Consider the following 142,600-nt stretch of genomic DNA (forward strand, 5'->3'; position numbering starts at 1 on the left):
GGCACATTAAAGAAGTTGTGTGTGTGAGCTGCTCTCTCTCCTTGAAAAAAAAAATACAGACAATGTTTCTTTAAAAGTCTCCATCTGCAAATCCCATTAGATGTGCATATAAGGTTTCTGATGATTAATAGTTGCCTGCTCCGGTTTTGGTTGGAGGGGATCGTGTGGGTGCGGGTTAACCCCTCCCTCTCCTCTCTCACATTTCACTTCAGAAATTTGTCACTCTCTCCCCACCGCAGCATTTAAAAGTTGTCTCAGCAGCCCTGGTCCAGCCCTCTGCAGGCATTTGCTGAGGGCTCCAGGGCGAGCACTCCATCAGCTGGTGCGTCTGGGCTGGGACAGTGAAAATGTTTAGTGTCATCGGCAACAAATACACGCACAGGGGACCCCAATAGGCAGGCTGGTGTGTCCGGGGGCAGGAAGCCAGGAGTGAAGTCGGATATAAGTGTGTGCGCGCACACAAGCACATGTGTGGACTTTAAAAAGAGACTTTAGTTTTGGTTTTTGTTTTGGTTCTTACGGTGAACTTTCTGTTGAACATTTTTTCCTTCTATTTAATTTTCTTCTTCTTTTTTTTTTTTTTTTTGCATTTTAAAAAATTTGAATATAAAAAGTGTAAGAATCAAACCTTTGAAAGACTGAGGCTTGCTGCGGACAGCAGATGGATCCCGTGGCCAGCAGCTGCATGAGGAGCCCCCACCCCCCGGCCCCTGTCTGGGGCTGCCTTCGAAATCCCCACTCGGAAGGCAGTGGGGCCTCAGGGCTACCCCACTACCCGCCAACCCCCTTCTCCTTCCACCAGAAACCAGACTTCCCGGCGACAGCGACAGCAGCGTACCCTGACTTCTCGGCCTCCTGCCTGGCCGCCACCCCGCACAGCCTGCCCCAGGAGGAGCGGGTCTTCACTGAGCAGCACCCCGCCTTCCCACAGCCCCCCGACTGGCACTTCCCTGTCTCGGAGGCCCGGCGCAGGCTTAACCCTGGCCCAACTGGGGGCTCCAGGGAGATGGGGGCCAGCAGCCCAGGCCTGGTGGATGCCACGGGAGGCCCAGGAGAGGACTATGAGGTCCTTGGGAGCACTACCAATGAGACGGACAAGAAGTCAACCAGGCGGAAAAAGGAGAGTTCAGGTAGGTGGCTGAACAGCAGCTGACCATTCTTTTACTGTGTGACCTTGGGAGGTTTCTTGCCTTTTCTGAGCCTAACTGCCCTGATTGTGAATTGCAAACAATACTATCTAACCTAGTCAAAGGCAGGAGTTCCCTTTGGGGTTTCTTCTGCTCAGACTTGTAGGATTCTTTGGTGATGGGAACTGTCTCTGTCCCTAGCACTCCTGGGCCCCAAGAAGGATATGCCATCAATAGAATGAAAGTGGAGCCACAAGATTTGGAGGACATTTGGGATGGAGCCTTGGTGTAGGCTGGCAAGGGCTAGAGAGGGGTTTTCCTGAACCCGGTGGCCTCTCTGGGTCATGGTTCTCCCTGCCATGCCCCTGCTGGCTCCAGATGGTCCCAGAGCCACATGGTTTGCTCACCATGGGAATCAGCTGAGATGGAAGTTGGAGGAACCAAGGCTGGAACCCTGGGTGGTCAAGCAGAGCCAGGACCCTATGTCTCCATGAGCCTGGAGGCAGAGAAGCAGGACTAGGGGCTGGGATAGGAGAGGCAAGGAATGAGGGGGAGATGGAGTGCTGAGGAGCAGACAGCCCACAGAGGATCACCCTGCCTAGCTGGGCCATGCCCTGGCCCAGGGGCAGCTCAGCATGCTAAGGTCTGGGTGACCCCCAGGGAAGGCCCTCCTGAAGGATCTCTGGCCTTGGGGAGAATCAGGGAGGCAGGCAGCCAAGGGCAAGCACTGGACCTCAGAATGCAGGTAAAGCACAGCTCTGTGCTGAAGTCCCAGAGGCCAGAGGATGGAACTGGCCCTCTTATTAAGATCCTAGCTCAGTTCCATCTCCTCCCTGGGGTAGGGACCCATTTTTTCCCCTCAGCTCCCCATGGGGCCCTCCTCGGCTTCTCTCACTTCCTATTCACCTTTTGTCTGGTTCCCTGGCCCCACCTTGCCCAGGACAAGGCAGAGCCCATGTCTCCTGCCCCCACTTCCCACTCTGTCCTTCTGACAGCCACCCTTGGGGCAATGTCTGTCTATCTGAACCTCTAGAGGACCTTCTCACGGGCTAACCAGGGACAGGTAGAAAATGAGAGTGCCAACCAACCAACGACAACATTCTGTCCTTTGCTCTACAAAGTGTTTTCAATATAGCACAGGTTTCCTGAGCATCTTCTTTCTGCCAAGCCCTGGCCAAGGCCCTGGGGATGCAGAGATGAGTGAAGTGGTCTCACCCCTCCGTCCCCCCCATACACAAAAAGCTCAAACTGAGAGGGAGGAGAGGCCTATAGATGCAGATCTGGCAGCAATGTGCTGAGATCAGGGGGGTTCAAGGTGCAGCGGATGACACACATTAGCTCTTTTGAGTCCCACCTGTTTAAGAGGTAAGTCCAACAGTCTTGTATGTGTGGAAAAGGAGAGATGTAAAGTTTAAGGGGATCACTGCTAGAATGGAGTCTAAACAGAATGATCCACTCATCTCAATTTGCCCAGGACTTTTCTGATTTTAGCATTGAAAGTCCAGTGTTCAAGAAACCCCTCAGCCCTGGGCAAACTGGGACAGGTGGTCACCCTAGAAGTAAGCTTAAACTGAATTTCAGACCCCAGATCCCACACCCTTCCGTGGGTTTCAAGCATAATCCTCATTGTGAAATCTGAGGATTTTGAAACATGCTTGAAGAAGCCCCTCAACGTGCTCACGATGGATAATGACCTTCTTGGCTGCTCAACAGAAGGGCCGTTTAAACTTCCAACCAGTTAAATCCTGAACTATTCCTAGCCCTGGTTGGAGATTTGCCGAGAACGGGGCACTTTGTGCTTCTCCTCTCCAAGGAGCTCTCAACGACTTGGCTCTGAGCCTGGTTGAAGAGCTCTCCCCTCCACGGCGCCGGCCACCATCTCTGCCCACACCTCCCTCGGCTGCATCCAGCCACTTTCCAGGGAACTGGGAGCCAAGACATTGGGGAGGCATGGGCAGAGCCATGGGCTGGGCTTAGGAAAAATCATTCCGTGTTTCAGCAGGACCCAAATGCGTGTCTTTCCTTTTGGCCAGGGGCCCATGGCACTGCATTAGGGAGTAAGCTCGAGTGCCAAGCAGCTGACCGCCCCAAGAGGACATGGACACCCTCTACTGAATTTCCTGCACTCTTCATAGGGTCAGCCCTGGGTCAGGGGAGGTTCCCATCCAGGAGGGGCCCTGGGCTCTCCCTCGAGGTCCCCTTAGGGGCAGCAGCAATGGCAGCAGTCACATGAGATCTACAGAGCACAGCAAGCTGCCTTTCATTCATTCTCTGGGGTTCCAGACCCACTCTCTCTCTATTCAGCATGGAAATCTTTATCACCCAGTTAGTTGCTTTGAGTTTTCCTTTGGAATTTAACTGGAAGGAAAGGAGGCAAGAAAGATCAGCTTTGTAAGAGCCTAAAGAAAGGGCAAAGCGGTGGGCAAGGCCCACAACCCACTCCAGGAATCTGCTCACAAGAGGCAAACCCACAAAGGACCCCCTCCACCCCACTAATCCTGAATCACTGGTTGGGTTCTTTCTTATTTAAAAGTTTGATATTTTATTCGGCATGGATTTTTTTTTTGCACTAATTTTTATTTTAAAAAACATTGCATTGAAATATTATTTCTCCTGATTTACTGAGGTTTTAGGCACCCCTTGCATTTTGCGCTCAATGTGAGTGCTTTTCACACCTCACCCTGGCCCCTGCTAAGCCATCTGTGGAAGGTTAACCACCCTTGATCATAAATGTGTTTTCAGTAGCGCTTCACAGTCCTGTCTGCAGCATCAGCACCGGAACTTTTGACTGCATGACTTAGGGGAAATTCTTAACTTCTTGGAGCCTCAGTTTCCCCAGCTGTAAAATGAAACTATAACAATAGCACCTGCCACATAGAGTGGTTGTGAAGATTAAATAAAATGATCCATTAGATTAACATTGTGCCTGGTCCATGAGTTCAATACATAGCAGCTATGAATGGTATTAGGCCCATATTTCCAGAATCAGCTTTCTGTCAAATCTCTCTATTACTCATGGGGCCAATGGAATATGAATATTTTAAATGTACTGTCTCAGAAATTCCTGAGTCTGAGGTATGAGATGTGGAAACCTCTTACAATCATTGTTGGTCCTAAGAATCCAGTTGTCATCAGTTAGGAGCTTGGAGCTCAGAGATGTGCAAGGGAGTTGAGGGACTGAACAGGGTGGGGGGTGAGTGGGCTGTGCCTGGTGAATGCATCCCGCACTTGTTGAAAAACCTCCCATAACAGAAAGTTACCGAAATTCTGTTTCAAAAGGAACGTTCTCTGCTCTCCCCCTCCTCCCTCTGCCAGCTGCAACTACTCCCACTGGAAGTGGGGCTGATTTACTCAAGTAAATGATCACAAAAGTGGGGGTCCCTGGACCCCACCCTGAGACCCTCAGTTGGTTCACAGCACAAAACTGATTTAAGAGACCAGTGTGATGTTATCTCACCCCAACTACTCCCAGCCCTGGGCCAGTGGGTGTTAAAGACCCCTGCTAGCAGGGACAGCTGTGAGGGCACTGTTGTTTGCCCCCAATCTGTCATTGCTACCGTGGTTGTCTTTAATTTATGGGGATGAGGGATTTCTCGGTGATTTCCTGACGGGGTTCAAGGGAAGGTCGCGCGTGATGGGCCTGGCTGCAGGTGAATCTGATGGGCCACCGGGGAGAGCCCTGTGCCTGGGCTCAGCTCTGCTGGCCGGGCTCTCACGTACGCACTCGGCCTCATCAGACTCGCTTTGTCCCATCCTCCCTCTGCCCCAACACGTGCGCCTCCCCGGGGCTCGACCTTCCCCATTTCTCCCCTGCAAGACCCGATGGCTGCCTGCCCCTACCCAACTGCATGAACTCTCACTTCGCCTGAGGTTTAAAGCCCTCCGCAAATTGGCCCCCTTTGCCCTTTCTCCCATCTGCTCGCCCTCCCCAGGTCACCTCCGCCTCCACTCGCCTTGCCACAAACCGCACCAGTTTGCTTGCCTTGCAAACATTCTGCTTTTTCTCCTCCCACCCAGTTTGCTGAACACCTTTCCCTTCCCCCACTCTCCTGCCCGTCACCAATTGCTGCCCTGCTTATTTTAACATCCAGCCTGAAAGCCATCCCCTTCAAGAATTCTTTCCTTTTTTAAATTGATGACCCCACTTGTGCATAGCATCATTTCAGTGAAAGCTATAGCTAAGAAGTTTCAGACTGTAGTATCCACTACAATTTTGACCACGGAGGAGCTCTCCTGAGATTATCATGAGATAACTTGTATTTGAAATCTCCTTTCCTTTTTTTTTATGGTCAAAAACACATAACACAAAACTTACCATCATAACCATTTTGAAGTGTATGCACATTTTAACTATATGCACAGTGTTGTGCAACAGATGTCTAGAACTTTTTCATCTTATAAAATTGAAACTCTATATCCATTGAATGACAACTTCCTTTTCCCTTGCCCCAGGCCTGGCAACCAGCATCCTACTTTCTAAGAGTTTGACTACTTTAGATACCTCATCTAAGTGGAATCATGCATTTGTCTTTGGTGACTGGCTTATTTTACTTAGCACACCGTCCTTGGGGTTCATTCATGTTGTAGCATTATAATAGAATATCTTTATTCTTTAAGGCTCAGTAATACTTCAGTGTATGTATGTGCCACCCTTTTTTTAACCCGTCTATTTATCTGTCGATGGGCAGACACTTGAGTCACTTCCACCTCTTGGGGATTACGAATAATTCTGAAATGAACATGGGGTACAGATATTTTTTTAAGATCCTACTTTTAGGATTTATTTTGGATATTTACCCAGAAGTGGGATTGCTGGATCATATGGTTTTATTTTTAATTTTTTGAGGAAACTCCGTACTCTTTTCCATAGCCACTGTACCATTTCCATTTATTTGTCTTCTTTAATTTCTTTCAGCAATGATTTATAGTTTTAAGTGTACACGTTTTTCGCCTGCTCAGTTAAGTATACTACTAAGTATTTTGTTGCATTTGATGCTATTGTAAATGTGAATTGTTTTCTTAATTTTCTTTTCAGATTGTTCTTTACTAGTGTATAGAAATTCAACTGATTTTTGTGTGCTGATTTGGTATCCTGCAACTTTGTTGAATTGATTTATTAGTTTTAAGATTTTTTTGTAGAATCTTTAGGGTTTTTTACATAGAAGATTGTGTCGTCTGCAAATAGGGATTATTTTACTTCTTCCTTTCCTATTTGGATGCCTTTTATTTCTTTTTCTTGTCTGATTGCTCTGGCTAGGACTTCCAATATTACGTTGAACAGACATGGTAACATTGGGCATACTTGTCTTGTTCCTGATCTTAGAGGAAAAGCTTTCAGTTTTTCACCATTGAGCATGTTAGCTATAGGGTTTTCATATAAGGCCTTTATTATGCTGAGATGATTTCCTCTATTTCTAGTTTGCTGAGTGTCCAAGAATTCTTTCTTGACCTCCCTCCCCACATATACAGAGCAAGCTTTGTTTATACCTCCATTTTAGCATCAAACCACAACTGGCCTCATCTAGAGTTATAGATGCTTTGGGCAACTTTCTCCCTAAAATTGAAGTGTCTGAGGGCCAGAATAATATCTGATTCAGCTGTGCAATCTCCCTAGAATCTATTGAAACATTTGCACACAGGAGTAGCTCATTCAACATTGGGTCAATAGTCTCTACTGCAGCCTGGCATTCATTCATTCATTTTCTCACCTCGCTGAGCTTGGTTCCACCACCTGGCCTGAGGGTTTCCACCACGTGTGATATACTTCTATAAAATGCTTCAGAAATTTTAGTTTCACTCATGAAAAAGTATGCAGAGAGCCAGATTTCAATCATAAAACTAGCCCAGGGTCAGGGCGAGTGCTGGGGTCAGAAAGATACATAAGCAGCCACATGCAGGCTGGGCTGACTCTGCAGGAATTCCCCACAGGGTACTGGGGTCAGCTCTGAAGTACCAGGGCCACCATGGGAAACAAGTGGGGCTGCGGTGGCTGAGCAATAAAGTGAACCCCCCATGGCAGAGCAGTTGGGGGGCTGCCACAGCCAGGCTGTTAGAGGGCCCAGATAGCCTAGAGGAAAGGGCACCTTTTTCTAATTTACAGAGAGGTCCCCTATGGGCTAACATCAGCCTTACCAAGCACCCCTCAAGGCTTTGCTCCCTCTCCTCAGTGGTAAGCACTGGCTATGGGGAATTAAAGGGTGTCTTAGTCTGCTCAGGCTGTCATAACAAAATACCATAGACTGGGTGGCTTAAACGACAAACATTTTCTCACAGTTCTGAAAGCTAGAAGTTAAAGATCAAGATGTCAGCAGTTTTGATTTCTCCTGAAGCTTCCAACCTTGGCTTGCAAATGGCCATCTTCTTGCCATATCCTCACATGGTCTTTCTTCTGTCCGTGGACATCCCGGGTGTCTGTCTATGTTTTCTAATCAACGATTCTTCTAAAAAGACACTGGTCAGATTGGATTAGGGCCCACCCTAATGGCCTCATTGTGACTTAATCACCTCTTTAAAGGCAGTATCTCTATATACAGTCACATTCTGAGGTACTGGGGGTTAGGACTTCAAAATATGAATTGGTTTGGCTCAGTGGTTAGAGTGTCAGCCCATGGACCGAACCCAGTTCGATTCCCAAGCAAGGGCACGTACCTGGGTTGCAGGTACCTGGGTTCCCAGCCCCAGTCTGGGAAGAAGGAAAGGAGGGGACAACAAAGAAATGGACTTCAGTGAGTGTCACCTGGGTCACTAGAGTGATGCTGAGCACGACACTGACCGCAGCGCTAACGGGGCAGATCTGGTTCAAGCCCGTGACCCACAGTGACCTGGCTGTGTGAACTCAGGCAAGTCCTGACCTTCACTGAGCCCCAGTCTCCTTCTCTGACAAATGAGTATAACGGCATCTCACAGCGTTGCTGTGGGACTAGGTGAGGTTAGAGATGTCAAGACCACAGCAGCACTTTGTAACCCCTCAACCCATTTTTCTCAAACCTACAAGTGAGCACCCTTCTCTTTTCAAAGTCATCCCTGATCCTGGCTGCATCCCAGGTTACCCATGTTCAAAATCCGGCTAGGCAGTGACCCAGGCTCAGATGGAGCCTTCGCAGCCAGCCACCAGCCGGCCTACCTGCCTCTGTGGGCTCACTGGTCCAGAGTCACTGCATGCTGGGCAGGGTGTGGTTTCAGGGGTGCACAGCGGCTACAGCCCCTCTCATCACAACGCCAACCCTAGAACCCCCAGCGAGGAAGGAGTCTTAGGCTCCAGAGTAGCCAGCTTGGAGGAGAGACAGGAACCCCACACTCCATCCTTCTGGGCGTCCCCCGACTCCTGGCTAGAGCCCTGGCTTCTCCTCTTCTGACAGGCTCAAAGCAGGACCCCAGGCCTTGGCCACTGTATGAACTCAAAGGCATCAGCACAAACCCCTGGCCTGTGCCCCACCCAGATACATTCGGGAAGCTCTGGAGAAAGTCAGTTTCCACCAAGGCAGCAGGATTCTGACCAGCTTCTAAGATGTAAGGGTCCAAAGAGCCCATGGGCCATGAGAAGGTCAGTGGAGGGGCCACCTCAGCCCTACCTACCACCCTGCCAGGCTGGGGGCGCAGGAGTCCCATCCCACTCACCTATTTCTGTGGTTTGAATAATTCAGGGCACCTGAACCCAGGGAGGTGGGGATAATCCCAGAGGCAGAACAGCCCTTTCTTTCTGGGGGCAGGACTCCTGCAGACCCCCAGAGCCAGCCCCTTTCCCCAGGCCCTGTCTACTCACTGAATCAGGCTTCCCTGGCCTCTGGCCAGCATTCCTCCCCCCGCCCCCACCTTAGCCTTTTATATTTCATGTTTTTCCCTGTTTTCCTTAAACACAGTGGTGGAAGAATAGTGTGAGCAGTGGGGCCTGGGTCCTGAAGCCCACACTTCCTTTGGTGACAGCTAAGGACGACATCTGGAACTTATAAACACCAACAAAGCCCAGGGCTGCCCATGCCTCCCCCAACCCATCTTGGAGGCTTGCTGCTGCTCCCACCTCTCATTCCCACTGCCTCCCTTCCTCCTCGCTTCTCCGCTGCCCTCTCCCCCACACCCCATCTCATCACCCCTCCCACTTCACTCTCCCTCACCACCGTCCACCCTCACCGCCCACCCCACCTGGGACTCTCAGCAAAGACTACTGTAGCTCCAGGCATTTTCATTCCAGAAGAATCTGCTTTTCTCCTAGAAAATGTACCCTGAATTCCCCAGCCCCACTGATGGGCTCCTCGAAGAGGCTGGAAGCACTACTCAGTCCCTTCAGGCACCTATGGGAGAGGGAAAGGGCCCCAACAGTAAGCTTGGGGGGGCCTAGTAGGAAAGGCAGGCCAGGCCCAGGAAGCCAGAGAGGTCCTAGAAGCCACCGCTCTCCTGGCCTTGGGGTGACTCCATCCAGGTCTTGTCTATATTGATGGGCTTTGACTCCTTCTGAAGCTGAACATTTCAGCACTAACAAGATGTCAAAGGCATGCTCTGTGAAGGAAGCCAGACACCATTTTCAGAGGGTTTGCCAAGGCCTCACCTGCTGACATCATGCCCCAAATATCCCCTCCCTGAGGAGCCCCGGGGAGACAGACCTGGACCCAAACCCAGACTCTGTCCCTGGAGTGAGTACAGCCTCCATTCTCACGTCCACCCCAGGGCAGTGTGACACAGTGGCTATAGCCCTGGACTGATCCCAGGCGACTTTTGACAAGCCATTTAGGATCTGGGTCTTAATTTCGGCATCTCTTCAGTGGATAATGTGTACCTTGCCTACCTCACAGAATAATTAAGAGGATACAACTGGAAGCAGCCTAATATGTGGAAATAGCTTCCTATCAAGAAAATCTGGGTTCTAGGTCCAATTCTGGCACTAACTTGCTGTGTGTCTTTAGGCAAACCTCTTACCTACTCTGGGCTTACCTGTAAAATGAAAAAGCAACATTAGGCCATCACTAAATCCCCTTCCAGCTCTACTATTCTATGATTCCATAGTATATATGAAAGCCCAAAAGAAGTTTATCTCTGGGGGAAAGAAATACCTTGTTGATCGCAAAGTGTTATTTGAATACATGGCACATGGTTTTCTATCTGGTCTTGGATAGAAATTTATGTAAAATGGCTGCAAGAACTGGGGAGTAGAGATACAGAACTCCAAAAAGGTATTTTCCCCGGAGTCTGTCTGAACTTCCTTGTAGCTCCGATAAAGCTGTCTGCTGTCCTTAGGAAGGTCTGCCAAAAGTGACAGCTATTTATGAAATAACTTAGTTTGGGTGGTGTTAAAGCTCATGGTGGAAACCACAGTCACACACACATCCTGTTTGTATTTCTCTGGGCACTGCCGACTGTTCCATCATGGCCCTGCTGGCTCAGAGGGCTGTGCAGGCGGTGGGGCAGCCAGCTGAGCGCAGCCTCCTCCCTCTGCATTCCTGGAAGAGGTCCTGCTGTCCCCAAGGGAGAAGCAGGGCCAAGAGGACCGATGTGTGATTCTGATCAATGCTAGTTACTGCCTGCACTCATGGCCCCCTGGAAGGCTGAGACATAGAAAAGTAGTAGGGAAGGGAAAATAGTTAAAAGGCCAGACATTGAAAGGGCATCTCTTTCACACATCTCTGGAGGTGTGGTACCTTGAGGAGCTTCATCTCTAACCTCCACCGTGAATCATCTCTCCAGCATCATCTCCAGAAGAGCCTCTGCTGATGGTTCTTTCAGAGTCTCAGCAATGTGCTAGGCACTGTGCCAGGCATTAGACATGCCTTGCCCATCTTGACCTTCTCAGCAGCCTTCTGATCACAGTGCATGTAGCTATTCTCATTTTGCAAATGAGGAAACTGAAGCTCAGAGAACTTAAGAAACTTGCCCAAGGTCAGAGAGCTTCTTCGTGGAGTCAGAGAAGGCCCGGGCTCTCCAAGGGGTCCTCAGGCACCTCTGCAAACACAACTCCCCTGCACTCAGCTTGGGGTGATGAGCTTTGCGTGTCAGAGGGAGAGAGAAGTAGCTCTGATCTTTGGGCTGAAGAATTTAGGAAGTCTCGAGTGGGGGTGGGGGTGGACCTGGGACAGAGCACACGGCAAGGACCCAGATCTGACTAAAGGGAGGTACTACGGGCCAAGAAAAGAATATTTGAAACTGGAAGGGGCCTCAGGTTCAAGGCCAGGGGTTCTCAACAGAAGAGAGAGTTAGGGAGAGGAGAAGTGGATGTCTGGGCTACATATTGGGAAAGGACACTGACACCAGCTCTCCAATTCCATACTTCTACACATGGGGAAACTGAGGCCCAGAGACGGAGGGAGGCTCCCCAACAACAGTGTACTCTTGCGATCAAGCCATCCTGAGGTTAGCGTGCACACAAACTGTGCATGTGAGCTGGCAGACCGAACACCTCCTGGCGGAAATGGCATGAAGGTGCTCATAGTTTGTCTTTGTCTTTTTTCGTACCTTGTTGAAAATGTTGGGGAACAAAAAGAAGCCTAACTTCCACCTCAGTTTTCTTAGCTAGCTACCCATACTTCTGGCCCTTCTGTCATTTCTACCAGTGATGAAAGTTCTTCCCCCTCTGGGAAGCTGATGAGGGACAAGTGTCCTCCCAGTGCCAGTATCCCACCCCCTCTAACAGAGGCTCGCTCGGTTCCCAGCTCCGGCTTCTTTTTCCTATTTTCTCTTCTTTCCTATCCTGAGGCCCCAGCACCTAAACCTCTGGACAGCAGAGACGGCAGAGGAGAGTGAACAGGGAGTGGCTTGGCTTGGTTCGAAGTGATCAGCGGCCCACGTAACCGGTCCAAGACCAACTCAAGGGACCCTCTTCCTACCTCCCCTTGTCTCTCTCAGGAGGATTGTGGATAGGACTGTGTGGGTAGGTTAGGGGCTTGTTTCCTGGGATCCCATTGGGCACCTGTGTACACATAAGCACTCCTGGGAGAAAGGGTAAGTGGGCATGGGCATCAACCCAGGATGAGACCCTGGGAGCCCTGGAGATGGGGACAAGCAGAGTTGTCACGGCACAGCTCCAGCCCAGCCAGGGAGAGGAAAGGAGAACCTGACCCCAGGATTGATGGCCTCAGCTCTAGTTGGGTGGGCCTGGGTTCAAATCTCAGTTCTGCCACCTAAAAGCTGCCCAGCACACTGGGGCAAGGTCCTGGGCCTCTCTGAGGCTGCTTCCTCCTGTGTGCTGAGAAGGATTCAGCAAATATTTAGCAAGTATCTCCTATGTGCCAGGTTCAGCAGCAAGTGAGAAACAATAGTACATCTGTGGGGAGCGAGAGAGAGCTATTAATCAAATTATCACACATCCATGTGACAGCGCTACAGGGGGTAATAACAGGACCTGCTCCTAAGGGTGACGCGTGGGTAGGATTAAAGCGGCAGCTGCATCTAGGCACAGCCAGGCCTTGGAAACGCCAGCTGTTGCTAGCCCAGCCCCTCAGATGGCATCTCGTGGAGTTGAAAAATTGGAGGAAATTTTATATTTTTCCAGTACTTTAAAGTTTTAAAAGTATTTCCCACACATTAGCTCGTCCAGTCTTCCCAATAACTCTGGCAGGCAGGTGCTTTATTTTCCCCAATTTCTTGGTGAGGTGACTGAAGCGCAGAGAGGTTAAGTGACTTCCTCAGAGGCTCCAGCGAGGAGGTCCAGGGTGTCACAGCCCCTGGGCTGTGAAAGGGGAGGGCTGGGAAGCTCTGAGCCCTGCGACAGGAGGGGCCGGGATGCGCTCCGAGGCCGTCCCGTCGCGGGTGACCGGCCTGCCGCGGCCAAGGCCCAGGCCTCCTGGGGGACCCGGCGGGGCCGGTCCTTCCCTCCAGCCGCCGCTCGCGCTTCCGGAGGGGCCTGGGCCGCCTTCCCGGCCGGAGCCAGGGGCCCCGCGCGGGCGGAGGGCGCGCCCCTGCCCGCTCCCCGCGCGCCCCGCAGGGGCCCACGCGGACCCGGCCCCCCCTCCCCGCAGCGCCTGGGCAGCGGGATATCCCGGGGCTCCCGGGGCGGCCCCTCCTCCGCCTTCCCGGGTTCCCGGGACGCCCGCAGCGCCCACTGGGCTTCCCGCCCCGGGGCGCCGGGTGAGGGGCGGCGGCGCCCTAATCGCTTTACCCGGCGCCTCCCCGCGCCCCGAGCCGCTACGCCGGCCCTTCTCCCGGGCTCCCGGCCCAGTGACGCGGGGGCGCAGGACAAGGGACCTGGAACACAAGGGACTGCATGGAGAGCAGAAGGAAGGACCTAGGGGGGAACCGGCGCGCGGGGTCGAAGGCGGGTCTGCACGCCCCCACCCCTGCCCGCAGTGTGGCTGCTTGGCCGGGAGTGGGGCGGCCCCGGTCTAACCCGCCACCGCTGGTCAGTTTAGACTCGGCCTCCAGGAACAGTCTCCCCCACGACACACACAACCAGGTGGGGATGGGGCCCTGGACGGGCAGGGGGCTGGGCGCAGCTGGGTTTCATGTCTGTAAAACCAGGACATGGAAGTGAAAGGCTTCCTAAGTTTTAGAGCCTGCGGGGAAAGTTCCTGCAGCCCGCACCAGACACGCGGCCCCGCTGCTCGTTCACTGTGCACGCGTGCGGGCCTCCCTGCGCCTCTGCACCCACCACCGCCGCTGAACATGCCGGCGGGGCCCCTCTTACCTGCCCGGAGACAACGCACAGCCCCGTGCGTTCCTAGAGCGCTGAGCAGTGCGCGAGGCAAGCTGCCCAGGTCTCATTCCTGCCCCAGCCATTCACCGGTTCATTGCGCGTTGATGAGCTTTGGACGACTGGTTTACCTTCTCTGCTTAGTTTTCTGGTCTATAAAATAGGGCTAATACTAACTCATCTAGTTGGGTTATTGTGAGGATTAAGTGACTGATGCATGTACTGTGCTTGGCCCCTGCACCCTGTTAGCTGTTAGGAGTGAGGCCCTGCTGTGGCTAACTGGCACCCTCCTTCACAGATGAACTTTCCAGACCCCTCCTGGTGTCAAAGGGGAAAAGAAGCTTAAAGCAGCACCTCTTGACTTACAGGTGCACACAACCCCCCTAGAGATCTTGATAAAATGCAGATTCCAATTCAGCAGGTGAGGGAGGCAGGGTCTGAGATCCTGCAAGTCTGACCAGCTCCCTCCTGATGGTGCCACCAGAACACTCTTTGAGCGAGGTCTTAGAGCAGTGGTTTGTAAACTTGCCCATGACTCAGAATCACCTGGAGGGCTTGTTAAAACAGATCTCTGGGCTCCACTCCCAGAGCCTCTCATTCAGTAGATCTGGGGTGAGTGAGGCCCCAGGACTTGCATTTCTAATAGTTGATGTCGCTGAGGACAGAGAACCTCTGTTTTAGAGCATCTTGCCCACTACTAATGTCAAGCTGGAGGGTGAGCGGGGTGGTAGAGATCATTAACCAGCCAAAGGCAGCTTCTTGCGCTGTGGGCATAAAATGGTGGGGGTGGGGAGGCTGGCACCTGAGGTCGGGAGCCAAAAAATGTCCCAGTTCTCAGGGGGTTAAGGCTCTAGAAGGAAAGAAAAGGGACAGTGTGGGTTCTTTCTCAGCATCCTTTAAAAAGAGAGACAGGGAAAGGCTGCCTGACTGCTGGAGGTCAAAAGAAAGGGAACAGGGGCCACTGAGGCTCATGTCTTCCTATTTGGGGCCCTCTCTCCCCAGACAACCAGGAGAACCGAGGAAAACTGGAGGGTGGCAGCAAGGCCCGAAAGGAGAGGACAGCATTCACCAAGGAGCAGCTGCGGGAGCTCGAGGCAGAGTTTGCTCACCATAACTACCTGACCCGGCTCCGGAGATACGAGATCGCTGTAAACCTGGATCTCTCCGAGAGGCAGGTAGGAGCCCCGCGGCTACTCTCCTCTTCTGGTCACCCCTCTTTCCATTCCCACCAGCCCTCCCTGAATCTTCTCCTTTTTCTTCTCCCTCTGCCCAGTCCAATGGATCTCAATGGCTGTACCTGAGAATCCCCTGGGGGGATTTTAATAACACTGATGGGACTGGGTTTATGAGACTGGGATGGAGTTCAGGCACCAGAGTTTTTTAAAGGTTCCCCAGCTGATTCTCACATGCAGCCAGCACTGGAACCTCTGATCTGGTTATCCTCAAACTTGAGTGTGATTGGAATCACCTAGGTGTTTAAAATGTAGATTTTGGAGCTCCAGAGAGCTACTTCGCAGTAATGAGTGGGGCTGGGATCTGCATTTCTAATAAGTTCTCCAGGTGATTCCGGTATGCAGCTGGTTCCTAGGCACACACTGAGAACTTCCTAGCCCTTTGTTTTGGGCTTTCCCTTAGAGCATTCCACCCACATCCATGCTCTGACGTAGAGTAAAATATAATAATACTAATAATGATAATAACAATAGTATTTGATAGCACTCTGCCAGAGTACTGGATTTAGAATCAGAAGACTTAGATTCAAATCCTGCCTCTACCACGTCCTAGCCCTGTGACCCTTGGGACATGTCTCCCACCCTTTCTGGGCCTCCATCTGTAAAACAGGTCATAACCCCACTCTTCAGATAATGCCGAAGCTCAGATGAGAAAATGTGCAGACCGGAGCTATCTAAGCTGGACAGTGCCTTATAAATGTGCCTAAAGATGAGGCTGGTAATCCTTTGTTCCCTGACCCTTGGGTAACAGAAGCTTGGGGGGGCGCATGTGAAAGGGGGTGGGGCCAGTGAAGAGTGACCTGTAGAACCTGTTCCATGTCTGGCTAGGGTGTTGTTGTTTTTTAATCTGGAGACACAAGACAGGCCTCTGGGCAGATTGGTGGGTCCTCCCTTCGGTCTGGTTCCTGGAACCTCTGGAGGGGTGAGGAGGGACAGGCAGTGTTCAGAGCCGGGGTCCCTGGAGCTTCACCCTGGCAAGCTTGAGCATTAGTTAGGGAGGTGGTTGTAGTGATCCGGCTCCTTTGCTTCCTTTGTCAGGTCAAAGTGTGGTTCCAGAACCGAAGGATGAAGTGGAAGCGCGTGAAGGGGGGTCAGCCCATCTCACCTCATGGGCAGGACCCTGAGGATGGGGACTCTGCAGCCTCTCCAAGTTCAGAGTGAGATTCTCCATGCACTGGAGAATCCGAAAGACTGATGACTGAGCCCCGACCCAGCTACCCCGCCCTAGTCCCACTTTCAGCTCTCCCACCCACCCCAGGGCAGCCTCTACACATCTGGCAGTGACTCTTGGATATGAAGCTGCCCAATGTTCCTGGGAACCTTGACGTTTTCCAGGAAGTTCCCTCCAGCATTGCTCTGTCTTAGCAGCTCCTTCCCCAGGGCCTTTGCTTCCCGCATTTCTTGTGGAATCACACAGCGGCCAGGTGGGACCCAAGTGAATCCGGGGAACAACTCCAGGGACACTGCTCCTCAGGGTCTCTTGGCTGCTGCCTACACTTTCCCCTACCACCCTCCTCCTACACAGGCCAGGCCTCCTCCAGGTCTGAACACCAGGGGGCCAGCTGGGAGAGGAGCCTTGGGAACAGCTGGTGACTCATGGAAGCTAATGCTGCACAGGAAAGGAAATGACTGAGACACCCGCCCCCCTCCCCCCAGACCACCATTCCTTTCTGGGCTCTATATCTGAGGCTTTGGGGGTTCTGAGTTGTCCCAAAACCCCAGGGAAAATCAGTATGAAGAGGGTTGAGGACAGAAACGCAGCTGCTGCAAATCAGAAACCATCCCTGTCTCCCAATTTGTTGGCTGTTAGGTGGGCAAGTGTATTAGCACTGGCTGGAAGAAGACAGTCAGAAAATCAGCCTGGCATAGGTCTCTGCGGTCCTGCACAGGCCCACTCACACTGGCTTAACTTGAGGGGGAGGGGTGGGATGAGAATGGACCCAGGACACCACTTGCTTTTTCAAAATTAATTCAGAAATACAGCTGGGACTGTTGAGCAGCGTCCAGAACAATGGAGCAGGTATTCCTTTTAAATCCACAATTTCTGGATTGAAAAACTGTCCAGATGCTCACATTAGTGAGTTGAGGGCTAGAAAGTGTCCCCTATGTTCTAGGGCTGCTGGGTGAGGGCCTAGAAATGTTGAGCCCTGGAGAGCAAGGTCCTCCAGCTGCAGTGTCCTGTGGTTTCAAAAGACTCCAACTGCAAATGGGGCCAAAAAAATAGTCCCTCTTTCTCCACAGGATGCATTTAAGCCCCTCTGATGTGTTCCATAAATGCTGTTATTACGGGAGGAGCTGCTAAGTTTATGTGTGTGGACTGCCCACGTCCTCTGGGGTGACACTCCATGACTGCTGGTCAAACAGCCTGGGGCAACAAGCCTTGGAGAGAGACCCCTGCCTGCCCCAGTGCTCCGTCTCCCATATCAGCTGCTGTCGCAGAGGGAGGTCAGCAAGAGTTTGGACCTCTTGTATGTATACTTAATCATTCACGTGTAAAAAGAACCCCACCTCCCTATCCCAAAAGGACGACTGTTGTGGAAAATGATTGCCAATGAGATGGCTGGTTAGAGCATGCGTACTTTTTTTCTAAGTCATACTTCATATATTTTCTTAAGATTACATCAAGTTAACTGTGCAAGTTCAATTCACTTTGTAAGAAAACTCTTGGAAAAATAAAATCAATAAAAAAGCAAAGCTCCCAAGCCTTTTTCCTTGCAGAGCTAAGAATCACAGCTCTGTGTGCAATCTTCCCATGCTTGGGTGATGGTGGGCCAATGTGTAGAAGCAACAGAAAGGGGAAGAAGTCATCTAGAGCAAGGTAGCCCCTTTAGGTTCTTCTGAACGTGGGGGTGCAAATGTAATTATTGCCAAAACAAAACAACAAAACAAAAATCCTTTTCTCCCATGCAACTGCATTGTCTTTATTTCCCATTGTAAAATTGTAGCTTTCGGCTTCCCTATCCTATGGCTTATCAAATAGTCAAAGTTCTGTATACAAAAGATTCACTCTTTTGTTAATAAAGGAATCTTGACCATAAACTAACCATCCTTAATTTTTAAAATCAAAATTTGGAGGTTTTGTTTTTCGGGGTAAAACAACATACATCAATAGTAATAAAAATGACACAAGAAAAAAATGTCCCCAATTCTATGTCTTTTTAATTTAAAAAGATTTGTCTCACTGAGATGTCAACAGCAGACATAGTAGGACTGGCTAGAGAGGGGAGGGAGGCAGAGACCCAGGAGAGGAGACCTGGCCAGGATTTGGCTTTGAGGCGGCCCTCTGGGCCTGGTGTGGGCAGTGACCAGAAATGACATCATCAGGGGCTGGCAGAGGAAAGCAGGCCCACCGAAATCAAGGTGCCAGAGGGAAGGTTCAGATTCAAAGCTAAGCAAAACAGATCCCTTTGGGGACTCTAACACTCCCTTTTAACTTGAATCCAGTGGCTTCAGAGGACATTGACCTCTCTTGGTTTTCCTTGTCTGTCCAGAATGTTCCTTCTCTGTCTCCCATGCAGACCCCTTTCTCAATGCTGTTGCCCCCACTGCTGGTTCCCAAGGTCTTCTCCTTCTGGCCACTGCCTTTCCCCCCTTCAAGCTCTCCCCACATGACTCCATCTAACTACATTTTTCTATTGTGGTAAAATATACATACATAAAATAACCATTGTGCCATTAAGTCCTTCCGCACTGTTGTGCAGACATTGACACTCTCCTCTCTAGAACGTTTTCATCCTCCCAAACTGAAACTCTGTACCCATTAAAAAAACAACTCCCCTTCCCTCCTCCGTTCCATCCACCTACACTTACATGGTGTTTACTCTGTGTGGATACTGTTCTAAGAGGTAATAGCAGTATTCCTGTCTTCAGATGAGATAACTAAGGCAGAGCAAAGGTGACTGAACCCCCAAGGTTTTAGAGCTGGTTAGTGGTGGTGGTAAAGCGCATGATGGGGCCCAATTATTTTCCTCCCTCTCCACTAGGGGAATGCAGCTGCCATATGCTGTACCTCCCCCCCCCAGAGGGATACTTCCCCCCCCACTGATTCCAGGCTTGTCCGTGTGACCGGCTTTGGCCAACAGAAAGTGAGCAGAAGTGCCCGGTGCTGGTCAGGGCAGAAGTTTTAGAGTCATCCCGTGTCTCTGCCATTGCTCTTTGCCCTCTGAACGTGGCTGAGACGGGTTCCACCGATAGCCTGGGTTCCAGGACCCACTACCTTCATATATGTGGGTGAAGATATAAAAGTCTGCTGTTGTAAACCACTGGGATTTGGGGGTCATTCGTCACTGCTGCACCACCTCATGAAAACTAACCGCTCCAGTGATGACACTGGGATTTGATTCCCGGCACTCTGGCATCTGGCCAGCACTTCCCTCTGCCTGATCTGGGAGCTTAAGGTTTCAGATTCTTCTGCCTGCTTCCCTTCGCTAGCTGGATGACTACAGGCACCGCAAACTTAAAATATCTGAAGGGGAAGTCTCCATTCCCCCGATGCGCCTGGCTCCTTGGCCCGCGTTCTGAATCCTGTATTGAACTCGGCAACACAACAACCTCCCCGTTCACGCGGCCTGGAAACCTGGGACGCAACCTGGATGCTCACCTCTGGTTGCAGAATCAGTCGATCACCTGGTCCTGCTCGCTTCACTTTCTGTGCAGATATTTCTCATACCCACTGCATTCTCGGTCTTTGCACCACCATAGCCTTTGTTCAGACTAACATCTTTCACTTGAATTAGAGCCTCCAGTAGCTCTTCCTCCTTCTGATCTGTGGCTGTTCAAAGTCCATCCCCTAGAGCAATCACACACACACACACACACACACACACACACACACAAATCCATGTCACCCCTGATTTAAAACCTATCAGCCCACCCGGTGTGGTTCAGTGGTTGAGCATCAGCCCATGCACCAAGAGGTTATAGGTTCAATTCCCAGTCAGGGCAAATGCCCCGGATGCAGGCTTGATCTCATTGCCGTTTCTAGTTCTTTCTCCCTCTCCCTTCCTCTCTCTCTAAACCAATTTTTTAAAAATGTTTTTAAAAAAAATTACATAAAATTAAAATCTATCAATGTCTTCCCATCACCGATGAAATAAAGTTCAAAACCCTGCACAGGCCTCTGGGGTCCCCATGCTCTGCCCACTACCTAACCTTGACCCCCCATCCCTACCACAAACTCCAGGCTCCAGCGATACCAAGCCACCTGCCTTCCCATATCCACACAGCAAGTGATTTCTCTCCTGCATTGTGCTCATTGTCTTCTGTTTGGAATGCTCTCCCAGACCAAGGACTTATGCATTTTAGGAGCACTTAAAGGGACAATTCAAAAGGAACACAGAGGAAGTTTTAATGTGTCAATAAGGCCCAACTAATTTTTAATAATAGGCCGATGCCTGACATCAGGCAGCAACATTAGCCAATTTCTAAAATCAATAGAAAAAAATCTCTCTTGATGTGAGAATTTTGATTTCCCCAGTAAACAGATTTAATAAGTCCATTGAGGGAAGTCTGATCGTGAAATTAAAGGTGCTCGCGCACATCACTCAAGTGTTTTCCGGTTTCTTTCGAACCCTCCCTGCGCTCCTCCCACTCATCCGTGTTGCCATCTGATAGACCAGCACCGGGTGAACTGGAGCAGCTGGTCCCAGCTGCTCCTCAAGTCAGTAAAAATCCTCTGCTTTTCCTGGGGTGCAAATCTGTACCAGGGAAGTAAGGCCGCCCCACTGGTGACTCCCTGACGTGAACCAGTGACTGTGATCAGAGATGGTGGAGCGGCAGGAATCCAAACAACCAAGAATTCCCAGGCAGTAATTTGTCAGTAATGGGTTTCTCCATCCTTGAGAAAACATCAGGGACGAGCAAGTGTGCAGCTGCCCTTTGGAGGGAGGTGGAAAAAAGAAAGAGACAAGCAAACAAAGAATCCATTTCTTTTTTTTTTCTTTTTTTTAAATATATCTTTATTGATTTTCAGAGAGAGAAAGTGAGAGGAAGAGACAGAGATAGAAACACCAGTGATGAGAGAGTCATTGATCGGCTGCATCCCACAACCCGGGCGTGTGCCCTGACCGGGAATTGAACCCCGATCTCCTGGATCCTAGGTCGACGCTCAACCGCTGAGCCACGCCCGGCCCGGTGAGAATCCATTTCTAAGTGAAAGGCCCTGGCAGGGGCCTGGGGCGAGCTTCAGAAATCTACCCACCTGCCTGGGTCAGGCCCTGCAATGGTAGCGTATTTTTCTACAGTTCTTGTATTCAAAGAAGAGAACCAGTGTCAGGGAGAGATCCACTCATTCCTGTCTGGACCCCCAAAGCGCCACAGTTCCAGTAACCAGGAGAGCCCATGGTGGGTGGCTTTCTTTCTTCCACTGAGTGGAAATGTTTTACATTAAGGGTTATATAATCCACCCTGGCCGGCATAGCTCAGCGGTTGAGCATCAACCTATGATCCAGGAGATTACGATTTGATTCCCAGTCAGGGCACATGACCAGGTTGCCGGCTCAATCCCCAGTAGGGGCCCTGCAGGAGGCAGCCGATCAATGATTCTCTCATCATTGATGTTTCTATCTTCTTCTCTCCTTCCCTCTCCCTTCCTCTCTCTGAAATCAATATAAGACAGTTAAAAAAAAAAAAAAAAAAGTTATATAATCTCCAGCCAGGCAGAGGGGCCTGTGCCAACTAATCCCTTACAACTACCAATGCAGCAATTGTCATTCGCCTCCTCTCTTGGCCACAGCACTGGGCACTCACCATGTCCCTTCTCTCACTGGTTACTTTCTCGGTCCCATCTGCTGCAAACCATGAATAGACACCTTCAGAAATATCTCAAATCCATGCCCTTCTCAAATGCAAGGTCATCCTTGGCCACTACTATCCTTTTATTTCTGCCTTCCCACCTTGGGCATGTTCCTTTATGGCCCTTCCCACAGTTCCCAATTCTTCTGTTTGTTGCATATTTATTCATCTGTAGTCTGCTTTGCAAGCTGGAGGGAAGAAAAGGAGATGTGTTTCTCTAACTATTTTATTCCCAGCTACTAGCATGATGCCTGGCACATACATAGTAAATGCTCAATAGGTAGTTATGGCATGGATGGATGGATGGATGGATGGATGGATGGATGGATGGATGGATGGATGGATGGATGACAGGGTGCAGGGGTGCGTGGAGGGATGGGTGGGTGGATGGGTGGATGGGTGGATGGATGGATGGATGGATGGATGGATGGATGGATGGATGGATGGATGGATAGATAGATGGATGGATGGATGAATGGATAGGGGACTTGTTAAGTTAATTCTATTGCCTGTCTTCTCAGATCACAAGTGCCCACTGCTGGCCACATGGACCACACAGGGGAAGCTCTGGCCCAGAAGCTGCTTAGATTGGCTGGCTTGAAGCAAGCTTTAGAGCCCATCAGGTCTGGCAGGCCATGCTCTTGCCCAATAGACACTTAACCCAATTCTATAACCCAAGGGAACTGTCTCTAATTCTGGCCACAGGAATAAGATTTTCTGCCATTCACTTCTCCACGCTGAGCCCTGAGCTCTATCTGAAGTCTGAATGAGCCTCTTCCCTTTGACCTACAGTTGCAAAAAAAAACAGTGTGCAGGACCTGCCTGACCTGATAAGAGGCTTGTGAACAGCTTACGCACGTCTCTAAGGGTGATGCTTAATAGCTTGAAAGTGACATCAGGGTCGGGACTAATATCCGATTGAACAGAAAGAGACATGACCTAACTCGTCTCTCACCATGGGCCTGGCTGCGAGGGCTTCTCATTCCTTATTAATTTTCTAACCGGGGCTGCTGGCTCAGGACTCCAGCCTGTCCCCAGGGCTGGGGCCCACGGCTGGGCTTCACTCCAGTGTTTTTGGGAAGGGAGCAGGCTCAGCTGGGTCTGAGAGCCCCCATGAAGGGCGGCTACCATCGAGACTGTGCTCATTCTGACCAGAGCCCATTGGTAGGCTTTCTCTACCACCCAGCTGATTCACCGTGCTTTGAGAAAATCCAGTAGGGTAAATTCAAAGCCTAAAGAATTCCTCATGGTACAGAAGGAAACTTGCTGCAGCCTTTCATCAGCCAGCAGGCTTCCCCAGTGCCTGCAAAGAATGGTTTTATTTGTGTTTTTAAAAATGATTTAAAACCAGTTTTCCAGGAAGATAAATCCTGTCTAAAGCACCCAGCACACCTGGCTAGAGAGCTCTAGGCCTGTATCTGAGCTGAACGCCTGGCTGGTGGGACCGTGCGCTCCCCAGGTTTTCTTTTAATATACTCTTCATTGCAGGAGGATAAATCCCTTATTTCTTATCACCTTCCCTCCCCCAGCTCCCAACACACACACACACACACACACACACACACTTCAGAGGCTGACAGACTGAGGTTCTAACACAGGCTCTGCCACAAACTGGCTGTGTGGCTTTTGTCAAGTCAATTAACTTCTGTGAGCCTAGTTACCTCATCCCAGTGTCCTGCAGAAGTTGTGGTGCTCGAAAACATTTGTTGAAAAATGCTTCTAAAAGTAGAGATTGTATTTTATTCATAGGCTGATGGGGGGATTAGATTTAGTCATTCATTCATTTCACAGAAATATTTCTTGAGTGCCAACTATGTGTTAAGTTCTGGGCATGATGAGTGGAGACAGAGCCAGCCTGTCCCCAGGACAATGAGGTCAGGTGTGCAGAGTGCCTAGCACAGCACCTAGCTCAGAGTGGGCCCTCAATAGAGTGAGATTCACACACACACACACACACACACACACACACACACACAAACACACCATGTTCTAGGCAGAGTTTTCTTCTCCTTCTACAGGGAAGCTGCAACTCAATGACAACAAAAGCACAGAACAAGGAGGAGGAGAAGCCTGGGTTCCAGTATCTGCTCTGTTACTCTTTTGCTGTGTGACTTTAAACAAGCCACTTACCCTCTCTGGGCCAATTTCCTGGTTTGCCAAAACAAAGCATTCTAACACCTTACTCTACCTTGAGTACAAAAGACACTATGGGATAATATTTTCAAAGCACCAAACTGCCCAGATAAAAAGCACTGCTGAGAAGTAGTAGGGGTCCTGATGAAGATCAAGGGCTTGGGGGATGCTAGATCCGGATTTTCTTCTAATGTGTAGACCCAGAGCAGAACCCCCGTCTACTCCCACACTGCGGCCACACACAACAGCCTTAAGCACAGCCCATAACAGCAATTCAGCTGTTAAAAGTATCCTCCCCCCACCCCAACACGCACACACCCTCCACGGGATCTTGACCCAGTGCCCTGGCACCTGGGGAGGAGCAGCCTCTTCTGAGGTGTCCCTGGGACATAGTCAGAAAGTGGCTGCCCAGGGCACGGCTAGACGGCATCCTCCCAGGAAGCCCTGCAGTGGTTCTCAGCCCATAGTCCTCTCTGGCGAGCCCACTCTCCCTCCATTCTCTCTTCCTCCCACACTACCCCCAGGGCCCCACTTTCCCTTCCCAGAATGTCCAACCTGTAAAAACTTAGAACAGGGAAAACCAGGCACGACTGCCTCTTCCCAGCAGCTGCCCTGAAGGCCGCCTCCAGAAGGTAAGCCCAAGGGCCGAGGCTGTGTTTCTTCTGGGAGAGGGCGGGGAGGCCCAGTCCCCTTAAAATGCCTCTGCGCCCTCAGCCACTGCCCTTTAAGTGTCTTCCTCGCCCACCTCTTCCCCAAAAGACCTGAGGAGAAGCTATTCCAGAGTTTTGGGGGGCCTGAAGGGACTGGGAGCATGAGGGTCGCTGGGGCAGCTGAGGTCTTTGACACTGGGGGACCCCTTAGCCAGGCCCAGGCTCTTTAAGCTCAAGAATTTGTGGCCCTTCTGGGGGTTGCGGTGCAGGATGCACCTTCAGCCCCCAAATCCCCTCAGAGCGTCTGGACGGATCTCCGCGGGAGCAGATGCCGGGGTGGGGAGGACACAATGCCCCTCTTTGTGGGGGGATCCGGGCCGGCAGTCAGGGGAGGAAATTAGACAGCGCTCCTGACAGCAGGCTCTGTCTGGGGTGTCTGTGAAATATGGGCCGGAGGGGCTCCTTCCCGAGACCAGTTCACGGCTGCCGACCCCCCACCCCCTCTTTGGGCAGAGAGGACACTGCCTGTTTAGAGAGAAGTGATATATGACACCCAGCTTCCTTCCTTCCTCCCCGAGGGGCTTAAGGGGGCTCTGAGGGCTTGAGGGAGCTCACGGTTGCTCCTGGGAGGTGCGGATGTACCTGCATGTTTGTACTCATATGTGCATGCATGTACATGCGTGTCCACATGTGTATGGTTGCATGAGTGTGAGCTTTGTGTGTATTCTGTGTGTGCGTGTGTGTTCCCTCCATGGCTAGAGGAGAACATTCAAAATGCTGCCTCCCAAAAACAAAACAAAATGCTCGCCCCCTCTTCTAGCGCTGGTGCCTGCCTGGGCTCAGACCAGGGTGAGGGCCCAAGGCCCCAGGGCCTAAACAAACTTATTTAGAGTTTCGATGTGAGAGGAAGGGGAGGCAGCTGACTGAGCCCCTGCCTCTGATTTCATCTTCCAAGAAGCCACCTCACATGGAGGAACTGTTTTCAAGATGAGCACAGCTCCCGCCTCACAGAGGCTCCGGGGAGGTTCCTACTCCAGCCACAGCCTCAGGGCCTCCAGTGGCCCCGGAGCCATTTGTCTTCCAGGGAGGAAATGGGAGAATGTTCCCACCCACCCACCTCCTTTGTGGCCATCTAGGCCTGCACATCTGGGCCACAGCTGGCCGCTGAGCTGCCCTGACAGGCCCGTTCTCTCTAAATGACAAGAAGACAGAGAGTTGTCAGCAAAAAGCACCCCAACTCCTCAGCCAGCTGGGGGCCATAAAAGATGAGACTTGGTTTCCCCATCTGTAAGCCGGGGCCAAGATCAAGGGCAGTCCTACCTTCTGAAAGGTCTGTTGGGAGAATTAAAGAATAATATAAAGTGTGGGAACATTCGGTGAACGCTAAAGGGCTGCCCAAAGGTTGGTGACTAGCAAACATCCAACGAATATCTGTCAGGGGTGTGTTACAGGTGACACTGGGATGGGCTCGATGACAGAGTATGAGAAAATGTATTTTGTACATCAAAGCCAGTGAAGTGTTTCGCTGTGGCTGCCTGTTGAGCTAGATGGGGATCTTATGCCCATTATGCAGATGAGGAAACCGAAGTTCTGAAAATAAAAGAAACTTGCCCAAGGTCACACATCTAACTCTGCGTTGGAAACCATGGCACCTTGCACTGTGTCATTTGGGCTGTTGTGTAAGACTTCTTATAGGGCTCTGTCTGACAAGCCAGGCTGTCAGCCAAGCTGGGCATGACCTGAGATGGGGCATGAAATCAGTGTGAAGTCACACGCAGACAGCCTTGGGCTCAAGTTAATTATTGTCACGTCCTGACCAGTTTCTGAGCCTTGACCACTTCCCTTCCTCTTCCTCTGTCTGCCAAAGGGTTAGGTCTTTGGAGCAAGAATCCATGCACTGTCTGCCCTGCCAGTCTCCCTCCCCTGTCCTCAAGGAACCTGGAGCCTCACCCAGGAAGAACCCACGTGGCCCAGTGACACAGGAAGGTGTTAGTAGATGCAGTGGAAAGAGTCTGGCCTTTAGAGTCAAACCACCCTGGTCTGAAGCTCGGCTCTACCTCTTCTTAGTGTGGGAACTTGGCCAAGCCATAGCTTCTGAGCCTCAGTTACTCATCTGCAATGGGACTCGTCCATGATTCTGAGCTGCTACAAAGATTAAATAAGCTAACATGTATGAAAGAGCCCAGCCCAAGGCTTGGGCTTAGTCAGTGCTCAGGGAGAGTGCATTGCTTTGCTCTTTCCCCAGGGAAGAAGTGGCATATGAGATACAAGACTAGTGAGTCCAGGGGAGGAGGCAGGGGAGACCTCATTGGCTCTGGAACCAAGGAGAGAGGATTGGAGCAAAGGACTGAAGCTTTGGTGAGACAAGTCTGGTCAAGATGGTGGAGAAGGCTTCTGATGCAAGGCAGTGAGTCACTGGGAGAAGCAGAGAATGCGTGTTTCCTCCCCACTGGGGGAATCCTAGGAACAAACACCACCATAGGCAGAGTTGACAGGATCTTCGAGACCGTCTCATCCTGCTCTTTGACCCATGAAGAAACTGAGGCCCAGAGAGAAGGGACTAGTTCAGGACCATACAAAACATTCATTCATGACAGACAGCTGAGTCCCTCCAGTGCTCAGTTCACTTCCCGGGAGGCCTGGGTGGGGCCAGGGAAAGACTGGAGACTGGGGAGATAACCTGCTCCCATCTGTGCGAGGTCAGGAGGAGGGCAGGAGGGAGGGCTGGACCAGAGACAGCAGCCAAATACTGGGTTCCCACCCTTCTGCCCAGGGCCTGATGTCCTCTCAACAGGTCAGATCTGCCAGCGGAAGCTGGCTGGCCCACTGTACAGGTCCCTATCTGTCTAGACTGCTGGCTGGCCCATCTCGCCAAGAAACGACTCAAGGGGGTATGGGGCAGTCAGGATGGCCTTGGAGGTCCCGACAGCTCCGGAAGTCTGCACGCAGAGTCTCTGGAAGACTGAGAGGTGTTGTCTCTGCAGAAAAGCCGTCGGACATTTCCGTGTGACGGTGACACAAACCATTCCTTCCCCCCGTAATCACCCTTGCTGCAGCCCTGGCTCAGGGCAGACAGCCTGCCGTGCATGGGCTTTATTTTCAAATCCCTCTTGCTTTTTTTATATCCCTGTGAATGCTGAACTCCCAGGCAGAGGAAAGCACTCAAATCTGTCCTTGAGTGTGCTGCTGGTGATGTGATGGCCCAGACGGGACCCTCCGAGCTCTGCGGCAGAAACAAACCCCCTGCTGATGTAATTTAAAAGAATAACCTCCCATTTTCTCATCTCCCTTTGCTGGATACACCTTATCAAATGACAAGAGAAGCCAATGTTTGGCTAAATGGTTCAGAGGTTAATACTCAACAGATGGGAGATATTTTTGCCTTTCCCCCCTCCTTCCAAGAGATCTGGTTTGCTCCTCTTGCTGGATATATGAGGGGGACCCAGGGGTATTCTTCCATCGTGCCCTTTGAGAGAGCTCATCCCCCCCCCCCAATAGCACAAGGGACCCTGGGGCACTGTATGGACTGCTCCGTCCAATGTGGTACCACTGGCCACATGAGACCACTAGTGTTTGAAATGTGACTAGTCCAATCAACATGCGCTTGTGAAATACACACCAATCCAAAGACCAAGTACAAAAAAGAATGCCTAATATTGCATCAATAATTTGTTTTATTGATTACACATTGAAATAATATTTTAGATATATTGTGTTTAATAAAATATATTATTAAAATTAATTTCACCAGTTTAGTTTTCTTTTTTTAATGTAGCTTCTGAAAAATTTAGAATTACATGTGACTGCTTTTATTGGTCAGAGATAGTATAGAACATGACTGGGGGTTATCCCCCACAAACTCCAATTCAGAGCTCTGTTTCTGAAAATAGTGTTAAATCTAATAATACGAACATTTAAATGTACAATATGATAACTATGGCTAACACTGCTGCATGGTATATTTGAAAGTGGGTGCTGGAAGAGAGCTCTGAGGATACCCTGGACCACCAGAAAGACAAACAAGTGGGTCCTAGAGCAAATTAAACCTGAAATGTGGCTGGAGGGAAAAATGATAAAACTGAAGCTGTCCTACTTCGGGCACATCAAGAGAAGGCAGGGCTCTTTGGGAAAACAACAATAATGCTGGGAAAGAGAGAAGGCATCAGGAAAAGAGGAAGACCAGATATGAGATGGACGGACTCCGTAACAGAAGCCACAAGCGTGAGTCCACAGGAGCTGAGCTGAGGAAGGGATGCTGTGGACATCACTCTTCACAGGGTCGCCCGGAATTGGAGCCAACTTAACAGCAGGTCGCTCACACACACACACACACACACACACACACACACACACACACGCACACACGAGAGTAGATCCTAAAAGTTCTCATCACAAGGAAAAACATATTTCTTTCATTCCCTTTTTGCATCTATATGAAATGATGGACATTAACTAAACTCACTGTGGAAGTCATTTCACAGTATATGGAAGTCCAGTCGCTGTGCTGTACACCTTAAACTTATACGGTGCTGAGTGAAGAGCTCTGCTCAAACCTCTTTTTGTTGTTGTTGTTGTTAATTCTCACCAGAGGATTTTTTTCCCATTGATTTTTTAGAGAAGGAAGGAGGGGGAGAGAGGGAAACATCAATTGGTTGCCTTTCACATGTACCCCAACTGGGGCCAGGGAAAGAACCCTTGACCCAGGTACGTGCCCTTGACCAGAATCGAACCTGCAACCCTTCAGTCCGCACTGAGCCACTCTGGCCAGGGCTAGAATAACCTCTTATGTGTGCTCCCACTCCCTTTCCCAGCCACTGGCAAGTTTTAAAAGCATTTGCCCAAGCTACACCCTCAAGATGTTAAAATATGGGGAGAAAATGTTTTGAGGACAAATATGTTTATAAAATGCTGCCTAGCTAATCCCTTTCCTGGATTCAATACACACTGCACATCAGCTTATTAAAGGCCCTCAGAAGTCCTATGCCACTAGCTGTTCAGAGTGTGGGAGGGAACTGGGGTTGTTTCTCCGATTTCCAACCAATCTGCTTTAGCTGAGCACTCACCCGTTTCCCCAGAGGTCCCCGAGGTCCCAAATGCCACCATTCGCAAAATTTAAGCAGTGAAAATCTGATTGGTTCTCAGCTTTCCCCTCGGCTGATGTAAGACTGAGGGGTTTTTCTGTTGTGTATTGTTTCCTCTCCTGGTCTCCTTGTCCTTGTGGGTTTATGGTGTGTGTTTTTAAATCTGTTGTTTCAGTGGGATTTTTGGGTTGGGAGGAAACAAAAGCTGGTGTGCCTGCATTCATCTGCTACCTACATATGGAAGAAGGGCTCTGTGGTGGGGTCGTGTCAGGCAGCGGGGAGGACTGGGAGACAGTAAATGAGAGACCAAGGGGTTGGGAGTAGACGGCTTGCCTGGCTTCCCTAAAGCACACGGGATGGGGGGGGGGGGCTGATTGGCCAAGGACTTTAGGCTAGAGCAGAGGAAGGCAAAGGTAAAAACATGGAAAAGCTCCCTCCCTCAAGGGCCTTAGTGTGTGAGAAATAAATGGATTATTTTTTTTTTAAGTGGTAAGTACGTGATAGAGATAAGCACAGAGGACTATAGGAGCCCCTATGAGAAGTGGTTGGTGCAGCCACAGAGGCAGAGCGAGAATGTGAGGGCTTCTGGGAGGGGCGAGAGGACAGCAGCCTGAGGGGTGGGGGTGGCTGACCCGGGCGGTGTCAGCAGGCACTGAGACTACTGAGGTCGAGAGAAGGCAAGGAGAGGACAGAGGGCCTTGAGCACCACACGGGGGCTTTGCTTTATCCTGTGGGTGATGCAAAGCCACCGAGGGACGACCTGGGAGCTCACTTGGGCAGCTGAGTGAAGGATGGGCCCAAGGCGGACGGCGCTGGAGTCTGGGAGACCACTCAAGCAGCTGTTGCAAACCCCATGACAAATGATGAGGCCTGCACTCAGGCAGCAAGGGCGTCACCGCAGATCTTTGGGGACACAGGTGAAATCAGTGGGGCGAAGAGATGAGAAGGACGGCCTCCTGGAAGTTTCCCAGGTTTCCAGCTCTTGTTGGCCGCCAGGGGAAGGGACTGGTTATCCCTACCAGCTCCCTTCCCTCCTGCCCAAAGACACCCCCAGACCATGAAAAGAGTTCTGGCTCCCCTCCTGCCCCACCTTCCAACTGTTTTCCTGGAGTCCCTGGGGGAGAGAGAAGGAGATGAAATCATGGAACAAAGGGGATTAGAGCTGAATTTCTTCCCTTTGCTACAATGGAAAACTCCAAGTTTGTTGGGAGAGGGGAGCCTTTAGGGGGGTTGGGGAGCTTGATGAGGTTATGGTTTTGAAATAGGAGCTGTCTGGAACCACCAATCTGACAGGGTTCTCATATTTCTTTCTTCTAAGTAGAAGCTCTTCTTGGTTGACCCCTTTAGAGCCTCCTCTGCTGGGGTGAGTCTGTCCTATTGTATTCTCTGCCTAAATGTGCCCCCTTCCGCTTGGCTGACCATTGGGCCTGGCACCCACAGAAAAGCAAGTCACCATCGCTTAAGAGAGGGCCTCCCCACAGCAGGACGGGGTCCAGGGAGTAGGACAAGCCAAACAAGGAGTTGGAGGGTTTGATTTCATGTCCAAGTACTACCGCTTCCCAGCTATGCTGACTCAGGCAAGCGTCTTAATCTCTCTGAGGCTCGGAGCCTTCTTTTGTAAGTGACAGTGATCAGACCCAGCTCATAGGATCACGGTGATGACTAGACAAGATCATGTCAGTGGGGAGATAAGAGGAGCTTTGGAAACCAGGTCCACTCCTAACAGTTGCAGGGCCTGTGGCAAGAATGGAGGTCCACCTGCATGTGTCTGAACACTTAAAGAGCTAAAAACCAAGTTTAACTCTTAAATGTGTTTCATCTGGGTAGGATGGATTCAGAAAAGAGACCATGCAGGTCCTGGAAGAAGACTTGGAAATTTCTGGATCCCACGTGGCATAGTTAGAAGGTAAGGCTTTGGCTCCACGTGAGCTCATCCCCACGCGTTGCTTGCCCCATGGAAAGGGATATGGTTGGAGGAAGATGAGCACTCAGTTCAGGGGCCCCTTTTGCTCTAAACTCTAAAGTGATGGTGAGTAGAGGGATTACTTTGGTTATTTCTCCCCCACACACACCTTGTCTCTCTGATTCTACTCTCTTTTCAATTTTCCTTGGGAAGAACTTAGGGCTCATTTACACACCAGCCAGTCAGAGAAGTGGGATGCCTTTGGGAACAGATGAACCAGGATGCCAGGAGCTCTTGGGAATGGCCCAAAGCCTCTTCTGGCCTCAGTGCTGCTAAGCATCTCCCTTCCCACGTCTCTGGAAGATTCAGAAGCTTGTAATTTATTGTCTGAAAACAGAGAATCCTTAGAACCTTAGACAAGAGCATGGACAAGAACCTGGGTGTGGGGGGAGAGTGCACGAAACACAATGAAAAATGGGCGAGGACATTTGGAGAGACATGGTGATGCCCACCTGGGCAGGAGATGCAGGTCCAAGGCTGGGCTCAAAGTCGTCTGTCCCACTTCCCACACCCGACGAGGTAGCACACCCCGGCCCTGGTGAGCCTGGAGTAGAGAGAAAGAGGCCGCAGAGAGCAAGGCAGAGAGGACTGGAGTCTGGACTGAGGGTCAAGAATCAGGATCCTGGGCCTGGCTGAAGGGATGGTGAGATTTAGGGGCAAAGAACATGGATTCCAAGATCCCAGACCTATGACCAGCTCTACTAATCCCAGCTACCACCTGTCTGAGCTCAGGCAAAGCCCCCTTCCTCTCTGAGCCTCAATTTACTCATCCTTAAAATGGGGATAATGATGTTTTCCTCACAGAGCGGTGGTGATGCTTTAATTAGATAAAGTTCGAGATATGCTTCGCACTGCGCCCACCATGGAGAAAATGATGAATAAATGTTAACCATGCAATTGTTACTATGATCATGGTGCCTGGAAAACGTCAGTCAAATGCTAGTTGAACTTGCATGACCTTCAGGGCATAATGTCCCATTTAAGGGTCTCCGTTTTTTCATCTGAAGAGTTTCTTTTATTCTCTAGAAACATTTCACTGTCAATGCCCAGAGTTCCCCTGACACAAATAATAGTTAACATTGCAGAGCATGCAGGGGGGGGCTGTCCTTACACTTCACACATATGACATCACGTCATCCTCCCAGGCACCTTCGAGGCGCCTTCTCTTAGTCTCCATTTGGCAGGTGAGGAGCCCTGGATATAGAAGGCGTGGGGGATTTGCCCATGTCACACAGCAAGGCCCATCCTTCAACTTCGCACCCGTTATCCCTCTGTCCAGGGGGCCTTGCCTCTCCTGGAGCCACCAGGCGGTGCGTTCTCACTGAACCCACTGGTCAGTCCACCGACTTTCCCCACACCGAACTAGTTATAAGGCCAAATTGGTCCTTTTGGCACTTGAGTCAATGATCCTGCCTCAACATGTTTAGATTTTCTGACAGTGACATGTCCCTCAGCCTCTGGGCCTGAATCAGTGGTAGGAAATACTGATTTTGAATTAAAATGAGAAAACGACCATTCCTGAGGTCACTGACATCATCTTAACCAAAGACGTTGGCCCACCTTGTCTCATGGGGTCGTTGCCATCACACAGAGAGATACGCAGGTCTGAGACTGTCACCCCATTTCATAGATGAAGGAACCTAGCTAGGGGCAGAGAGTTGCCACCAGTTGCCTGGGATTACACAGCCTGCTGGCGGTGAGGGCAGAGGCAAGATTTGAACCCAGGGTTCTTGATGCCCAGGCCATTCTGCTGGTAACATCCTCAGCGGCCCGGAGCCCCTAAGGGTGGGAATCACTGCAAAGGGTGGGAACGGCTGCAGACCATTTGGCCGGGCCTCTGCCATTTGCTCTGCCTTTTGGCAGTGGTCTGCGGGGTACATTAAGCGTTCCTTTCTGAGTTGTTTGTGGGCAGGAGAAGCCTGGAAACTGCAAGGAACGAAGGCACCTGGCTCCCCGAGGACACTTTCAGAGTCCGTCTCCTCACCTTGTTTATTTGTAAAATGGGAACACAGACACAACGGCTGTATGTTTTACATTAAACCAAATAGGAACTTGTGGCATTTCTGTCTGCACTTGAGACATGTTTATACTGCTGGGTCCATTATGAATCTGTTTAATATCCTCTGAATTCTCCGAGTCCTTCCATCTCTGCAGCCAGGAAGTGGGTAATGTGCGCACAGGGAAGAAATTTCCAGGCGTTCAGACCTTTAGGTAAATTAGGACTTTTTTTTTTAAGGGGGAAAAGCCTGTTGCAGAAAAATTAAATTCTTCCTGTTCAAAATGGTTTTTCCAATGATCATTTCCTTGTAGGAAATTGCTTAGGTCCTAGAGAGATGCCAAGGAAGCCAGAAGCTACAGGAGCCTGTGGCCCACACTGATCAAAGCAGTGTCCCTTTGCTTTGGAGAGCTGGGGATAGGGACATGGAGGTGAGTGACCCTCCAGGGCTGAGAAAGACTTCGGGGACCACAAGAAGATCAAGGTCGCCTGAGGGCTGCCTTGCCTGCTGGGAGCTCCTAGGAAGCCGGGATCAGACGAATCCTGCCGGATTGGGAGCAGGCTTCCCACAGGACTGCTGGCAGGAATAGCTCTCTGCTTGCTGGCAGAACAGAGAGGTATTATTTTAGGGAGAAAAATGAGATTCTTGTTATTGCTTATTCCTCCTGCAGAAATGTTGGTGTGTCCCAGCCAGGGCCAAGATGAGAGGCGAGTCAGTGCCAACAAAAGAGTGAGCTCATCACATGTGGGGATGCGAGGTGTTTCCAGCAAGGCTGTGTGGAAAAAAAGCTCAGGCTCGGAATCCCAAACCCCTGGTCAAAGCAAAACCCTTTGACCTTCCCATTGCCTCCCCCTTCTATCAGCTAGTCCACCCGTCATCTTCGTTCTCCATCATTCCACTCCAACGTTATCTGAGCCCACTCCCATTTGTTCTTTCTACCTTCTTGCATCTCTGACCAAATACTCCTCCTCAGCACCCTTGAGTGTCTGTGTGTGTTCTTGCTTAGAGACTTCGTGAAGGGAAGAGCCCAGGCTTTGGAGTCTGAGAGGCCTCAGTTCAAATCCCAGCCCCACCACTTACTGGCTGTGTGGTGTTGGACAAGGGCCTTCACCTCTCTGGGCTCTGCGGTCTCGTCTTTATCATATTATCTTGCTGCTAGATGAGAAAGCAGATGGGGAAATACCTAGGGCACAGTAGATGCTCATTTAGTATTTCCTTCCTCCCTTCCTTCCTGTGGAAGCAAAAGATGTTGTATAATGAAGCAGTTGTAAGTCTTTGGGATTTACAAATGTCAAATTCCACAGGACTCTGGGAAATATGGGGTCACGGGTAATTTTTTGTGCTTATCACCAGAGTCCTGGCATGGCCTAGGGTTGACACAAGCCACTCTGAACTGCACCCAGAATTAAGAAGAGGGGTTCCAAGGAACTAGAGGAAATTTCCCTGATCTTGTCCAAAAAAGAAATGGTGTGGCCAGGAGCCCAGGCCAGAGAGGGCAGGAAACAAGTTGATGCTAGTTGGACAGAAGCAGTCAGAGAGCTGGGGAGCAAGAAACTCCATAAAGTGGCCACAAAGTTGTACCAGTTGGAAATTCTGAAAGGTGAGGTGAGTAATGAGTCACCTATGGTAGGACCCAGAGCTCTAAATGGCATTTTGGCTGCCTCAGGCAAGGGCCTGGAACACACCCTCAAGCCGACTCTGATTTTCCATCTGTGAATCACGAAGAGAGTGTTATTAACAATGGGCCTCTGGAAGCTTCCTATGGAAGAGCCAGATCCCTTTGTTTCTCTGTGGCTAAAGGAGTACTTGTGCAATCAGTATGTAAGTTCTGCAACATTTATAATTTTATCACTTTCTGGAATTATCTTTTTAAATTTCTCATCCTCTAAATTTCTAGTCCCATGGGCAAAAACCCCAGTGGGCCTGCCCTGGTCATGGCTGTGGTGGGGTGAGGTATCCCTGTGATAGAAACTGAACAGGTTTATGCTTAGCTTCCTGGATTTTACTTCTCCTTTGACTTCTCTTTGTAGTTCATGAAATCTTTTTTGTTTTCTTTCTTTTTTTTAAATCCATGCTGTCTCAGTTTTGTTAAGGAAAATTAAGAAAAGAGATTTGGACCCAAACTTTGGTGAATGAGGGACAAAGGGTGGACCAGAAGTCTTTAGGGGCTGGAGTGGGGGGTGACAAAGGGACCGTAAGCAAATGACCTTGTATGGGTTAAGGTACAAGCTAAGATGCTGCAACAAACAAAAGTACAGCAGAGGAGAGAGTTTCACTTTTCTCTAATGCTATGGACAAGGGCCAGACAAGAAGCCAGGGGAAACTCCAACAGCTTGTCTGGGTACCGAGATTCCTTCCACTGTGTGCTCCTGTCATTCCTCAGGGTCTTGTCATCCAGGTGACCCCACACTCCAGCCCAAGACACGGAGGACAGAGAAGGGAGGACAGGCAGCTTCCTCATACAGTCGTCATCAGAAAGTACTGTAGCTCAGCCCTGGCAGGTTCGATTCCCCGTCAAGGCACATACCTAGGTTGCGGGTTCGATCTCCAGTTGGGGCGCGTATGGGAGGCAACTAATCGATGTTTCTCTCTCACATCAGTGCTTCTCTCTCTCTCCGTTTCTCTCTCTCTAAAACCAATAAAAAGAACATGTCCTCAAGCGAATATTAAAAAAAAAAAAAAAAAGAATCAACCAATGAATGCATAAATAAGTGGAACAACAAATTGATCTCTCTTCTTTCCCCTCTCTCTCTAAAATCAATCAATAAAAATAATTTTTAAAAGTACTGTAGCTTTTCTGCTTCACCAGTTTGGCCTCGGCTTAGGCACAGGGCCACATCCCTGTGGAAGGTGCAGGAGAGGGGGAAGCTGAGCACAGGGCTGTGCAGAATGGGACGGCCAGGTCAGCTCTCCTCTGCTCCCCTTTGCTCCCAGCCCCCACCCCCAGCCCACCTAGCCATCCAGAAACCGGAGGCCTGGTCCAGGGCGAGTGTTAGACCCCAGGACATGCTACAGAAGCAGCTGTGAATCACAGTTACTGCACTTTCATAACAACCACCAATACTTACTGAGCACTTAGTAGGTGCTCCAGCACCAGAGGAAAGGCACAGTCTCCTGGAGACGACACTCAGCAGACAAGGGGTAATAACAATAAGACCCAACCTAAAAGTACATCTGTGACTCTGGACAAATCGGGTACCCACACTGAGCCTCAATGTCCTCATCTTTCAAATAACATCCATCTCACAGGGCTTGGGGAAGATTTGACAGGAGCAGATATGTAGCAAGTCTGGTACAGTGCCTGGCACAAAGTAAGCAGCAATCAATAGGAGGCGTCCTTAGCTCACCTAACTTGCGTGAGGCAAGTGGTAAAACCAGATGGAGGGTGCAGGGTTGTAGTGGGTAGTTGAAAGAGCTCAGGCTTAAAGCCCAGCTCTGCCCCCTGCCCATTGTGTAAACCTGGGCCAAGTGCCCACCAGGAGGAGCAATGGGACAGGGACAGGGCAGATGCTGATGATTTGCATTACTGGACTTTTAGGTTTTGCTAATTAGTGTCCCTACCATACCAATGGACACCTTTTATTTTTTAATATGTTTTTATTGATTTCAGAGAGGAAGGGAGAGAGGGAGAGATAGAAACATCAATGATGAGAATCATTAATTGGCTGCCTCCTGCACGCCCCCTACTGGGGCTCAAGCCCGAAACCCGGACACATGCCCTGACTGGGAATCAAACCTCCATCTGGATCGTAGGTTGATGCTCAACCACTGAGCCACGCTGGCCGGGCGGACACCTTGCCTGTTGACTTTTTTTTCTTTTGAATTATTTCCTTTTGGACAAATTCAAAACCCTTTCTCCAACCCTTTCTGCAGTTGTCAGATTCCAAAAAATAGGTAGCTGTAAATCCCATAGCGGCTGAGGCCCAGGAGCTGCCTGCAGTGGGTGACCCACAGCTGCACATTCTAGCTGAGGCCTGTGTGCCAGAGGTGACATCATCAGGAAGGATGGGTTCTCAGCAGCAGGGACAGGAGTGGTGGGAGTAGCAGGACTTCTTGTCTCTTGGGATTGCTACCTCATCCTGAGGGGGAGGAAAATAGATACAAATGCAGAAGGCAAGCTTGCCAAGTGGTCCTTTGAGAACAGTCCAGAAAAGTTCCATGGGGGCACACATATTACATCTCAGAGGAGTTAGAGGGAGCCGAGCATTAGGGTTAGGGCCTCAGCCTTGGACTCTGCTGTACGAAAAGTGCACGAATGAGTGTGGAGAAAGACTGGAGAAAGAGGCAGGCAGGGTCCAAGATGGGGCCTCTCCACTGCATGGGTTTCAGGGGACCCTGAATTCCCCAGAATTATATGCAATAGCTTGCATGTATAATCCAGAGGGAAGCCGGAGTCAGACCCTACAAGGCAGATCACACACTGTTCCAACAAGAAGTGTCCTCAGAGGTTTTCAAACCCTTTCAGCCTCAGCACCCTATGTTCAAACAAAATCTTACAGGAAAACAGACAAAAGGAGGCAAGGAAGGCGGCAGGGAGGAGGAGGGGGAGCTTTGACCTCGAAGACCCCAGAGAGGCCCTGAGGACGGTGAAGCCCTTAAGACTCCAAAGTGTACACTTTGCAAAATCCCTGATCTAGCCTAAACAACTAACTTCACAGATGGGGGAAATGAGGCCCACAAAGAAGTGAGTTGCTCAAGTCGTCCAACTAGTTGTGACATCATCAGGACTAGAATGTAAGACTCTCAGGCTCCTGTGGCCAGGTCCGTACGCTTCTCTCTGCCTGGGAAAATGTGAAAACCATACACTCTGCCCCCAAACCTCAGAGTACTCAGTCCCTTCCACAGCCCACACACAGGGGCCTGGCTCTAGTCCTGTAAAACGCCCCCCATGCTAGCCCGGTGGCTCTTCTGGCCTTTCCGGGCAGGACACTGGGGATCTCCTCTGTCCAGGAGAGTGTTGTGGAGGAGGAGCTGGAAAACACTGCCTCACTCAGCTGGCAACACGTGTCCCGGCTGCATGTCATCTATCAGGGTCCAAGGAGAAGCCAGTGTCAACCTGGGGCTCGGGGCAGAGTCCCAAGACATCTCACTTTACAAGGATGGAATTTCACAACTTGTGTATTTTAATTAAATTTTTATTTTTATGGAATTTTAGCTAAAGTCCCCCAGTCCTGCAGCTTACTCATTGTTATTAAAAACCATGACCAAATGAGAAAGAAAAAAAAAGCTGTCCAAGCGGGGAAAATGAAGCCACTTTTTAGAAACTATCTGACCGCATTGTACACGTGAAACCCACTCCCAGCCTTCAGATGCTGATTCCGCCCCCATGACTTCACAGATCAGATTTTAAGTCTGTGGCTTATTGCTTTCTGAGCCTCCTGGGGCTTATAGGATTATTCTGGATTTAATCCTTTAATAATTTTTCCTCCCTCCTGTCTGAAGCCTGGTTTTCCAGCTGAAATCAGCCTGGGCGGAACAGCTTGCTTCCAGACTTGATGGACGCCCCTCTCTAACTGCTGTCCGCTGTTATTGTAAGAAAATTAAGGCAGGGGTTCTGCAGAAAGCTGACTGCTTCTGGGACTTACAAAGAGAAAGTTTCAGGGCCCTGTTCTGAAGCTCTAATGGAGAGGGGGAGGCAGCCATGCCAGGGCCTGTGCCAGAAGCCCAGCATACAATATCCTCTTTACTCCTTACGATGGCCTTGGAAGGAGGGTTATTTTCCCCATTTTACAGAATAAGAAACTGAGACTCGAAGACAACAAATAACTTAAGTTGACCCAGGTGTTAAGAGGCAGACCAGGCTTCCAGCTCTCCCAGTAGACTCAGGAGTCCCTGCTCTCTGAGCCACACCAGCCCCTGAGCACTGTTCCCCTCCACCCCAACCTGTTATCTCTTCCAGCTGTGGCTAGTCAGGGACACCCCTGGAATGGGGGCTGGGGGAGGAAACCCCTCATTCACCCAAGCAGCCCTGGTAATTAAAGTGTGAGTGGTGCCCCAAGCCGACCCCCCTCACCAACATACACTCCAAGATGAGCGGGTGCAACCCAGCTGAAAGCACCCTGACTGAGTGCCCACTGCAAACCAAGCCAGAGAACAGAGGCAGAGGAACCAATGAGGCTTCCCACCTGGGGCAGGAACCAAGCCCATAGCAAGCCATAACAAGCCATAGCAAGCCATAACATAACATAACATAACATAACATAACATAACATAACATAACATAACATAACATAACATAACATAACATAACATAACATAACATAACATGATGTTGCTACCATATGGGAGCCCAGGGGAGCCAGTGAGACTCTGACCTACACAGAGGTGGCCACATTTGGACTTAGCCTTGAATGGATTAGTTGCATGTTGATGAGCAGAGAAGGAACAGGCAAGCGCTGAGCAGAAGCAACAGCATGAGCAAAGGTGAGGCATGACAGAGGCGGTGCGTTTAAGAAACTATAGAAAATACAGTTCCAAGCGAGGAAGGGAGGGGGCAGCTACAGAGGTGATTCAGACATAGGAGGTGTCCTCACGGTTTAGGGCAGGGGGCGAGGTCTGGCCTGACTGTGTGGCTGGAGCATAAGGTAACGGGAAAGGGGGCTGGGATTTTGACCTAGCTCAAGGGAAGGCACAGGGTCCCCAGTATCCTTTCATCATCTGACATTCACAGGTCTCAGAAGGAGAAAATCAAGCTAAAATCCCGGCTCCTCATTTCTACTCCTGGCGTCTCTGGCTGGCCGCTGAATCATGGACCTCCTGTTTCAGGCTTTCTGGGAGACCTCCAGGGAGAAGGGTTTATGCACATTCACCTTGATCGGAATGATCCCCGCACATGACCCTGAGAGCCCCAATAACCAGCCCTCCTGCCCAGCAGCCCCGCCCTATGAAGATAGCAGCCAGGCCAAGGGCAGGCTCTGTCTGCTGCTTCCTCCCCTCAGTTGAGCTCTGCAACCAGCAAGTTGGTTCTACATCCACAGTTCATTCAATCAACAAACCTCCGGTGCACCACTTCACAGTACCATGTGCTATGCACTGTGCTAAGCACTGGGATATAGAGATGAAAACTTCTACTGAGAGGGCTGGGACTGTCTGAAAGGACAAATAAACAGGTGATTGCAACCCAGCAGGGTAAGTTTTATCGATGGAGATGGTCACAAGGGGGTATAGTAGCATCAGTATCTCCGGGGACCCCTTAGAAATTCAAATTTGCAGGTCCTGCTCCAGACCCACTGATTGGGAAACTGAGGGAGGGCCTAGCAATCTGTGTTATAACAAATCTTCCAGGTAATTCTGATGCAGGCTCATGTTTGAGAATCAATGAGCTGCAGGAATAAAAAAGAGAGGGTATTACTTAACCCTGAATGGAGTGATGGAGAAGGTTTCCTGGAGGAAGAAACTCCTGCAGCGAATCTCAAGAACAAGGAGCCAGATGAAGGGGTAAAGAGTCCTCTAGGTGGATGAAGCTGTGTTTGCAAGAGCACAGGGGAGGGGGCCTCTGGGTATTTTCAAAGAACTACAGGGGTGGAGAGTTGGCAGACCAGTCAGCTAGAGAAGCTGGAAAAGAGATAGGAAAAAATAAAAGATCTCAGAATTTCTGATAGAAGGAAAGCAAGGAAGAGAGTTGAGGTGCGCGGTGGCCCCCATGCAGTAAACAACCCATCCAGAGCGGCCATGTGGGACAGATAACTCCAAGGGCTTCCAGCCCCCCTGGCCTCGGAAACCCTTTGGTTAACCAAAACGGCATGACCTCATGTGTTATGGCTGCAAAGGCACGGGGGAGGCCAAATCCGGTGTTTGTATTGAAATTAATTGGGGGCTTCGTGGATGATGAAGGCTCTGAGGAATGCACAGGCTCCCGATGCGATCCCGCGCACAATGGTGTCGCTTACGACCACCGCGGGCCCCCAGCGACTCACATCTGCACGTCCACAGCCCTTCCTGATGAAATAATAATCACAGACAGATATGAATATTTTAAATTCAAAGCAGATATCTACCAGACACTTGGGATGGGGAGGGCTCCGGTAAGCACCCCCAGAGCTATTTTTAGCCCAGGAAAGGGAGCCCCCATTTTACCAGGGCAGCCACTTGTCAATCAGGAAAATCCCAGGGCTCACCCCCAGCCCTGATTTATGGTGATTCAGAGGGGAGATGCTGCCAGGAACAGGGCTGGGGCCAGGAAAATTTCATCTGTCTGGAATCCGACAGGAAAAAAGAGGCCTGGAAATTTCAGAGGAAGCCGGGATCTGTGCCGGTTACAGCGCCTCTGTTTGTGTTCACTCAGCTGGCTCCTGTTAGCGAGTTAAGGGTCCGCTGAGGAAAAGCATCAGGCCAGGTTTTTCCATCACTGCAGAACCTTGAGCTTGATCCCCAGGCAGCGGCTGCTCTTGCGACCCCTGACCCCAAACAACAGGAGCCTTCACCAGGTTTCCCTTGGCCCCCAGTCCTGGGCTCTATCTTAAATCAACATCTTTGTCTTTTTCTTCTTTCTCTTACTTAAAAAAAAAAAAAAAAAGCAAAGTGATTCTATCTTTTTTGTTGTTTGCTTAATCAGATTTTAGCACACTCAAAAAGCAGGGTTCAATATGAACACTAATTAATTCAATTTAGTTTTAATTTCCTCCCCTGGAGTGGCCGAGCTCTCCCAAAGTGGCCTTCTCATTTGTTCTCCCTGGTGCTGGAGCGCCACGAACCCTAACTTCCAAGCCTGATGCTATGAGCTCTGCAATGAAGCCAGGGGTTAGGGCTCTGTTCAAAATCTTGCTGTGTGACAAAGTCTAAAGGGGCAAACAAGATTATGTATTTTCTATTCATGCATTTATTTTTATTCGCTCAGAGCCTATTCTGTGCCAGTCCCCATACTGGGGGTGTGGGGATGGGGCGGAGAGGGGTGGACATAAAACAGGCATGACCCTCCCTGGAGCTCACAGTTTGGTTGGGACACTGCCCTGTAAATAACTACAGTGCAGAGGAACACACAGTATAACCAAGGTTAGCAGAGGAGAGTCATGAAGCAGAGAGAAGTCCCTTGGATTGGTCCAGAAGGTAGACAAGAGGGGACAAGGCATCCAAAGACGTGTGCAAAGGGTAGAGGGAAAGGGAAAGAAAGGGTACATACACACTCATATCCCGAAGAGGCTGGTATGCCTGGAGCATAGATAGGATCCAAGGGCTGGGCTGGCTCAGGAAAAGGGTTTGTTTAGAGTGTTGGGACTCACGTCCAGAGCCCTGGAGAGTTTATTTAGGGAACACTGGGGTCAGATGTGCATTTCGTGCAGGTGACTGCGTTGGCACTGTGGAATCTGGGATGCAAAGGGGTGAGGCTGGAGGCAGGAGGACCAGTCAAAAGAGAAGACAGGGGCTGATACGGCAGGGCAGTGGGGATGGAAGGGAGGGCAGGGTTTAGAAGACATTTAGAATCCCAATTCCGTTACCCTCAGTGGTGGGTCGATGGTAGCTGTTCAACAATGAAATACCAATGGGTGAGGGGAGACTTAGCTTCTGAAAGAACCCAGATTGAGGGAACCCACAATCTCTGAAGGGAAGGAAGTGTCCAGGCCTGCAGCTACTTCATGCAGGCTGCTTGAGACTCTGCTCAGCCAGGGACCCAGCAGAAATGAGCCCCAGGGGCCAGGCACTGACCTGCAGCTTGCCCATCTCGGAAGCCAAGTTTTCCAGGACACTGGAGAAAGCCCTGAGAGGCCAGTGAGGCACTTTCCTGGGGAACAAAATTTAAGGGGAGTCCCTAAAACTCAGAAATCAAGATAGATAATATTTTTATTGTTGACAGTATTAGATGCCCCCATTTCCTCCCCTTACCCCCCTCCACCCAGAAGATAATATTTTAATGCAGTATTTTAAGTCAAAATTAATGCAAAAACTCACAATGAACAAAATACACAAATTTCAAAAGAAACAAGATTGAACCTTCATTACTCAATGCCCTGCCTCATCCACCTCACCTTAATCCCAGCCCTGGTTCCAATAAAACTTTATTTTAAAAAGCAGACAGCCAGTGCATGAGCTATAGCTTACTGATTTTTTTAACACTGTGTTAAATTTTATTTCTCTTGATTACTGAGTTTTGTTGATGCCCCATTACATTTTGGGCCTGTGGCAAGTACCTCACTCCTCTCACCCTAGACTTGGGCCTGCCCCAGAGGGCCCCTTCCTGGAATACAAGCCTCATTGAAAAGACCTCTTGCCTGCAGAGAACATGTCTGTGTGAATTTGGCTTGAGAGAGCTCTGAACCTACGTGTATTGAGGGCTCCATGTGGTCAGCAACTCCTAACCAAGGGGCCCTGCAGACCCTGGACCCTGTCGCTTGGAAAACCTGATGATGCCATGCACCTGAGAACAGTTGTGCAAGCTCTTAAACTCAGTTGCCTCATCTGCAAAATGGGAAGAAGGATATTCATGTGTTGTTTTTCATTTCAAAGACATCTCAGTCGGCCTAACCCTGAACCTTTTCTACACCTAACCCTCCAACCCTCCGAGCCCACAGCATGTGCTGGGCACTGTCTCGGGAAGATGGAGATAAATAACACGTAAGAAATGTATTCCCAGCCCCTAGTCATCACTGCAGTTTATACCCACAGATTAGAAAGAGCTAGGTCGGTCCAAACAGACCAAAATCATTCATCCATTGTTTGTTCACTCATTCATTTCTTCAATAATAGACACCCACTGGATACCTATATATGCCAGGCGCTGCCAGGCATTGGGTGAATCAGATGTGCTCCTTGGCCTCAAGACCCTTATAACCTAGCAGAGTCAGATAGACATAGAAAAGTAACTGCCATCTGGAGTGATGTGTGCTCTTTAGAGACAAATAAATATGGGAATTTAGAGAGGACAACTATTTAAGTGACGGTAGGGGAAGGTTTTGCAGAGCATGGTCTTGAATTCCTTACAAATAAAATTGTGCCATGCAGACGGACTAGAACTTTTCCGGCAAGTTCTCATCTTAGTTTGTTCAGACTGCTATAACAAAAATACCATAGGCTAGGCAGGTGGCTTATGCACAACAGAAATTTATATCTCACAGTTCTGGAGGCTGAGAAGTACAAGATCAAGGTGTCACCAGACTTGGTGTCTGGAGAGGACCCACTCCCTGGTTCATAAATGGCTATCTTTTACTATGTCCGGTTGTGGCCAAAGAGCAAGGGAGCTCTCTGGGGGCTCATTTAAAAGGACACTAATCTCATCATGAGGGCATTGCCCTCATGACCTTATCACCTCCCAAAGGCTCCACTTCTAAACACTATGAAACTGGGGACTGGGATTTCAACATGAATTTTCGGGGACACAAATATTTAGCCCATAGCAGACTTGTATGTGCCAAGGCAGAGCATGAAAGAAGAGAGTGTGATTAGAAACCAGGAGAGGCATGGATGGCTGGGCAAAGCGTGCAAGAGAGGGAGCGTCGGGAGAAGGAAGTAGTAAGATAAACTTGGCACAGGCCAAGAAAAGCCCTGTATGCTAAGATAAAAATTTAGATTTTATTTTGTTGGCAATGGGAAGCCATTGGAAGCTTTCAGGCAGAAAACGGCATTTTCAGTCTGTTTTTAGAAAGAGAATGCTGGCAGCCATGGAGAGCAGGGATTAAAGCTGGAAGTATCTGGAAACCGAAAAGTCAGTTGGGGTATTTTGCAATAATCCAAGGGAGAAATGACAAAGGCCTAAACCAAGACTGTGTGGTAGGGATGCAAAGCAAGGACTGGAGTTAAAGAGATTTCTCGTAAGAAGGTATATAAGTTGGTGGCTAGGTAGATGTACAAGGTGAGAGAGAGGGAGGAATCTAAGTTGATTTCCAGGATTCTGATTTGGGCAATTGTGCATCAGCAACAGCAAACAAAACAGGAAAGTACAGGAGCAGGGGCAAGTTGGGGAGCAGAGCATGTGCTCAGCTTTGGACTTGACTCTGAGTGAATGGGAAATGTTCAGATGAAATGACCAGATGAGATACGATGGGATCAGGGATGAGAAAAAGTTTAGGCTAGAGATATTGCTGTGTAAGCAATATGGGCTCAGAGCTGAGCCAAAGAGAGGCTTTAGAGAGAGAAGAGAGCTGAAGATGAGAGCCCGGCAGAGGAAGGGTAGAAGGGACTGAGGAAGACCAGGGGCCATGAAGAAGATCTGGGAGGAGGAAGGGCAGGAGTGACATCCAGGGGACCAGGAATAAACTAAAGGAGGAGTAAGGGTCCCACACAGCAGAGCAGTAAGGTCATTAAGAGGGAACCAAACCGTAGTCTAAAGGCAAGGTCAGTGGTGACTTCAGTAAGAGCACCTTCAAAATCAACCCAAATCTCTGTCTCCTTTAAACCCGTGGGCTACCACATCTGCTTCCACGGAATGGTGGGAAGGACGTTGAGGAGTTCATGGGAGGGGAGGAAGTGGTCAGATCCTTCAAGAAAGTCTGGGGATGGAGAGAGAAGGTGGTGTGTGTGGGACAGGTGGAGTCCGAGTCAGTGAGAAAGTGAGTAGATCTAATAGAGAGAGATTTGAGTAAGGATTTAGGATTAAGAGGAAAGGCAACAGAGAGAGAAGTGAGCCCGGCCGGGCGTGGCTCAGCGGTTGAGCATCGACCTAGGATCCAGGAGATCGAGGTTCAATTCCTGGTCAAGGCACATGCCCGGGTTGGGGGCTCGATCCCCAGTCGGGGGTATGCAGGACGCAGCTGATCAGAGATGACTCTCTCAACATTGATGTTTCTATCTCTCTCTCTCTCTCCCTCTCCCTTCCTCTCTCTGAAATCAATAAAGATATTTTTTTTAAAAAAGAGAGAGAGAGAAGTGATATCCCAACTGGGCTGCACAGGAGTCCCATGCTCAGGCCCCAACCTTAGAGGCCTTTGTTCAACTGGTTGTTTCAAATTCAATACTCATTTTCCCATGTGGTGCTTAGGTTTCCCAACCAGACCCCCAAAACTTATTTCACCCACAATCCACCAATACAAGTTATGCATGAGAAACGCATTGCTTGTCCCAGCTCAGAGCTCTACAGAATATCTCACCATCTTAAGGATGCTAGAAGGAGGCAACTGGGCTCCCGGGAGTGGATAAGATGGACCTATCTTCTGGTGTGGCTCATTTATCTGCAACGAACAGAGACTCACTTAAGTCACTGTAAGAAAAGTGGAGTTTGTGGCAAAGCTACATGTAGTCAGAATGCAAATGGAAAAACCAGAGAGAAGGTGGCAGCATTTAGCCCCTGTCTTGTGGTGGCTCTGTTTCTCTCTGGGCATCTGTTCCATTGTCTTCTCTCTCTCAGCCAGCTTCCTCCACTCTGGTTTTTAAGCTCCCTTCCAACTTTGGTTTGAATGAGGCTTTGGCTTTTTACCCCCAACCTCATGGAATCCCTAGCAGCTGTTATCCCAGCCGCTACCATATCTAGCTTCTGTTTCCCAGCTGAGCTTCAAAACAGGGATCTGATTGGCACAGATCCTGGTTCGGGCAAGGCCTTGGATCCCTAGTTAGTCTATAATTGCCTGTCTTTGGGAGCAGTTATATTGCCAGTCATTGGGAGCAGTGGTCTGGGACCTAGGGACCCAGAACAGCTCCACTATTTAAACTGGCACTTCCTACAGAGACTGGCATGAGGGATGGGCAGACAAGCACCCCAAAACCCATCTAGCACAATAAATCTGTGCTCCTCTCTAAACCTGCTGATATGGCCTGAATTGGAGGAATGACTGGCGGGTGGGGGGGGGGGGGTTTCAAACCACCATTCAAAGGTTTTTAAGGCAGCGACCACCTACTAATACCTCTGAGGTTATCACATACAGACCAGGGAGTGGATCTGCAGCAGATAATTATGAATGGGGATGGTGGCGAATGCCCGTGCTCCCTACACACCCAGAGATGAGAGGAGTTGCTCCCTTAATGCACTGGTGTCTGTGGGGTCAGGGGACCCCTGTGCCCAGTGCTCTCCTGCCTGCTGACTTGGTGCTGACCTTCTGCAGGCCTTTCCCTTCCAACAGTGAGAGGCCTTGGGAGACCTGGGGTGGAAGTCTGAGGGTGTGTCATGAACCTCTGACCGCAGGCCCACTCAGCAGGGTGTACTGTCCCCAACCGGGTGTGAAGGTCACTTAGGCTTTTCTGTCCATCCTAGCCTTCTCTTCCTCCCTCTCCTCCTACCTCCACCCAGCCCCTGACCAAAACAGACAGCATGCAGAGAGCTCTCCCCGAAGTCACTGGCTATCCTTTCAAAAATGGGAAGAACTCCAAAGCCAAATTCCAAATACCTTACCTCCCACATTCTCCCACAGCCCCACCAGCTTGTCCACCTCTTGGAGCAAAAGGAGTTAGAAACCCAAAGTGCAGAAAATGACATCAGCAGACATTGGTCAGAAACCTGCACACCAGAAGCGGAGCTGTTCGGTGGAGGGGCCAAAGAGCAGGGACCTTAACTGACCCGTGGTCCCGCCTGCATTCCAGCTTCTTTCTCCCCTGGCCCTTGGAGCCTCCAAAGCCTTAGCTGCACAGGAAGATCGTGTCTTCCTAAAGCAGGCAGAATGTTCACCTCTGCTATTAACAGAACATCCGGTAACATTTTAATTGAAAATTAACTCTAATTATTCCACCAGCTGACCAGGAATATAAGCAAAACCAAGACCAACTGTGACGCTGCAAATAGATACACACGTGGACAGATGGGGTGAGGGAGAGAGACAAAAGACTGAGGACCAATAACCAGGGAACCCAGGACAATCCTCCTACTCTCAGCTCAAATATTGTGTTTCTGCCTCTCAAGAGACCCCAGGCTACCACCTGAGACCCCCAAACACACTCACATACATCCTTTCCCACCTGCCCCTCTACTGTCCCCAGCCCTATACGGGCCCAACGATCACTGTTTCTTGTTCAGATCAGACCTGCTGTCATAAGGGTGGTGGTTGTTGTTTCAATAGAAGATTGAAGTTTATTTATCATATACACAAGTCATGTCTGACATTTGAGAAAATGCTATCTGCACAAAACACCATAGATTAAAAATACATAGTATTTGCGTTTTAATGCAATAATAGGGCCCCAGGATTCAAATAAGGAAGTCGGATTTCAGGTCTGCAGTACATAGTTCCTCGCTCCGCTACAAAGAACTACAGTGGAGGGAAACTTTGCTGGTGTACTTCTCGAGTCAAATACTCATGAATCTCGTATGCGTCTGTGGAGGAAGATACAATTTCTTCAGCATGTGCTCCAGTTTCTGAGCCTCGCACTTCAGGATCCTCACCAGTTCCCTCTTCAGAATCAAACTCCTGGGATCGGGTGACTTGGAGTTACCCAGAGGCTCTCCTCCGCCTCTCTGGCCTCCGCCACCTACTGTGCGCGCTGCTGCTCCTGCCAAACCTCGTTCTGCTTTTCCAGGCGGGCACTGTCACAGTCACATTCTTCTTGCGGTCTCCCGTTTTTCTGAAGTGCTTCACAGGGAGCCTTCCTCCGTTTTTCCGCCTCTTCTTTCCAACTGAGAGAATGGATTTTCCGTAACCATAAGATCGAATGCTTCTTGGGTAACTCCGCCAAGATCTTTATTTTCGCTGTGTGCTGGCGCGATAACTCCGGAGCTGGAAGTCTCAGATGTGAACTGGTCGTTCCAGCGTTTCCTCTTGGACAAGCCTTTAATCGACGCATTTGCTCTTCCCACAAGAGATCAGCTGCGGGAGGCTGATCGGTCGCAGAGTCCTTCTCGGGACAGGACTATTCTTCACGTGCCTTTGGGTCTCTTCTTGTTTCTGCTTCATACTGGGATTCATTGTGCGTGGGGACCCCACGGAGTCACCGGGGGACCGATTCCAACGAGAGGGAGCTAGCGGCTGCCGGGCAGCCCCCGCTTCACCTCCTGCCACCGCTCTCGCTCGCTGGAGGGGACCGCTCGGCCCCGCAGCCGCACCTGGCAAATCCCCCCCACCGGCGCCTGTCCCCACCTCCCCAGCCAGTAGATTTTAATGTTGCGAATCCAGGAGATGACCCGAGACTGTCCTTCACTCCCCACAGGTATGCAGTAGGGCGCAGAAGAGCCTGAGAAGCCACAAGAAACAAATTTGATGACATTCATTTACTGGAATATTTGGCAGGAAGAACCTTTGTTCTCACATAAAATCAACCCAGATAAATTATGAGGAAGAAAGCGACACTTGCACACACTTTAAAATAAAACACCATTCTCAAAATCATGTGGGCCGACTACGATGTGGTATCCAGGATTAGATCCTGGGACAGGAAAAGGACATTAATAGAAAAACTGGCAGCGTACAAATAGACTAGAGGTTAATTACTAGTAAGGCACAATGTTAATTTTTCCATTTTGACAAAAATATGTTGGTTATACAAGATGTTAACACGAGGGGAAAGTGGGTAAATGGTGTACAGGAACTTTTACTATCGTTGCAACTTTTCTAAAAATATAAAATTATTCCAAAATAAAATGTTTACTTTTAAAAAAAAATCATGTGGCTGCTTCTGGCTTCCTGCCCCCCACCCCCCACCCTCCCACCGCCACCACCACCAGGCAGCATGAGTTCACATTGCTCCAGCAGATTTACTTGAGTGGTGACCGCTGAGAACCGGGCAAGGATGGGCTGGGACCAGTGGCAGGATGTGTGGTCATGGGCAGGTCTGAGCCAGCTCCAACACTAGGGAATCAGTCTGCAGAACCACAGACAGACCAGAGCCCTGGAACTCCAGACCATTCCAGATCTCCAGGTCATTCGTTCATTTCATAAGTGTTTATCACAGCATGTGCCAAGCACCGAACTGGGCTGCTGTGAGAACAGGAACGAGGGGGAAGAGGGTCCCCGGTGCAAAGATGAGTAAGACCCAGAGAAACACGCAGCCTCCTCCCTTAAGGAAGCAGTGAGGGAAACAGATGTGCTCCCCACACAGTGACAATACCCGGCAGTGACTGGAGGGCAGGGATATGCGCAGAGCCTTCTGGGGTGATCAGGGAAGGCTTCACAGAGGAGGTGATATAAGCTCCAGCAACTGTAGCCTAGTTGTTCCCTGTGACCCAAAGATAACCACACCTGATCCTCTGGCTTGGGCAACTGGAAAGAGGAGCCAAGAAGTAGGGTGTTGCTCTCTGCAAATATCAAGTGCTGCAGGCATCATAAAATCATCATCATCATCACCACCACCATCAGACTCTGACGGCCCAGCGGGAGGTCCAGGCCCTGAAAAGAGCCCCGGGTGAGGAGAGCACAGGCATGGAGGAGGCCATTCCTACAGCTAGCAGGGCCACTTTGGGACAGCAGGGGCATGTTGACACAGCTGGGAAGAAAGTCTTCCTCTGCCTCATTAATCACTTCTGCACAGGAGCTCTGAGGGAGGGGCGCCCCAGGGGCACTGGGCTAGTTCTCACAGGGGCTCCTGGGGGTGGTGGGAGGGGGCCTGGCCTCAAGCCCAGAGCCAGAGGAAGGTTTGATGAGGCCAGGATGGCATGGAGAGAGGCTGCCAGGCCCCAGGGACCCCCAAGCCAGGGGATTTCCCAGCCAGGATGTTTGTCCAAAGAGCAGCAACCTTCCTGCCGGGAGGTTAAAACCACTTCCAGCCTGTGGCTGGTAACCCCCTAACAGGCAGGTCCCAGGAGAGGCATTTTTTCCCCTCTTATTTGGCCAAACCAATGTCAGCTGCTTGCCATGCAGTTCCTGACCCTTCCTAAACCCTGCCCAGGGTGTGTGTGTGTGTGTGTGTGTGTGTGTGTGTGAAAGAGACAGAGAGAGGGAGAGAGAGGAAGAGTCGAAGGCATCAAGGATCACCAGCCTTTGCTGAGAATAGAGAGAAGATCTATTTGAACCAGAGGGCTGCTCTGAACGCGACAAGGGAGAAGATGGGGAACCGGCAGAACTGTTTCTTCATCCATTGTTCATTAGTCATTCCACAAACACTTGTGGAGTACCTACTATGTGCCTGGCCCCATTTTGGGTGTCCAGGAGACAGCAAAGAGCAGAGAGATGAGGTCGTGCTTTTCTGCAGCTTATCTTCTAAAGAGAAGGGCAGAGAACAGAAAGCAGTGTGCTCACCGGAGTGGTCAGGGAGGCCAACACCCTGAGCTCAGACCCGGTGTCCAGAATGGCTCTCCCTGGGCACCCCCTTCCCCTCTCTGGGCCCTCACAGAGGCCCCTCCCCAGCCTGAGCCTGGAGGCCTGAGGCTGGAGGACATGAGACCTGAGTTATTGGGCTCCCCTTAACCTGCGCCACCTGCCCGGCAGGGGAAATCGGGAAGGCAGTTTCGGGCACCTCCCCTCCAGTTTAATCTGAAACCCTCTAGACTAGCAGGTGGCCAAGTGGGCCAGGGCCTCAGCCCTCTCTTCCCGCCACCTTGGGGAGCCAAAGCGTGTGTGCCCTCTGCCTCGGCCTCTCGCTCACTTCTTTCTCTTTCCCTCACGCAATTTTTCATTCTTTCCCCTCTTTTCTTCCCTCTCCTCTCTCCCCTCTCCCCACCCCCTGTTTTCTCTCCCCCCGCCCCCTCCCCTTCTTCCTGTCTCACATTTTCCTGCCCAGGAATCTAGACCCCAGACAGTACCTAGGAAGTCTGCGGCCTTGCCTAATAGAACCGTAATAGTCCTCGGGGAGGCGTGATAATGACATCCTCCTTAAATACAAGGACTTAATGGAGATTTCCCAAATTTGAAAACCACATTTCCACTAGCAACCTATTCAGCAAGTGACTGCTCTGGAAAGGAGCTTGTGGGAAGCTGCAGTGGGAGGGGGAGAGAGGGAGGAGAGAAAGAGTATGCAAAGAACATTCTGCTTAGGTACTTCCAGTGGCAGGACGAAGGCCCTGGTCTGAGGACACAGGTCCTAAAGGTGGGCTGTCTCAATCCTCCCCCATCCTACTGGGCCAGCCCAGAAAAGAGCAGAAGCTCAGAATCTGGACGTCCCGCCTGACCATGAGTGCGTTACTTCGCTCTCTGAGCCTCAGCTTCCTAAGCTGTGAGTTGGGTGTAACTATCCTCTCCCAGTGTCACCCAGTAAGGGCTGGGCCATTACCTAGCTCCTGACATGAAGCAGAGGCCAAAACAACGACAGGTGGAGCCTTAAACAAATACAGCGGGACCTGGTCCTCCTAAGCCAGAGTTGGGGCACCCATTCCCCCTGGATTTAAGAAAATGCCAGACTGCTGCAGGGGGAGGAGGGGAGAAATGGCTTTCTCACTGCCTCTGTCACTAGGGTACTAATTAACGCTAAGGGAGGTGCGGAATATGTAATTAAGATCTTGGAAAAATCTGGGCTCCCTAAATGTATTTCAGGTCATCATGTAAACCTTTTGGGGGGCTCCTGAAAACAACCAAAGGCTCTCAAGCCCACCTAATTTCCCCGCCCCCCACCTGAGTAGAAGAATAATGGGAAACAGCAGGATGACAGAGGTGTATTGAATGAATGAATCTGGTCAGGAGTCCTCAATGGACCATGAACCCAGCTCTGCCACTGACTTGCTGTGTGATGTTGGGGGAAGCTCTTCCCCTCTCTGGGCCTCCACTTCCCAAGGTGTAGAATCATGGCATTAGGTGATCTCTGAAAGCGTCCCCATTCTAAAAATAATTTAAATGGGAAGTCAAGTTCTTCTGACTTTGGGCCTCTCTGCTGCGCATGGGAGGTGGTGTGTTTGCCAACACTGCCACCTTGTGGCAGAAATACATACCTCCTGTCTGAGGCCTCCACTTGGCGCCCTTGTGGTCAAAGCCACCAAGGTGGGAAGGGTCCTTGCAACCCACCCATCCTACCCTTATCCCACAGCGGAGACCATTCTTAGCATTCTTACCAACAATGACTCTGTTTCAAAAAAGTATTTCTCCTCACTTTGTATCTATCATTGGACATGTTGCAAATATGATCCTGTTTAGGAAAAGGAAAGTAACTACAATTTCCAAGCTCCTACTATGTGCCAGTTACCATGGTAAATATGTTGCACACACATTGTCCTGTGTGATCCTGAAAACAGTGCTGTGGGGAGGATATAATTGTCCTTCATTTCACAGGAGAAGAATCTGGGGCTCAGAAAGGTGAAGTGACTTGCCCAAAGTCGCACAGCTAGAAAGAGATGACCCCAAAACTCAGAGAAAGTTCAGTGGGCTCCAAAGCTCAGGCTACCTCTTCAGGAATAAGTAGTTGATTTTTCTCAGCTATTTCAGGCCCCATTTTCACAGGCCCCTTAAGCTGAAGGAGAAGGGAACGAGGTCTGTAAGGAATAGTTCTGCCCTTCTCCTGGGGTGGGAGTGGATGAACCCTTACCCAAGGCATGGGGCTCACTAGGCAGACTTGGGGCACATCAGAAGTTTTCAGAATGTTCCCTGAAATGCCAAAGAGAAACTTCCAGATCCTAAAGAGGGCATGAACCCATAATTCAGAGAAACCAGAAACTCCACTCATGTATCTGTGCATGTTTGTCTATTTATTCTGTCACCACTAATGGAAACCCCCTACCTCCCAGAGGCCATGGCCAACCTGAGGTGGCAAATGAAGACAAAGACCCATCCGGTCCTCATATGCTCAGGAAAAGTGATTCTCTTCTTGATGCATTCCTGTGCCTTGGGAACAGGACAAGCCCAGCTCCAAAAATTATAATTTCATAGAGTTGCTGATCAGTTACCTCCTCAAACACAGTAGAACATTTTTAACAATCCCCAGCAAATGTAATCACCTCCACTCCATAATGACTGACGCCCCACAGCAATGTGTGCATCATCAGGAGAGGCTGCAAGGATGACCTTACCCCTAGTCTAAAGATATTGTCTATAATTGTCTCATCCAGTAATCTCATTTTATTTTTGTAGGCTTTTGACTCAAATAAACACCCACCCATGGACCCTGGAAATGTCCCAAATAGACCAAGACATGCCAATATCTCCTCTGATTCTGGGTGGCATGAATAATATGACTCTCTGACTCTACTCCTTCCAAAACAAGACTGCAAAACTCAAAGATTAAACAATAATAATAACATATAAGAGATGCGTATAATCACTGGACAAGGAGTTAACCAGCAAAAGGCTCTGTCTAAAGGCAAATGAGAGGAGGCAGAACACAGCCAAGGTCTTTTTTTTCCCCCTCCCACACCCTCCTCACAGCCAAGGTCTTGCTCCCTGCAATCCGCTGCCACAGGCTAGTCCATGTCTAGCTCACCCCAATTCTACATAAACATGCCCCCTTTAAACTTTAGCACTTTCACATTTCTTCATGATATTTCAGCACATCCAAATATCCTTTATCTATTGAGCATGATACGATGGTGGTGTTCCTTAACAGCAGCCCTCACTCCGTGAAACGTGCCCAGCAGCTCCATGCACACAGAGAGGATGCCAGCAGATCGGCACTGGTGGCAACATGGGTGTGGGACAAGGGCCTGGGGTGAGCTGTGCGACGTTCCGGGACCCAGCACACACCATCCTGAGAGCTTCCCTCCTGCCCATGCACTCCCGCATTTTTCTGGATTCAACACAGCTTTACCCTGAAAGCCCAGCAGCCCACCACAATGGCCCCCATCCCCCACACTGCTTGATCACAGGGAGCTGAAGAGTCCCTGGAGGCCTGTGCAGGCCAGGCCAGTTCCTTGGGGATAGCTTTTGTTTCTTTGTAAGCCCCAGAGGAGTGAAGCCCTGCTAATTGGCAAGGTGGTGTCAGCAGGCCTGGCCCAGTTTGAGGCATTGCCCTCTGGCTCCCACGCCCAGCCCAGAGCAGCTGTTGTAAATGAGGGAGCAGGGACCCCCCAGCTCCTTTCTCTATGGTCCAGGAAGGTGTCATCTCTAAGGGCAGCACCCCAGACAGAACCTCGGACCTGCTGACCATCTAACAGGGAACACACACACACACACACACACACCCCAAAGGATCAGGCTTGAACGGGCAAGCAGCACAGAGCTCAGCATAGCTCGGGCTCCTGGATACGACCGCCTGGGGAGACCTGGGCCAAGCGAAGCCACAGTAGCTGCAGCCCCTGCTGCTGTCTGAGTTGGGGCTGAGGCAACTCTGGCCTTGAGAGGGTTAAAAGCCCTCTCTCACTCCATGGCTCTGTTCCAAAGGGTCTCCGTTAACACCAGAGGTCTCCCGATATCTCACTCACTTTAATAGATTTTTCCCATTGACGTCTCAGTTTATTGACTATCATTTCCTTTTCTACAGGGGAGCTATTTTCTGGGTCACTGATCCAACCAACTTAAAAGGGGTTGCATTGATTAGGTTTTATTGGTGGTGACTTGCACAGAGATGAGCCGACTTGCTCCTACCTGCTAACAGCTCCTTTGTTCCCCCCTCCCAGCCCCCACCCATTCTGTTGACTTATGGGAGGGACAAAGTTGGAGCACTTAGGTGGTGAGCTTTATGGAGTGATGGGGAACTTCTGGCTGCACTGCCTCCAGCCTTAGGGTAAAGGCCGCTAGAACACACGCCCGCAGAGGATTCATGCCAGCAGAACTTGGGTAAAGGTGGAAACTAATCCAGAAAGTCACCCACTCATTTAGTGAGCATTTAGTGAGTACCTACTGTGGGGGACAATCAAAAATAACGTCTTAGTAACATTTACAGCTTGCAAAACTCTTTTGAATTTATTATCTCACCTGATGTTCACAACTCTGAGCCATAAACAGGATGGTTATCCTGTCCTTTACCCTGCTTCGAGGATAAAGGACTGGAGCCAACAGGACCTGCCCTAAATCATACGGTTAGCTGGTGGCAAACTCAAAATTTTAACCTTCCATTGTCTGACTCCAGAGTCTCCATCCTCTCATATGGAGAGCCCAAGGGGATTCCAAGAGGTATCAGGCAAAGTTAATATTTAATGTAAGTATATGGTTATTTATGTGTGTGCAGTGCATGTGCCACTAATAGACAAAGAGGGGAGCGGAGTAAGAGCAGAACCGGAAAGGCTTCAGGAACCATTTAATTCAATACCCTGCCCCTCAACTTACAGGTGAGAAAATGTGAGTCCCGGGGACATCAAATAGCATGCCCTATTCATGCAATAAATTCATTCATTCATTCATTCATTCATTCATTCATTCATTCATTCCTTTTTTGTGTGCCAGGTGCTTGGATGTGTTCTCACTAAAGCAGTACATCTGAGTGTGGAGGAAAGCAAGCCGGTTGCCTGTGGGAACACTCATCCACGCAGAGATAGCATCTGTCCAGGCCGCCTGTGATCCTTCTATATTCTGGTTCACTGACCTAACTCTTTTCCCCACAGGCCTTCCCACCCCAGCCCATGATCACAGGCAGAGCAGCCCATCTCCGCCAGAGCCCCAAAGCACCAAGTCCCCCGAGTTGGTCTTGGTCTCTTATCAGAATGTCCTTCCAGTTCCATCTTTCACTCTCATCTTGTGCTGTTTTAGACTCAGGTAGGCCTTGTCTGAAAGGACGGCACTGCTACCAGGTGCCCTTCTGAAAGCAAAGTGCCAATTGTGCAAAACAAGAATTGAATTTAACACAGCAGCCGAGAGTTAGGGATGTGGAGCGTGTGTTTTCATGGGCAAATATTTTCGTGGTGACTTCTGCACATGAGGGCTGGCGTGGTGAGGGGCTGTGTACATGTCTGTGTGCCTGTGACTGAGGCCTGTGGAGTTTGTCCTGTCTGTTTCCCTGCTTGTGGGCTCATCCGTTCATTCAGGAAGCTTTTATACGCCCAGCATCTCCTCTGTGGCGAGCACTGCACTGGGATCTGGTGATTCAGAGATGAACAAGGCACAGTCTCTACCCAGGAGGAACTTGTGGCCGAATGTGGGAGAAAAATCCATGTGCAAAGAATTACGGCTGCGTGTGGTGAGCATCCAGTCAAGATAGTAGCAAGGGAGAGGGGTCGGAAAAGCATCTCGTAAAACACAATGTCTGAGCGGAGTCAAGGGCAAACAAGGGTTCCCCAGGTAGGCCAAGGGTGAGGGAGGATTTGCAGGTAATAGAGAGGAACAAACTGGGGCATGGTGTGCTCTTGGAACTAGAAAAGTCAAGTTCAAGGGAGGGAGAGAGAGGTAGGCAGGGATGGATCAGGGCACTAGGGGAGCTCAGTGGGCAAGTGGGTCCAAGAGGGTGACAGTGGGTGGAAAAACAGGAATGTCCTTTCTCAGATCTGGCCAATGAGATCAGCTCTTTTTCACAGAAAGGCTGGGAAGCCAGGCCCTTACCCTTTTGGTCCAAGTGTGAAACTCCTTCCCGTGGAGAGAAGTTCCCTTCGAGCTCCAGCTGAACTTTCCCTCGTTCAGCCTTCTTCCTCGCTCCCTCTCTCTCCTTCAGGCTCCTATAATGCAAAATCTGTGTTTTGCTGCCTGTGAACGAGAAAATTAAATCATCTGATTTAAATAAATTAAATAAATTTCTTCTCTCAGGCAGGAAGCTTGGCACATTTCAGAGATTTCCTGCAAACCCTCCAGAAACAAATAGATGGCCTGAGATCCACCCAAATGAGCTACGGCTAAAAGGGTCGGTCAGTTACCAGAACCCATTTTCTCTGCATAAATCTGCAGCAATCCAGGGCCGTGCATTACGAAAACACATAACGGCCGCTTGCCGGAGGAGCAGCAGCGTGCGCCAGACACTCCACCAGAGAGATGAGTCCAGCACCTTCATGTGTGACACACACTACACGCATGTGTACACACGGGCCCCTGTTATGTCCCAAATCTCAACTCCAAAGGGAGAGAAGAGCTTCTTGGCCATGTGTAAACTGGTGCTTGCACACTCACACACACACCAACATCTCACACTGACACAACACAGTCAGACTCACTTGTTCATACACCCACGTCTCACACATCACACCTATGTCATATACACATACACACTCACAATCACACCCATGCATAGGTACATACACACCACATCTCTCTCACACACACACACTTACAAACACAATCATACCCACCCACAGGTATACACATTCACACAATCATACACACACATCTCACAACACATATACTCACACATACACTCACAAATATTCCCACTCACACATACACCAACATCTCACACACTCACTCACACCCCCCCACTCATGCACTCACAAACACAATCACAACCACTTACACACCACAAACATCTCATGCCACACAGATACACACACACTCACGAGCACAGTCACGTCCACTCACACATGTTCACATGGCCACACACGCATACACTCACACATTTCCTGTGCCCGAGAAGCAAGACTAGTGCCTCCTGTGTTGAGGGAAAGATGTATAGGGGTCAGTGAACGTCTGGGCTCGTCCGCAGGCTTTTGCAGCCTGGTTCTTCGCTGCCAGCAGAGCGACAGGGCTCGGGTGACACCAGCACTGCCCGCCTGTGCCCAAAACGAGACTCACCAAAAGTTCATTGTTTTGCTGAAGTGCCTTTGCAGCTATTTTATGTACAGTGTATTGGAGGAGAACATCTACACAGAAACGTGCCCGGATTGTAAGTGTAGATCCAATGCCTTTTCACAAAGATCATTCTCAGATCAAGAGGTAGAACATTTCCTGAACCCGGAGGCCCCCACGTGCCTCCTTCCTGGGGTAACCACTCCCCTGGCTTCTAACTGCACAGATTAGCTCTGCCTGGTTTTGAACTTTATAGAAATGCAATCAGAATTTCACTCTGACGCCCCGTAACACCCACATCAAGAACTTCATACCACTGACATTGAGACAAAAGAAGACTAGGAAACAGTGTAGAGTAGCAGGAGGGAGGGCCTTGAAGAACAAAAATGCACTCTGCAGATGCAAGGGGTTCTCTGATCCCTCAGGCGAAACTAGCCGCCCGGAGCCAAGCCAGACTTCTTGCTGCAAGATGGGAGTCCTGGAGCCCTGGAAAAGGGGACGTGAGATACAACCTGACTCTTCTCATTTGGGGCATTTTTCAAAGTGGGTTGAAATCACCACACTGAACACAGACTCAGGAGATCTGGGTTAGAGTCCCAGCTCTGCCACCTACTCCCTGGTGGCCCTGGGTAAGCCATTTTGCCTCTCTGAACCTCTGCTTTCTCACCTGTACAGTGGGGTCAGAGTGATAATATTGTTAAGCTTTCTTGAGCAGTTACTATGTGACGAGCACTGCTCCAACTCATTTAATCCTCTAGCCAGGGGTCAGCAATCTATGGCCCTCGGGCTAATCCAGCCCCTACTCCCCCAGTTTGTGTATATCCTGCAAGCTAAGAGTCATTCTCATGTTTTTAAATGGTTTTGGGAGGAAATAATATTGTGTGACATGAAAATTAGGATATTCAAATTTCAATGTTCATAAATAAAGTTTTATTGGAACACAGCCATGCACATTCATTTACATCATGACTGCTTCCAGAGTAGCTGTGACAAAGACTTTATGGGCCCACAAGCTGAAAATCTTTGTTATCTGGCTCTTTACGTTAAAAGTTTGCTGACTCCCACTCCAAACCACCCTCACCCTGGCAACTCCTTTTATCATCCCCCTGTGACAGACAAGGAAGCTGAGATCCAGAGAGGTTAAGAAAGCTGCCAGGGGGACCCTGTGGGGAGTGGGAGGTCTGGGCTAAGTGCAGGTGGCAGGTCCAGTCTACCCACCCCAGGGAGCTGCCCACAGTACAAGAGGCCCCCTAAGGAAGTGGGCATGGTGGCATTGCTTGGCAAGCGGCAGAAAAAGAGAAAGGCGAGACAGGTGCCTCCTCTGCCTCCTGGCAGGCTTCAGTGATTGAGTCTACACTCACCCCTCACATCAAAATATCCCATCACCTCACACAAAGCACATGCAGCCCAAAGACCTCCTGATTAATTAACTAGTGAATTTCTGCAAACTTCTAACTCAGAGGCAGAGGGTTCAGTTAACCAATACTCTCCGTTTATGGCCTGTTATCATAATCAGTCTTTGCAGGGCCCTGCTCTCGGTTTTCATTCGTTCATTCATTCATTCATTCATTCATTCATTCATTCATTCATTCTCTTTTATCCCCATAGCCTGTGTCCATATGACAGCGTCCTTTTGTTGGCTGAGCTCTTGCAGAATGGGTGGTGTTGTTTCATACGCATGTGGTCTTTTATTTACATAAACGGTAAATGGTGTCATATCTCCTTGTTCTCTACTCCCCCCCCCCCCCCCGCAACATTTTTCACCCTGTACTCTCCTATTGAGGCATAATACGCATAAAGTGTGGAATTGCAGTGGTCTTAAGTATAAACTCTGTGCTTTTTCTCTGTATGACACCTGTGTAATCACCACCGAGATCAAAATAGAACACATTTCCAGCACCCCAGAAAAGTCCCCTTGGGCCTCTTCCCAGTCAATAAACTATCCCTTCCCCCTTCCGCTGTCAGAGGCACTATTCCAGCTTCTGTCACCATCCATTATTAGTCCAGCTTGTTCTTGAACTTCATCTAAATGAAATCTTACAGTGGATTCTCTTTCAAGTCTTGCTTCTCTCATTCAACTTGTCTGAGAGATTCCCCCATGTGGTGTGGGCAGCAGCAGTTTGCTTTTTTTACTGCTGTGGAGCACTCAGTTTTTAAGATCTAGCCACATTACACCTGAAATAATACAAAATCATAATGAATGTAAACTGTAATTGAAAACATTTTTAACTTAAAAATAATAATAATAATATGGAAAAGCTACCTAGCCACGTGGCTCTGCGTACATTCAGTCCTCTGCTCCTCGCTGCTGCTCAGTGGCATATCCACCCCATTTTACCTTTCCACTCTCCCTGCGAGGGACACTTAAGATGCCTTGGCAATCGCCCTCATCCATGTCCCCTTACACAGTTGTGAGGACACTTCTTTGGGATGAATACCTAGGAGTGGAAATGCTGGGGCACAGGGGCTGGGCAAACTGACACTGACAATTCTACCAAAGCAGAAGGAACCTGGAGAAGAGCTGCTCTGTTGATCCTTGACTGATCCCACTCTCCCCTCCCCCCTTCCCCTCCAAGAAAACCTTTCAGCTCCTCCTCCCTGTCCTCTTCCAGGACCCAGCTAAGCACCTCATTCGCTTCCTGAGTGTCACTACCTCCGTAGCAGCCAGCTCCATCCTGCTACATTATAACAAGACTATAATCAATGAACTGCTAACTCTATTGCAATAAAGGAGCGAGCCCAACCTTATATAATTCTTTTTAATTGTTTTCTCACATTACAAGGGTTTCTTTTCTCTTTCTTTCTTTCTTTTTTTTTTTTTTTTTTTGCTAAACTTATTCCACCATAAGTTATGTCATTTAATTTCTCAAAGTGCTAATAATTTAATTGCTTCCTTCCTGCGCACAAAGTGCCTGTGCCGTCCTCCCTCCCTGGCGCAGAGATTATAAAACGGAGTTGGCAGGAATACCTAAGAGGGGAGTCTTTTGGCGGCAGGATTTGATGGGAAGCAGCTTTCTCAGAAGTCAGTGTGTGGGGCTGGGAACCTGGCTGGGGACTTCAAAGGGCCGTGGGGCCCAGCCAAGCCTGCCCACTGCAGGGGGGGGTGATAATCACAGGGGAGGGAGCAGAGAAGGGCCTGAGATTAGAGGGGCAGGATGAGGTTAGGGAGCCTCAGCGCAGAGCGGGCCCTGGCCCTGAAAGGCTGGCGGGAGCTGCGATCCCCCCGCAGCAGGAGGCGCTCAGATCAGCTCGGCCAGTGCTCTGAGCCGCTGCCTGGGCCCGGGGCGGGGCAGCGACATCTAATAACAAGAACTAGCATTTGTTGAGCCTTTACTGACAGCCTGGCACTATGCCCCCTATAGCATCTCATTTGATCTTCCCCCCCAACTCTCTGAGGTAGGTACTATTATCGCTGCTTTTTTACAGATGAGGAAACTGAGGCAAGGAGAGGTTAACTTGCTCAAGTCTCCTTGGCTTGTTGGTGGCAGGGCAAGAAGAGTCAGCCCGAGACCCCGCTCTTTATCGGCCACTCGGCAGTGCCTCTGCCGTCTGTCTGTGTTAAATGATGGCTTCATGTCTTGTATGGCAAGAGGTGGGGAAGTAAAGGCCTTGAGACACGGTCAGGGATGAGCTACTCTGGAAGATTCCAAGCCAGTGCCCTCCCTCCTTGCCTCCCTCTGCCCAAGTCTGCTTTAACACCCCCAACACCCACCCCACCCCGTGACTCCTGCTGTCTGTAGGACACAATCCAAGCTCCTAAATATGGTCTCCAAATGTCCACACTCCCCAGCCCCACCCTCAACACCCAAACTCATCACCACCCTGGGACACGTATTTCCTTTGGGGCTTCTAAGCCTTTGCAAATGCTGTTTCTTCAACCTGGAAACTTTTTTCCTCCCCCACAAATGAAATCTCACTCATCCTAACAAGGCCCCCTATCAAATGCTTCCTCCCCACTTCCCCAAGTGGAGCCCCCTCTCTCAGATCCCCCAGGACACTCAGAGTGCCCCTTTCAGAGAGAGAGATCTGCTCTGCTGAGCTGACTCATCTGCCTCCCCTCACCACTTACTAGCTCTGTGACTATGGGAAAGTTACTCAACTTCTCTGAGTCCCACATGTTTATGATATGAAAAAAGTAACACATGTAAAACACTTAGCCTGGCACATGGGGAATGCTGAAAGAAAGATTTGCTGTTATTTTTGGATGTCACTGACTATGTATTCCCATCTCCTGACACAGTGCTTAGTATATAGCTCAATAAATGAGTAAAATGGATAAAATAACTAATTAATGAATTACCTTCCACCTCCTACCCCCACCCCAGCCCCCTACAGAAATGCTGCTGTTTGTCCAAGTTTGAGACCCCAGATGGAGCACCTACTTTCTGTTTCCATTAAGCCCGGTATTTTCTCTGGAAAACAGGGCTCCAAGGGTTCCAGGTAAATTAGCCCCTTGTCCCATCTGTACTCCACCCCAGGTAGCAGGCAGCAGAGGGCATCCTGAGCCAGCAGCCCCCAGGCACGGAGCCTCGGCCAGGATGTCCTGCCTCCAGATGGGGAGAACACAGAACTTTGTCACCAGAACTTCCTTTTCACTTTCCTTGCTCTGGCTCTCATTTCCATCTCCCTCATCTGAAGCCAGGAGTCCTCAGTTGGGACTCTCTACCTCTTTGCCCTGCTCCTCGGGATGGGGGTGCCCCAGACAGACAGGCCTCATATCTCCTATTCTCAGTCCACTGACACAACGGAAAAAACACTGAACAGACAATCAGAGCAGTTCATGCTCCAACTGCCATTCCTGACTATGTGACCTTGGGCAAGTCACTTAACCTCTCTGAGCCCGCAGGCTGTAATATGATAATGTAGAGAGACGGGTAAGACTCGGCAATGTAAAGCCTCAAAGAGATTATTCTTTTTTAAAAATGTGTCTTTATTGTTGCAAGTATTACAGATGTTCCCTTTTATTCCCCACTGACCACCTCAAAGAGAACATACTGACTGGCCTGCTGCCCTGCGACAGCTGCCTGCCCTGGGACAGGGGAAAGGAAATGGGGTGAGCTCAGGGCTGAATGCCTTGCAGACCTCCAGGGTTTGAGATCCTGAGGAGACTGGGGAAGAGGGGTGGGAAACAGAGCCACCACCATTACCCTGGCCACAGAAAGGTGAATGATTTGGAGGGCATGAGCACACAACCTGCCACCAGGGAGACCCCTGGGACAAGGCACCATGATTGCGGCTCAAGGCTGCCATGTCTCCCCCTTCTAACGCAGTTGCTGGAATTGGATTTGAGCAAAAAGCACGACTCATTCCCCAGCACTGTCTGAGCAGAGAAAACAAGGTTTACTATCTCCTGGAGGGGGCCCAGGGGTGGACCCAAATTCACCAAGTCCCCCCTCCCTCCACCTGCCCTATCAGTGTGTTTCTGGAGTCTCCATCCTGAGCAGAGAACAGTAGAGACCAAATAGGGCCCCACACCCTGAACTGTGGGTATCAGGGACACACACAGAAGGACCTCCAGGAATAGCCACTGTTGAGCAGGGCAGGGAGCTCAGAGTCTCTTTAAGCTAGAACTGGGGACACCCCCTCCAAGAGTGGCTCCCCCACCCTTATGTTGACATGTACCTCGCCCAGGTTGCCTTTCGTGCCTTTAACTTGAGTTATGAAATCTGTTGTTATTAGTATACTATTACATGCCACTCCCCACCCACCTCTCTGACTAGACAGGAAGCCTCTGGCAGGCAGAGGCCTGTTTCCCACCTGCGTGGACAAACCCCTTCCCCCAGCACCCACTCAACTTCTTCCTTCATCCACAAGTATTTATTGAGCACTGATGTAGGTGCCAAGGACCTGGTTGGATGCCTGAGGCTCATTTTGGGGGGTGTCTGCTGCTAAGTCTCCCATTGGGTCCCCCAACTTTGGTCTTCCAGGTTCCCCCACTCTACCCTAGAGGGAGGCAGTGAGTCCAGAGTGATTAGAAGCCACAAGCTGCATGCTTACAAAGTTCCCTCTTTCTTCTTTCCTATGGTATGACAGCCCCATGGGAAATTCACAGGCAGGATCTGGAATCTCAGCAGGGGAGCAAGCCCCGGCTCCAGGGGGGAAATCCCAGCACTCAGACCAGGCCTGAGCCCTGGGGAATGCGTTCAAGGCTCCGGGTTTGTGCAAGCCTGGGCAAGGTCGGGGCCCACCGGAGCCTCTCTTTCTCTCACACCGGCCTGGAATTTCTCACTCAGCTTTGTGGACAGTTAGCATAGACATCAGGCCTGAGGCCACAGAGCCAAGATTCCAAAAAGAAAATTCCAAGGCAAATAGCTCAGGTTTTTTAGTCTCCCCACAACCCCCTTTCATGACACCTGGAGTCTTCCTTCACCTATCTAACCTGTGCTTCCCTGACTCCTGCCTTTGGTCCTGATATCCCCTGAGCCTAGAATACCCTCCCCACAGCCCCATACCCAAATCCCACCACCTCTGTGCCAGCTCCATTGCCGCCTCCTCTGAGAAGTCTTCTCTGATCATCCCAGGGAGGAAGATCTCTCTCCCCTCTGAACACCCAAGTTTAGGCTGTGGTTAGGAATTTTGCTTTAGATGCTCCAGTGCTTGTCCATCCAGAGAGCATCCCCTGGTCATAAACTCAGTTCCAGGGGCCACACAAAGCCTCAGCAGGCAGACTGCAAAGCCTTGACTGTTGGGGGGGAGGCTAGGCACCAATATGGGGTACAGAAAAGGAGTGAGCCACCCAGCTTGCCCCCAAGGAACTTCTAATCCAGTGAGGGGATCCAAGACAAATCTGAAGAGGATTCTAATACAAGGTCAAGGATGATCGACATCATGAGAGAGAACTTACCTTCTCCCTAGGGCAATAAATGTACCAAGGAAGATTTCAGGGCAGGAATGGTATTAGAGACAGACTTGAAGGAATAGGAACTCCAGGACTGAAGCTGCCACCCCAGCCTCTCTTCCTCCAGTGAGAGGGAGCCGCTGGCTTTTGCACAAATCATTGAGGATGTATAGGTTCTCCCCACCCCTACCCCCACAATCCCATGACCAGATGGTGGGCTCCTCCAGGCAGGGGTAAGGGCCTGACTCATTTCTGAGCCTCTGGACCCCAAGAACAAGTTTTTGCGCAAAGTATATTTTGGAAAAGGCTTGCTGAGGCTGAGTTGAAGTTGGGGTTACGGCAGAAGTTGACAAAGATTTCTGATGGAAACAATAAAATAGATTGGGTTTTCCTCTATTTTATCGGGCTCCCCAAGTCTCCGAAAGACATTTCCCACGGAATGTGCCAACTGTCTTGAGCACAACCTTAGAGTCTGTTAAAGGGGACTCCTCATTGGAAAAAATTACTGCAGCCTTCTGACTTCTTGGAAATAAGAAGTAAAGCAGTGACCATTATAACCTGTGTAGACACACACACAAGGACCCACAATCCTCCCTCCCTTGACAGACACCTCCTGCCTTTTATTTTTATTTTTTTATTTTTTTAAATATATTTTTATTGATTTCAGAGAGAGGAAAGGAGAGGAGAGAAAGACAGGCAGAAACATCAATGATGAGAGAGTCATCGGGGATCGAGCCTGCAGCCCGGGCATGTGCCCTGATTGGGAATCAAACCTCGATCTCCTGGATCCTAGGTCAATGCTCAACCTCTGAGCCACGTCTGGCCGGGCCTGCCTTTTAATTAGAGTCCCACTTCTCTGCAGAATAAGGTGGGGCCCCTTGTCACTAGAAGCTTAGACACACCACCAGCCATTGCAGACTAGGCCCTGGGGGCCTTGAAGCCACCTCCCACAGAATTCACCAACACCCAGTATTGAGAGAGGCCACTGCCTCTAAGCTGGCACACCAGAACCATGACTAAGCAGGTGCCGAGGCTTCCCCAAGGGAGCAACAGGCAGAAGAAGGGAGTGAGAAAGTCAGGGCTGAGCTCCCCCACCCACGGGGGCCCTGCTCTCTCCTCACCCTGGCAACCTTGCCTGACTGATCTCCTGAGAGGAGCTCTCAGGTTACTGGGCCTCAGCCTCTGCCCCCATGGGTGCCTTTGATCCTGTAGCTAGCCCAGCACTGCCAACAAGACCTGACACCCCATCCGAACATCAGCCCCACACTCAGAGAGCAGAGACACCTAAAGTGGAGGAGGCAGTGAAGTGAGGATGTGCGAGGGGGAGGGGATGGGCGCAGAGACCTGCACGTGTGCACACACAAGTGCACACAGAGAGATTCAGAAGAGGCTCGCTCCTGTTAACTCGGCATTGACAACACATTATCCCTAGTCCCCTCACTCCTACGAGGCGACTGAAATCGAGAACCAAGGTAGATCTTGGCCCTGGCCGGGTAGTTGGTTAGAGCTTCGACCTGATAAACCAAGGTTGCGGGTTTGATGTCCGGTCAGGGTACATACGAGAATCAACCAATTAATGCATAAATAAGTGGAACAACAGCCAATGTTTCTCTCTCTCTCTCCCTCTCTCTAAAATTAAAATTTTTTAAAAGAACCAAGGTAGATCTTATTGTCCCCATTGCACAGATGAGTAAGCTGGGGCTTAGAGTGATTAACTGACTCATCCAGATCACAGTTATTCAGAGGCACAAGCAGGATTTGGACCTGGGCCTATCTCCAAACCCATGCCAGGTAACCCCAATCAGACCAAGATTGTGCTCAGGCCTCCATGAAAGTAGAGGCACCAATTTTTTTATTAAAACTTCAGTACTGGCATCAGGATGAAAATCCTGTCTGAACTTCCTCTAATTTAGTCGATGGCTTATATTGTCTTTGTTTTTAATTGTTTGGGAGATGAGGGAGTGGGCACAACTATCCTAACAGTACATAGAACAACTTCCAGAAGTTCTAGTCCAGCTGCATACATGGCTTCTTGACCTATATGTTCTCTGGTTACACCAGGCTCCGTCAGGATGAGGTTCCTTTGGCTCTTGATACGTTCATGCCACAGTGCTCACAGTTCCACACCATTCGTGTAAACAAAGGAGAAAAAAGGACTGATGTGTGTGTGAGGTCTGTAATTGTTGTGTATGTATATATGGTCTACGTCACCAAGAATGCACAAGACTTTGCATATCTTGGCTGCCTCTAGGAAGTTCAAATAAAATTATACCGGAGATCATTATATGACATTTTATACCATGTGGCTGTCACTGCTGCTCAAGATGTTCACCTTTCTCAAATAAAGAAATTTTCACAACATTTACAGCCTTGCTTTTAACAAAAGCAGCACAAAATGTGAATTCAATAGCTCCTGTTTTCAACTGCAGACATAGCTGGGAAGAGAAAAACAAATGTCTGGTTACTACCTTGTAGTAAGGCAGAAAGAAAAGGAGAGAACCAAATACAATTTAAAATCTCACCAAATGAGAGCCACGCAGAATAAGAACCAGCCTGGGAAGCCACACAGGGTCAGAGGGAGGGAACTGGGTAGGGAATATCTGGGTACCGACTGGGGAGGTGGCGGAAGGGGCTCCAGAGACCAAGCCCCTCCCAATATGAGTTTGCACTGGGGGTTGGGGGAAGGGGGAGATATTTAAAGAGAGAGGAGAAGAGCCAAGTTATTCCTCCCTTGAGAGACAGCAGTAAGTTGAAGTGGGGAAGAACCAGTCCCTCGCACATCACTGGAACTTCCGGGGTCCCTCCCCCAATCTGAGACTCAGTTTCTTTGTCTATAAAATGAAGGGTTTGGCCCAGAAAGATCTCCAGGTGCCTCACGGCTCTAATATTCTCTGATTTGATGGCTGCAGCCTTCTGCAAACGTGCATAAAATAGATTAGTTTTAGCAGTAGTAAAAACAAAACTGAAAATCAGATTTATCATTTTAATTAAATATACTTTACATTCTCAATTTCTAGGGAGCAAAATGCTCCACTACCGCCACCCTCCCATCAGTTCTCCCTTTGTGGGAGACATTCACTTCTGATGTGCAATTTAAGAAAATGCCGAACCACCCCCTAAGAAGACACACAATTAACAAGACCCTAACAGGTATTTCTTAACAGGAAAGTGGGACTTGTAGATGGGGAAAAAAGAACATAAAAAGGGAGGGTCAGGTGGGGTGAGGTTATCAGAGGACTGGGGGTCAGGCTGGTAAGAACATGCGCTTTCATCTCTACTTGGCTCTCAGAAGTGGCTGCCCCTGGAGCTGATGAGCCCTGGAAAGGGGATCTGGAGGTAGTTTGGTCCCATCTCCTACTCCCCCACCCCTGGGTGACATCAGGCAAATTGCTCTCTGAACTTTAGAGCGCTCGCCTATAAAATGGAACTAAAAATACCTACTTGGAGGGATGCTGGGGAAATATAATAAGATAACATTATCTGCAGAGGCTTAGGGAAACAATCAAGTGTAAAGCATGCGTGCAAACACCTTATTTTGGAAACTACAATCGGGATGCAGGATGCCTGACCCTCCTCTGCTCAGGTATTGTGTCCTCTCAGCATGCATCCCCCCAAAGTCCTTCCTTTCTGCCCCGTTCTTTCCCACCTAGGTGCTTGGTCCCCACGGAGTGGAAAGAAAGCCTCGCCCTCACCCAGGAGGAGCACCATTTCCTGGGGCCAGGGCTCCATGGCCCCGGCTCGTAAATTAACACCTGTGGCTGTAAATTACCAGATAAATCTGGGCTGGGGTCGCCAGCAAGACAGGTGAGAATCAACAGGAGAAGTAAATCTACACAGCAGCTCCCCAGGGGAAGCCCTGGGGCCTCAGGAGCAGTCAGGGGCTGGATGGGGGAGGGAGCAGACGGACAAAGGAGGGAAAAGAGTCTCTGTTTGGGGGGAAACAAAATACTCAGAAATAAAACCAGGGATCCCCATCCCCCCCCCCCCCCCCCCGTCATTCTCTGATAAAAGAGTCCAGGATGAGTGAAGTTCCCAGGCTTCTGCCAGCTATGGGGTTCCCTGCAGGTGCCTCAGCGAGCTGGGGCACCCACTCTATTGCCATTATTCGTGATGACAAGAGCAAATATAGACACTCTCAGGGAACTGAGGAGGGAAGAAATGGAGTCAACGGCATTTAATCTTCGAAGGGGAAAATCGCCTTCCTTTGGCAGAGCCCCGCCCAGGGGGAGCTGTGGTCCTCATAATTCAAGTCCGCACTTAATTAGAAAGGGGAGCATCCTGGACTCTGCCCAACTGGCTCCGACTCCATTCCAGTCCTTCAGTCGGCTGACATTTGTCTGTTTGTCTCTCTTTGACAGAAAGGGGAAAACCCCAAAAAGAAAAAGAAAATCCTATATCCTGCAGCTTTCAGAGAGGGCCTGTCCTTGAGCTGGGGTGCTCCGTCTAAAAAGAGGTTTGAAAGCCAAACCAATAAGGGAAGGGACAACAGGACAAGGGAGGCTTTGCACTTGGGGGTGTCCTGAGCTGCTGCAGGCAGCAAATATGAAAAGCTGAGGTCACCGGCATCCTCAAAAAATAACAATTGCTTTCTGAGGGGCGCCCTTGATCTCTCTCTGGCCTCATAGACTCTTTTCCCAGCATCAGGCTCAACCTTTCCTCCTGGGACAATATTCAAGATGGAAGGGGGACAAATCTATCTATTCAGCCTTGTTTTAAAATATTTTATTGCTCCTCATTGGATTTCTGGCAAGTTCCCACACAGCCCTCCAAAAGGTGACTCCCCAAAGAGAAATCCTACAGCCAGCCCAGGGGTTGGCTTGGCCCCACGTTGGTGTCATTGTGTCCATCACTCTCCTCCTGGGAATATCGTAGCTGTCAATCCAGATGAGGGACCAGAAGCTCCTGCCTCAGATTCCTGACTGCCCGCTCCATCTGCAGTAGATCCCTTGGGAGTCAGGCTGGGAGATCGTCTCCTCCTGGTTCTGCCAAGGTCCTTGAGGACGTCCCACCCCTACAACACAAGGGAAAGAGAAGCCCAGTCTCCATCCACAGCCTCATCTTTTGGTCTTTTCTCCTGAGACAGGTCTCCTCCACCAGGGTGCCCTCTGGTTGAGCAGGGCCCCGGCTTCCCCTGTACCTTCCCTCTCTAGCCCGACATGCTCCTGGCCAGCTGCCTGGAGGGAGGGCCCCCTTTTCCGTGGGATCCCAAGAGAGAGCTCAGGTTAAGTAGAAGGTGGAGAGGAACAAGGAAAACCATTGTTCTACCCTCCTCACAGGCACATTCTCCAAGGGTTGCCTTGCCAACCTTTTTTTTTTTAATTAATCCTCACCTGAGGATGTTTTCCATTAATTCTACAGAGAGAAAGGGAGAGGAAGAGAGAGAAACATCGGTGTGAGAGAGAAACATCAATCGGTTGCCTCCCATACACTCCCAGACTGGGGATCAAACCGGAGACCTGGGTATGTGCCCTGACCGGGAATCAAAATGAGACCCTTCAGTGCATGAGATGTTGCTCAACCAACTGAGGCACACTGGCCAGGGCCAACCATTTCTAATAATATTGATAAGATCTATGATCTTGCAAAGCCATCTGTGATAAAAGACATAGAGCAGTGGTTCTTCACAGTCCTGCTCTGTGATGACCCATGACGGACCCTCTCCTCAGCAAATGCACACACACACACACACACACACACACACACACACACACACACTGATGCAGGCAGTTGGTTTCAGGGGGCTACACATCCATTGTCCCTGGGTCCAAAACCGTGGCACTTCTCTTTTCTTGGTGGTCCTGATTCACCTGCCCATGTGAAGACCCCCTGTTCCTCCATCCCCACCGCCTGATCCTGTCCTCTGGTTCATTCCACCTGGTGATATTTTCAGTCTGGGAGATACTAAAGGATTTATAGGACATCACTTAACCCTGTTTATCTCATCCATCTGGCCTTACCAGCTGTCCCAGGGTTGCCCTCTGAGCTCCACCCTTTAAGCCTTGCGACTCAGCTCTTCCAGACATCAAGGAAGCCAGGCCTTGGAAGACATTTCTGTCCTTCCTACACATTCAGGTTGTGCAGATCACCCAGCCCCTTGCCACTACCCTATCTGAAGGCCCCGGGGGAGAGCCTGCTACTCTAATGACTCCTGGGCCTCTGAGTCTGATCTGAGAGCCTCAAATAGCTTCCCCTTCCTTCACATCCCAGAGCTAAGCCTCAGGCTGCTTTGGCATGAACATCTGCATATCTGAAACCCACATTTACATTTTATAACTTAGACTCCTGGGAAACTGGTCAGAGTACAGCTCCAACATACTAGAGGGAAGGAAACATTTACCTATGCAACTCCCAACAAAGGTGTGATGGGAGGTGTCAGGTAGGCTGTTGTGTGTGCCCAGGAGGGTACCGTGAGCATCCTTAATCCAGGTGTGTCCTTGTTTACTCCCTGGCTCAAGCTTGTCTTCCATCTGACTTGTTGTGGGTTCCCTCAAAGTGTAGTCTTTGTGCCTGTGAACCGATTTGGGGTGTCCTCAGTCTGTTGAGTGGACCCTTGAGGTGAATGTGTGTTTTTGAGGCCTTCGTTTCCTCATTTATAAAATGGGGGTGACACCTCACAGGACTGCTGTGAAGGCTGCATAAGTTAATGCAGGGCCAGCCCTTGTAGCAGAGCATGGCAGGTAGGTGTTGGTCATTGTAATGTGACTTTCAACAGGAATCTCCAGCCTCTCTATTCCTTCTTCTCCCCAACTACCTCGAGTCCTGGAAGAAGCTCAGATGTTCTCCCTGGAGATGTCACTGTTCTGAGCCTGGGTGTTGCTGAATTGGAGGCCAGGTGACAACAGTGGCCAGCATGCTGAGCCAGAGCCAGAGGAGGAGTTCCCTGGATGGGAAGTGGGGAGGAGCAGTTACTCTCTAGGGAGCCAGGGGCCCTCTCTAAAAAGTAAGAACTCAGAACCAGCTGGGGAACCCTAAAGAGCCCCCAACTGGACAGCCTGCTCTGGGACCCACCAGAATTTTCTTCATTGTCATGGAAAAGATATCAGAGCTGCCTTCAGGAAGAATCCTGTCCTCCTCCCCCATTTCTCTTGGCCCAGAGACACAAACTAAACTAGTTCCATCCAGCCCAAAGCTGGGATTTGCTTGAACTTGTCTCTCTTCCCTTGGGCAGGGCTCCTGCTAAGTTACATTAGTTTCATCTTTCCTGTACCTATTCATCAAACAAGTATTCCATGGGACCCTCATAAACATGAAGCAGGCCGGGGGAAGAATTACAGAGACAAATGAGAACTCTTCCAGGTCCTGGAGAATTCTTCATATCTAGGGATGAGGCAGAATAAAAGACATCCACACCACAGATATAGGCAAGAATTTTGTGGGTCCTTAAGGAACTGATTCAGACTATCTGGAAGGCTTCCTGGAGGAGAGGGGCAGTAGACATGGGCCTTAAAGAACATTTCAGCAGAGAAGAGAGGGAAATTTATTTTCATTTGCCCAAGATGATCTCATGGAATGAGCCCTAAACAGGAATGGAGGTTTGGTGTTTTAGTCCCAGCTCTGACCCTGACCAGTGGAAAGAGCTCATATGTATCATTTCCTTCTCTGAACCTCCACTGCCTCATCTGTAAACTGGGGTGTTAGATCAGATGGATCTGAAAGCACCCACTGCTGACGTGGGGTTTGGCCAGTCTCTTGTGTTTATCACAAGCAGGCAGCAAGCAAAATCAGGCTATCCTCAGGGAAGGGCATAAACTTTAGACCCAGAGAATTGTCTCAGAAAAAAAGCCGGGGGAATTTCATGTCCGGTGTGTCCCCATGGCTGCCACTTAAGCAACCCAACTCCCAAGTGCTTGTCTTGGTCACAGCTGCTTGCCTGGCACCCAGCACTGTGTCTGGCACAATAAATGTTTATTGAATAAAGTGAATAAATGAGGTGACAGAGATGATGACCAGCTTTTTGGCTAGAACTGAAACAAGTCCTGCCCTCAGATCTTCAGAATTACAGAGACAAGGAGCTTTTGCTCCTTAATACCCCATATTTGCTCTCAGGATACGAGGAAAGATGGCTGAGAGGAACTGTCCTTTCAGAGGTCCAAGCTGGGGCCTCTGCAGCAGTCAATAGAAAGTGGGTCACACAGCTGCTCTGCAGAGCACAGACCCTTGAGAAAAAGCCTGGATTCTGTGCCAGCTTACATTTGTTGAGTGTCTACTGTGTATTAGTTGTTGTCACATAGCTTTAATTCATTTAATTGTGGCCTCAAAGAGCAGTGCAGGAGAACGTGGGTGATCAGGAACTGTAAACCCCAGCAGCTGACTGAGTGACTTCAACCAAGTCACCGCCCCTCTCTGAGTGTTCATTTTCAATCTCTGAGAAAATGGAGACAATAGAGCCACTTCGCCAGGTTGTGGGAATTAAATGAGCACGCGGAAGAGGAGCGCTAGTTATTATTGTTCCTCTGGGCGCACAAGTCCGCTCACCTCCCCCCAGGGCGCGCACACAGACATGTTCACACTCCCACCTACATGCAGAGGCACAAAGAAGCGTGCAGACGCCGGCCGGAGGAGCTCGTCGAGCCTCAGACCCGGGGCCACGGCCGAGCCCACAGAGAAGCCATCGAGTCCTCGGCGTCCCTCCTTTTCTCTCAGCGCTTTCTGAATGAACTCCGGCCGCGAGTTTATTTTTTTATGAATGAGAGCCCAAGCAGTGAATGAAGCCAGGAAGCAGACCCTGCGTTCTGATTGGCCCCCGCCGCTGGGAAACTCCGCCCCCCGGCTTGGCCAAGCGAGTCTCCGGATTGGCGGGCGTGCCCGGCCCTGGGGTTTCATTCACAAAAGTCAATGAAACAAAGGGAATGGGGTTGGGGGGGTGGGGGGGTAAGAGAGCCTGGGCTGAGGCAAGGGAAATGCACCAATCAGCGGCTCCCCCGGGCTCACAACTGTCCACGGCGCCCGGAAAACTAGCTCGTGCGCTGGGGACCCGAGGCCACGGCCGCCCGGCTCCGGCCTAGCCCCGCGGCCCTCGCTGCGGCCCCAGGGCATGCTCAGGACCCCCTGCGTCTCCAGCCCAGAAGCCCCGGCCTCAGGTGAGGCTGCGGGAGGAAGAGGGAGGGAGAGTGCCCGCGATTCCCCGCCTCGCCTTCAGCACGCCCCACACTCTCACTGCCACCTCCGCAGATTCCAGGGCGGGGGTGGGAGGCGCTGAAATTCAGGGTTGGAGGGGGCGCGGGAGTTGTGGGCGTGCGAATGGTGCGCGCCTCTCCCGCTCCTCCGCGCGCGAGCGCACACACACACACACACACACACACACACACACACACGTACGTCTTATGTAACCGAGCCTGGGTAGAGCAGGGCTGCAGAAAGCAGCCGAAACGGCGAGCCCGGCTCCCAGGAGCAGGTGGGACCTCCTTTGGCGGGAGGGGAGTGGTGACGGCGCTCAGCTCAGAAAGCGAAACCCCACCATCGCCTGAGTGAGTCGGAGAAGTTTTGCCGTCGGACCCAAAGCCTGGGGACCGTCCCCTCCCCGTCGCCCTTACCCATCCCCACCCCGCCGCTTTCCCTGGACGGTGTGCGAACGCAGCCCCACCCCCCACCCCCCAGGTCTCTGCCCCCGCGCGGGGCCCGGGCCTTGCGGCCGGAGGGAGCGGCCGGATGGAGCGCAGGATGAAAGGCGGATACTTGGACCAGCAAGTGCCCTACACCTTCTGCAGCGTGAGCGCCGCGCTTGCCTCCACGCCCGCCCCCGCCCTGCACCCCGCCCCACAGCCCCTTCCCCGCGGCCCCCGTGGAGTCCAGGGTTGCCCGGCCCCTAAGTCACCCCGAGAACCCAGTCCCACCCCCTAGACCAGCTGGCCTCAGGGTGACTTCGGGCATTCTTCTCCTTCCCGGTAGAAATCGCCCGGAAATGGGAGCTTGCGCGAAGCGCTGATGGTCCCGCAGGGGAAGCTCATGGACCCGGGCTCCCTGCCGCCCCCCGACTCCGAAGGTAAAGAGCCGCAGAGAGAAACCGTGATCCTCCCCACCACACTCACCCGAAGGACGGATACTAGAGCCCCCACCCTTTTGCCAAAAAGACTCGCCCTCCAAGGGACTCTGATCATTCTCGGCCCCTGTCACCCCAAGGGGGGTCACCGGGCTCGCTGGGGCTCCCTCTCTCTCCACCATCACTTCCACCTCACCTTCTGCAATTCCATTATTTACCCCTCAGATCTCTTCCAGGATCTAAGTCACTTCCAGGAGACGTGGCTCGCTGAAGGTGAGTAGTTTTGTGACCTTTCCTATTACTGGAGTGGGGGGTGCTCTCTACCTCTGCCTTCCAGCCTAGCCCACTTCCTCTCTCCCTGGCCTCAAGAAGCTCTCCAAGGCCCCCTCCCCAAGTCCCCTGCCTCACTGCTCTCCCCAGCGCCTGGTATGGACACTTATATTGATATTTATTTTCTCTACCCTGAGCCGGGCTTGTGTAACTAGCCCTGGGGATGAATCAGACCATTGTGTGCGGTATTTGCTTATTTGAATGGAACTTGGCCCCAGGCCCGTTTTCCTGGTTGAAATTTTCATTTGCAAAGTTTGTTTGGCAGCAGCCACCAGGCTGAGGTGTGTGTTGGGGTGTTTGGGGGGAGGGGTGTGAGGAACAGGAAGATGAGTTGAAAGAGCAATTACTTTGTTACCTATCTTCAGGAGCTGCCAAAACATTGATTTTTACCTAAACCTTTGGTTTCTCTACTTCCCAACTCCCAGTGCCAAACAATTTTCTGTCTGTGCCAAAAGAACAACAAAAGTTTAAATAATTCTTTTTTGCAGCACTTTGTCAAAGAGAGCTTAGAGCTTCCCCCTCCCCCGAATAGCCTTGATTGTAATTCTGATGGCAACTGACCCTCCTCCTTTCCTCCTGAATTCCTCCACCCCAGGCAAATTCCCCCACTTGTTTGCCAGGCAGTTAGCTGTTAGCTGCAAGCTGACTGAGGTGGGGTCAGTCGCTGGGCCTTGGCTCACTGGGGAAGCGTGTTCTGGGAGGTCTCTTGGTTGGATTCATCGGTGGGGCCTGAGGGTGTCGCTGGTGGGGCTGCAGGTAGGAGGCGAATGGTGTTTAGATAGTCTATGAGAGGGAAGGGTTAACACCCCCATCTTAGGGTCCCTTTATTTTAACACTCTGAAAGCCAAGAAACCACAAGAAATACCTTTTCGAAGGCATTTCTGTACCTTAGAATCTCCCCAACCCTCCACCTGGGTATCCTTGGTGATTTTTAAATTTTAAGCTCAAACCCAGCTCCTCTGGAACCCTCTATAACAGCATGGGGTAGAAGGGGAAGACCCCTGATTAGATCCTTGGAGTGAGACTAGATCTGTCTTGACCACTGTGGTATCCCCCCAAATATATATGTTAACAGAATGACTATTTAGCATAGAGCAAGTGCTCGAAACATTTTGTGGAATTCATGGCTCACCGGCTTCTTGGGTGCTGGAGGGATCTGGGGGTTCTGGGGGTATTGTGCACATCTTCCCGACTCTGTAAGCCCTGGGTGCCCAGCTCCGAGTCACAGGCAGAACTGTGCCCAGTCTGCCCATCCTCCCGAGGTTCCGGAGCTGGGCTGGAGCTGAGGAACGCAGAGGTGTCAGTTTCCACATCTCTCAAAGACTTCCTTTCCCAAGGCCTGATTTCTGTCTGGCTCGCCAGGCTCCTTGTCTGTCAGCTGAGGGTCCCTGCACTCCCCACAGTGGGCAGCTCCCAGGGCTGAGATCTAGGAGTAGGCACAGAGGTTGGCATTTTGGCAGCAGCTAGTCCATTTGTGCCTGGGTTTGGAATGGGAAGGAGAGGAAAATGTTCTCATCTCCTCTCAACCTTGGAAGCCCCACCCCTTGGCGGTGGGGGTCTAGAGACTGTACGTGTGTCTATCTGCATGTGTCAGTGTGACAGTGAGTGTGTGTGTTTCATGCTGCTGCTAAGTCTCTGTAGATTTAAATCCAGTGGGTGGGGAGGTGGGGGTGGGGATCGCAAGACGGAGGGGGGGCAGCTAGGATCTTCTTGGTTCCCTCTCCTTCCTTCTGAGGGAGCAGCTCAGGTTCCCAGCTGGCGATGGATGGCCAGGCCTGAGGGGGGGATGCTGAGGCCGCTCGCTCCTTCTCACTCTCTCTGCGGAGACAGATGCAGCTGCCGGGGCCCTGTCCCCCTGCACCATCCCAGCACCACCCCATCCTCCTCTCCTGCCTCTTCCCACCAGGTCAGTGACCCCTGCAGCCCAGGGGGAGCTTTGGGGTGGCAGGGAGGGGCTGGCTCCTTTGGAAATTTGCCAGTAATGGGACACGCCAGTAGGAATGGGGGCTGGAGTCCAACTGCCCTTCTTCAGCTTGATTTTTTCCTAAAGCCCCAATTTGGAAAGAAGCAGCAGGTCCTTGTAGTGTGAGTATGTGGAGGTGGGGTGGGAGATTGTGAAAAATGCAATGGATGCCCAGGTTGGATCCAGACTGTTGTGATTGTGGGTTCAAGTCCGATGTCTGAGCGTCATTGCGGGTGTGAGCGGAGCTCTGTAAGGGCAGGTAGTTCAGATATCCTTGGGGTTGGGGCTTTTCTAGACAGTGGAAGGGGACAAGGTGAGTCTAAGAGGACATGTCTGGTTTTGGGGTGCCTGGGATCTGTTGAGTTGCCGGAGAAAGGATATGAGTGCTGTAGAGAAAAGCAGGCTCAGGAAGGCTGAACCCAAGCTGTGCCTAGCTACGGTAAAAGGTGTGCTGCTTCTGGTCCAGGGTTCCTTTCCTGGCTTGTGGGGAACCCTCAGGGACAATGACTTTGGTCTATTTGGTAGTAAGGAACATTGACTCTGGGCCATGTTTGTCCTTTATCTGAGGCTGGGGTCTGTGGACACCCAGAAGCTCTGCCGATAGGTTGCAGGGGTCCTTGAGCCCTCTAACATTGCAAAATGTTGGGGTGCACTACACACAAAGGAATGTGGATTTTCTAGAAAGAGAATGATCCATACCTTTTATGAGATTCTCAAAGAGACAGGACTCTGCTCCCCTTTTCATAAGAATCGCTGCTTCCCAGTCCTCCTCCCAGGTCTCCAGTCCCCTTGCCCTTTGGTTTTCCCCGTTGTCTTTGTAAATCCAAAGGAGACCCTTTGTGTGAAGGGTGTGCATGGGGGCTGTGTTTCACTCGTGTGCTGCTGTGAGGTAAACGGAATTAGGGGGGTGTGAATCCGTGTGTATGCCCGCCAGTGCCTCGGCATGTCTGCGGGGAGAGATGAGATTAATTCCGTCCCCCAGTCTTTTAGCTACAATACCTCCCCATATTTTTGTTTCCTCCCCTTCTAGAAAGCTCTTGGGGACACTGTCTCCTCCATAGATAGAGAACTGGTTCCTTCCAGTGCAGAGGCTGCCAGGGTGGGGGTGGGGTAAGGGTAAGAGCTGAGGCCATTGGTGACACAATGGAGCAGAGGCTCTGGAGAATGGGTCCCTGCCTCACCACTAGGACTCCTTAAGAGACCCATCACCCTTTGGTTGGACCCTAGGAAGGGGAGACGGAGATGGTGTCGGTGGGTGGCTGATCTGGGGTGGGCTTAGCTACTTGGCTGGCTTAACCTCCCAATCCTGTAGCCCTGCTTGGAAGTCCCCAAGCCCCTCCTCTTCTATTAACCCCCACTCTCCTCTCCTTAGAGGAACATTCCCTAAAATTCTCTCTCTTTGGGCATTTTGCTGGCTTGCCACTTTTCCCATCCTTCATCACCTGCCATGTCCTCAGGCAGGGAAGCTCCACCTTAGTGCCAGGATGGAGTTGGGGGAAGACTGGCACCCTGGCTCGGCAGCCAAAACTCAGCCAAGTTAACAAATAAAGAGAGTGGCGTACACTCAAGACCAAACATGGTCATTAGAAATTCTGCTCTCCAGGAACATGAGGCACAATGTTACTGTTCCTATTTCTATCTTTGTTAACAGTTTCTGAGCGACTAAGGCCCTGTTCTGCCCTTTTGGGAGAAGCCAGTGTTCTGGGGAAGGGTTAATCAGGGACTGGGTTTCACAACACAGCCCATTTTTGCCTCCACTGATTTCCCCTGGCCCTGGGAGGATGGCACCACCTTTTCTGGGGCTTGGTCTGTGTGCTGGGGGTGGCCTCCACTGGGACTGCGGTGGAGAGGAGGTCCTGGTCAAACCTTCAGACCTGAGGTAGAAAGGAAGGCAAGGTGACCCCTAGAGTTCTCTAGTGTCACTTGAACTGGCCTGTGACGCCAGCAGGAGATGCCCCCAGCCCATTACCTCAGTGGAAAGCAGCAGTTAATGAAGCCCCAGAAGGGGCTCAAGTGCGTCAGCCTCCCCACGGTCCACACCCCCAGCCCTCGGGACCTTCCTTGCCTAAGTAGCAGGGAGGGAAATGTTGCGCACCCTGCTCCCATCACCCCCTTCCAGCCACAGCCAGAGGACACAGCACGGATGAACGCAGGCCTTGCACCCCTGGGAGTGTTTTTCCCAAACCTGCCTATTCTTAAGGGCACTTGCTAAAAATAAAGACTCCTGCACCCCACCCCGGGCCTATGGAATGAGACTTGGGGGTGGCTGGGAATCCATGTTTTAACAGTGTCCACAGATTCTTGATCTGAGCCAGTTTGGGAATGGTTGTCTTTGTGCCTTAGAGGCGCTTCTGAGGAGATGAGTGCTGCCTGTGTGTTTTTGTTTGTTTTTGCAAAGGGATTTCATGCCCACTGCTTTATTTGATCACTTTGTTTTATGCTGATGTTTCATAAGTTCTTTAGCTGCTGGTGACTCCTGATTCTTAAACCCCCTCAGCCCAATCCCTCTGTCAAGAAGTCAGCTATCTATAAATGTATATTTTGAAACACTTGGTACCTCTGATATTTAAAGCAAGTTGGTGAAGAATTTTCCTACCACAGCCTAAAAAGTATCTCATGTAAGATGGGCTTTCCCCAGAAGATCTGCCTCTTTTGTTATCTGGTGGTGGAGACGGGAGCCCTCAATGGGCAGGAACGGCTGGTTGGTTGGGATCTCTTCAGTTCTGGCTCCCAGGCCCACCAGGCTGGCTCCTACCAGCCTGAGGACAGAGGCCATTGTATGTTATTCAGAGTCAGCAAATAATGCACTGAGTGTCTCTTCTGAGCCAGACCCTGTTCCTGAGGTGCTGGGGAATCAGATGAACAAGACAGATAAGCCCCTCCCTTAGCAAGCTTAACTTTCTGGTAGAGGAGATGGACAATAAACATGTAAACACAGTAAATTCAGGTAGCCGATCCATACATGCTGGGGAAGAAATAAAACAGATGTGAGAAAGGGCTGGGAGGGACCACTTTGGTCTGGGTGGTCAGAGAAGGCCTCTGAGGTGACAAAGTGAGTTAAGACTTCGATGACCTGAAAAAACAGGCAGGCAGAGAGCTGGGGAAGGGAGATCAAGCTGATCAGCTTTGAGGACCTGAAAGGAGAGCAGAGCTCCAGAGAGTGAAGGGCCAGGAGAGGCAGGTCAAAGAGGTAAGCAGCATGAGCCTTGGAGGATCTCGGAGGATCACGCGGGATCTTGGAGGCCTAGGGGAAGAGTTTGGGATTCATGCTTTAAACAAGGGAGAGAAGTGATGTGACATGTTGCTCTGACAGCCATGTGGAGAAAAACTGACTATAGGAGGTGAGAGTGAAAGTAGGGAGTTCTGATCAGAAGCTGTGGCTGAAATCCAAGGAAGAAACTCTGGAGCCTTTGCCCAGGAGCAAAGCAGTAAAGCTCGGGGTGTGTATTTGTACAGGCTAGGATGAGTGGGGATGTTCTCCAGCCGTCTCCTGGAACCCTCACCGGTACCAGCCATTCCTAGTTCTGGTCATCTTATCCATCACCTTCCCCATTGTCTAATCTGAGAGTAGTCTCTTTGGGTTTTATCACCTCACCTTTGAGCCACTCTCTTTCTGAACTATCGGGAAGTTCTTCTTGGTGTCTACCCTTCCCCTTCCTGCTGCAATCTATTCTTGAGAGAGGGGCAAAAGTGGGCAAAGACTCTGGGATCGGGGGAGGTACTCAGCTGTAGACCCTGAAGGAGTTGGCGAGGCCAAGATAAGAACTCGAAATGAACGCAGATGTCCAGGTGGAGGCCATGGGTGAGCTACTGTTCTATTTCAGTTTTGCTACCTAATCCCTAAACCCAGCTCCACCCACACTGGCACCCTGGAAATGCTGCTCAGACTTCCAAGCTTGGGGAGTCCTCCTCTCTTCTAACTGCACATCAAAGAGATGAGGCACCTGACCCCCTAGTGTCCCCAGCCTCTTCCTGTCCCATTGCCATCCGTTTTTTTGTTTGTTTGTTTGTTTTTTACTTCTCTAGAACCACCCTCTTTTCTCCATTCTGTCTTCTTCCCCAGGATGTAAATCTCTAGATTTCACCTTGGAGGTTGTATGAAGTGCAGATTCCTGGGTCCAGCCCAGATTCAGAATCTCCCACGTGATTCAAAGTCCCCAGGATCTCACTCCTTGTAATGCTTGCCCATCCCAGATGTGACTGCTGTCGGCTTTGAGAGAGCTTTGTAAACTCTGAGGGGCAGGGCTGTCTTCACTTCAGAAAAATGGAGGGAATAAAAGACTAGAATCTGCTCAGACAGGTTCTGGGAATTTGCAGCCTCTCCTCTCCAGGGTCTTAATGGAGCCCGGAGATGGAGGGCACTAGGACCTGGTATGGAGTTGTCTTTATTCCTAGGAAGGCTGTTTTATTTTGGGGGCAGGTGCTAATCTGCTGGGCTGCCTTAATGGTATCTCCCTGCAACTGCCATCCAGGGCCCCACCCCCACCCCAGACTCACCTTTGACCTCTCTCCGCAGCTCAGGTACCAGATAGTGATGAACAGTTTGTTCCTGATTTCCATTCAGAAAACTGTGAGTAGAGGGCCCTGGGTAGAGGGAATGGGGACTGAGGGAGGGCAGGAAATGAGTCATAGGGACAGAGAATCACAAAACATCAACTTGTTCTCTCCTAAAGAACGGGGTGAAGGGCAGGGCTCCCCATTCTTGGGTTTGGACTCAAAGACCAAGGCGGTAACTGGGAGATGAAGGCCTTGGTTCAAATCCGGGTTTTCTCCATCCTAGCTGTGTGACCTTGGAGCAGACACTTCAGCTCTCTCTGACCCTCCCATTTCCTTGTTTCTGAAATGGGGAGCTTGGACCAGTTAAGCAGGATCCAGTTGTACCATTCTAAGTTATTTTCATGCATCTTGGGGGCTATTCCCCCCACATGTGGCAGTGTTTGTAGACATTTTTGGTTGCCACACAAGGTGATGCTACTGGCATCTAGTGGGTAGAGGCCAGGGATGCTACCTAACGCCCTACAATACTCAGGATAGCCACCCCCCCCCAACATAAAATTATCTGGCCCAAATGTCACTATGCTGCTGTTGAGAAACCTTGCTTTAATGTCAGATACTTTTCTCTCAACTGTCTTCCCCAATGAAATGAAACAGGGCACCCAAAATCGAAAACAGCAGATAACAGAATAGTTGATCACAGGCATTTGACCCAACTGCAGTAAGACAGAACCTCATTCTCTGCTGACTTGGACCCAACTCCTTGCTGCTCTGCCTGGTGGCTGGAGTTTGTGGACCCACTAGGGGCCACAGGAAAGGCCAGTGTTCTTCATAATTAGGAGCATGTGTATAATGTTCGTCAGCTGACATGCAAGTGGCTAATATCCAACCTTAACCAGAGAAAGAAAGATTCTTTATACCCCCAAATAAGAAAATATTTCTCTCCCTCGGAATTTTCCAGGGCACTCAGGAAAACCACAGGCCCTAGGTTGAAGGTGCTCACCCCCACAAAGGCGTTTTGCGGGGGGGGGGGGGGGGGGGGGTAACGTTAAACGTTGAACTTTAGACAGTTTCTTTGGTTAATATTAGACATTCGCCTGATGTATAAAACTAGACATAATGTAAACAGTCAAACTTCTTAAAATTGTCTGACTATGAATCTCTGAAAACTGTCACCCAGAGAGGGGATGAGTCTGTACCAGTCACCCAGCTGGTCCTCAGAGGAGAGCAGAAGGTGTTGGAAGCTTTTACTGCCTCTTCTGTGACACTCTCTGGTCCTGCTCTGCCTCCCCCAACCCCCGCAGTAGCTTTCCACAGCCCCACCACCAGGATCAAGAAGGAGCCCCAGAGTCCCCGCACAGACCCGGCCCTGTCCTGCAGCAGGAAGCCGCCACTCCCCTACCACCATGGCGAGCAGTGCCTTTATTCCAGGTAGGATGGAGGAGGGAGGGAGGCAGGCACTCACGAGCAGAGGCCGCAGTTGGGATGCAAGTGAAACAACAGAAAGGATTTCCGAGCTCCTGTAAGGGAGCAGTACAGCTCAGGATTTCCTGAGTAGTCAAGATGAAAAATGCAGCAGGGGATTCAAGGGATGTGTGTTAAGGCCCGGGATGGGTAGCAGCGAGTTTGTTCCTACTGAAGAAGCCACTGTCCCACCCTACCCAGTGGCTCTGGGCTGGGGAGAGGCGTTCGCAAGACTACACCCAGTTCCAGCATTTATGAAAGAAAAAGAGTTTATCTGGGGCCGAGTCTGGCTTCGGCCATTCCTTTCCCAGCATCCTCTCCTCTTCCTTGTCATAATCCCTGTGCTCTCGCTTCTCTGGGGATGGATAAAGGGTTCAAAGATGTTCGCCCGGCTTCTTTGCCCCCCTCACCCCTGTCTCCCCCTCAACTCCAGTGCCTATGACCCCCCTAGACAAATCGCCATCAAGTCCCCAGCCCCTGGTGCCCCTGGACAGTCGCCCCTGCAGCCCTTTCCCCGGGCAGAACAACGGAGTTTCGTGAGATCCTCTGGCATCTCCCAGCCCCACCCTGGCCATGGGTACCTCGGCGAGCAGAGGTAAGGAGATCCCCAGAAGTGGTCCCAGATCTCAGCACCTTTTCCTCAATCCCTGAGTTTCCTCCACCTGCCCTTAGGAGACCTGGTGTAGGGGGAGGCAGGGAGGAAGGGATATTGACACCCACACCCACACTGGAGCCCACTCTGCAGCTCTGGGACGGGCAGGCAGGAGAACTTAATCTAATACTCTCTTCTTTCCCCACCCACCCTTACGCAGCTCCGTCTTCCAGCAGCCCTTGGATATTTGCCACTCCTTCACATCCTCTCAGGGAGGGGGCCGGGAACCCCTCCCAGCCCCCTACCAACACCAGCTGTCGGAGCCCTGCCCACCCTACCCCCAGCAGAGCTTCAAGCAGGAATACCTTGACCCCCTGTACGAACAGCTGGCCATGGGCCAGGGTGGGGTCAATGGGCACAGGTACCCAGGGGCGGGGGTGGTGATCAAACAAGAGCAGACGGACTTCGCCTATGACTCGGGTAAGAGACTTTTCAGGTGGGAGGGGTTGGGGTGAGATTGCTGGGTGGGGTGGCATGTGATAACCCCCAGAATGTCTTTCCACAAGTTTTCTACCTTTCTATCCTTTTACTAGTTCATAAATCCAACCCATTCATTTTTTTAATAGATTCAAAAGAACTGTCATTTTTTCCATCAGCAAACTTACATTCAGATCAAAGATAAATGGGATGTAGGTCCTTGCGCTCAGGCAGCATGCGACAAAATAGGGAAGTTAAGGCATTTCTTTCTACGTCTATTTAGCAGGTGTTTGGGGTTTTAATTACCTGTGGAGACCAAAGTACTGTTCAAGGAGCATGAGCGTGTGGGGTTGGAGGATACAAAGATGAATCGGTTGCTCTCTGTCCCCACAGACACTTAAAAGTACGAAGGGATTTGAATGGAGAGAAACATGAATTTGAAACTAGCCAAGCTCACAGTTCCCAGTTGGGACTCAGGGTTAATGTGTGGTTTCCACAACCTGTTCAAGCCTAAAAGGTTGATGGATGACCTATCATCCTGGCCAGAGCTGGGCACCGGAAGTAGGGATTGCTGTGAATTCTAGTTCCACCGGTGTCCCACCTGAGTGAGTTGTGCTCAGCCGTATTGGTAAATAGCTGTAGTTCAAAGCCCCAAGTCAGAGGGAGGGCCCTTCTCAGTTAGGAAGGGCCCAGAAAACCTTGGCTTGTTACATTGTTACCATCCCCACATTTGAGTTTCTATGCAACCTTGCATGAGAAAAGTAAAATTCAGCAATTAGAGTAGGCTCAGAGCTGGCCAGAGCTTTGGAATTTCCCTTTTTCTGATGCCCAGTCTTTCAGGGGCAGGGGAATGAACCACAAACCCCCAGGCTGCCCGAGTGAGAACCAGAAGGGTGCACCTCTCCTCAACCCCAGGGCATAAGCCTGAGCCTTGCCTGGCCGTGAGATGCAGGAAAGAGGAGGGAGCCGCTCTTGCCGCTGACCTTCAAAGGATGTAGACCGGAGGAGATCGTGTTACATGCCCTTGAACTCCTGCCCCTCCCCCCTTCAGCTTCCTCTGAATGGAGTCAGGAATTCCATTCACAAAATGGATGCATGAATGAGCCCACTCTCCCGCCTCCTCCTCCTCCCGGAGGTGTCAGGTTTCACCATCTCATTCTTAGGTGGGAGGGGAAGGGGGTAGGGCAGAAGGGGCTGGAACTTGAACGGGTGACTTAACACAACCAACTGCCTCCAGGTGGAGTGGGGAGGTTTCAATCCTATGGAATGAAATGAAACGGAGTGGAATGTGCTCTGCTGGCAGACCTGAGAAAAAACGGCCCAGTGCTCACTGCCTCTTCCACAGATACAGATACATGCGGTCTCTTCCCCCCACCCTCCTTTTCCTCCATTCATTCCTCCCTCCCTCATATAACACACTAGGCAGGGAATCTGACCTGCTGACCGGAGGTTAGCCCATTCCAAGGGAGTCTTAGACATGGACACTGTACACTTTCCCCGGAGGTTCATCTCTATCCCTCCCTCCTCCCCCTAAACTCAGGAAACAGCTGCTCCCTGGAATCCTGGGCCTTGTGGAACAGCTTTACCCAGCCCCAGCTGCTACCATCCCTGCCCTCTGGCTCAGCCCTCAAGCTGAGGGGTTCCAGCCTCACATCCCCTCTGGGTGAACTTCCCCTGGGACTGGTGGTAGGCAGGCAGCTGGGAACAGAGCCGGAAAGCAGGCTGGCAGGAAGTTCTTAAATGTGTGTAGGCCTGCTGCCCCCAGCCACCTATAACATCATCCTTCTTTCTCTACCCCCAGATGTCCCTGGGTGTGCGTCAATGTACCTTCACACAGAGGGTTTCCCTGGACCCTCTCCAGGTGACGGGACTATGGGTAAGGCAGCCCCCTCCTCCCTGCCAAGTCCTCCAAGTTGGAAGAGGGTCCTGCCATGGGGGAGGGTCTCCTGGCCAGGAGTCCCTCTGGACACCCTGGGGTCTCATCAGTGAACCCCCAGATCTGAGTGACCCCCAACTTCCTCCTCAAGGCTATGGCTATGAGAAACCTGTGCGACCATTCCCAGATGATGTCTGTGTCGTCCCTGAGAAATTTGAAGGTCAGAGACGTGACTGTCCATGAGAGGGTCAGGGTTTTGTCCATGCCCTCTGACTGTGTCACCCGGGAATCACATGACATTTCATGAGGAAGGGCCTGGAAAGACCCCTGGGAGAGAAGGTTACCTGGGGGACCAGAAGGCACAAACTCTCCACTCCTGTTTCCTGTGTTCCCCAGGAGACATCAAGCAGGAAGGGGTTGGAGCATTCCGAGAGGGACCGCCCTACCAGCGCCGGGGTGCCTTGCAGCTGTGGCAGTTTCTGGTGGCCCTGCTAGATGACCCAACGAATGCTCACTTCATTGCCTGGACGGGCCGAGGGATGGAGTTCAAACTAATTGAGCCTGAGGAGGTGGGCCTCTCAGATGTCCCCACTTCTCCTTCCAAAATCTTTGGGGCCTGGAGATGAGAGAACCTGGGAACGGGTGGCGTGTGCCTTCACCAACATCATTGCTTTACCTAACCTGAATTCTTACCAAACCTGGGTCTGTGAGCTGGTGCTTATTTGCCTGACCAGCTTAGCATTTTGCATGAAGAATCTCAAGTGCTATTTCTGACCTGTGCCCCATTTTTCCTCTGCTGAGTTAGCATCACTGTCCCAAAACTCTCCTGTTCCCCCAGGTCGCCAGGCTCTGGGGCATCCAGAAGAACCGGCCGGCCATGAATTATGACAAGCTGAGCCGCTCACTCCGATACTATTATGAGAAAGGCATCATGCAGAAGGTCAAGGGCTAAGGGTCCAGGGACAAGAGGGTGGGGGCAGGGGACAGAAGAGCATTCTCAGGAGTTTGTAGGAGCAGAAAATGAACCAATCAGAAGGGACAAGAAATTGTGGACAATCCCAAGATTACATTCTCCCAAAAAAGTGCTAAATAGTAACTGAGAAGCCCAAAGCATGGTGAGATTGAGATCAGAGGTGAACCCCAGAATAGAGTTGCTGCTTAGAGGGACAAGGATGGGAGAGAAACATACCCCACACATCTGCCTGGACCCATTCCCCACCCCTACACTGACCTGGAGAGAGAGACTCACCCAGCCCCTCTCTTCCCACAGGTGGCTGGCGAGCGTTATGTGTACAAGTTTGTGTGTGAGCCTGAGGCCCTCTTCTCTCTGGCCTTCCCGGACAATCAGCGTCCAGCTCTCAAGGCCGAGTTTGACAGGCCGGTCAGTGAGGAAGACACAGTCCCTTTGTCCCACTTGGATGAGAGCCCTGCCTACCTCCCAGAGCTGGCTGGCCCTGCCCAGCCCTTTGGCCCCAAGGGTGGCTACTCCTACTAGCCCCTAGCAGCTGCTCCCTTGCCACCCAGGTACTGCCCTGTGTACATATAGATGAATCTGGTGTTGGGGAAACCCTCATTCTGAGACCCACAGATGTCTTTGGAGCAGATTTCCACTGGCCTGTCAGTCGCCCTGGCCCAGACTCTGAGCTGCTCACCAGAGTCCATGGGAAGGAAAAGTGGAGACACTGCAAGTGCAAAGGTGGAGTCTTAGAAAATCTTGGGGGTCTTCCTCTGGCCTCTTCCTAGGTCTACCTTAGAGGCCCAAGCCCTTCTCCCTCTCCCCCATCACAGAGAACAAGAGTTTGTTCTGTTCTGGGGGACAAAGAAGGAGCATCCCCACTTTATCCTGGTGGGAGGATGCATTGAGCTCCCCATATCTCCCACTGTGGGGAGGCAGAAGCCTAGATCTTGCACTCCACTCCAAGCTGTGGCCCTGGAGGGTCCTGCTTGTCAGTTCTTGGTGCTCTGTGTTCCCAGAGGCAGGGGGAGGCTGGAGGAAGGAACCTGGGATGGGGGTGGGGTTGCTGGAGGAGACAGGGAGGGCTGGCTTCCTGCTCTGGGGGCCCTTTGCCCATTCCTAGGCCCAGGCCTGGGATCTCATCTCCACCTCCACCACATCTGCCAGACCCTAATAAAGGCCCCTGCTTCTCCTGTTCTGTGTCCTCTTTGCTGCCATGAGAGAAGGACCTGGGGTTGGAAAGAGCTCCACCTTGAAGCAGATGACCAGTTTGGGGCCTGACCCTGACACTTAAGTTACCAAATGGGTTCTTGGGAAAAGAGGTCACCTCTTTTACCTCTGAAAAATGGGCTCATGGGCTCAATGATGCCTGTTCTTCTCCCCTCCCAGGATTATTGTGTGAGGGTCCCGAAATAATGTACATGGGGTACTTCATAATCTAGACCACTGCTTCTTGGGCACCTGCAGCATGGTTCCTACAGCCATCTCCCTGTGGGGGTGAGGGGCGGGGGTAGGGCAGGTAGAGCTATGGAGCCTTGAGGCCTCCTGGGGCTTGCTCAGGCAGGGTTTGGCCTGTGGTTTCTGCAATTACTGTTGCTCCCATGAGCTGCTACTCACATGTACCCTAACAGTGTGTCCCATCCACCCCCTCCTGCCGTGGCTCCAGGTTGCTGTTTCTACTGAAGTTGGAGACGAATTTGGAGAGGATTTGGAGAATGGGAAAAGGTACCCAGACAAGAAGGTGAAGGGAGAGGCTGGAACAAGCCCTGAGTTGTGGCCAGTTTAGGAAAAGGACACTAGATCTTTGGGGGAAGGGGAGTGGGGAATGGCTCAGATTCTCCTTGCCCAAACCTGGGGAAGACCAGAACCCTGGGGCCAAGTTTTCTGGGGGGGTGGGAAAGGCAAGGCTGGAAAAGTGGTGACACCTAGGGAGTGTGACAGTATGACAGGGATAGCTGTGGAGGTAAGAGGGCCATTGTAGACCAAGCCCCTTTGCAAACAGCTTCCCAGGAGCCAGGCACTCTCCAGTTAAATCAGAACCACAGCCATGCTGAGACTGGACTGCCCTACCCTCATAAATGCCTGCCCTACTTCCACAGATAGTCCCTGCCCAGTACTAATGCTAAGACCCAACAGCACAGGAAGGGATGCCTCTCAACCACTACCCACAAATAAAAAGCAACATTTTTTTCCCCTAGAAACAACATCGATATAGTGCTGTTTTTACAATTTAGAGCAAGGAAAAAATTTTTAAATACAACTTTTTAAAAATATATATGATTTAATTTCCATATTAAAGCCAGGTTATTAGGGTGAGAAGGTGTAAATTTTGAGCAGAAACAGATCCTGAGTACCACATATAAGAGACAGGGATTTAGGAGAAGCAGCATCACGGAAACGAAACCGGAAACCATCTCATAGGCTGACATGTGACCTCTGCCCTCTAAAATGTTCATTAACAAGCCACTCATCACGACTCTGTTCAAAGCCTTAAACTTGGAAGAGCACTGGTCAGAGGAAACAGCTACAACAGCCTCGGGAGGGAATTCTTTGGGCTGACAGAGAGGCAGCCAAAACCAAACCATGCTCCAGATTGGATGAAGGTGAACCCGGGCCGAGAAGCCTGACCCAGCAGTAGAGCTTACACATGCCCCATGGGGACGGTCCCCTCACATACACAAACAACTACAGACTCAGCACATGTGCAGGGGCAGGAAACTCCTGAGCTAGGCTCCCGCAGGAGTGCAGTGAACAGAAGACTTTAATGGCCAAGAAGATTCCAGCTCCCTGCATGAGACCCACATCCTTTCCTGGGCTGTCACTCAACCTCGGGTAATATTGGTTCAAGGAAGAGAAACAAGGGCCCCATTGTGTGGGAGCAGCAGGGGAGAGTGCTTCCGAATCTGGCAGGAAGCCCCCTTCTGAGCAGGCTGGGCAATGCGGCCTGTATGCTGGTTCCCAATGGACAGTCAGGTCAGACCCCACCATGTGACAGAAGTAACCCCAGCTCCCAGGGGAGATGTTCAAGAACACCCACAGAGCTAGGATCCTTTTATTTGCATACCAAACCCAGAAAGACGGCCAGTCCTGTCTCTCACCTTGGCCTGTTAAACATCCCCTTAACCTGAGCTTAAATCCCAAAACTCCATCTTCAGGGACTATGATCTCAGAGGTGCCAACACATCAGAGCTTGTCACTCAGCTGGGACAGGTGGGCTGCAAAGCCCACATTTTGCTCCTGAACTGGGGAGACCTGGGCTGGAATTAAAATTGGGGAGTTGGGCCCTGGCCAGTGTTGCTAAGTGGTTAGAGCGTCAACCTTAGCACTGAAGGGTCACGGGTTCGATTCCCAGTCAAGGGCACGTACCTAGGTTGTGGGTTCGCTCCCCGTGCGGGAGGCAACTAGTGGATATGTCTCCCTCACAGTGATGTATCTCTCTCCCCTCATCTCCTACTCTCTGAAGAGCAATGAAAGAAATATCCTCGGGTGAGAACTAACAAGAAAAAGAGATTGGCGAGCTGGGCACCCAGCCCCTGCTGCCCTTTTTGTTTCCTCTGCCGGCCCCTACACTCTTCTACCCATAGGCTTTAACTGTCAGCACACAAACACCTCCCTGCCCTTAATTACAGGCCCTGGCTTCCTGAGGAGCACACTCAAACAGAATCAGAGGCACACGCTCAGCTAGGAAAAAGGGGCAGGGACCTCAGTCAGCTGACTCCCAGGCCTGTATTCCTCTCCTCTGGATTCTCTGAATTGTCTTTAGGGTGATTTGTCTGCTGCCCAATGACAGCCTACATTCCTTCATTTCCTAGAATGCCGTATAGTCTCTTCTGGTGTCTGGTGTACAATTCTATGGTAGTTCTAGTACTTACATCACTTCAGAACTTACCAGATGGGGTTGGGGAGACAGTGCAGGCAACATACAACGTGCCCAATTGCTCAGGAGCTTCTAAACAAACTCCATGTCCTGAGGAGCTTTCTAGGCATCCCACAACCTGGCCTGGCAGCATCTGTCTGATGGTCTTCCTAGTTAAGAGCCTCCTCAAAAACCGTGAGAGGCCCTGGCCAGGTAGCTCAGTTGGTTAGAGCACTGTCTTGATACACCAAGGTTTCAGGTTCAAGCTCCAGTGAGGGCATATATAAGAAGCAACCAATGAATGCATAAATAAGTGGAACAAAAATCTCTGTTTCTCTCTAAAAGATCAATAAGTAAAATTTTTTAAAAATAAAAAACTTTGGGCACTAGGAGGTGGTTATGGCTAGGAGAAAACCACCTAGTGTGAGACCCAGAGCACAGATGCTGGGCAGCACAAACCGGCTCTAAGGGGTATTATGCTGGTTTTCTGTTTGGGGCAGGGGAGGGGAGGCTTTGACCATAAAAAACCTTTGTTAAAGTTCATCGAGGACCTCAGGGGAAACAAAATAAAAGCTTTGTCGAATGTTTCAAAAGGAAATAGGACACGCTGCACATGGTGAGTGTGGTGGGAGGGAGGGAGCCAGGGACAGCCTCTGTATTCAATATGTGGCATCTGTAACCACTCAGGCACCCAGAACTGAGAGCCTGTGCAGTGGATGTGGTTAATCATGGGGCGATTCGCAGCAGGGCTGGCCTAGCGTGGGTGCTAAGACTGGAGGTCTGCACTGTGCATCACCTTTCAGCCTAAAGAGGCCCTAGGCTCTGGTTTCAGGGGACTCTCTATCACATGCACCAAAGACACAGATAATAAATCTCCCCACTGGTCCAGAGCAATATCCTAACCTTTCAGCTAAAAGAAACCTTCACAGAAAACCATTTTTGTTTCCTTAAGAAAAATAAATATTTTCAGGTCAAGGGAAAGTACAGGGAATGGACAGGAACAGGAAGTGGGGCCAACACTTTCAGTGAGTATCATGGCTTCCTCCTCCACAGAGTACCAGCCCAGGCATCAGGGTCCTCACCACGTCCATCTGTCTGCATGTCCAGGTGTAAGATACTTGTGGCCCATTTCCCATCCCAGTGCTGCATGAGTTGCCCCATTCTTGGAGACGATACAGTGGACCCCCGTGCTGGCTGTGAGCCCCAGGTGACTCCAGTGACTTGGGATACTGGGGACTGTAGGCTCTGGTCAAACCAGGCATAAAAATCCCTGTTTCTATTTTACCACGAGAGAAGAAATGCAAATCAAGTTCGGAAAATGTCCAGTTAAGATACTCAGTCACTGGACAGCTGTATCCTCAGGGTCAGCTTTTCACCAATAAAAGTGAGTCCAAGCCCTGGGCCAATGCTGCAAGAGAGGCAAACAAGTCTTGCCTTTCAGCGCCTCCGGAAAGCCCGGGATATTCTCCAGGCATTGGGCTCCTCATAGCGGTTGTACAAGGGCTCAAGACGCTGCTGCTTCTTCTGCTTGCTTAACTTAGTTGGGTCGGAGACCTTGAAGAAGGCAGGGGCAAACTCCACAAGCCACCGGGGGTCGATGGTGGTGACCTCACGCATGTACTCCTTCGTGGTCAGCACCAGCTCATGGTACACCACCCTGAGAGGGGACAGAGACAGGATCAAGCCTCTGATACAGGCTCCACTCCAGTCACCCTGCTCCCTGGTGGCCCACAGCTGAGTTTGCATTTTACCCTCTTACCTCTCCTGCTTGAGCCCTCAGAAGACTACAGTCTCTCTTTACAACAACCACACTCCAATACTGAGGAGGCTGCACACTTCTAACCATAAGAAAACTGTCAGAATAATGTGTTCTAGACTTGGCTCTGGCTCCAACTAGTTAATTAACACAGAGTCAATCATACTACTTCTCTGGACCTCAGTTTCCTGCTCTGTGAAATGGGATGGTGGTTTTTCAGGCTGCTTCCACAGAACTCTAGGGCCCTGAAGAGGAGCCTCAGGGGCTGCCACAAGGAGATGGGGGAAAGCCAAGCAGGCAAGGCTCTACATCTCCAACTTTTCTACCATGGTGGCACAGCAGTTTTAAATCAGTATATTAGGGTAGGTAAGATTAAATTTTTAAATGCCACTTAAAAAAAAATTTTTTTTTTAAACCACCTCACTAAATGATCTCTAAGAACCTTCCTAGCTCTTACTCCCATGATTTTTTTTCTCTCAAAAGGGTCTGACTAGCCTAATTCAGGCTCCTGCTGCTCTAGAAATATAAGCAATGTTAGAATAAGAAGTGCTGGGGGTGGGTGAAGACACAAACACAAAGTACCAATAGATTTACAGGTTCCCTCTGCCCAGAACAGCTCCCAGACCTGAGGCCTGCCCACCTACCATTCCGGCTGTCTGTTGAAGAGAGCACTGGAAGGATGGATGTAGACCACTTGCTGGTCGATCAGTGTCCGGTAACCCTCCTGAGGGTCTTTCTTGGCAGCATTTCGGAAGAATCCACTGCAGATGGCCTTCTGTACTCGGACTGTGGACTTACCGCAGGAAACCACATCCAGCTTGTGTCTATCAGGAAAATAAATCAGGAGAGAAGAAAAATGTGAGACAACTCTGCTTTCAGAGGTTCTATCTTCCAGAATGATGGCACCTAACACCCCTATCTTGGGTCCCCAGGGCCCTTCTTCCAGCCCTAAGTGTATTACGGGGGTAGCTCTGCCCAGTGGGCAAGATGGGCACAATTAGAGCCAAAGACTTAATTTAATTTGACTAATAATGTTCCAGATACTTGTAAACAAAGAGTTTTTTAAAACAATTAATAAATCATCTTCGTCTCAGGAACTTTCTTTTCTTTTTAATTGATTCAAGAGAGAGAGTCACTGATGTGAGAGAGAAACACTGACTGGCTACCTCCTATATGCGTCCTAACTGATGATCGAACCTGCAACCTGGGTATGTGCCGATTGAGAATCGAACCCATGACCCTAGGGTGCACGGATGACACTCCAACCGAGCGACACCTGCCAGGGCTCTCAGGAACTCTCTGAAGTGATTCTCAGCTGTGTGGGGAGGAGTATAACAAAGGTGGAAAAGCTGGAGGAAAGGGTTATGCGAGGGGTCGAGAGCTCCACAAGTATATACAGAGATGAACACACATGACATTCAAGGAAGTTCAACTCAAACATGGGGAAAAGACCCCAGATGTTACCTGTCCATTATGCCCAACATCTGCTTGCGAATGTCCTGGGCCCGGCGCAGAGAACGAGCCTGGATAAAGTTCTCATAGCACCATGGGTTGGAGAACTTGTTGTTCTTCCAAGAATTGTACACGGCCAGCAGCGTAAGGTGGTCTCCTTCAGTCTGGTGGAATTTGGCCTTCTTCTGATCAGCGAGGGCTTGTTTATCCTGCCAAACAGTGTGAAAGAAGATCATCTTCCTTTTAGCAGCTACTAATTGAACACCGAGCAGTTCCAAGGAGCCCTACATGGTTCTGTCAAGCATCCACATTAAACACTGGAATGGCAATGGCTGATTTCATGCAGCTTCACCACATCCTCATATGAACGTGGGTCTGAATTCCCTACCTTGGGCCTGTAAAAGACGTTCTGCACAGACAGCATGGATACGATGGTCAGCATTTCCTCACTGCAGCCCAGATGCACAGACATGATCAGCATTTTGCACAGCATTGGTTCCAGAGGGAATTCTGCCATCTAGAGGGAAAAGAAGAAATTACACTTGCTTCCCCATGGAAGACCCATCTGGACTTGCCAACATGAGACTCTGGTCAGAGTGGTCAACAGACCATAGGAGGTTTACCAAAGCATGATGATGTGGGATGCTTGTCTCTACCAGAAGATGTTGGTTTTTTATTTCCAAAGAAACTCCAACGAAATATATGTGACCAAGAACATAACGACTGTTGAGGTAGGTAGAAATTTGCAGACATCTTATCAAATTAAGGCTACACTCAATAATATATCCCAAGGTAAAATTGACTGTGGATAAAATTTATTTTTCTGTAAAGAAACAGTTTTAAGCCCTGGCCAGTGTGGCTCATTGGTTGGAGCATCGTCCCGTGCACCAAAGGGTGATGGGTTCAATTCCCAGTCAGGGCACATAACCAGGTTGCAAGTTTGATCCCAGTTAGTGAGGCAGCCAATCAATGTTTCTCCCTCTTCCTCATTCTCCCTTCCTCTCTCTAAAGTCAATAAAAATAAGTAGTTTTAAGTGATAGTAAAAAATCCAGGTTAAAAAATGGGCATCTAGAATTGTACTCAAAACTTATCCAGGGTGTCGGAGCTTGATTTTGCACAAAGAGTATAGAAGATTGGCCGGAAATCTTCCCAAAAGCAATGGAAGTTAAGTGTGTCCCCTACCCTGCGGCCCAGGCGAGTAAGCAGGCCCTCATCATCCAGGGCCCCCAGCGTGTACAGCTGCTCCATGGCTGTGATCAAGGTTTCCATTGGTGGGGCATCCATGAAGTCAAAGGACAGCAGGTCATTAATGCCCATGGCCTAAAAGAGAAGGGAAGAAAGTGTGTGATGGGAGGGCCAATCTTGCCAGTGTTAACATGGAGAGAGACTACTTATTGCTTTCTTTCCTATTTCTTCAACTGCAATTAGGAAGCCATCAGCAAGATTAGCAGCAACCTCCAGGGCTGAGCCACACATAACTCAGACTAGCAGAAAGTATATAGTTTCTCAGAAAACTTTAAGAACACTCACTCAAAATGACAGTACATACAACTCAACAAAAAGACAATTAAAAAATGGGCAAAGGACTTGAATAGACATTTCTCCAAAGAAGACATAAAAATGGCCAAGAAGCACATGAAAAGATACTCAACACTAGTAATTAGGGAAATGCAAATGAAAACCACAATGAGATACTACTTCATACCACTAGTATGTCTATTTAAAAAATAATAGCAGCCCGGCTGGTGTGGCTCAGTGGCTGAGCATCGACCTATGATCCAGGAGATTGTGGTTAGATTCCTGGTCAGGGCACATGCCTGGGTTGCAGGCTCGATCCCTGGCAGGGGGATACAGGAGGCAGCCGATCAATGACTCCCTCTCATCACTGATGTTTCTATCTCTCTTTCCTTCTCCCTTCCTCTCTCTCTGAAATCAATAAAAATACTTTAAAATAATAATAAGCTCTATCCAGTTTGGCTCAGTGGTTAGAGTGTTGGCCTGCGAACTGAAGTGTCCCAGGTTCAATTCTGGCCAAGGCACGTACCTAGGCTGTAGGCCTGATTCCTGGCCCTGGTGGCTGGGGCGTGTGCAGGAGGCAACCAATAGATGTGTCTCTCTCACATTGATGTTTCTCTCTCTTCCTCCCTCTCCCTTCCACTCTCTCTGAAAAGCAATGGAAAAAATATCCTCGGGTGAGGATAAAAAAAAAGAAAAGAATAAGTGTTGGCAAGGATATGGAGAAATCGGAACCCTCATACATTACTCGTGGGAATGGAAAACAATTTGGTGATTCTTCCATAGTTAACCACAGAATCACCATATTATCTAGCACTTCCACTTCCAGATATATACGCAAATGAATTGCAAGCAGGGTCTCAAACAGATACTTGTACACTAATGTTCACAGGGGCATTATTCACAATAGCCAAAATGTAAAAACCACCCAGATATCCATTAATGGATGAATGGATAAACAAAACATGGTTTATACATACAATGGAATATTATTTGCCCTTAAAAAGGAATGAAATTCTAACACAAGCTACAACGTGATGAACCCTGAAAACCTTATGCCAAGTAAAATAAGCCAGATACAAAAGGACAAATATTGTTTGATTTCACTTACATGAGGTAAATTCATAGAGACAGAAAGTAGAATAATGATTACTAGAGGCTGCAGGGAGGGGAAAAGGGATAGTTTAGTTGAACGGTACAGAGTTTCTGTTTGGGATGATGAAAAAGTTTTGGAAATGGATAGTGGTGATGGCTGTACAACACTGTGAATGTAAATTTTACATTTTAAAAAGGTAACAATGGTAATGTGTTTTGTATTTCACCATAATTAAAAAAAATAAGACAATACACCAGCTTGTCCTGTCTCTTGCATACATTATTTCTACCGTGTATCTAGGAAGTGCCATCCATGTACCATATTCGGTGGCAGGGATATGAAGATGACTAGGAGGCTGCCCTGCTCTCAAAGAGTTCATAATGGTGAGACGCATGGACACAGAACCTCAACAACGCAACAGAATCTCAGTGCCTGGCACAGAGCAGCAATCAATACATTTGTTAGCTAATTTTATGAATAAAAGAAACAAATGAATGATGCATTAACCAAGTGTGTACACAGGGTGATGTGGTAGAACCTAAGCTTTCTGTGTCTTTCCCATAAACTGATTGTGACCATAAACACAGCAGGTGTTCAATAAATGTTTATTGTATGAATAATAACTATAAGAAATTATGTTAGCAATCAGTAAGCTAAGTGTGCCAAGTACCTTTACCTGCATTATCTCTCTTATCTTCACAACAAATACTATTAACAGGACCCCCTTTTGAGAGAATACAGAACAGAGGGCTGAGCAGGTAAATTTGTCAAGAACACACAGCCTAGAGCAGAAGTTTGAGCCACAGATGCCTCTCTGTTCTCACTCTACAGACTGGAGCAAGTTATTTTCTGAAGCTCTGCTTTAGCCTCTCTTACAGGGAATGAATAATAAATTACAACAGAGCAGTCTGCACCAGTAAAGTGCCAGGGCTCCAGGGTAGCATCAGTGTCGGGGGAGGAGGGGTGCCATCATCTGGAAAATTACTCTTGCGGCTCCCCCTGCCAAAGGAGAATGAAGGTCCTCACTGGGGACTGAGAGAGGAAGAGCAATGATTCAGAATGAAAACCAAGCCCCCAGAGGGCCAGTCTGAAACCTCTACTGATAGCTCCCTCTGCAAAGTTTTTGGACTGGGAGTTTTGCTTCTGTTTTAAAAGAACAGAATTGGATCTGAAAGCTAAAGGGATGAATGAAGTGTGTTTGTTCACAGTTTGGCAATGATGAGATTTTTTCTAATGTCTTTTTAAAAAATGCTCTTAACTAAAATATTTTATAACCAAACATTGTGCTGGTAATTATGGTAAGAAAAAAATGTGTGTTCACAGCAGACATGCCAGCTTAGCCCCAGACCCACAGTGGAAAGGCTGTTATCACAGCCATCTGCATTTCACTGAAACGGACTGGTTCTATGAGGTTACTAAAGTATTTAACAAGGTTCATAAAACTGAGATTCATTTACTAAGGCCATAGGATTGGGCTGTTCCACCAACCCATTCTAGTAAGACAGTGATTTCTACCTTGAGCGAGAGCACTGTGCTTGCTAAGTTGGTTCTCTGGATTTCTGGCACATTGGTGGTCAGCATTTCATCTCGGTAGGCACGTTCTGTGTACAGCCTGTAGCACTTCCCTGGGCCTGTTCTCCCAGCTCTGCCAGCTCGCTGCTTTGCCTGAGCCTAGAGGGGTGAGCACATAAAAGTAACATATCTGTTAAACATCGTCTAACAGCCTTACCCAGGAAATCTGTTAAAAGAGGGGCACTTAACTACTGGCAAAATCCAAAGTGGGGTTTATTTCACTTCCCTTAGGACCATTTCCAAGACTACCAATGTTATTATCATCCCCTCTCCAACACTCAACATTTCGGGAAAGTCTGTTCAAGTGAGGCAAATATAGAAAAAGGAGAATGTAAAAAATATTGTAAAGATCACAGAAATACACCTTCAAAATAGTATGACACAACATAAAAGACAAAGCATAAAACACGATGATAAAATGCTATCCCACAGTTACAGCCAAAAATGTAAGTGAACTATAAAACTGTTACTATACCAACAATGACTGTAGCCATTTTAAAAATCAGGTTTGAACTATGGAAAACAGTATAGAGGTTCCTCAAAAAATTAAAAATGGAGCTGCCTTTTGACCCAGTGATCCCACTTCTAGGAGTATATCCTAAGAATCCTGAAACACTAATCAGAAAGAATATATGTACCCCTATGTTCATAGCAGCACAATTTACAATAGCTAAGATCTGGAAACAGCCCAAGTGCCCATCGGTAGATGAGTGGATAAAAAAGTTGTGGGACATTTACACCATGGAATACTATGCAGCTGTAGAGAAGGATCTTGTACCCTTTGGGAAAGTATGGATGGACCTGGATAAAATTATGCTAAGTGAAATAAGCCAGGCAGAGAAAGACAAACATCACATGATCTCACTTATATGTGGAATCTAAAGAACTTAATAAACTGATGAACAAAATAGATTCAATGACATAGAAGCATGGATCAGACTGACGAATGTCAGAGGGATGGAGGAGGGCAGATGGGTGGAGGGGGAGAGAGTAACCAAAGAATTTATATGCACATGTGCACAACCCAAGGACATGGACAATGGTGGGGAGAGGGACTGGGAGGGGGATGGGACAGGGTGGAATGGGGCGTTGGGGAGAAAAAGGGACATCTGTAATATTTTAAACAAAAATTTTTTAAAAAATTTCAGGTTTGAGATGCTCAATGCCAGAAGGAAATGTTCATTCACATAGGTGAAAAAGCAAGCTACAAAACAATATAATGCTGATTTTGTAAAAAAATCTTTATGATATAGTATAAACTACCAGAAGGAAAAAGCTGGGGAAAATACCCTAAAATGTTAACTGTGGCTAACTCTGACAATTGGCTTGCAGATGGGTTCTATTTTCAATGTCCAATATTGAACACGTATTACCTTAATAATCAGGAAAATTAAATACTTAAACAAAAAGATATACAAAACATACTTACTAGGCTACTAGAATTACAATCATGAAAGAAACAAACATGAAAAAAAAGGGCAAGAAAAACATTAAAATAATGACTGGTGGTGGTAGGATTATGGGTAATTTAAATTTTTTCTATTTCTCAGAAATAATGTAATATTACTTCTGTTCTTAGGGGAGAGTGGTGCTAATTTTTGAAATTAAAAAAATTTATATGTAGTTTAGCCATAGGTTGCCAGGAAACATTGAATAGCAATCTGAAGAGGGCCATTTTTTGACAAAATCATCTGTCTTACAGATAGTATCAGGATTTACAAATTCCTATGCCAGCTCCAAACAAAGCATGTAGTATGAAAGGTCACTAACCATACAAAGGCAGGCAGCAATCACACAAGGTGGCAGACTCCACAGCATTCTAAGATCTCTCCAGCCCTGGCCAGTGCTGTTCAGTGGTCAGAGCGTTGGCCCGTGCACTAGTGTCTTGGGTTGGATTCCCAGCCAAGGGCAGATACCTGGGTTTCAGGTCGATTCCCAGCCCTGGTCGGGGGGTGGAGGAGGCAACCAATCGATGTGTCTCTCTCGAATAGACACTTTCTCACTTTCTCAAAATCAATGGAAAAATATCCTCCGGTAAGGATAAACAAACAAACAAAAAAAGGTACCTCTCTAAATCAGAGAAGGCAAGTGTAACTAATTCCTCGATCACTGTGAGTTGCCTGCACCACCCCAAGAAGTGGTACACACTCTGGGGCCAGACTGCCCAGGTTCAAATCCTGGCTCCACCAGCTGTGTGGCCTTAACCCCTCTGTGCCGCAGTCTCATCTGTGAAATGAGGGTAATCATGGTATCTACCACAAAGTATCAACACAAGAATGTAAAGAGTTCCTGTAAGTGAAAGTGCCCTACAAGTGTTAGCTACTATTACTTAAGTTTCCAAATGAAAATAGCCTCATGGCTTTTATAGATTATGAAAGTAATCCATGCCTTTTATAATACTAAAACAATATAAAAGCATAAAGAAAAAAAACATACTTCACTGCATCAGCCCAGTAACCAGCAGCACCAGCAACTAATAACCTCAACTAACATTTCGACTACATGCTTTTAGGTCTCAGGCGGGTTCACACACACGGTGCACAAGTGCACCCCATCTATTTTTAAACAAAAATTGGATTATACTACTCCTGCTATTTTGTAGCTCACTATTTTCAAATAATATATCACAGTTATACGTTTAAGTCATTAAATATAGATACACACCACCACGTTAATGCCACATAACAGTCTATGGCATGGATACATCATATTTTATTAAACTACTTCCCTTTTGAGGGAATTTTTCCAGGTTTCTTCTAATATAAACGGTCCTTCAGTGAACATCCTTTTGCATCAACTTTAGATATGTATTCAACCATTTCTACCTTTCAGATATATTAGAACTGTTAGGTTAAAGAGATGATCTTTTAAATTTTGGATACGTTGTGGCCAAACTGCCCTCAAAAACGATAATCAGGTTATTCATTTTAAAATATAATTTAGGCAGGAAATTACTCCATAGTTACCAAAAAAACCCCACACATTATCATCTCAAGAACTGTTACTATGTCAGATATCTCTGGCTAAGTATAATACTCATAAAATATGTTCTTACTACCTACATTAGATAATCTGTGGTGGATTCACACATTTAGGATTCAAACTTTTTTTTAAGTTTAAATTTTATGGTGCTTTTTAATGTTGAAACACTAAAGATTAAAAACAAACAACACAAAATCTTCCTTATCTCACGAAAGCACCCAGTATCTTAAAAGTTCATCTTTGAAACCAATAAAGTTCAAAATATAAAACCATACAAAATTTCTGAAAGGCCCTCAGCAGGATTTTCAAGAAAGCTGTTGGTAGAAGCTGCCATACCTGAGAAATAGGAGTCACCACAAGCTGGTCAATCCCTGTCTTGGAATTGTAAACTTTCTGCTTCACAAATCCAGGGTCCACCACATAGTAGATGCCGTCGATAGTCAGCGAAGTCTCTGCAATGTTGGTAGCAATCACAACCTGCAGATGAGAGGGACACAGCTGGATTGAGCTAACTAGATTCACCATGAGGTATGAAATAGGACCTCTGAACTCAAACATCTTCCCAAAGGAGTGTGCGGTAATCTTCCTCTCTAGAGGATTAGAGAGCACTTAATCTCAGTTTGGCTTCAAATGAGAGGAAGGGGAGGTGCCTTCCTCTTAAGGGTTAGCTTGGGATGGAGGGTAGGGTCCTACCTGAGAGGAAAAGTGGAACAGGAAAAAGCAAAGGCCACTCAAAGCCAATTTCATTTGGTGAAAATGGCTACATATCTCATTTTCTAGATCCAATGTTCATTACTACAATTTTAATTTTCTAGTACCCTGGGAAAGCAGACACTTCCTGGCATCACATGTGCCAGTGCAAAATGAGATTTTTCTTCCCCCACGGGGACATCTGGACTACAAAATGGGCTGTTTGTGTATGTGGAACAAGAGGGAGTTATTTTTTTTTCTAATCATAAAATGAACCACAAGGCAGCAGAGGAGTTTCACGGTTTGTGTGCATGCAGCAGTATCTGTGATCTAGAAGATTATTAGTCTCAGCTTGGCACTGCCACTGCTCTTCCACCCAGAGGTTCAGCTAATAAAACACAATTGCTTGGAAAAATCATTGCTAGGAGACACCAGAACATCTCACATCATGCCAGCACCTTACCGGCCCTGGGAGGCTTCTACCTGCCACAAGCTGCAGAAGCCTTCTCAAAAAGAAGTTTAATCATCAGGAACAGAACAGAGAGGGAATCACCATCTTTCCCCCCAAACCTGCTCCTCCTCCATGTTTCCCTCCTCAGCACCATCATCCATCTAACCCAGCTGCCCAAGCCAGAAACCTGGGAGTCATTCCTTACTTCTCCCCTGCCCTTCTCCCCTACACTTCCAGGCACCCACTACGTCTTATCTAGTCTAACTCTTTAATGTTATTCATACCCATCTGCCTTCCATTCTGAAAGAAATGAAAACATATGTCTATACAAAAACTTGTAAACAAATGTTCATAGCAGCATTATTCATAATAGTTAAAATGTGGAAATAACCCAAATGTCCATCAACTGATGAATGGATAAACAAAATGTGGTACATCTATATTTTAGATATAGAATAATATTCTACAATAGGATATTATTTGGCAATAAAAAGAAATGAAGTACTTATACATATTAGAACATGGACGAACCTCGAAAACATGCTACATCAAAGAAGCTAGTTACCAAATACCACATATTATATGATCCCATTTACATGAAATGTTCAGAATAAGCAAATCCATAGACAGAAAGTTGATTAGTGGTTTCCAGAGGCTGAGCAGAGGGGTGAATGGAGGGTGACTGCTAAAGGATATAAGGGTTTTTTTGGCGGGTGAGTTGATGAAATTCTTCTAAAATTATAGTGATTAACAGTTAACAATTACCATTAATAATGGTAACTAATGATTGCACAATTCTGTGAATACACTAAAAACCACTGAATTGCATACTTTAATGGGATAAACTGTATGGTACGTAAATTGTATCTCAAGAAAGCTGTTATTTTTTAAAAATCCACCTGTTTCCTTTCCTACAGCCATACAAACACTCACATAATCAGTTCCAGCTACTGGAACTATACAACTCCCTGAAATGGCCACTCTCTCTCACCGCTGGGCTATCACAGGCTATTCTGTCTACTTAGAACACGTGCCCCCCTCCCCTCCTTGCTTAGATGAACACCCACGTGTTCTTCAAGACTAGCTTAGATCCTTACTTCCTGTAAGAATACTGGGTTGGGTGCTCTCTCTTTGGGTATCTAGAGGACCAGTAGCACTCTCACACTATACATTAAAGGCCTGTCCACTGGTGGATGCCTCACAGTAGAGAGAGGCCTGCCCTCAGACTGCCACCCTGGTTCTACCCCGAAGCCTGGGAGGTGCTCAAAAATATCTGTCCAATGATTAAGGAAAGAAGAGGAAGACAAGCAGGAGTCACATACAAAACTCACATTCCTTAACAAACTGGCTGGACCAGTCTCTAAAACATAACAAACAAGACTTACATACATCTAAGCAATCCCCATTAGGGCCAGCTGAATGCACCACACGGCTCCAGAGCACAAGGGAGCATCCTTTCTGCCCAGGGTTACCTTCCTGCTGCCGGGTGGAGCAGGGTCGAAGATTCGGGTCTGCATCTCACTGGGAAGAGCAGAGTACACAGGGAGGATAATCAACTCCGGGACGTCAGGCCCCAGGGATTTCATTCTTTCATACAGGATCTCACAGGCAGTGTCGATCTCTTCCTGACCAGTCAGGAAGACTAGGATGTCACCTAAGAAGCCAACAGGAGCATTAATTTACGTTCTGTGTGTGTTCTATCCAAAGACCATAGTGACATTAACAGAACTCCACTGACAGAAAACACACTCAAATTCTGGCCTCTAATAACTCAAGAGGCTTTCGCCTGTCTGTGTTTATTCTGTTTATTCATTTATAATTTGCGTCTGTGTTTACATAGGTGCATCAAACCCTGCACACCATTATTTACATTTTCAACACCATTTCAAACATGCAAGCCTGAAACACTATTTAAAAGGCATTTTTAGAAAGCTGACTGAAAAGATACCCTCATTAGGACTTTTGGACTAAGGAAAACATACTCTTTCCCCCTACCTGGTGGTTCTGTTAAATGGATCTGCATGACAGTGATCAAGCTGGCATCCAGATAATCTGTCTCAGGTTCCTTTGTGTACAGTATTTCCACTGGATATGTTCGACCGGGGATGGTGAAGATGGGAGCTTCATAGAAGTACTGAGAAAACTTCACTGCATCCAAGGTAGCAGAGGTGACAATCAGCTTCATGTCCTGCCGTTTCTGAACTGTCTAAAGGGAAGTGAGATGTGGCTTACTAAAAAGGACTACCCAAAAAAGGACTACTTACAAAAAAGGACTACTCAAATCCAATTCCCAGAATTCGGTTCCCAACAGCCAAAAGAGTCACCAAAGAGCACCCAGTTACCTTCTTCAACAATCCAAAGAGCACATCAGTGTGAATTGTTCTCTCGTGTGCCTCATCCAACATGATGATCGCGTACTGAGTGAGGTCGGGGTCAATCAGGCACTCTCGGAGCAACATCCCATCTGTCATGTATTTGATGACTGTTTCGGGGCTGGTACAATCCTCAAATCGAATGGTATAGCCCACCTAAAGCAGAACAGAAGTCAAAACCTTAAAAACAAACCTCTCCTTTGTGCAATCACCAGGCAAGATTTCAGCCCAGTCAGACTGTTACCCATAATCTTAATAGACAAGAATTTAGTCAATATGTACAATGTTTTCCTCATAGTAAAATCAACCTTGGACTTGATCCTGAACAGATCAGTAATGACAATGAGAACCCTCTCTCCCTCAGGAGAAACTTGAAAAAAGGTTGCATTTTCCCATTTTATAGACAGAGATCTGGGCCTTTACCCATTCTTCAGGCATTTACAGAACAGCTTCACTACCCACTTACCTCTTGGCCTAAGCAACAGCCAAATTCCTCTGACACTCTTTTGGCCACCGACATGGCTGCCACTCTTCTGGGCTGGGTACATCCAATCTTGCCCCTGGAAGTGTAGCCTGCCTCTGCCAGGTACTGGGTGATCTGCGTTGTCTTCCCAGATCCTGTCTCTCCAATAACAATCAGGATCTGGTTGTCATGGACAGCCTGAAAGCAACAGAATACGAACACGGTTATTAAAATTTGCCACGCATTACTCTGGAGTAAAATCATTAATGCTTACATTCTAACACAAAAAAAGATACACAATAGCTAGTATACATATAGTAAGATTACAACCAAGGTTTAAATTGTTTTTAAATATGCACAGAAAAAATTACTAATGATTTGCCTACGAGCAATGCTCTTCCTTATTTTAATTGCATGTATAATCTAAATTAAAAATGTTAAACTTTATGGGTATTCTTTTTTTAACTGACTCAAATTTATTTTTTTAATTTACTGGTTTTCTCAAATTCATAAAAACATAAAGAAGATGCTAAAAGCATAAACTATCACCCAGATCTCCCTTATACATACAATTTGTGTAAGTATTACATGCACATGGTTAAAGAGTTCAACACTAAATAAAAAGGTATATACAATATGCCTTTCTAATGTCACTCCCAAATCTCCAGTGCCCTACCCCCAATAGTCATCTTATTTCTACACTGTTTGTAACAGCAAAAGATTGCCATCAACCTATACATCTAGTAATACAGGACTAGTTAAATAAGCCGAGTACATCCACATAACAAAGCACTAAAAAAAAAAAATAAGGAACAACTTCTGAGCTATAACATTAAAAGAAAAGCAAGATGCGGAACAGTGTATATAACACAGTAACACATAAAACATATGTCTGTATGTGTGTACACATACTTTTTTTTTTGTACTTGCACATATACATATAAGATATTGTTGAAAGGATTCACTGGAAACTAGTAAACTCAGTTGCCTCTGGAAATTTGGTGGTCTGAAAATCAGATCTCCAGAAAATGGAAATAAGTACCTGAAGCAAAGTGTTGCCTCTATGGTCTATGCAACACAATACTCTATCCACTTGGAACTGCTCTAGGATCCCCCAGTTGAAACAGATTTATTTCCAAGTAAGAAAAAAAAAAAAAGTATAGACTAATATATATGTATTTTAAAGTACTTGGAAATGTTCTGGATTTCTTCCTATCCCCTTTGGAAAAGCGACTTTGAATGTATACATACCTGTCCAGCTAATTTCAATTAAAACATGTCACCCTTCTCTTAGAAAACACCCCTATTCCCCAACCAATAAATACATCATAAAGAGGCTTCTCACCTGGACCAGCTGCTCCTTCAGTTTGTAAATGGGCAGGCTCTCTCTCTGCTCAAGGATTGACATCTGGGTCTTTTTTCCATAAGAAGCTTTGTTGCCCCCAAAGGCATGTTTCTTCCACTCGGGAATGTCATTGGGCATCATCCCAATACCCCTCATGTTGGCAGCAATCTGCCTGCCTTCCGCTGCAAAGGAAACAAGTAACTTAGCATTGTCCTCAAGCTAGCCCGTTGCCCCCTCCTCCACATTCAACAAATCAGATTTCTCTAGTACATCCCTCCTCTCTGTTAGCTCTGTGTTCAAGCCGCCATCCTCTCCCCTTTGAACTATTATTATAAAAGCCTCCCAATTCATCTCATGTATCTACTCCTGCCACTCCAATCCGTGCTGCAGGGTACCCTCAAAACCCTTTGGAAATGCAACTCTGACCATGCCACACCCCTGCTTAGAACTTTACAACATTTCCCAGTGACCTTCAAAATTGAGCCCTAATTCCCAATACCATCTACAGAGTCCTGGCCTCCCACCCTTCATCCCCCACCACTCATCCATACTCTCTGTATTCCAGCCACACAAGTCTTCTTTCCCACCTCACAGCCCCAGTAGAGGCTATTCCTCAGCCTAGAACACACTCCCTAACCCCCGCCCCATCCCCCTTAACAGACTTAATCCTATTTAACCTTCATTTCTCAACTTTCCCAGGGAAGTGACCCACCGCAGCCAACTATACTATCTGTACTTCTTCATATAGTACCGGTCATGATTTAGTTATTTGGTAATTATTTGACAAATATAATCTTCCCCACTACATTGTAAGCCTCATCAAAGCAGCGATGCCGTCTAATTCACAGCTGTATCCCCAGCTGCCTAACATAAATTAACAAAATACTTGTTATGACTATATCCAACAGTAGTTAATATTTACTGTACAAAGAATTATACGAAAAGAGAAGTTTCAAAGCTGTATTATTTTTTAGTTATTCAGAAAAAAAACCCAGCCAGTCTAATAATTTGACCAGGGTTACTAAAACATTTTTGATTTTAAATGTTTGTTTAAAAAACAAAACAGAAAACATGCTTTAACTGAAGGGAAAAAGCAAATCACCAAAGCCAAGGCTAAATCTTTGGTATGTGCTGGCAGTGCCCCCTCCCTGTGTACCTGAAGGGTCAGATTTTTTTTTAAAGTCCACACCTCCCTCATAGGGTCCTACCATCAGGCAGAGGATCAACCCAATGTTTGTTGAGTCCCATGGGAATAGAATCCATCTCAGCTTCCCGCTGGGCCTGCTTGAGTTCCCGTCTTTCTTTGGCCAAGGCACTCTGCATCATAGCTGCTTGGGAGAGGGAGCCATCTGGGTTCTAACGCAACAGAGGACAAAGCAACATTGAATGGGATCTCAGCATGCCTTAAATGTCCAGGAAATAAAATGCAGATTTGTTAAACCACTTGAATCTAAAGAATGAGACCCACAAGAAGGAAGTTCATACCAACATACCAGGCTACATGAAAGAAAGAAAGAAACTAGCAAATTCAGAGAAAATGAACAAGGACAGTGACAAATCACTGAAGGAATTAGGGATGTTGGCTTAAAGATGAGAACCTCAAGAGAGCTAGGACATATAAAAAAGGGATAAAAATTCTTCTGGATGGACCCAAAAACTAAAATGAAGACCAATGTGGGCACTCAGTGAGAGAGATTTCAGTTCCACCTAAAGAACTAATGATCAGATCCACCTGAAGACAGAATCAGTCTCCTTAAGGACTGGTGAATTTCCTATCACCAACAATATCAAGCAGATGAGAGATGACCACATGGAGGAACACTGTAGAAGGATACATGGGTGGATTACAAACACTGAATGGGTGGCTGAGCTGAGAGACCTTTAAGATAACCCTTTTCCAAACCTAAAATTTTACCTTAACTGTTCCATGAATTCCTCTCACAGCTCGGCCCTCCACAACACCCTGTGCTATCGCTGTCTGTTAGGGGCCAGCAGCAATTGGTCAAGTGAACCCTCCCAAATTGCCTTAGAATATGCAAGGTAATGAGTCAAGCCCTAAGGCCTGGGCAAAAGCATTGATGGTAGATCAAGCACATATCTTTATCTCTGCTTCCTCCCAAAAAACACTAAAATGAGCCAAAAGAATTAAAAAGGCAAAAGCAACAAAACAGGGTCAATACCCCTTTAAAAGAAAAATATTCTAGACCCTAATCAACAGCCAATATTACCTCCTGTGGCCTGAGCTCTGCTTACACAGATCTAATAACCTGCTCTGAAAAACTGAATTGGTACATTAAGAAAAGAAGTTCATTTGACAAGTCCGGATTAGAGTCCCAGCATTTCTCACCTTAACGATTTTAATAGGGCTCATGTCCATGCTTTGCTTGGTGTGCCCTCTCAGGAATGGAGGCTCTTCCTCAACCAGTTCGATCTCAAGGTCCTCATCTGAAAGTCCCCCCAAAAAGAATTATTAGTCAAAAACAAGAGAAGTGACCAATCATTTTCATCAAAATAATTAATTTCCATAGACACCAGCAATCTTTATCACAGCTGGTTCCCAAGGTCAAAAGGACAGCAATGCAAGTAAAACCATAACCCAGGTGTCTGTTCCCTCAGCTTTCCGGGCATTTCTAGGGCATTTGTGCTCCAACCCAATAATTAATCAGAGCTACTTTCAAAAGAAGTTAAGCTGTGGAAAAATGCTGCTCTGATATTCTTCTAGATGGTACTAAGGCATGTGCCATCAAACTTCATTATAGAATTTACTCAACCCACAACAGAGTTGCAAAAAAAAAGAAGAAAAGAAAAAAATAAGTTGGACAGTGGAACAATACCAAATGTTGGCAAGAATGTGGAGCAACAGGAACTCACTCACACTTATGGTAGAAATGTAAATTGGTATAAAAACTTTATAAAACAATTTGGACTGCCTGGTAAAGTTGAACACGCATATTTCCAACCACCCAGTAATTCTTCTCCTACGTATTTAGGAAAAAGGAGAAGTTCTTGTATATGTGCAGTAAGAGACAAATATAGGAATTTTATAATAGTATTATTCATAAAGGTAAATAAAAAACCCAAAATAGCCCACATGCCCATCAAAAGTAAAATAGGTAAATTATGGTAAATTTATATAGAGCAACACTCTATAGCAATGAAAATGAATGAAATACAATTATAAAAATCAACATAAATAGCAAAAGAATGATAATGAATCAAAAAAATTAAGTTCGAAAACAGACTAGCCAGGCCAGTGTGGCTCAGTGGTTGAGCATCGACCTGGGATCCAGGAGATGGCGGTTCAATTCCCAGGCAGAGCACATGCCCGGGTTGTGGGCCCAATCCCCAATCGGGGAGTGCAGGAGGCAGCCGATCAATGACTCTCTCATCATTGATGTTTCTTTCTCTCCCTCTCCCTTCTTCTCTCTGAATCAATAAAGATATATTTAAAAAACAAAAAACAGACTAATGTTTAGGGACAGATATATAAATGGTAAAACGCTGAAGAAAACTGAGGAAATGATTAACACAAAATTTAGGATGGTGGTTACATGGAGGAGGAAGGAAAAAGATCTAATCAGAGAGGGCATGTAGGGGCTTCAAAGGTGCTGCTAAAGCTCTACTTAAGTAAAGCCCTACTTTACTGGTCGGTGTGCAAATGTTCATTTAGTAGGTACTGACTTATTATTGCAATATAAATTACATATGTTCCACTATAGGATTTATCTCACAACTTTTAAAATTGTAAATGGACTGAGTTGAAATTTGTTCCCAGGGCAACTCAGAGTTAACCTAAGCGGACCCAGGGTTTTCAGAATAATTACTAAGAATATGTGAAATCAAATTTAATCCCCAAAGTACAATTATAACATTTTATATACTGAAAACTTATTATAAGCAACAAGCATAACAATATACAAATATGTGCCAGAAACATGAATTTTTTTGCTTCCATCATGGAGGGACCCTTGTTCCTTGAAATGAGTGGTGAGACCCAAGGAATAAATGATTCAGAACCACTGGATCAAACTACAAATAAACCACCTTGTCCAATGGCTCAACTTGCCAACTATCCTCCCGATTCATTATTCTGCTCAATACCAGTGGCTAGTTACCTTCTTCATCATCCACTTTAGGGAGAATGCCAGTCTCTTCATCAAAATCTGGAAACTCTTCTTTGGAAAGAACATTGGCAGCAATCATCTAGCCAAAGGACAAAAGGCAGCATTTGTAAGTTGCTAGGATCAAAACTCTTCTATGTAGAAGAATCAATACAGAGGTTTCATGTAGAAAACAAGGTGTTTTTCTCCTCTGACCCAGGACTGCAGAGCCTCAAACATCATAAATCCCATGCCTGGGGAGCAAGAAATATGGTGCCCAAAAGCCTGGCTCAAGTGTCTCTTCCCCAGGAAGAGTTATCTGCTAACTCTGCTTCTTCCCTTGGTTCCGTAAGCATTCTGCACATTCTTTATTACGTAATATGTAAACCTTCACATTTTTTTGTTTCAATTTGTCTCCTCCACTGGACTTGGAGTTCCTCAAAGGCAGGAACCATGTCTTTGTAGCCCTGCATCTACACAGTACTTGGGACACCATGGTTCTGAGGTTTACTAACAAATGATAAAAAGGAACAAAAACTCACATAGCATTACCATAGGCAGGCACTAACCTAAGAGCTTTGCTTCTATTAACTCATTTAATCCCCATGAGGCCACCACCAGCTATTTTTAAGAAAAGCACACTTTGGCACAAAGGAGGAGAGTAACTTGGCTCAGAATCACACAGCTAGTAAGTGGCCAGAAGTCACCCAGGCCATCACGCTCCAGGGCCCACACTCTTAACCACTATGCTGAATGGCTATCCGGCCATAAAAGCAAACAGCCCCAACCTGTTTGATCTCCCATTTCTCTGGGTCTGAGATGCGGGTAAGGCGTTTGCGCTCCAGCGAGTCATCCTCTACTTCAGGGGCACTGACAAGGGAGAGGTGAGTGGGTCTGTCTGGATTCCTCATAGAGGTCTCCTCATTGGTCTCCCCGACAAGATTTCGCCGTCTATTTGGGTTTAGATCTTCGCCAGTCTCTTGATCCACATCCTAAGGCACAAAAACAATGAAGCTAGCTCACTTGCTGTCCTCTTATGTGTCTTGGGCCACCGGATGTGGTAACAGGCTGGATATCTCACCTACCTTCATGCTCAAACTGGTCTTGGTCCCAGTGAAGGACAACACTTTGACCTTGACTCTCTGGCCTTTGCTCACCACATCAGCCACATTAGCCACACGCCCTTCCCGCCGGAGCTCAGAGATGTGCACCAGGCCTTCCCACCGCTTCCTGAGGGAGAGTCAGACACATTTGGAGCATGTCTAAAATACCTTTTCCCAAAAGATTTCCACCCTTGTTGGAACTGAACAAAAGGAAACGGTCTTAATCTCAAGAGGAAAGCACCAAGAAGATGGTCAAACAATAGAATAGCATTATAGTATTACCACCCTCCCTCCCAAAGACATGGGGTGAGGGGAGGTATCACAACAAATTCTCATCTGTCTCAACCAGCAAAAGGGCAGATCTCCTGAAGGTAGAGGAAAGAATGGCCCTATGACACTTCGAATATAAAGTCAATTTCTAATAACCTGATATGGCTAACTTGATGTGTAAGTGTCATTAATCATAACTTTTTAGAATGTGAAAACCCCCAGTGATAAAAGAAATTTTGCCCATTACTGGTGTGAAAGAAGAACACCAGCCATTACCTTAGTCCCTCCAGCTGCACAAAGCATCCAAACTGCATGATGCTCGTAACTTTGCCATTGTAAATGTCCCCAATGGCAGGCTCTTCCGGGGGAGGGCGGTCCACATGCTTATCCCGCCATCTGTCCAGATTCCTCTCCCCATACTTGTCTCGGTCCTTCCGGTCTTTGGGGGGACTCTGACTTCTGCTCCTGGACCGATATCTAGACTTCCCTTTATTCTTCTCCCGGGTCCTGGAACGTGATCGAGAGCGGGACCGGTGTCTCCGCTTGTGGTCTCTATCACGGTCTCGTTCTCTATCACGATCACGGTCACGCTCTCGTTCTCGTTCTCGGTCCCGGCTCCGGCTCCGCTTCTTCTTCTTTGTCTTGTCCCTAACAAATCAACAAACACCTGTTTAGAAAACAAACCAGCCTAATTTCACCTTTGCATCCCCAAGCACTCAGCACAGTGCTACGTGCATGGTTGAGCGCCTTCTGAAAGTGAAACTAACTTAAGAGTTTCACTAACTATGACATCCCTGCAGGTCAGTAAAGAATGAAGCCATAAACATATTCAGCCTCTAAGCCCAGGCTTCTATCTTCTGAATATCTGAGCATTTGCTGCATAAATATTCTTGACAGGGAGCAATAAATACAGATCCAACAATACAGTAACGGACAGTCTAGATTCTGTAAACTAGCCCCAAATTTTGCTTGGCTGGTCCGCAAAATTCAACCATCACAGTATGCTAAACCTCCAAAGGATAGGACAGCAAGGACAAACCGGTGCTCAGCATTTCTCTGTTTCTCCTGGCCTGCTGCGCTGGGCATTAAAGCCTCGAGTTCTTTCAGGACATCCACGGCAACCTTCACATCGTCCTCATCCAGCATGGTCTGCGGAGGCGGAGCCAGCAGTCAGGGGAAGGGGGAAAGAAAAGCACTCAAGAGTCTGTACTCCAGGAGCATTTCAGATCTTGCTTCCCAACACTGTCCTCAGTTTGGCTCAAATAAACACTTGTAAAAGTAAAATAAAAAAACAATCTGTACTTCAGGTACTACAAATCTGACGGCCCCTACATGGCTGACCACTTATGTGATGGAAGTGGAAAGGGGACGGAGATTTCCAGCACAATGGGAGACGGAGGCAGAGGCATGAGCAAAGGCTCTTAGAAGTCATTTCTACACTTGGCAAATCCCTTTGTCCTTAGTGCAAGGCTATGGAAGGAAATAAGATATCACTCCTTCTGTGAAAGCATGCGAGTGATGATTATAAATAGGAAATAGGTGCTAAAATTTTTAAAATACAACTCTCCCTCTGCACTTGCTTGATTTTCTCCAGAGTTCTTATCCCTATCAGCCATATACACTTACTTATCTATTCCTTGTCTCCTCTCTGCTAGAGGAGTTTACATGTTTATTTCCTGCCCCAATATTAGGATGTAATCATCTCCAAGAGGGCAGGAACTCTAATCTGTTTTGTTCACTGCTGTATCCCTGGTGCTTAGAACAGTGCTTGGCATATAGTAAATACTCAATAAATACTTGCTAAAATAAAAGTTAAAAACCAAAACATTTCAAAAATTAGACATTCTAACAAGTAATGGAGCAAAAAACCTAATTTCACACATCAGGCATCTGTTCCAGAACCTTAAGTTATTTCATACCCATTTCACATCCCTAATCACTGCTTTCCACAATTCCTAATCTCATTTCCCTCAAATATCATTCTCTGAACCCTTTAACACTATTCTATACATAGTATGTGCTCAAGGAGTGATCAAACAATCTCACTTTGAAAAATACGTCACAATAAAGGTAAACTTAAAATTAATAAGTGATAAAAAAAGAAAGAAAAAATTTAATAACTAATGAGACAAAGAAAAGGGACAGGGTGGGGGGAACATGCAGTTATAGTAGACACTGTCAAAACGGTATAAGTCAGTACCCGAACAGAAGGGTTGTCTGGTTGGCAAAGGACTGGGAAGAGTTCCTTCAGTTTTTCTTTTTCAGTTTTGGGTTTAACAACTGGATCTTGTTTCATTAAAGAACATGAAAGAATTTTAAAACACAAAAGAGATATATTTAATATTCTTAATGGTTAACAAAAGAACTTCAACATTAGATATGCATCAAGCTAAAAACAGAACATGGAACTTTTCTACATATTACTCATATAAATTACTATAAACATAACTTAATTTTCTGAAAAAACAATGATTACAAAACCCTCAAACTATCTGTGCACAGGGAGGTGCATCAGTATTCATTTAGTTGGCTGTCTTATAATTCTCACAATTTTAATCTTGTCTTAAGTCATTTGAAAAATTTTACTAAAACATTTACTTGTTTAGCAGCTGCTACAAGAGAAACACACACAACATTTTAAATGGTTAGTTAAAGAACTTCAATACTAGATTTGAATCAAACTAAAAACAGAATGCTTACAATCTAAACCATTCTAGAGGCTAAGCTCAGCTAGAAGCTCTGCTCACCTTTGCTAGTAGAAGGCTTTGCTGGAGGCCGCATGGTTTGTATGAGACGCAGCAAGTTACTAATAAGAGAATCCTTTGAAAAGAAACAGAACAAAAATTGTCAGCTCCTGGATCAGAGCTTAAAGACACTAAGAAAAGGGATGTCCTTTAGAGAAGGGTGGTTATTCCTGCCTGTCCCATTTTCCTAGAAAGGTGTCACAGGAAATCCAGTTACATCACCACTACTTAGTGGCACGAAAACTTTAAAACATTACACTTTGGTTGTCTAACCACTACGGCTGTATATCTGAAACTGACAAAGAATAATATTGAATATAAACTGTAATTGAAAAATAAAAAAACATTACACACTTAACGTTGTATTTGATTGGTACGTACAAATCATCTCCTTTCTCTATCAAAACCCTCATAAAATCCCACCTCATAAAACTAAAATCAATAGTAACAATAAAATAAAACAGGGGTCTCCAGACACACATACCGTGAATTCTGCACCATTTTTTACCAGAGAAGTCTTAAAAGTATCAAAGGTGGTATTTTTCTCAGCAAGACTGATCACAAATTCAGCTGCAAATGAGAAAAGGAGTTAAAACAAGAAGAATGGAGGCTTGAGCAAAAAAATCAGTTTCAAAAATGTTATAAACAAAACTAATTAGGCTATCCAAACTCATAAAAACCAAAGACCACCACTTAATAAGGGTAAAGAAAGAGAATTTAGACTACTGAGATTATACATGTTTCAGTTACTTTTTTTAAAGATCTAATTGGCTTTACTGAATGATTCATAAATCAGGCAGCATCCATCCCCTCTAGTAAACAGAAAGGTATTCTTGTTCTAGTTAAAAACTTTTTAAAATCCTCACCTGAGAATATGTTTATTAATTTTAGACAGAGAGGAAGGGGGGAGAGAGAGACAGAGAGAGAGACAGAGAGAAACATCGATTGTTTGCCTCTGGTACCAGGGATCAAACCTGCAACCTTTCTGGTGTACAGACAACCGCTCCAACCAACTGAGCCACCTGGCCGGGGCTCTAGTTAATTTTTATAAATGAAAATATATAACTATAAAATGGCTCACCAGGCCTTTGAGTGAATTTAAGGAAGAACTCATTGTCCTCTGTTATCATAATCTCATGAAACTACTATCAAGAGGTGACAATGTCTGAAAGCATGAGCCCGTGTGTGTGCATGCGCACACACACACACACACACACACAGACTCACAAAGGACGCATGCATAGGATGCTTTCTACAGTTTCTGGAAAGGCAGACTCTACATATGAAGGCGAGGCAGTTGCCGGATGGTACAATCTCCAACTTGATGACTCACTAGCCCCCCAGATTTTTCTCTGCAACTCAGCCTAGTCCTTGAAATTTCTAATAATAAAGCTACTTACTAATTAAGGGACTTTCAGGAGAGAAGTGCATTTTACGACAGGCTGAGATAATATGCCTCAAACTGTGAGTCTTACAAGAAAATCTGAATGATTTCATTTGGATTTTAATTCTAACAAATAATAACAACATGGAAGATCTGAATAAGGAACATAAACTAGTCCTACCATACCATTTCCATGCTGGAATTTGCCTTTACCTTTCTGATGACAGTAAGTGAAAGCCAAATGCCATCAGACTACAATGGATATAAGTTAATAACAGTGCCAATGGTTAAGACTTTTTGACCATCTACTACACGCCAGGCACTATGCCAAGTGCTTCACATGGATTATCCCATGAGCCGCACAACAACCCTCACAGGTAGGCACTGTCGGGGCGAGGACAGGTCGCCCCAAGACATTCCACAATGGCATACTGATTACTTTGCATTAAAGCTACTCAACAAACAGCCAGAGCGAGAAGACTAGTGTCTACCATTATTATCATCATCATCAACATCATCATCATGCGGCTGCTGTTGTTGTTAACGCTGTTTAATTATCTGGGGCTGGAAAAACAAAAAAGAAAACAAGCAGCAATGGCTGCTCTGGGTTTCACTAACAGCCCTGGAAAATGGTTTCTAACAACTCCGCCGAGAGGGTTCTCATGCGGAGGCCACGGCCGCAGGTTCCCTGTGCCCAAGTCTCTGTGACAGAGAGAGAGAGATTCAAACGAACACACACACTCAGCCTCAACCCCATTTCTCCTCCCGCTTCCCTCAACCCCAAACGCAGAGGCCGCAGGAACTTCTCCGAGCTCACCTAGATCCTTGTCGTTGATCCCCAGGTGATTATCCAGCTCGGTGCAAACCTTGGACACTAAAGACAGATACTCGAGCTTGGCGAGTTCTTCCGCGGGGCCTAGCTCTGTCCCATTGACTGCTCCCCCCAGGGCCACAGCCACCGCCATGGCCGCGGCTTCGGAGCTACGCCGGGCCCGCTCCAACCTTCACTTCCGGGTCGGCGCACTGCCCTTTGTTTACAGTAAATTGAAAGCTCCAGGAACTTCTCGTGACGTAACCGGGTGGATCATAGAGATCAGACAGGAAGTGTTTAAGGAAAAGACAGCCGATTGGTTACTCTGCACGCCTGCCGGCGCCCTCTACAGGCCAGTGAGCTTCTTGGCGGGTTCTCGGGCCTGGAAACATTCACTCTCAGCACGCTCCCTCCTTTCGTCGGCAGAGGGCGACCGTGGCCTGCGCAAGGGGCGCCGGAGGAGATCGCGACCCACCCGCGCCTGCGCGTTAGAAGCCTTGACAAAGGAACCCAAATTCAAGGGGCAAAGGCGCAACTTGCTTTACAACAGATCCCTGTATTCCCAAGGCTTTGCCTCTTCGTGGCCGATGACTATCTCAAGCGACTCCGGAACAAACCAGCAGGCAGTGGAGTCTAGTTCTGTTATTAACTCATTTTACAGGTGAGGAAACTGCCACTGCTGCTCTGTAGCTGAGTGACCTTGGGCAAATTAATCTCGGGGGCCTCAGTTTTCTCTTCTGTAAACTGGGATAATGTTGCTCTGAGTTTAGGTGATGACTAAGTGAGATAGTTATGCAAGGAGCCTGACACGTAGTAAACACACTACAAGCGGTGGTTGCTACCATCCCAAGGCCGAGACAGTGGTCACTGTAAAGTTTGTCAACCACAGTCCCCTGTGTGAGTCCCCAGAATGCCACCTGGCTCCTCTCTTGTGAAAACCACTCCTCAACCCCTGATTTTCCTCATGCTAATGATGCTAATGCCTTCAGTCCTCTCAGAACTTGTCCCCCAAAATATCTGCTATGCTGGGAACCCAATGTCATAAGCTCAGGTTTCCCAACGTCTACTTTGGGTCCCCTTTTCCTTAGGTAACTACGGTGAGGCTGCATTACACTGCTGCACTTTTGGACTCTGGTCATCCAACATCTCACCATGCACTAAAGAATGGCAGAGGGAGAAAACCCTGGACCAGAAGTTCTCACTGCCTCCAAGAGCTCCCCGTTCCCAGGTTCCTAAGGAGTCAGTACTGTACCCTCTGAGCTCTTCCAGCTCCTCACCTTTCTCTTCCTCCTTTCCCCCATGAATACAAATGGAAAGTCCTGCTCTCAATTCCACGCGCTCACCTTGCCAGATTGGAATTAGGATAGCAAGGGCTTATTCCATTTTGCTTCCTTTCTTTGTGCTTCTTTGCCTTTAAAAAAATTATATTTCTATTCTGCTTTCCTCCACTATTTAACTGGAAGGGGGGGAAAAAACCTGGAGTTTGTTTTGCTTTAAAAGCTCTAGAAAAAAAGGCTACAGAACCATAACATGTAGCAGGAGTAACAGTATAAGACTATAAAATTATTCTAATTGTTTGAAAATTTTTCAGCATTTCTCTCAACAGTAAATATTAACAGCAAAACTTATTAAATTTTAATTACATATTCCACTAACTGCACATTTTCCAAAATGAAAGGTTTTTGTGCAACGTGGTTCCTGTAACACCACAGAATTTTTTTGAAGCTAAAGGAAAGCAAGTAAATACATAGGTACTGGTGACTTGACAGCCCAAACACAGATGCACACAGATTCCTACTGTGGATGGAAAAGGGGTGCTGTAATAAATTATAAATTCCTGACTGGACAGGTCATGGGGTAGTCATGACCCAGGCCTATAATTTCTCTAAGGAAAGGTTTTTAAGCCAGCCCTCTCCATTGTTCTTGTGCATCTAGGTTAATACACCTTTGAAATGCCAGGATTAAAACCCCTCGAATGTGTAAACCCCCTCAAGAGAGCACATAATCTTTTAATTCAATCCCTGCCTTGATTTCTCCCACCTTCATGTAATCTTCCTTACATGTTCCCTCCTTAATTTCAAATGTATCAAAGAAACTGTGAAACTGTCATTCTCCAGAGCATTTCAGATCTTGCTTCCTGGCAACTGTCAGTTTTGGCTCAAATAAACTCATAAAAATTCTCTACAGGTTTGGACATTTTTTATATCAATACTACTCTCTCTTCCCATAAAAGATGCTGAACCAAATGCAGGTCAAATGTATTCTAATTGTCCTTTGGATATTATATTTATAAAAATTATACCAGATATAATTAATTGCCCATTACTATATTGCCTTCCTTGGCCACCTCCATGTGGCCCTTTTAACACAGCCATTGATAGTTCCCAGTAAATAATTTACCTTCACACAAAAAAAACCACATTGAAACAAATAGTCTATGCTTAGTCACTACCCACAGCACTACCCGTGGTGGATAAGAAATTATTTCCCACCACCCTCCTCAGAGTAACAAGGGCTTTGTTTTTCTGCTTATTCCCAGACTGATCTATGTGTTCAACCCTAACCACAATTCTTACATTACTTCTGCTCTGTCCCAGAGAATGCTTCCAGCTGTGGGCAATTGGGTAAGAACTTGGGAGGCAGGAAGCAGAGAAGAAAGTACTAACCTCTTAGCAACCCTAGATTGGATGGGGGAGGGCAGAAGTAACCTAAGTGTGTGTAGCTGAAAGGTGGCATCCTCAGGGAGGTTGGTGAGAAAAATCACAGGACTTCCTGTCACCATTCAAAATGGTGTTGCTGCAAACAAAACAGCCCTGGCTTCTTCTGCGAGGATAAAACTGAGACCTGAGGGGAAACACCTCTGCTCTGGAAGGCAAAATCAGAAATGGTTTGCTTCTAAGTATGTAACTGCTGCTCAACTGTGCTTGTTATTAATGAAGAGAGACTTCAGGGGGGAAATGGCCCCCTTTTCACTGCTCCACTGGAGCCCTGACCCAACTGAAGAGTCTGGGAACCAATCTAAAGACATTGATGAGAGGCCTGAGCCCTTTCATCTGAGGCCCTCACTGATAGGGACAGGACTCCAGAGAAAATAGAGTAGTGAAACACCCCTCACTTTTCACTCTTTGACTTTCCCCCTAAATTCTTCTCCAAATTAAATTAATCAAACACATATTGAACATCTACTTTGTGCCCAGGCACTGTGGTCGGTTTTGGAAAGGATCATTAGGGGTCTGATAGGTGATGGAAAACCATCAAGGAAGAACTAGAATATTCTGAATGCCAAATTCCTGGCAGGTGGCAGAGCTGTGTTTATAACTCTAGCCACTCTTGCTGCCTTAACAGGAGGGCAGGTGATTGGAAGACAAAAAACAAATTAGGTGTGCTCCCTGAGGGCAGCTGGGAGGAGGGGAGGGGTCAGGGTCATCTCACAGGGCAGTTCCTCCTGTTGCAATCCATTGTTTGTCTGCCTTATCTTCTAATGCCCAAGCACAGCCTCAAATTTGTGCAAAATGCCCCAGACCTGAAATTCTCTTTCTTAAGCCATCAACCTGCCATCAGTAATGGATGCTTTGGGTTCTAAATTCTCTAAAGCTTTTCAGTATTAGGCAAAATATGTTCTGCCTCAACTAGCTTTTTGGTGTGTTTTTTTGCGAGGGTTCACAGTCAAGTTCTTCCTTTCTCTCTCATTTTAAGAGCTGTCTTTAAAATGCCAGGAAAAAACAAAAAAATCAGACACCCTATGATGTAAGAAAATTTATTCTCCCATCGCACCGCCTCACCTTCCCTGGGAATTTTCACATATTTATTTATGAGTTAATCATGCTTTAGCATCTAGTTGGTATTTCTTAGACTTACCTTAGGTTGGTTTTCCTTTAAAAAAAATTTTTTTAATCAATATTACAAGTATAGGTGACAAATAACAAGTTACATTGGGCTCCAGTTTCCTGCAGTGATTCTTAGCCCCCGCCCCTGGGGGGAGGGTATTTTTGTAGCCTCTGCTTTCTGTTTAAGGTCATTCTTTAGGAATTTTTTAAAACGAGTTTATAGTGAAAGAGAGTTTATAGTGAAGCAGTGAGACAGAGAGTGGCTACTCCACAGACAGTGCAGCTCTTTAGGAACTTTTAAGGCTTTCCTCAGGAAAGATGCAAAAAACAAGCCAAACCAAGAAGTGTGTCGATGGGAAGACACCACAGAAAAGAGGGACTGGCGTTCTGTTTGCAAGCCAAACATGTAAACAGCTGTCCAGTTAGCGAGGGCCAAAGGTCTGTGTTAATCTGCATGCTCTTGCCACTAACGCAAAAGAAACTGTTCCTCCATGCCCTGGCTGGTGTGGCTTAGTTGGTTAGGCGTCGTCCCGTGCACGCAAAGGTTGCTGGTTCCTTTCCCCATCAGGCCACATGTCTGGTTATAGGCTCGATCCCCAGTAGGGGGTGTATAGATGTTTCTCTCCCTCTCCCTTCCTCTCTCTCTAAAAATCAATAAAAATATTTTTAAAGAAACTGCCCCTCCAGTAACTCCATTTCTTCCCCCAACTGAAGAAAGGCTGGTTCCCAGGATGCCCTCCATCCCAGCCTGAGGGTGCGGGGCAGAGCAGCCCCGTGGGAGTCCTCCTGGCTCTGCAGGCCTGGGCCTCAGGCGGAAGAGCGCGGTGGAGGCCGGAGCTGCTGCCCCGGTGCCGGGATAGCTGCCTCTCCATCTTGGGATTGCAGCAATTATGGCGATTTATGCTTCCAGAGTGAAAATTAGCAATCTGGTGAGGTAACTAAAAATGAATGCATCTGGTCCGAGAGTTCACTCTACCCAGCTGAGCCACTAAATAAAACCAGCATATGGGACTATTAGAGAGCTGAGCTCCTGCTTTCAGAGCCCAGCGGAAAGAGACAGGGTTCAGGAGCCCCAGTTCCCCTGCCTCATTCAGTAATGATCAAAGGCATCCCGTAAATCTCCTTTGATTCTCAATAGTGCCCCAGTCTGCACCCTCCCATAAACACCAGACAGTGGGTTTGCCTTTCAAACAAGGTCATTTGTTCCACGACATCACCATCTTACCCTCTTTTATTGCAAACTGGCTGAGGGAAGAGAAAGGGGGAAGTGAGAATAAACCTGTGTCACATGGGTATGTGTGAGACAAAGATATTTTTTCTTCTTAGTCATATATTTGCTTTTACATGACCCAGAAGGACTCTGACCTTCCCTGACTCCCATGCGCGCTCTCAAATATTAGAGTGGATAGAATTTGTACCGAAAAATTTTTTTGTGTTAATCCTCACCAGATTTTTTTTTCATTGACTTTTAGAGAGAGTAGGAAGGGGGGGGAGAAAGAGAGAAACATCGATGTGAGAGAGACACATTGATTGGTTGCCTCCTGAAAGCACCCCGACCCTGGCAGGGGATGGAACCCCCCAACCCAGGTAGTGGCCACGGGCTGACACTCTAACCACCAAGCAACACAGGCCAGGGCTGTACACAAAATTTTGAAAGACTTAGAGATCCAAAATTGATCAATCACCCTCACCACTAACCACAGGCAGAAATCCCCATTTTGTATTATCCCCGTGGACTTGGACCTAATGGGACTTCACATGTAACAGGTTGATGGATAATGTAAACGAACTCGCTCTGATAGATCCTGCGTTAGTTGATCTGAGTCTGACCTGGGCATCAGGATTTTTTAAAGCTCCCCAGGTGATTCTAATGTGTAGCAAAGTTTGGTACTAATCTCCTAATGCTGCAATTTTCAACCTTTTTCATCTCAAGGCACACATAAACTCATTACTAAAATTCTATGCACACAGAAAATATATTTTTTGTTGATCTGACAAAAAAATAGGTATAATTTTTATTGATTTACAAAAAAATAATAATAGTAATTACCTACCCTTTTTGCTCCAAAGTGACTTTTTTCAATTTTAGATAATGAATATAATTTTTAAGATCTATTTTTTTAAACTTTATTGTTGAAAGCATTACAAATGTCCCCTTCCCATCCCCCATTGGTCCAGGTGCCTATACTTTATATAAGAATTTCTGGTACCAAGAATTAACCAATCAGACGTAATCTTATTATGTGGCACCATGACCAATAAAATGCAACTCTATTACATGACCTATATATTATGACTCAAGACAAGGCATTCACACAGAATCGCGATTGTGTTGGCTATTGTCTTTTTTTTTTTTTTGGTCATTTTTTTATTTGACAATCTATGGGAAAAGAGGTCAGTGCCCCTGTCTAAATAGTCACGTATTGCATGTTTTTAAAATTCTTGTGGCACAATGGTTGAAAATCGCTGACCTAATGCAAGGTTGCTCAACTTCAGCAAATTGACATTTGGGGGAGATCATTCTTTGTTCTTGGAAGGTTTTTTCTAATGCAGTGTAGGTTGTTTACCAGCATCCCTGGCCTCTACCTGCTAGATGCCAATAGCATCCATTCCCCCCAGTTGTCACAAGTGTCAAAAATGTCTCCAGAAATTGCCAAATATCCCCTGGGAAACAAAATTCTAGCTGAGTGCCACTGTTTTAAGGTCTTTAGCTCTCACCGTCCTTGACCAGTCAGTAGCACTGTGAAACCCCTCCTTCAGAAGACCCTGCCCCCTTATTTGGCTTTCACAGTACTGCACTCTGACTCTGCATGCAAGGACATATTGATATTCAGAACATGTTTATAAAGTGGACCTGGAAGCTGCTCACATGTCTTTTGCTCACTTCCCATTGACCACTTATCTGCAAGGGAGACATGAAATGTAACCTTTATTTTGGGCAGCCATGTGTCTAGTTAAAGACTAGGGTTCTGGTCCTATAATACTTTCAGGTCATATCTTTTTCCCATTTTCCCCACTTCCCACCAGCTGGAAGTACACATGTGGTAATGTTGAGTCACCCTGGACCATATAAACAAGGTCATGGCCCTGGGGTTGGTAGAGCAAAAAGAAAGAAGGAGCCTAAGTCTCTGATCTTTCAGAGCCACCATACCAGCCCTAGACTGCTTACTCCTAAATTATTATGTGTGAGAGAAAGAAATACACTTCTGTCTCATTTAAGCTACCATTATTTGGGCACCAGTATGCTATCAGCAGAATCTACACCTAATCAATACAGAGCCAATCAAGTTCAACTATCACTTCCAGCAACTCTCATATCTATAGCTCCAGCCCCTGAAACCTTTCCAAGTTCTAATCCCACATTTCAGTTACCTATTAGAAGCTCCAGCTGGATATCCAACTAGGATATTAAACTTAGTATATTTAAAACCAAAATCATCATTCTTTTCCCCACACTAACTCTTCCTGCTATGTTCCCTAATGCTGTTTAAAAGACATCTCCAAGTCACCCAGGTTCCAAATCTGTGACACCTGCCTCCCTTATGACCACTGTATCCAATTAATAGCTCCCCAAAAACCTTAGCTCCCCCCGCTCCCCTACATGTCCCATACACTTAAACCAAACCACTTGCTAGTCCACCCTCCTAAATATGCCCTAAGCTTCCAGAACTATTGCAGATTCTGTACTTAACTTTTACTGAAAGTCCCTACCCAGCATGCCCTTTTCCCTAAAGGCCTATCTGACTCATCCCACAGAAGTCCATCCCAAAGCCTTGCATGTGGTAGGTACGAAAATATTTTTCAAGTTGAAGAAATCAAGCAGCTTGCCCAAAGCCACATGGGCAGTTAGAAATGATGAAGACAGCACAAACAGATGATAAACTATATATGTCCTGATTTTTTTATTGAGCCAACAATGCCATGAGGACATGGACTTCTTAGGAAAAGGTAGTGATTTGAGAAATTCTAAACTACAATTTAAATCAGTGTTCTGCTATTTGGAGCCTTTGGCATACCCTACACTATAATTACATCTGTGCAACTGTGTAATGCAAGATAAAATATAAACATTTTATATATTTTCATGGTCTAGATATGACTCTTCACCCAAACATGCTCTAGCCTGCCTGATTGCTCATGGGCCAGGAAGCATTTAGAATACTGAGATATTTTTTAAATTGAGAATCACTGTGGGACCCTTAGGGCTAATTTTAAACAAATCGGTGGGTACCATGGTCAATATCTGAGCCACATAGCCTACTCTTACAACTAAATGTCTATAGCTAACTTTGTTTATGTGCCCATGATTTTTTTTAATGTTATAACCGTATGTAATAAAACAGTAAATGGATTTTCATGACATAAAAGGAAACTAAAAACAATAAAATATAACATACTTGTCTTTTTGACAAGGCACAAGGAAAAGGGCTTCCTTAGATATTGGGGTTCCCCAGCATTGTGCCCATGATTTTTTTAAAAATAGTTTTAAGCCATAGAAAAAAGAAAGAGAATCAGTGTTTTTTGAGTACCTGCTTAGGCATATGGCCAGATACTTTAGTCATTAGCATTGCAACACTAGGAGGTAGGTAGGAACCACTACAAGGTACAGGGAAGTGGGGAGGCATGCAGCAGGGCCATCTGGCCAGGCCTCCTCATTTGAGGCCTCTGATTTCTGGTGCTTTTCAGAAGCAGATTTGAGCAGGGTTGGTTTACACCTTGAACTGAATTTTTCAACTCTTTCTAAGAGCCATATTGCCCCCAATTGCCTTGGCTTGAACTAGTCATTCACAGCTACCTGTAAATTCCAACTGGGTTTGTGATCAAGAAACTGTCCCCTTGGCCACCGAGAGACAGTGCTCAGGTTATTATCACTCCTCAAAAAGAGGCCTTTCTTCCTCCAGAGCACAGGAAACATGCTCTTTGGATGTTACCCAGCTATTTCTGTAAATATAAAAGAAAAATGGATTAATTGCACATAGTCTTATATGTTAAAATTGCGTGTATAGTATGTCTTATTAATGCATTTATTTATTATAGTTGTAAACTTCTGATTGATTGATTGATTGATTGATTGATTTTTAAAATATGTCTTTATTGGTTTCAGAGAGAGGAAGGGAGAGGGAGAGAGAGACAAAAACATCAATGAGAGTCATTGATCCGCTGCCTCCTGCACACCCCCTACTGGGGATCAAGGCCGCAACCAGGGCATGTGCCCTGACCGGCAATCAAACCTCCATCTCCTGGATCCTAGGTCAATGCTCAAATGCTGAGCTATAATTGCATGTATAATATATCTTATTAAGGTATTTATTTATTATAGTTGTAAACTTCTGATTTATTAAAAAAACTATTTCTTATCATTTTCTACATTTTACCTTTCCCTTTATTAGTTTCTTTTTTAAGTGTAGGGGAGAGCATGAACGCAGTCCCCACTGCTACACGTTATGCAGGGTTGCCCACACTTGGGGAAATTGCAGGAGTCAGACACCCGGAGTGCAATGGGTGAGCCTCGCCCTGGGAAAACCGCCTTCGTGATGGTGCTATCTCCCCTGCCACGGAAGTATCCTTTGTTAGTTTTAAATCTGGTTTGTATAAAACAGAAAGATTTCACATTCAATTATTTTCTTTTATGCCTACACTAGTGTTTTATGTCTTTTTGTCAGTTCTATAATAATACTCTTCACATTAGCCTATATTTTTAAATAGTCACAGTGTCATTTACCTTTTTTAAGAAAATGTTTTTATTGATTTTTTAGAGAGGGAAGAAGGGAGAGGGAGAAAGAGAAACAGCGATGTGAGAGCACATTGATCAGCTGCCTCCTGCTTGCCCCCTACCTGGGATCGAGCCCACGACCCGGGCATGTGCCCTGACCGGAATCGAACCAGCAACATTTCAGTGTACAGGACGACACCCAGCCAACTGAGCCACACTAGCCAGGGTCATTTACCATTTTTAAAGGTATTATTTAATTAGACACTGAATTTCAGAATTTAGGTCTTTCCTAGGAAATAATTTAGGTTTAAAAGTAACTGCTTTACACACTTTTGGTGTGTGAAATAGATATGGTGTGCCACAGAACTTCTTTGTATTAATAAATTAAAAGTTTTTCTGGTTTGTCTCATTATTTCTCAGCCCCTAGAACTAGCTAAATCTAAGATTAAAATGTCAAAATATGAGAGCTGTATACCTTATTGTGGTATTGGACCATATTATTAGTCCCATTTTGCATACGAGAAAACTGAGGCTCAGAAAGGTGAACTAAGTGGGTTAGCTTCCAGACTCGCAGTGAATTCCCCAATCTCTAGGAATGCTTTTGTCTCTGTGATGTGACCCTCCCCCCCCCCAACCCCTTGCCACAGTTGTTTGGTCCAGGACCGGACATCTGACCCAAACCAAGACAATCAGACTTCTTCTCCAAGGATTTTTGAAATTGGAATTGAAGGGAGTGACCAGGACTTCTCTAATGGTAAAGTTATGATCCATGAGACACAAGAGCTGCCAGAAGCTATGATCCCCTCTGGGAAGAAAGCTGAACTAGTGAATGAACAAAGCCAACACATGAGTGGGGGCAATGGGGGGAACAGATTGGAGAGAGTGTTGGGGGGGCGTTTAAGTCCCTGAGTTCAGTTATCCCTGATTCTAGATGCCCTAGGATCCTTCCATTAGATTCCCCTTTTTGCCTAAGCTGGCTGGAGGATCTTTATACAAAGAGCAAAGAGGTCTGGATTGGAGGGTCTAACTCCCAAGCCCCTTTCTTTTTGCTGTGGGGACCAAGTGCGTCTGATTGCTCAGGTCTTGTCTCTGACAATGTGGGAATGAACAGCACGAAGGTACCGAGCCCTGCCCTTCAACTTCACATGATTCACACACATATTCAGCCTCAATCTAATCATGGCATGTGGGAAACTGGTGTTCCCACTGATGTTGTACATTTAGAAATGACACGTGCACCTAAGGGCATGGGTTTGGAAGGAAATGCTACACTCCCAGCTATGTGTCTACACTGGATTTGGGTGACATGGTGAATAATCAGCTCCATGAAGCCACACCCAGGCAAACTCATACAGATTTGGAAGGATAGGAAAGGAAAAAAGAGGAAGTAGAAGATCTGAATTAAAGCCAAAGGTAACAGGCCTCCACATGGTCATATTATTTGCAGCTTCCAAAGTACTTTCCCACACAGTACCTTGTTTTGAATCCCATGGAATCCCTGGAGGGATAGAGAACAGGTACAGTATTACCTACATTTTACAGATAAGAAAACTGTAAAGGCACCTACCACAGTGCCAGGAGCATAGCAGGTGCTCAATAAACCCATTCATTCATTCATTCCATGTGCTACCAGTGCTCAGTGACCATTTGATGAATGAGCATTCGTGGCTCAGGGGCATTAAGTGACTCACCCAATGTGACACAGCTAATAAGGGGCAGAGGAGGCGCTTAAACTTGAGTTGTCTTGCCCTGCACTTCACTTTACAAGCTGCATCTGAAACTGAGCGATTCCAACCCCTCCATGAATTCATGCATTGTACGTCCAGCGGCCTTAATTCCCCCCTGCAAGAGAGAGGCACTTCCAATACCTCCCAGTCCTGTAGAAAGTTCCTCAAATAAATGCTTGTTTGTTGTCCCTAGAAACAATTTAGATGTTCTAGCATTGAAATGTCTTGCTACTCAAGCAAGCTGTTTCAGAAATCTATGGCTTGAGCACAAAAACGCTCAAGAAAAACAGGGTGATTACCTTAGGAACTAGTGAATGATTTATGGCGAAGACACAGAGCTCCAATCTCTTTTTTGCTGCTCTCAATGACATGAAGCTAATTCAAGGAGACAGGAGGACATTGTCTGTCCTGTGGTGGTAAAAACCCTGCTCTTCTGTTAGTAGGCCATGCCATCAGTAAAACACACACACATACACACAAAAACGACTTCTCCCACTGAGCCCATGAAGATGATTGAGGTCTGATGCTTTATGCCCTTGTCATCAGAAGAATATCAGTTCAGAAATCACATGCAGAAAATAGATCAAAATTTAAATAGGGGCAGAGGCATAGCTGTCACTTGGGGACTCTCCCCGGGCTGAAGTTGCAGAAGCTCTTCCTGCAGTCACTGACCCCCCCCCCCCCCCCCCAGCACCTGGCAGACACTCTGTTCCCTGGGCGGACAGAACCGGCAGGGCTCCAGTCTCTTCCCCAAATCTGTCCTGGACAATCAGATTCCTGGCTAGATTCCCACCAGGCCCAACCCTGGAGCGATGAACCGGATAATCCCCAGGGTGAGATGCTTTACCTCTTAGGGCTAACTCTCAGGTTCAGCCAGTATCAACATGAGCCGGCCCTGGGCTCTGGGGAAATGAGAACTCAGATTTACCCCAGGCCTCGGGGTGGCCCTGGGCATTTGGATATTCAAGACAGCAATCCAGTGAGCAGTGAGCAACTGAGGGTTCAGGGCCAAATGCTGGGGGTTGGGGGGACTTAAGCTGTGGCATTCAGCCCTGGAAGTATGCCCTGAGGGTGTTTATAATCCACGGGAGAGTTAAATTACATTATGGTTATATCTGTACACTTAAAAATGGTCAAGAAGGTAAATTTTATGTATTTTACCACAATTTTTTTATTTTTTATTTATTTATTTTAAATATATCTTTACTGATTTCAGAGAGAGGAAAGGAGAGGGAGAGAGAGAGATAGAAACATCAATGATGAGAGAGTCATTGATCAAGCCTGCAACCCGGGCATGTGCCCTGACCGGGAATCGAACCCTGATCGCCTGGATCCTAGGTCAATGCTTAACCGCTGAGCCATGCCTGGCCGGGCACCACAATTTTTTTAAATGCATGAAGCTAGCTACCCTTCCATTCAACTGCGTTTACTAAATCACACTTTACAAATCCATGAAATCAGAGTGTTGTGTGTTTTTTTTAAACAAATGGTAAGAAAATAAAACAAAAGCCTACCCCCTTTTTATTATTGATTTTAGAGAAAGGAAGAGAGGGAGAGAGGGAAATATCGATTTGTTGTTCCACTTATTTATGCATCATTAGTTGATTCCTGCATGTGCCCTGACTAGGAATCGAACCCACAACCTTGGCATATCAGGACAACACTCTAACCCCGCCAAGGCCCTATCCCCCCCCCCTTTTTTAATGCATTCTGACACCAGAATCAAGGACAGCCACTGGGATTTTGACAGAGTAGGCCCACTCTCTCCGCAGAACAAAATAAAATTTTCTTCCTATATTACCCAGCTCTAAAGAGATTTTTTCTTCTTATTACATAGTACTATTTATATTTTTATTTTCTAAATTTTATTTAATATATCTTTATTGATTTCAGAGAGAAGAAGGAAGGGGGAGAGAGAGAGATAGAAACATCCATGATGAGAGTCATTGATCAGCTGCCTCTTGCATTCCCCCTGCTGGGGATCGAGCTGGCAACCCGGGCATGTGCCCTGACCAGGAATTGAACCCCAATCCCCCGGATCCTGGGCCGATGCTCAACCTCTGAGCCACGCCCGGCCAGGCCATAGTACTATTTTAAAAGGAAATATTTCTGTAGGAAGGGAGGACCCATTTGTAAAGGACCAGGACAAATAAAAATTAACTGTGAGCCCTTGAGCGTGACAGAAATATGACGCACCAAGGGGAATAAAATGGAACAGCGGCCCTTCCAGAAGGGCCTGAGCGCAGACGTCCTAACAGCTTCTCCTGCAGCATCCTACATCTGAGGGTAATTGTTTCCATGTTATCTCATCAGTCACTAATTAACATCCAATTGTCTGGCCAAGTCACAGAGCAGATGCCTGACTCTTGCCAACTCAGAAAAAACAGGGACATGCGGCACGTCCTGCATGTTAAAGGAGTTTACTGATTGCAGGAAAGCAATCTTTTTGGTGAGAGAAAGGGACAAGGGACTGGCACTCCGGCCCTTATCCTGATTTCCAGTTTGAATCTGAGTGGACTACAGGTCTGGAAAAATGATTCTGTCCTCAGAAATTCTGGAAAAGTTATAAGGAGGAAACATTTTTGAAAAAAATGTTGAGCCAAGAACAGGCAGAGGCCGCATTCCCTTTCCCACCCAGAGGCCAGCTGCTTCCTTTGCTATAAGGGTTCTCCTCACTTAACTTCCTTGAGCCTCAATTTTGTCATCTGTAAAGTGGGAGAATAGTGCCTACCTCACATGATTGTGGTTAGGATTAAATGAGTTAACACGGGAAAAGTAATTAGCACAGAACCTGGCCATGGCTCTTGACCAGTGCTAGAGGTAACACCGCTGTCACCCATCATCACCTTCACTATTGCAGGTATTTCCAATTGTGTCCTCGCCTCAGTCACAGCCAGCTCTTTGCCAACCCCATTCTCTCTCAGTCGATACTTCTTGTTGACTTGGAAATATTTTCCTTGGCTCCTGTTTTGGTCCTCTCCAGAGATCTTTCTCCATATTTACCCCGTTAACTTTAACAGCAAGAGCCTTACAAGGTCATTTTCACAATCCCTCTGTTGTTAGGGATCAGTGAACTGGATGCCACACAGGCTAGAAGCCGACTTTGAAAGCTGTATTTGAGAGGCAAAAGTAAGGTGACCAAGCATCCCAGGTTGCCTGGGGCTGAGGGAGTTCCTAGGATGTGGGACTTTTGGTGCCAAATCAGGAAAGTCTTGGGCAAACCTAGACAAGTTGGTCACCTGGACAGAAGAGCATAAAGTAGGCTCTGGGGTCTGGATTCAAATTCTGATCCTGCTACTTTCTAGCTGTGTAACCTTGGACAAGTCACTTAAACTCTCTGAGCCTCAGTTTTCTCATCTGTAGAATGGAGATAATTAAAGTACCTACATAGGGTTGTTGTGAAAATAAATGAGTTGATTAATGTAAACAGCTCGGGATAGTGCCTGGCGTATCGCCTGTGCATGATATATATCACCTATTACTGATTCTAAGTTGTATAACATCAAAGCATAATCCAAATGTACAATAAAATCTCTATTAACCAGACACAATCCAACCTGGATCTTCAACTGAATTTTGTTTGTTTCAATACTTCCCTTTTAACTGGAAGTACAAAAGCAGAACAAGCCAACATTTTGTTCCTCCCATATGTAAAGTCCAGGCTTAATCTTCTGTGCAGTGTTGGCTTTAGCTCAAATCACCTACACACTTTTGCCGTACGAGTCTATCATCACTGGCCGGGAGCCATCGTGGCTAATTTGATCATAGCCATTCCCGAGCAAGCCCTTGCTCCTGAGTCAAGAACAGCCAATCACCCTTACTATACTGTACTATTCTAGCATCGTGGACCAGGACAATGTAGCCCTCCTTTAACCAGAAAACACCATTCTTCAGAACCTCTTCTACTCACCAACACTGTAGTTTATCAAGGAATTCCTGTACTAGAAGAGCCAGGCCTCGTGAGGCATTTCCATCACAGAGGTAAGACAGTTCTTATGGGTTGAACTGTGTTCCTCCAAAAGATCCTGCAGTTAGGGCCCTGCAAGGACTCTGCACCCAATTGCAACGTGTGAGCATTTTCCCCCACACGACTGGATACATCTGTCTGTCTCCTGTTCATTCATTGAACAAATGCTTATTGAGCATCTTTATTTTATGTGGGTTTTTTTGCTGTTTCTTTCTCTTATTTATTTATTTTCTTTTTAAAAAAAATTTTTTTTGTATATTTGTGTCTTTATATTGAGCATCTTTAAATGTAAGGCACTCTTGCAGGCACTGATGGTAGACATTGGAAAACAAGACAGAAATGTCCCTGCCCTCATGGAGGTTCTAATCTAGGCAACACACAAGCAGGTAAGCAAACAGGGTGATGTTTGATAGCAATAAGGCCTGTGGGAGTATAAAGCAGGGTGATTATTTCATTTGATGGTTATTCAAACAAGATGTACGAGCATGTGCGATGGGCCAGGCACTGTGCTAGGTGCTGGAGATATGTCCATGAGCAAAACCTGACGCAGACCCCCGCCCACTGAACCTAAGAACCAGTCGTCAGGGGGAGCCCCTTTGAGGCCCAGGCTTTTGAGCTGCAGGGGAAGTCTCTCTCCAAGAACCTGGCGGAGAACAGCAGAAGCAAAGGCCCTGAGTCAGGAAGGGGCTTCCAGGAGCAGAAAGGAGGCCAGCGGAGCTGAAGCCACGCAGTGGGGAACTGACACTTTCTGTAAAATCCACAAGCTCCCAAACTTCCAAACTGTAGTTGGGCAGGGGCGTCCTGGGACACTGGGCACGGGAATGGAGAAAGATGATGGGAAGATTTTCACTTTCTTCTTCCACTCGCCCACTTTTCCTGTGCCTGGAACAGAGCCTTGAAAGGGTTCAGCTAACCTAATCCAGCACGCCAAGGAAAGTGAGAGTTTAGATGCGGAAAAACTAGTGCGACACCACCCACCAAGCAAGGAGCCAGCCATCCTTCAAACGCTGGAGGCCTCCTCTGCCAGATGCATCACCTCTCTCGCTGGAGGGAGCTGAGACACCCAGGCAACCTGCTCTAATTGTTATGTTAGATTGTCCAGCAGCCAGGTTCCGCCACCTCTCACTTCTTTGCCTCGTTTCTCCCCCCCTCCCCACTTTTCTGCTTTGTTAGAGCTCAGAAATGATTTCTGCCCCCAGGTGCAGAACCACTGAGATAAGCTGTGCTTTGATCTGATTTGATTGCTTCTGTTTGTTTTCTCCAAGTAGAGAATTCCCTCGCCCCCAAGCAACCTAGACAACCCCACTTTCATTCTTGTGTATTTCCCACCGCTGGGTGTGAGGCTGTCAGGTCCAACAACTGGCAAAAAAGGCATCTCTACAAGGACAGCCTCTCTGCGAAGGTGGAACAGGATGCTGTTTGGGGTAATTTGCACTGGAAGTAGATGGTGGAAGTTATTCTTGATTTGCAGCTCACTGGGATTTCACACATGATAAAACTCACGGGTCCTCCCTCCCTCCCTCCCTCCCTCCCTCTCTCTCTCACACACACACACACACACACACACACACACACACACACACACACACACACACAGAGTGATTTGCCACCATCTTTCCTCTCACTTCAGAGGAAAGGGAAGAGTTCATAGCCACAAGCCCAGAGCTGGCAGGCAGGTACAGGATGGGTCAGGACCTTCACCTCAGTCATCAGACACTCCTGATGGGGTAAGAATGAGCCACCCTCCCTCGCCCCAGGCCTCAGCACTTCCTCCGCTCTCCAGCGGCTTCTGGGAAGGCTCTCCTACCAGGGAGTGCTGAGAAACTGGCTTCATGTCTTAAATTGCAAGAGCTCTCACTCACCGGGATCGAGAGGTGCCAAGGTGAGAACTTGGAAGAAGCCCAGTTTTAAATTAGGCTGGACAGCTGTCTCTGGAAATGGCAGGTTTCTAGAGGCCAGTGGAGTCAATATTGTCCATTCTGATGAACAGCCATGAGAGGGTGTTGTACACAGAGAAAAAGAGAAGCCAGGGGAGCAGAAACCCCAGTTCCTAGTCCTGGGAAGAGATGTGGGGTCAGCAAAGGATGGCTCAGAGAAGCTTCACCCATCCCTGGACTCAGCCAGGCCTGCCCCCTGGCTCTGATGAGGACTTTTGATCGGTATTGACCGCCTCCCAGTCTTTCGTAAAGGGCAAGCTCCCACTGCCACCTTCCATGCATTGCCCTTTAAGATAAAAATTTTGAAGCCACACAGGTAATAATAATAATAATAACTCAAAAATCACTCAAGACCCTCTGCCAGCCATACTCTCAACCTCAAAATATTTTATATTTGTAGAACACTTCACAGTTTCCACAGACTTTCCCCCATAAATTATTGTTTTGAGTTTCATCACAAACCCTTGAGGTAACAGGTAGGGGTTATTGGGCCCCCCCTTTTTAATATGTTTCTATTGATTTTGAGAGAGAGAGGAAGGGAGAGGGATAGATAGAAACATAGATCCGCTGCTTCCTGCACGCCCCCTGCACCTGGGCATGTGCCCTGATTGGGAATCAAACCAGTGACCTCTGGTTCATGGGTGGACACTCGCCCACTGAGCACACTGGCTGAGCTATTAGCTTCTTTTTCCTGCAGAGGAAATTAATGCTCAGAGAGGTTAAGTAACTTGTCCAAGGTCAGCCAGCTAATCCAGGAAGTGCTGAAATAAGCACACAGCTCCATGCAACCACCAGATCATAATGGTTGGCAAACAGGCCTCGCATGTGCTTAGGTTGGCCAGGGGAGACGTGGAACAGGCTTTCCCACCGGGGGTGGCAGAACGTGCTCTCAGTGACAGCCTCGTTACAGTGATTAAATCGTGCTGTGTCAGTGACAGATTGAAAGATTGGGAGGCAGGTGGACTATGAACCCAAGAGCACCTCTGGGACAGCCCAACCAATGTAAGTCATCCATCACCAGGAGCTGGCAGGACCCGATGGGCTCCTCCAGCACCACTGGGGACAAGACAGTGGGGATGCCCTGCTGAGCCAGATGTTAGCTACAGCCATTTGCATCTAAAGTTCCTCATCTCTTGGCATGAATTGATGGGGGAGGCATAAAGGGGAGGGATAATGGGGTTGGCACTTTTGATTCCTTTTTGACCCCAATTTAGAGCAGCCTCAAGGGAAAAGTTCCCCAAAGGTTAACTGACTTAAGATGATGAACAGGAAATAATTAGACAACTCAGCCAAGAAGCATCAGAGGCCTGTGGAGGACGACCTGGCAGAATCTATCAAACTTTAAACGAATGAATGTATCCTACAAATATATGCTTTCATGGGCCACAGAAAGCATTCACAAAGACATTCATTGTAGCATTTGCCCACATACAGGCACACCTCTGAGGTAGCTTAGGTTTGGTTCTAGACCATCGCAATAAAGGAAGTCACACAAATTTTTTGGTTTCCCAGTGCATATAAAATTTATGTTTATACTGCACTGTAGTCTATTAAGCGTGCAATATAGCATTATGCCAAAAATGCTATACATACCTTAATTTAAAAGTATTGCTAAAAAATGTGAACCATCATCTGAGCCTTCAGTGAGTCCTAATCTTTTTGCTGGTGAAGGGTCTTACCTTCAATTTGTAAAATATGTAATATCTGTGAATTATGATAAAGGGAGAGAATAAGAGGAGGTATGCCTGTATTGAACAAATATCAATTAAGCACTGAAGGTAGGGCAGGAAATATGCCCAAGCAGCTGCCCTCATGAGTTTTCATTCTAGAGAGGAAACATTTATTCATTCATTCAGTAAATCTTTACTGAGCACCTACTATGTGCCAGACACTCTTCTAGGACAGGGTTGCCCAATAAAATACAGGTGTCCTACTACATTTAAACTTCAGATAAACACAATATTTTTTTAGTACAACTATGTCCCAAAGGTCCTGCCCTCTTGGGACATAAGTATAAAGCATACTTATATTTAAAAAGTATTCCTTGTTTACCTGAAATTCAAGCTTAACTGGGAAACCTGAATTTTAATTCGATAACTCTTGACAACCCAATTCTAAGAACATTGTTTGTAGGAGCAAAAGTTCAGAAACAACCTGAGTGTCCATTAATAGGGGACTTATTAAGTAAATTATAATAAATCCGAACAATGGGAAATTGTTGCCAAAATAATAAGGTAGATCTATATGATGATTTGGAATGTTCCAAGATGCACAGTTAGCCAAAAAAAAAAAAGAAAGTTCAAAACACTGTAAAAGTTATCCCACCATCTGGTAAAGAAAAAAAAATATGGAGATAAGTACATATATTTTCATCAAAGCACAGACTCTCCGGAGGGTACCCAGAGATGGGTGACAGTGCTTGCTCCTGCAGGAGGGGAACAAGGAAACTAGGGAATAGCAAGGGTGCCACACCGTACATTTTTAAATTTTAAAATATATCCACACATAACCTATTTTTAAGCAAATTCTTTATCGTTTAAGATATCTTGGCTGGTAGGGCTATGATTCTTGGACAGAGTCGCCATAGCCTCCCTGGGGGTGAGGGTCTTCAATAGTTCAGATTTCAGGATGGTCCTGGAGGCAGGAGAAAGGACAGAATGACCTTGGAGGGTCACTTGAATTCAACATCAAGAACCATGGCATACCCACAGGATCAGATACATAATTTTCAGGGCCCAGTACAAGATGTTGACCCCTTGTTCATTAATTAAGAATTTTGAAACGGTAACAGCAGAGCATTAAATCAAGAGTGGAAGTCCTTCTAAATATGTGGCCCTGCTTGACTGCACAAGCCCCACACCCATGGAGGCAGCCCCGCACACGCGCGCACACACACACACACGCGCGCGCGCACTCACGCACGCACATGGTGGCCAGTGGGGAGAAAGGGGCAATTTTGCTGCAAGGCCTCCCAGCCCTGCAAAGTAGAGAAAACCCACGGCAGCTGGTAGCTTTCCTTGCATAAGGACACACAGAACATAATTCCTCACGGAGCCATTTCCCCCACACACCACTGCTCTGTCGTGAGCTCAAAAGAGAAACCAAAGCAGTAAAATAAACATAAATCAAAGGCAACCGTGTTAATAAAGTGGGTCCAAAGGGTCAGTGTGGTGTGGCAGGTGGGACATTAGAATTCAGACAGCTTTAGGATCTTCCTGGACAGATTACACAAATTGCTGTCAGAGGTATCCCAAAGTTCTCACAAAATATGCCTCCTGACTCATTTACCTCCCATTTCCCCAGCAGTGAATTATTAACTGAACAAGCTCGAGCTGGTACAGCTGTTGTTCCAACATAGGCCTTATGTCTGCACAGAAACCTTGCTCAATAACCTGTACTGGAAGCCAGGACCCATCTCTCCCTGAGCAGCAGCGCCCAGCTGCAGGGCAAGAGTCCTCCTTACGCGTCCTACTTCCTTTTGGAGGGGGGTGCAGGGTCCCCACTGAGGCACCAAAGGCGGCCCTGCAGCCTCCTTAACGCAGCAGTTCATAGCCCAGCCCTCAGTGACCTCATAAGGCCAAGGACACCAGAGGGGCCCACGGAGGCCTCCGCTGGGTGAATAGCAAAAGGGGAGAGGACGGGAGAGGAAAGGAAGAGACCGTGAAATGAGAGCACAAGCTGAAGAGGGGAGGGGACAGACCGAGGAAGAGAGAAGAAATGCAAGCTTTGGGACAAAGTGTATCGTTCCAAAGAGCAGCTTCCACCTCGTCACTGCCCCCATGTCAACTTCTAGAAGTCCTTCCAGTCCCTGAGGCTCGGCTCAAAGGACACTTCCTCCAGGGAGCTCTCACTGATTGCCACAGAACAGTGTTGCTATAAAAAGAAATAATAATAGCTAACGGTGGTGGAGAGTGATGGAGCAACCCCAGATCCTGATTATGGTGGTGGTTATATAAATCTATATATGTGTCAAAATTTATAGAACTACCCACGGGGATGGCTATAATCAAAAGACATAATAACAAGTGTTGGCAAGGATGTGAAGAAAGCAGAGCCCTCATACATTGCTGGTAGGAATGTAAAATTCTGCAGCCACTTTGAAAAACAGTCCAGCAGTCCCTCAAAATGTTAAACATAGAGTTCCCATATGGTGTCGTAATTTCAGTCTTAGATATATGCTAAGAGAATAAAACGTTGATCCACGCACACACATAAAAAACTTGTACACAAATGTTCATAGCAGCATTATTCACAAAACTAAAAAGTGGAAACCCAAGTGTCCATCAACTGATGAACTGGTAAGCAAAATGTGGTATGTCCATACAATGAAATATTACTTGGCAATAAAAAGGAATAAAGTGCTGTCCTGGCAGGAATAGCTCAGTTGGTTGGATGTCTTCCCGTGCCCGGATTCGATTCCCTATCTGAGCACATGCTGGAGTTGCTGACTTGATCCCCAGCAGGGGGCATGCAGGAGGCAGCTGATCCATGTTCTGCTCTCACATTGACCTTTCTCTCTCTCTCCCTCTCCCTTTCTTTCTCTAAAAAAAATTTTTTTAAAAATTGCCCTAGCTGGTTTGGCTCAGTGGTTAGAGCATTGGCCCTCGGACTGAAGGGTCCCAAGTTCAATTCCGGCCAAGGGCACGTACCTCGGTTGCAGGCTGGGTCCCTGGCACTGGTGAGAGGCGACCAATTAATGTGTCTCTCTCACATCGATGTTTCTCTCTCTCTCTCTTCCACTCTCTCTGAAAAGCAATGGAAAAAATATCCTCAGGTAAGGGTAAAAAAATAAATAAAATAAAATAAATCAATTTTTAAAAAATTTTAATTGAGCATTGTGTCTGGAGGGCAGGAACCAGGTTCTCACCTGTTTTGTCACCTAAGGCGCCTCACACACTAAATGCTTAGGACAGCGACTCATTAGAACCACCCGGGGTTGGGGGTCTTAAACATCTTCTGATGCCTGACAACCACCCCCAGATGTTATGACTTAATTGATCTGGGTGCAAACTGAGTACCTAGAGTTTTTAAAGCTTCCAAGATGATTCTAATTGCAGCCAAATTTGAGAGCCACTGGCTTAGTAAATGGGTGATGACCATTCTGAAGCCAAAACCCAGCCCTGCTCCCCCTTCAGATCAGATTGGTCCTTGGCAAAGAGAACGCTGTAGTCATTCCCACCGCGGGCTATGCTGGACAGAAGCAAATCAGAACATTCTTTCCAGTTCCTTGCGGCTCACTGCTCTCTCTGTAAGAGACCATCAACAATTGCTGGAAGGTTCCTTCTGCCACACTGGGCCTCCCCCGCCCTCCTCAGGCTCTGCCGCTGCCCCATTGGTAACGGGAAGGAAAGTGGAGGAGGCAGGAGGAAGCCACTTAATAAACACATTCACAGGAGGGTGCTGCAGGCTTTCTGGGTGACCCTTTCCAGGGTCATTCACATATTCAGAGAAGACCCCCTGCTAAACAAAGGCGTGAATGGCTAAGGACAGACCCTCAGGTGTAGTAGGGGTGCTTTGGAGAGAGAGGGTCGCTTTCCGTTGACTGCTCAGTCCCTGTCTGGACGGGTCCTGATTGTCTGGCCTGCCTGTTTTCTTAGAACACAGAATGAGAGCCGAGCATTCCATCTGCTTAATGGCTTGTGTTTTGAATCAAACTTTCATTCAATTATGATTAGGTATTGTCTGTGGCATTTATGGGCTTTCTAGGCCAAGCAATCTCACCCTTAATGGAAAGCTCTTTTGTATTAGCCATTGTTGTTCCATGCAGCTGTGTCTTTTCCCCCTGTCTTAGTTATCAAGACTTGGTTACAGATTACAAAAACCGACGCAAGCAAGCTTAAGCAAGGGAGTTTATAAGGTACGGGTAGGACCAGGAAAAGTTAAGCCTCAGGGAGAGCAGGGATCCAAGCATATATGGTCAAGGCCGGGCCCCACCTTAGCGGATGGGGACATTAGATCGCAAAGAAGAATAATCGCCTAACATGAACTGAACATTGACCAGGGGCCAGGCGCTGGTCTAAATTCTACATATGTTACCTTATTTAATCCTAAGAATAACCCTATGAGGTTGTTCTTACCTTACTGTTATTATGAAGGGCATTACCATTACTATTCCCATTTTATAAATGGGGAAACTAAGGTACACTGAAGATAAGCAGTGTGTCCAAGGCCTTCCAACTGGCATTTGAACTCAGGCTGTTTAGTTTCAGAAACATTTAACCACCGTGTGAGAGATGCCTCAAGAGTTGTGCAGCGGGCAACCTGTGCCCCGCACACAGCGGCCCTGACTATGGGATGTGGGCTAGATCAGTGTTTCTCAACGAGCACTGTGAGCATTTGGGTCAGATCATTTGTCGATAGGACTATGTATGTCAACCACATTTAGTAAATACCAGTAGCAGTACACCCTCCAATCATTGTGACTGTCAGAATGTCCCCTGGGGGAGAATACCAGCCTCAGCTGAGAACCACAGGGATAGACACCCCAAAAGGTTTCTACCTCTCTATGCTGTGAGCCCCTTGAAACCTAATAGCCATGGGTCTTCTTTTCCCCCTCCCCCAGCAATGGCCCAGGGAACGTGCACACATTCTCTCTGCAAGTGCAGGACAAGCGCTGTCCCTAGGGCCTGAAGGTGCCCAGCAGGCTCGCTTCATGTGCCCTCGCCAGGATTTGGGTGGGCACTGAATGAAGAGGGTGTCCACTCTTACTTACCACCCTGGGGTGATGGGGATGAAATTATGAGCCACACTTGGTAGATTCACCTCCAACAAGCTTTCACGAACATACGACAGTTTTCACAGTTTAGAAATTAGTAATCTCTATCATGAAAAAGATGAAAGAGTAAAATTCTTTTTCATTCTGCAAAAGAGAAAAATACATATAATCCTTCCCTCTGCATAACTACTATTTTGCCTGTTACCTCCACTCCCTGTCTACACTCCCTCTCACAGTGCACAGGGTTATAGTCAAAAAGCACACCACCTGGGGTTCTGCTATTTTCACTTAATGTTTATAAATGTTTCCCATGTTGCTACAGAGACTTCATAATAAATGATCTTTTGAATGTCTGCACAGTGTTCTATTGCATAAATCTACTTTAATTCCCAAGTGTTAAATGTTCAGCTAATTTAGGTTCTGGCCGGGTAGTTCAGTTGGGTAGAGTATCGTCCTGATACGCCAAGGTTGTGGGTTCAATCTCCAGTCAGGGCACATACAAGAAGCAACCAATGATGCATAAATAAGTGGGACAACAAATCAGTGTTTCTCTTCCTCTCTCTCCCTTCCTCTCTCTCTCTAAAATCAATAAAACAATTTTTTGAAATGTTTAGTTAATTTCCAGGTTTATTGTTTTGGAGTTTTTTTGGGGGGTTTTTTGCTTTATCAGTAATGCTACAACACATACAGGGTGGGGCGAAAGTGAGTTTACAGTTGTGAGTATGTGAAACAGAGTTTATTCTTGCATTATTACTTATTAATTATTGAATTATTTTCCATATGAACAATTGTAAACCTACTTTTGCCCCACCCTGCATTTTTATGCACATAACTCTGCTTCTGTTTTGTGTGTATGTGTGTTTTTCCACTCACTGATTCCAGAGAGAGAGGAAGGGGGAGCGAGAGATAGAGAGA

The 142,600-nt window shown here is 47.9% G+C and overlaps 3 protein-coding genes, 1 non-coding gene and 1 pseudogene across 10 annotated transcripts; 2 read left to right on the forward strand and 3 right to left on the reverse strand.

Annotated features, from left to right (window-relative positions):
- Positions 1-301: 301 nt before the first annotated feature.
- Positions 302-17,666, forward strand: MEOX1 (mesenchyme homeobox 1). 2 transcript variants are annotated; one of them, XM_016202120.2, is made up of 3 exons: positions 302-1,130; positions 14,743-14,915; positions 16,011-17,666. In XM_016202120.2, exons 1-3 carry the CDS (start codon positions 662-664, stop codon positions 16,131-16,133), a joined length of 765 nt encoding a protein of 254 aa, XP_016057606.1. In that variant the 5' UTR covers positions 302-661; the 3' UTR covers positions 16,134-17,666. The 2 variants fall into 2 exon arrangements, with proteins under 2 accessions (XP_016057606.1, XP_016057607.2); XM_016202121.2 differs by lacking the exon at positions 14,743-14,915.
- Positions 17,667-48,572: 30,906 nt separating this feature from the next.
- On the reverse strand, positions 48,573-49,343 carry LOC107528860 (geminin pseudogene; annotated as a pseudogene).
- A 25,360-nt stretch (positions 49,344-74,703) lies between these two features.
- ETV4 (ETS variant transcription factor 4) lies at positions 74,704-89,029 on the forward strand. 6 transcript variants are annotated; one of them, XM_087826080.1, is made up of 13 exons: positions 74,704-74,786; positions 75,304-75,414; positions 75,595-75,688; positions 75,911-75,958; positions 82,495-82,548; positions 83,777-83,903; positions 84,370-84,531; positions 84,749-85,008; positions 86,807-86,881; positions 87,033-87,101; positions 87,278-87,450; positions 87,720-87,821; positions 88,152-89,029. In XM_087826080.1, exons 2-13 carry the CDS (start codon positions 75,355-75,357, stop codon positions 88,374-88,376), a joined length of 1,449 nt encoding a protein of 482 aa, XP_087682206.1. In that variant the 5' UTR covers positions 74,704-74,786; positions 75,304-75,354; the 3' UTR covers positions 88,377-89,029. The 6 variants fall into 6 exon arrangements, with proteins under 6 accessions (XP_087682206.1, XP_087682208.1, XP_087682207.1 ...); XM_087826082.1 differs by having other exon boundaries at positions 84,388-84,531; XM_087826081.1 differs by having other exon boundaries at positions 83,780-83,903.
- Positions 89,030-90,097: 1,068 nt separating this feature from the next.
- On the reverse strand, positions 90,098-117,996 carry DHX8 (DEAH-box helicase 8). The gene is made up of 23 exons (XM_016202122.2): positions 117,806-117,996; positions 116,089-116,174; positions 115,608-115,680; positions 115,061-115,146; positions 113,900-114,009; positions 113,137-113,508; positions 112,573-112,717; positions 112,276-112,479; positions 111,503-111,590; positions 109,735-109,832; positions 108,596-108,743; positions 107,388-107,569; positions 106,046-106,240; positions 105,550-105,735; positions 105,203-105,413; positions 104,680-104,861; positions 102,403-102,543; positions 99,028-99,183; positions 96,084-96,221; positions 95,289-95,417; positions 94,913-95,109; positions 94,093-94,272; positions 90,098-93,349 (listed from the first exon to the last, which is right to left on the reverse strand). The coding sequence occupies exons 1-23, from the start codon at positions 117,951-117,953 to the stop codon at positions 93,130-93,132; spliced, it is 3,675 nt and encodes a 1,224-aa protein (XP_016057608.1). The 5' UTR covers positions 117,954-117,996; the 3' UTR covers positions 90,098-93,129.
- Positions 117,997-127,031: 9,035 nt separating this feature from the next.
- Positions 127,032-127,190, reverse strand: LOC148091253 (U1 spliceosomal RNA). The gene has a single exon (XR_015715935.1). It is a non-coding gene; the product is annotated as a U1 spliceosomal RNA (small nuclear RNA).
- Positions 127,191-142,600: the final 15,410 nt, after the last annotated feature.

Source organism: Miniopterus natalensis, chromosome 17, assembly GCF_054644295.1.
Source record: "Miniopterus natalensis isolate mMinNat1 chromosome 17, mMinNat1.hap1, whole genome shotgun sequence".
Taxonomy (NCBI): Eukaryota; Metazoa; Chordata; class Mammalia; order Chiroptera; family Miniopteridae; genus Miniopterus; species Miniopterus natalensis.

Coding starts and splice junctions, on each gene's coding strand:
- MEOX1 (XM_016202120.2), top strand. CDS start 662: ATGGATCCCGTGGCCAGCAGCTGCATGAGGAGCCCCCACCCCCCGGCC. Junction 1,131..14,742: donor GCGGAAAAAGGAGAGTTCAG/GTAGGTGGCTGA, acceptor CTCTCTCCCCAG/ACAACCAGGAGAACCGAGGA. Junction 14,916..16,010: donor TGGATCTCTCCGAGAGGCAG/GTAGGAGCCCCG, acceptor TTCCTTTGTCAG/GTCAAAGTGTGGTTCCAGAA.
- ETV4 (XM_087826084.1), top strand. CDS start 74,741: ATGCTCAGGACCCCCTGCGTCTCCAGCCCAGAAGCCCCGGCCTCAG. Junction 82,549..83,776: donor TGATTTCCATTCAGAAAACT/GTGAGTAGAGGG, acceptor CAACCCCCGCAG/TAGCTTTCCACAGCCCCACC. Junction 83,904..84,369: donor GAGCAGTGCCTTTATTCCAG/GTAGGATGGAGG, acceptor CCTCAACTCCAG/TGCCTATGACCCCCCTAGAC.
- DHX8 (XM_016202122.2), bottom strand. CDS start 117,953: ATGGCGGTGGCTGTGGCCCTGGGGGGAGCAGTCAATGGGACAGAGCTA. Junction 115,681..116,088: donor AAAATGGTGCAGAATTCACG/GTATGTGTGTCT, acceptor TTCTTTTCAAAG/GATTCTCTTATTAGTAACTT. Junction 94,273..94,912: donor ATGTTGGGCATAATGGACAG/GTAACATCTGGG, acceptor TTTTCCTGATAG/ACACAAGCTGGATGTGGTTT.